Source organism: Myxocyprinus asiaticus, chromosome 34 (assembly GCF_019703515.2).
Source record: "Myxocyprinus asiaticus isolate MX2 ecotype Aquarium Trade chromosome 34, UBuf_Myxa_2, whole genome shotgun sequence".
Classification (NCBI taxonomy): domain Eukaryota; kingdom Metazoa; phylum Chordata; class Actinopteri; order Cypriniformes; family Catostomidae; genus Myxocyprinus; species Myxocyprinus asiaticus.
The window spans coordinates 42,366,970-42,488,865 of NC_059377.1; the positions used below are offsets into that span (position 1 = coordinate 42,366,970).

At 39.2% G+C, this 121,896-nt stretch overlaps 4 protein-coding genes and 1 long non-coding RNA gene across 10 annotated transcripts in view; 2 read left to right on the forward strand and 3 right to left on the reverse strand.

Annotated features, from left to right (window-relative positions):
- LOC127425230 (oxysterol-binding protein-related protein 10-like) overlaps positions 1-48,552 on the reverse strand; it is a 50,194-nt gene extending 1,642 nt beyond the window's left edge. Inside the window, exons 1-13 of one of the 4 annotated variants that reach the window (XM_051670968.1) lie at positions 48,109-48,551; positions 34,784-34,959; positions 32,031-32,110; positions 29,430-29,498; positions 23,818-24,012; positions 21,202-21,421; positions 17,875-17,993; positions 6,970-7,113; positions 5,578-6,079; positions 5,094-5,280; positions 4,533-4,715; positions 1,212-1,365; positions 862-939 (exon numbers count right to left, since the gene is read on the reverse strand). In XM_051670968.1, coding sequence (XP_051526928.1) covers positions 895-939; positions 1,212-1,365; positions 4,533-4,715; positions 5,094-5,280; positions 5,578-6,079; positions 6,970-7,113; positions 17,875-17,993; positions 21,202-21,421; positions 23,818-24,012; positions 29,430-29,498; positions 32,031-32,110; positions 34,784-34,959; positions 48,109-48,275 — 2,241 coding nt within the window. In that variant the 5' untranslated portion in view covers positions 48,276-48,551 and the 3' untranslated portion in view covers positions 862-894. Of the gene's footprint in view, positions 940-1,211; positions 1,366-4,524; positions 4,716-5,093; positions 5,281-5,577; positions 6,080-6,969; positions 7,114-17,874; positions 17,994-21,201; positions 21,422-23,817; positions 24,013-29,429; positions 29,499-32,030; positions 32,111-34,783; positions 34,960-48,108 lie in introns of those variants that run through there. The other 3 variants (XM_051670967.1, XM_051670969.1, XM_051670970.1) reach the window with 3 other exon arrangements.
- A 6,360-nt stretch (positions 48,553-54,912) lies between these two features.
- On the reverse strand, positions 54,913-56,281 carry LOC127425255 (uncharacterized). The gene is made up of 3 exons (XR_007894593.1): positions 56,084-56,281; positions 55,758-55,906; positions 54,913-55,105 (listed from the first exon to the last, which is right to left on the reverse strand). It is a non-coding gene; the product is annotated as an uncharacterized LOC127425255 (long non-coding RNA).
- Positions 56,282-64,037: 7,756 nt separating this feature from the next.
- On the forward strand, positions 64,038-73,605 carry LOC127425251 (transmembrane protein 42-like). Of its 3 annotated transcripts, none has more exons than XR_007894591.1 (4): positions 64,038-64,284; positions 65,359-65,505; positions 68,119-70,954; positions 71,032-73,605. XR_007894591.1 is itself a non-coding variant. In XM_051670999.1 (3 exons), the coding sequence occupies exons 1-3, from the start codon at positions 64,078-64,080 to the stop codon at positions 68,260-68,262; spliced, it is 498 nt and encodes a 165-aa protein (XP_051526959.1). In that variant the 5' UTR covers positions 64,038-64,077; the 3' UTR covers positions 68,263-73,605. The 3 variants fall into 3 exon arrangements, 1 of the variants encoding a protein (XP_051526959.1); XR_007894592.1 differs by having other exon boundaries at positions 71,109-73,605; XM_051670999.1 differs by having other exon boundaries at positions 68,119-73,605.
- Positions 73,606-75,467: 1,862 nt separating this feature from the next.
- zdhhc3b (zinc finger DHHC-type palmitoyltransferase 3b) lies at positions 75,468-89,957 on the reverse strand. Its single transcript, XM_051670991.1, has 7 exons — positions 89,746-89,957; positions 85,756-86,103; positions 83,263-83,387; positions 83,079-83,175; positions 82,223-82,304; positions 79,701-79,831; positions 75,468-77,166 (listed from the first exon to the last, which is right to left on the reverse strand). Exons 2-7 carry the CDS (start codon positions 86,062-86,064, stop codon positions 77,008-77,010), a joined length of 903 nt encoding a protein of 300 aa, XP_051526951.1. The 5' UTR covers positions 86,065-86,103; positions 89,746-89,957; the 3' UTR covers positions 75,468-77,007.
- Positions 89,958-90,696: 739 nt separating this feature from the next.
- Positions 90,697-121,077, forward strand: LOC127425224 (histone-lysine N-methyltransferase EHMT2-like). Its single transcript, XM_051670946.1, has 28 exons — positions 90,697-90,764; positions 91,312-91,351; positions 91,703-91,810; positions 95,885-96,102; positions 96,201-96,279; positions 96,357-96,445; positions 96,612-96,782; positions 96,875-96,928; positions 99,974-100,106; positions 100,173-100,274; positions 103,292-103,425; positions 103,683-103,826; positions 103,952-104,256; positions 104,706-104,945; positions 105,372-105,454; positions 107,514-107,620; positions 107,738-107,860; positions 111,899-112,000; positions 112,096-112,200; positions 112,275-112,429; positions 113,376-113,543; positions 113,629-113,773; positions 114,656-114,733; positions 115,264-115,379; positions 115,530-115,616; positions 117,884-117,962; positions 119,871-120,046; positions 120,238-121,077. The coding sequence occupies exons 1-28, from the start codon at positions 90,738-90,740 to the stop codon at positions 120,416-120,418; spliced, it is 3,549 nt and encodes a 1,182-aa protein (XP_051526906.1). The 5' UTR covers positions 90,697-90,737; the 3' UTR covers positions 120,419-121,077.
- Positions 121,078-121,896: the final 819 nt, after the last annotated feature.

The following is a 121,896-nucleotide window of genomic DNA, read 5'->3' on the forward strand; positions in this document are numbered from 1 at the left end:
ACACCCGGCCCCCAGTTGGGCTAATCATCCGAGGAGAGGGATAAGGCCGAGCCGGATGTGGCGGTTCGAGAAAGAGAGAGCCACATTCAGCTGCCGTGTGTGTTTATCTTTGTGTCTTTTTGTTTACGTTTTCTGTTTAAGACAAAAAAAACATTTTTTTTTTTCATTGTGACATTATTTTCATGACAATGAATCATATTTTATTTTAAGCATATTTGCTGTTTTGTTGTTATATTGACTCTGTTGTAAAGTGATCTTGAGCTGTTGTAAAGGCGCTATATAAACAATTGAATGTTAAAAATATATATATTTAAATTGTAAAGTGGTTATACATCTTGGTAGTTTCTGTTGTACCATTTTTAATTTTAAAAATGTATTACAGTGGTCCTAAAATGGGCTTAATTTTCTTTATTCAAAACATACTTTATTTTGTTTGTCCTTTAATATTGGGATGAAACGTGACCTGGACATGTTTTTGTGAGATTCACTCTTCTGTTAAAGGCTTAAAAGCTTGAATATATATATTGAATATAAAATAAAAATTTTTTGATTAAACACAATCTGGTCATAAATCAATCTCTCTCTTACTCTGTTGACAAAACATCAAATGGCAAATCACATAAATTCTGTATATACATGTATCACCCCAAAGGTTTGGTTAGGTATTGTGAAAAATTATATATAATTTATACAGAATATAAAAGTTCTATGCTATGTGTTTGTGTCCATATACAACATGCACGTCGATTTCTGTACAAATCAGTCTGATTTCCTGCGGTCTATATTGTGATGCATCAAAGTGCATCCATATTCTCCTGAATGTGAGATCCAGTCTTTGTTTTTGATCGTTTTCAACCTCACCTGGTCAAAGGTTGTTTGATTTTTCAGCTCATCTCAGTGTGTCTTCCATAATGGGTTTCTGTACACCCAACCGTCACCCTGCGCACAAAGAAACAAAGACATTAATCGACTTTTGAGCATTTAGAAGAAACTCCAAAATGCTCTGAAAATTAATTTAATAGAAAGCATCGTCACAATACCCTCCTGAGGTCTAACATTTTTTTATGTTTTTTTATGTTTTCTGACTGTCTAATGCATATTAAAACAAATAGTTAGAACTTTCATTAAAACAGCAAGCTCCAATCTCAAAGCAACGAGTTTTTAAAATTCACTAACTGTAGAGGTCAGGTTTAGGACTAAACTAAATGCACCTCTTTGCTGAAGTATGTGGGTTTCCAGGTCACGTTGTTAGCGGCTCTCTGTCTCTCCTCTGATCTCTGGTCTTCTTCTAACACATGCTTGTGTTCAGTTGCCAGATCAACATTGCCATCCTTCAACGCTCTGGTGACGTGCTGCCAAAGACGCCTAAACTCACAACACATACAGACCAGTAGAATATCACAATCACCATCTAAAAATTTACTTTTACAACACTTGCCATTGACAGGTAAATTGAGAAAAATTTCTGACTGTAAATATTTCCACAAAAAAAAAAAAAAAAAACTATTGCCAGTTTTACTCAATCCTGTCATGTTCATATTACTAAAAATATTCATGTAACCAAGGGAACTTCTTTTAACTGAGTTAATTAAACAAAAAATGTCTTGTCAGCTTTACTTAATCAATTTGCTTTGAGATTTTTTATGTTTTGGTTACCTGAAACTGGGCAGGGGATTTCTAGTTCCCGGCATACTTCAAATGGGAGATTAAATGCCCAAATTAAATTTTATTTTATGTGTCTTTGTGCAAGAGGAATATAAAGGGGGAGACTTGTTTGTGTTTAATGTTTTATGTTTTTTTGTTTGTTTGTTTGTTTTTGGGGGGGGGGGGGTTATTATCCCCTTTTCTCCCAATTTGGAATGCCCAATTCCCACTACTTAGTAGGTCCTCGTGGTGGCGCGGTTACTCACCTCAATCTGGGTGGCGGAGGACAAGTCTCAGTTGCCTCTGCTTCTGAGACAGTCAAAACCGTCATGTGGCTCGCTGTGCATGACACCTGTGCAGGAGACTCACAGCATGTGGAGGCTCATGCTACTCTCCGCGATCTATGCACAATTTACCACACGCCCCATTGAGAGCGAGAACCACTAATCACGACCACAAGGTGGTTACCCCATGTGACTCTACCCTCCCTAGCAACCGGGCCAATTTGGTTGCTTAGGAGACCTGGCTGGAGTCACTCAGCACGCCCTGGATTCAAACTCGCGACTCCAGGGGTGGTAGTCAGCGTCAATACTCGCTGAGCTACCTAGGCCCCAATTTTTTTGTTATGTTGACATTTAGAGGAGTTTCTGTTATGTTGTAGTTTTGTGGGTTACAATTATGGTGAAGAGTGGAGCTTGAGACTAGGTTGAGGACCAATACATTTTGAGTATTCTACATGTTGCTTATAAGTTGAGCAATTGTTGTGCTAATCATAATGTAGTGACCTAGCTGCACTTCCTACCAGCATGTTTAGCATGCCAACATTTCCTGTCACTAGCTAGTGTATCACTTGATGCGTTTCGGGTGATTTATCATGGATAAAAAACCCCACATAAGAATGTAGACAGATCACATTTAAGGTGTAAACACTAATCCGTCCTGAATGCACCCTGGCAGCAGTGAAGCACCGCCCCTCACCTGTCAATCAACCACTTTGCAGGTTACGAGTGGTTTTAAAAGGAAATAACTGTCCGATTGGACATTTTTAAAAAGCGTATACATAGAAATCACGAGAGCTTCACAGATCTTCTTTAGTGTGTCTGAGATCAACACAGATGACAAGCACGAACACCTGAAGCTTCTTTAACACAGGTAATACACTAAAATAAATAATTTTGCTTGACATGTTGCGTTTTTGCTTATGTTGAATTTCAACCTCATCTGGGAGAAACAGCGCACCGTTTTTTTCGCGTTTCTTTGTCTTTAATGAATTTGTTGCACTTTAAGATCATGCAGTAGCACATTGATATAGTGACTGATGTATGTCATCATGAAACAGAGATCCTCCTCTCCAAATCCGAACACAAGTGGTCACAGGAGACACATTTAAGGGTTAGTTCACCCAAAAATGTCTTTCCTTCTTCAGCAGAACTGAAATGAAGCTTTTTATAAGCACATTTCAGCTCTTTATGTCCATACAATGCAAGTAAACAGGTGCCATTAGACTGCTGGCTGTTTGATGGTCCAAAAGGCGTATTTAGGCAACATAAAATAATCCACACAACTCCAGTCAAATCGATAGATTTGTGTAAAAAATAAATTGATAATTACAACTTTATTCACATTCAAAAATTGCTTCCTGCCAGCAGTCGACACATCAGTGACATAAGCGTAATGGTGCGTTCACGCGAGAAGTCGGAAGTGCTCGCGTATACAACAGAGGAACGAACATCACACGAGAGTTTGGTCATTTCAAACAGCAACCGAAAGCAATGATTTAAGTTAAAAAGATGTTGATTACTTTTATGCTGCCTAAATATAACTTTCTGACCATCAAACAGCCAGCAGACTGATGGCACCTGTTTATATGCATTGTATGGATAAACAGAGCTGAAATGTGCTTATAAAAATCTTCACTTTGGTTCTGCTGAAGAAAGAAAGTCATACACATCTGGGATTTATTTCAAGCGTGTGGAACCTCTGTCCATGATTGGATTGAGTTCAGCCAAAGAGTTATATTTTGCTAAATACAGTTTTATGACCAGTTCTCTATTGATAAAACATGCCTAGGGGGCCTGGGTAGCTCAGCGAGTAATGATGCTGACTACCACCCCTGGAGTTCGTGAGTTCGAATCCAGGGCGTGCTGAGTGACTCCAGCCAGGACTCCTAAGCAACCAAATTGGCCCGGTTGCTAGGGAGGGTAGAGTCACATGGGGTAACCTCCTCATGGTCGCTATAATGTGGTTCTCACTCTTGGTGTGGCGCGTGGTGAGTTGTGCGTGGATGCCGCGGTGGATGGCATGAAGCCTCCACACGCGCTATGTCTCCGCGTTAACGCGCTCAACAAGACATGTGATAAGATGCGCAGATTGACGGTCTCAGACGCGGAGGCAACTGAGATTCGTCCTTCGCCACCCGGATTGAGGCAAGTCACTACACCACCACGAGGACTTAGAGCGCATTGGGAATTGGACATTCCAAATTGGGGAGAAAAAGGGGAGAAAATAAAAATAATTAAATAAAAAAATAAAATAAAAAAACATGCCTGATTTTATTAATTCACATTGCTTGTGTCAGATAAAACTTTTGTCAAATCCATCTTACATTGTGGTAATTCCTAAAACTTTTATAAGCCAACTTGCTGGTAGCTTTATTCACTCACCAAAGCCATTTTTTATTCACTTAGAAAGTATTAATTTTGCACCGTGTTCATTATGAATACAAATGATGCAAATGTATTTAGAAGAATGTTATACAGTGGGTGCAAGATTGAGTTTATCTTTAAAAAAATACTAAAAAGATTCAGTAATACATTTTTAAATCTTTTACAAATTGTAAAAAGTCTTTGTAAATAATTTATCTTGCTGTCTGATGTGTACCTGCTCACCTTGATTCGGTCCGCCCCTGTTTCTCCACTGGTTGAATCAGTTTTCTGATGACGGGCATTTTGGTGGTGTCAATCACTTTGGTCTCTCCGCTGCTGTAGGTGAACTCTAGTGTCCCGTTCCACTCGCCCTGAGCTTTACACACGATGAGACCGCTGGAGTTCAGCTTGACTTCTGCAGTTACCCTGAAGAACACGCATCTTTATTACATAGCTCAGGAGACTTAATGAAGTTCTCAATTGTGTCTCATTAAAGTATCAACTTTGTCTCAGATGTTGTTTCTCCTTAAATTCCGCTGGAGAAGTAAAACTAGACACAAACAGTTGTTGTGTTGACATACAGCAAGAGTATAGAGCGATCAATTGAATGTGGATAGCATAGCTCATATCATTTGATCATGGGAGAATTTGATGAGAAATGTTTGAGATCTCTGACTTTGGTCTATTGGCAAATTTGAGCACAGTTTGAGACAATGTTGAGAACTCTAGAAGAGACACTCAGAAGTGTCCATTTATTCTTACTGCTGTCTAGAGAAACAGTGGAGATAAAATCTCTATAAAGACCTGTGAACTTTGCCCCCATAAAAGGGTTTGGTGTGGAATGTGACATTGGCAGAGTATCCCGTCTTGACACAGCTGATCGTGACCTTTCCCCCCAGCTCTACCCACGGGACAGTGAGGATTGAGCGAGCATATGCACTCGGGAAAGAAAACACATACTCCTCACCGTGGTCCTGCAGATACAACACACCTGAAGGACAAAGGGCAAAGGTCAAAACTGTGCCTAAATCAAAACTAAATAAAGCTGGAGGTGCACGTTACACTTGACATTATAAACTAGATTACAGACAAGTAGGGTAAGTTAAGTTTAAACCAGTTGTGTGTGAGTAGACCCCTATCTGGGTTTGAATTTGAGTTTTTTTGCAACATTGTGCCAACTGTTGACTTTCATAAATCAAATGTATGCAGATACCAGTATACAGTATGACCCAGGAAAATGGAACAAACAAGACCCCTTTTTTTGAGTAGGTAAAGATCCATCACCCACCTTCGCCCACCATGGAGACACCCACCGACATGCCCATGAACTTGCTCTTGGTCCACACGTGTGTATTGACACACATGCCTCTCTCCGCACACTCGCAGTAAAACCCCGACACTGGAGGATGATGAGAAACCTGCTCCGCCACAAAACGCACTCTATAACAGTCTGACCCTGCCTCCACTGCCTCCTGATTGGTCCTCATACATGTCTCTCGTGCCCCTGACCCCACAGAATGGTTGCAGGTTCTTAAAGGGCGGACTTGGTCTCGTGGGACCTCCCATGAGCAGTGGAACGTCTCACCCAGCACCGGGTTGTAGGGCTTCTTCGCAACAGCACCCTTGCGTCCTTCGTGGAAGGCGGTCAGGTAGTATTCGACGAAACGCACCATTCGCTCCTCTGGTGTGCTGCCCGTGGAGATGGCCAGGAACAGATCTGGATGAGCCATGAAGTTGGCGTACATCTCCAATAGAGAGCGTTTCTCCAAGATGAATGTAGGAAGAACCACCTACACATAGAAGAAAGAGAGCGAGAGGAAACACTGTAGAAACATGTCTGAAACCACTTAGCAAAGGCGATCATCACTATTACTATTGCTCATACTTGGGTTTAGGGATTTGAACAAACCCCTAATCCTAAAATGACACCTCAAATCATGTGTCTTGTTGAGGAGAGATGTGCTGTTACTTTACTAAGCGATCAGACTTTTGATTCTCACCAGGCAGATGATTAAATAGGTGGAAAAAAACCCATAGACATAAAAAGTTCATGACCGTGGTGACATTTTTGGAAAATGAAAATGAATTTTGGCACTAAAAGCGAATTAAATGTTATCGAATTTGAAATCAACAAAACTGACCTCCCTACCCTAAACCTTAAACCTAAACCTAACCAATAGTGTCATGAAAAGCTAATTTTGTGGTGCTTCTATGACACTTTCGACTCATGTCAACCCACGTGCTCTCCAGGACTCGTACCCCAGTCCTTTACAAGTGCAACGCTCTATCAGTTGAGCTACTGCACAATTTGATCACACTCGAACAAGCTTGTCAATGTAGTTGGTTATGTAATGCAAACATTAAAATGAGTCATGCGCTATAGTAAAAGTGTTTAGATGTCATAAGATAGCACTGTGTGAGGAACAGAGTGAAAAGTAAGTGTTTATGAACTGATAATCTGCCATTTTACTCGTGATTTGTGTGAAAGTGAATAAAAGTAATTGTCGTTGTAGCGCCTCTAGTGTTTATTTCACCAGGAAACTGCTGCGATACGAACAAGCCACGTGTAAATGATTTGGTATAGTAACGTGATTATGTGAGTTGTTTATTGTGCATGCAAATTCAAAATGAATTGTCCTTAGGACCTTCTCTGTCTTGGTGTGTGTGTTAGTGTTGGTACCCGTGTGAGATCCATGCCCAGTTTGAGTTGGGACAGCAGATGTAGAATAACACTCCTCTGATCATCCAACATGCCCAGATCTTCCTCAACATTATCCTCTGAATCCATCACCTCCTCACCCGGAGAAATCACCTCCATAGCGTCCTATAACCAACACACAAACAACACACTCTACACAGCCAGCATGTGTCTTAATAAACAGAATTTCTCTATGATTTATTTAAAATAATAAATTATATATTATAATATAATATATTAATAATAATTCATTACATTTGTTGGTGAGCACCAGGTTGTAAATTAGACGTTATAAACGAAACATCAAAATGCACAAAAATACTAATAATAAGTACTTATTAAATACACAATCCAATATTATATGTTAAGAATGCAATTGCATATTCTGCACTGAGTGTGTTTGCATGCACAGCAAAACGCTAATAACCCTCATAAATTAGCTTATTTGAACAAATCTGACAACGCAAGAAAACGTCATGGTTACTTGTGTAACCTCCGTTCCCTGATGGAGGGAACAAGACGTTGTGTCGATGTAGTGACACTAGGGGTCACTCTTGGGAGCCCGAGACACCTCTGGTCTTTGATAAAAGGCCAATGAAAATTGGCGAGTGGTATTTGTATGCCACTCCCCCGGACATACGGGTATAAAAGGAGCTGGTATGCAACCACTCATTCAGGTTTTATGCTGAGGAGCCGATATAAGGTCCAGCCATTTCAGCGGGTAGTTCAGCGTTGTGGCAGGAGGGACACAACGTATCGTTCCCTCCATCAGGGAACGGAGGTTACACAAGTAACCATGACATTCCCTATCTGTCACTCACTCGACGTTGTGTCGATGTAGTGACACTAGGGGTCCCTATACAAAATGCCACAACTGGCTGAACTGTGTTACGTGAACTGGCTGTGCCTCATAGCCAGCACACCAGGCTGACACGTAACCTCCCCCAACATAGTTATGAGTGTTGAACGGCCCTTTTTGGGGACAAGTCGACTACCCAAAAGATAGAGACAGGCTTAACCCAGTCGTGGCCTCTTTGCCCCTTCTCTTTTTCCACTCCCTAAAAAAGAAGGGGAATTATCCAACTGGGCCGCCAGGTCTAGTCGGGGGGTGTCCCTCCCAAGGGGAAGACACCGCGGAGACCACACCTCGCCCAAAGAGAGGGGGGGATATTTAAGTGGAAGAATACATCACATGGTCTTTCCAACCATGTGGAGAGCCTTCAAGGTAGATCCTGCCCAATGGGGGAGGAGTTACTACAAACATGGAGACTGGGGCAGAGGGGTTCTGCCCAAGGAAGACGCAGTTTTCCAGCAGGGAAACGAACTAGCGGAAGATATATATCGCATGGGGTTAGCCTTACAGGGAACCGCCACATGCGGAGCACCTACCCCAGAACAGGGCTCTTAGTTAGCGTGTGTACTGGGCCAACAGCGAGTTCCTTCTCGCGTTTCACCACGTCGTGGCCGTGCTGAGTCTAGGGACATCGAAGCACTTACCTGGCTCCTTGTGACCACCCCCGGAACAACCTGGGATGGGGGAGGAAGAGGCCTGTCTTTGTAACCCGTGGAGACTGCCATATCGGGGGCGGCTGTGTGCCACAGCTGGGTGCTCAGGGGTGGAAAGGGCACCGCTGGAGTGCCAATCCTGCAAGAAAAAGCCAGTGGACGGTAGTCGTGGTGACGACCGTACGCACCGGGTCTGTGACCCAGGGAGGAAGGAAGCCGCTCTTTTGCTGAACTGTTGGGTACTGCAGCCACTTGGGCGTGCGACGAAATCAAACAAAAAGGCAACAAAAGATTTTCCACCCGGCCCTCCACCAGGGGATGGAGTGGTCTTCCTACCAGCTCCACGTAAGTGGGTTCCCTCGTCCCTGGGTTTCCCATCTCAGGGGCGCTTCGAGGACCTCCATGGGTTCTTCGGTGCCGGCTGTGAGACGGGTGGCGTTGGCTTCCTGCGGTGGGCTCCACGCCGGGGCCGGGCCGAATGGGTGGGCTGCGGCAGAGCCAGTGCAGTCACAGCAGGGGGACGACCTTGGCGATGAGCAGACGGGGTGCGGGATCTTGAGCCGCGCCGGGGCAGGATGTGCCGGATTGCCTCCGTCTGCTGCATCACCGTCGAGAACTGCTGGGCAAAGTCCTCGACGGTGTCGCCGAATAGGCCCGCCTGGGAAATGGGGGCAGCAAGGAACCGTGTCTTGTCGGCCTCGCCCATCTCGACCAGGTTGAGCCAAAGGTGGCGCTCCTGGACCACTAGTGTGGCCATAATCCGCCCGAGAGACCGCGCCATGACCTTCGTCGCCCGGAGGGCGAGGTCGGTCACCGAGCGCAGTTCCTGCATTAAATCTGGGGCGGAACTACCCTCGTGCAGTTCTTTCAGCGCCTTGGCTTGGTGGACCTGCAGGAGAGCCATGGCGTGCAGGGCAGAGGCGGCTTGTCCAGCAGCACTGTAGGCTTTAGCCATCAGGGACGATGTGAGCCTACAGGGCTTGGACGGGAGCTTAGGGCGTCCATGCCAGGTGGCGGTGCTCTACGGGCATAGGTGCACCATGAGCACCTTATCCACCGGGGAATCGGCGTATAGCCCTTGGGTAGTGAGAGCGGGGGAACTGCGGAGTTGGGGCCAGGCAGTGAAAGGTGCCTCTCACGACTTCGTCAGCATCTCATGCACTTCCGGGAAGAATGGCACTGGAGCGGGGCGCGGCTGCTTTGAGTGGCGCCGCGAGCCCAGAAACCTATCATCAAGCCGCGAGGGTTCAGGGGAGAGCGGAGGGTTCCACTCTAACCTGACGCTCGCGGCCACCCGGGAAAGCATGTCCATCATTTCGGCATCGGCCTGTGACTGGGCGATCGTCCCCGAAGGGGGAAGCCCAGCTGAGGCTTCTGCGTCCGACTGGACAAGCCCGCTCTCCGATGCTGCACTCGAGAAGTCATCATCTTCGCGGGCTCCGAACAAGAAGCCAGACTCGCCATGAGACGAGCCAGCGAACTCATCCGGAAGCCCAATTGGGGCAGACGAGCGTGCTGGGGAATGGGAGGTCTGCGGGGGGATACCCGGCAGAGATGATCCCATTGGGGTCCCCAAATCACCCCCAGTGCTAGCCGCGCTGGCCTCATACCCGTAGGTATCTCTTACAAAAGCAAGCCGCGACCGCAACATTGCCATGGTCATGTTCTCGCAGTGAGAACATGAACCATTCACAAACGCTGCCTCCGTGTGGGTCGTGCCCAGACATGAAAGACAGCGATCATGACCATCCGAAGTTGAGAGATAACGACCGCAACCAGGAATAACACACAATCGGAAAGGCATCTTTGAAAAGACGCGTCTTTAAAAAGACGTTCCGTGTGTGCGCTTTTTTAGAGAAATATATACTCTTTTAGAGGGGGAAAAAGGCTCTTTCAGAAAATATACTCTCTAGTTTTTCTGCCGAAGCGCCCAGGGGCATTCTCTGCAGTGCACCAGTGCAGAGGAGGGAGAAGCCACTGAAATGCACCGTCAGATCCAGCAGAGGTGAATGAACAGTAGTATTCAGCTCAATGAGCATGACCGTTCGGCTCCGAAGAGAAAATCTGAATGAGTGGTTGCATACCAGCTCCTTTTATACCCGTATGTCCGGGGGAGTGGCATGCAAATACCACTCGCCAATTTTCATTGGCCTTTTATCAAAGACCAGAGGTGTCTCGGGCTCCCAAGAGTGACCCCTAGTGTCACTACATCAACACAACTTCGAGTGAGTGACAGATAGGGAACCGTGTTTACATGAGATCCATGACCTCACATAATCAGTCGCATCATGTTAAATGCTTATTTTCGGCATAGTAGTTGTACTTTTATCCGTCTTTTTGTAGTAAATCTTAGATCATATGTTTAGTGAGTGATTGAGTTTACATGTAAATTTAATAATCTCTCTTGCTCGGGGGCCTGGGTAGCTCAGTGGTAAAGACGCTGGCTACCCCCCCTGGGGTATGCTAGTTCGCTAGTTAGAATCCCAGGGCATGCTGAGTGACTCCAGACAGGTCTCCTAAGCAACCAAATTGGCCCAGTTGCTAGGGAGGGTAGAGTCACATGGGGTAACCTCCTCGTGGTCGCTATAATGTGGATCGTTCTCCATGGGGCGCGTGGTGAGTTGAGCGTGGTTGCCGCGGTGGATGGCGTTAAGCCTCCACACATGCTATGTCTCCGTGGCAACGCGCTTAACAAACCATGTGTTTAGATGCTCGGGTTGATGATCTCAAACGCGGAGGCAACTGGGATTTGTCCTCCGCCACCCGGATTGAGGTGAATCACTATGCAACCACAAGGACTTAAAAGCACATTGGGAATTGGGCATTCCAAATTGGGAGAAAAGCTCTCTCATGCTCAGAGCATTAGATCTTTGAGATGGAAAAGATCACATTAGATTTGACCCCAAAAACCACTAAAGACTGTTAAAGAATTGCTAACGGTAACATCTTGAATGAAATATTGCACTATATTCCATTAACATTATGAGCAAATGAGTACACTGTGTTCTGGGGATCCTTTCTGTTCTTGTTTTTTTCTCGGTGCTTTTTGGAACTTAATTTCAATGTTCAAATTCAAAGTACTTTACTAGCATGATTGTGTTTACAATATTGCCAAAGCATCTATACAAACAACAAAAGCTGACAAGAAAAATCTTAATTATAACAAATAATTATAAATGATGATAAAAAAAATATATATATATATGGTGCCAGTGTGACGGACAGACTGATAGTCGGTCTCCATTTGAACTTTTTCCGTTTTATTCATTATTTACCGTATTTATTTGGGGTTTGCTTTAATTTCCCGGTTTTACTAGAGTGGGTGTTCCCTATGGGAGTGCGCACCTGTGGGGACTGCTCATTTGATTTATTAAAGGAAATCTGTTTTAAAAACCATTTATTGTATTTATTTACTGATTCTTATTTTAACTCTTGATTTTAATCATTATTTATACCTGTAATTTAATCTAACCCTTGTGCGTCAATTTAAAAAAGTTACTCAGAGGTCCTTAGAGGACACAAATATCTGCGTCAAAAAACTGCCATAATAATATTATATTTAAGCAATATCACACGAGCAAGAGTGCGATATGGCCCTATATCAGCACTGCTGTGATTCGGCCATAGGCCAAGTGCCGTAGGTAATTACAGCAGTGCTGATTTAGGGCCATATAGCATGATTGCGAGTGTGATATTGCTTATATACAACAGTTCAATGAAAAAGTACATTTTTAAAAATTTGGAATAACTGAGTACGGTCACAAAAACGCATTTGTGCATTGAACTACTTGCTTACGTGACAGATCAGAATCTGCTGCCATTGCTGGTTCAAACCAAATGATGTGTCCAAGCCTTCGTTAGTAATTCAAAAATGTCACTTCAGAAATAGTATCACGGCTTGTGCTGTTTCTAACAAGTTATTGGATAAACAAGGATGGATGTGTGTGTGTGTGTGTGTGTGAGAGAGAGAGAGAGAGAGAGAGAGATGGAGCATGTGCGATCACCTGTTGCCACTCCCAAGCAGAGATGCTGTCAGCTTTCTGAAGATCAGCTTTCTCAGTGGAAACATAGCCATCCAAGAGGGGGTATTCCTCTCTATTTCACAGTAGCCGGTGTGCTAGAGTCTTTCTCTATAGAAACCGCAATGTCCTCTGCCATTTTAAACAGTGTGTATCCAATGTGGGCACTCCGGTAAGAGGTAAGCGCCTTGAGTTCTGTAATCAATCAGTCTGTTGTGTCTCTCAGCTGTGATGAGCCGTAATGCTGAAGTTGTTCGTTTAAAGCCGTTTAAAGCTATTTCCTATCTTTAGTAGTGTTCTAGCGATCACGGAGCGCTGTTGTATGTTAACACTGGCTGACACCGATTCACTTCACATCACCAACTGGCTCATATTACACACAAAAATGATCTTTTGCCACCACCTGCTGGCTAACATATGTAATGTAAAAAAAAAGACAAATAGTAGCTCTTAACACATATGCACTGCTCTTACACTTTAGTTTAGAATGGCACGAACACAAGCGGAGTGATACACACAGTGAAGTGTCCGAGTGCTGATGGTGTCAGACCATCAGTGCTCATGGAACGTTTCTCGTCCAATCAGATTCGAGGACCAGAAATAACTGTTGTATATATTAATATCATTTTCCACTTCCAGTGAGTAAATGTTTTGAACCAACATCAGTCCTGATCATAACTACCAAATATTCATTCATTTTCAGGATTTTAACCCTTTAAATGCCAGTTTGTTTATATAATGTCACTGATGTTTTTTACACACACAAACAAATTTCTCAATACACACATCCAAAACACACTCTGACATCCATACCAACACACACACACAATTTTAGATGCATCATTTATTCAATTGGCCTCCAGTGCTCTATAATACAGCAAACAGAAAATAGGGAAAAAGCATGTATTTGCTCCATAGGCTAAACATTAGAAAAATGGTGCCATCTGGTGGAAAATATATTTTTTTAAAAAGTAAATTTTGAAGCCAGGGCTCCAGAATGAAAGCATAATATCATAGAATTCATGATTTTATGCTTTAATGGCACTGGGATCAAATATTGCAGTTTTCATGGGTTTCAGTGGGGACATTTTTGTCCTGAAGGTCCTGAGTGTAACTATTTTGTGTACACAGTGTATTATAGATGTATTATAGGAACTGAGGTTGAAATATAAAAATTTTCCAAAAATAAACACCTATGGCAAAATGTATGCCGTTGGCATTAACACAGACAAAAATGTCCAGAAGGTCGCACAAGGGTTAAGAAAGAGGAGGCAAGAGTTAATTTTCTTGAAATGGTATGTTCCAATTTGTAAAGGCAGGAAAATCTGTGCCTTTATGCAAACCACCACTAGAGGAGAAACAGAGCAACAAACTGGACGGATAGTGTTTGGAGCACATGGACAAGCCAGTCGCTAGCACTGCAAGTTCGAACTGCTTTTACTTGAACAGTTCTAGCTTTTAGACTCTTTATTTTGCACTGCTGCTAATAAATGACATTTTAGAAAGACATTCCTGCTTCATGGATTGATTCTCTATGTGACTGCCTTGATCCCTATCACATCCAGTAATGGTAATGCAAATAATAATGTACATTAAACAATAATAATAATAATAAAAACAATAACTCTCCGACCCCTACAGACATGTAGATTCATTAGAGAGAAAGATCTGCGCTGTCGAATTATAATACTTAACACTCATATCAGACTTGTCAGAATCATGTGTACAGACTTCCACAACACACACGAATAGATGGACAACGTTTTGATCAAACACAACACATGTTGATCTTATACAGCAGGAGGGATTTAATACTGGACTCTCTGGAGGCAAAATGATACAACAATCCATCATGAATCAATTTCCCACATGCTCCCTGTCATTATCTGTCCAGCTCAGATACTGTCAATCTTTTGTACATCTGTCATCTGTCTTTGATTTGATCCAAACATGAGCAGCTGGTTGGAAGAAAACCCTTGGTGACAATTCAAGTTCTTAACTTTCTTTGCCTTTTCTTGCAACTGAGCCCAGAGCTGTTCAATTCACTGTCACAAGTGTGTTCTGACTCAGAATTGAAATGGCAGAAAACTATATTTCAATGCAACATGAAAATGATCCACATATTTCCGTGTGGTATCTGGCTGGGGGTGGACTGAACTTCACCAGCCATCTCATTTACAACCACCCACAACCCCCAAAAAATGCAAAATACATTAAAATAAAAATGTGCATAAAAATAGTTGGATATTTAGTGGGCCCACTATGAGAAAACTTTTTTTTTTTCTCCTCCTTAATGAGTGTCAACACCCAGATCATAATCATCACCAACATTGTGTATTGGTGACTATAGATCTTATTGACGCTAGCGGCATTATGTTTAATGGGAATGACAACGAGGTTGTGAGGAATAGACTTACAGTCTCTTCAATGGCACGCATGGGGTTAGGGTTATAAACCTGTAAAAAGCTCCTAGATCACATCTGATTTTCCACAACTCATGTTGTCTGGAGTTCTTTGTATACTGAATGTTCTTGGACAGATATTTTATCAATGTTTTGTATGCTGAAAAAACACTTTAAACTGCTGTACAGCCCACTGAAGAGACTGTTAGTCTATCCCTCACAGCCTCGTTGTCATTCCCATTCAAATTCAAAGATGGCACTAGCGAAAATAAGGTCTATAGTGAGTGCTGTGCAGCCTGTGCTCGTGGGAGCAGCGGCGGGTGGCGGTGCAGGCTGTGCAGCAGTCTGACCCGTTTGGAAAGACAGTGTTACCTTAGGAAGTCTCGATTCTGTTTAATTTTTTCTCTCCAAAAATTCAAACCAAACTGAACTAGCAACAATGTAGCTTAACTTGTAACTTGCAACTTGCAACAGTATATGGTAAAATCACACAAAAAACTTTCCGAGCAGTTTGGCTCACTTTCACCTGTTTACAAACTTGTGTGGTTGCAATAAAACCTTGGAATATTCCATTACAGTCTGATTTGAGGGGGAAGGGGGTTGCGTGCATTGATGGTGCTGAAAATAACTGCAATATCAATCATATCGGTGTTGTTACAGTGATATTTAAAATTCCAGCACATTATTTAACATTAATGATAATAGCAAAGCATATTATTTGTATTTTTAGGGGGGCCTTGGCTTCTGGGGGCCCTAGGCGGATGCCTACCTTTGCCTAGTGCTAAGTCCGCCCCTGGTCATAGTAAAAGTCATCAGTACTCACAATCTTTACATGCAATGACAAAAAGTCACTCTGATTCCAGCTCTTTGAATGTGTTACTCCACAGCAGCAGATGAACTTGTCTCTGTGTTTGTCTAAATGCAGACTTGATGTTTTACTCTTTTCATATAGAGCAGTTTAATGCACAGTTCCCTAAAGACTTCTGTAGTGTTCCTCTCTTTCTTTCTCGCCCTTCTCTCTACTTTCTTCCCCTCCTCTCTAATTAAATGATGACTGTTTTGCTGCAAGAGTAACAGCTGACTAACATTAGAAGCGGACCTCAGGGTAAAAAGGTAAAATGATAAAAACATGAATATGACATGATCGCTGCTGGTGCTGTATGCATGATGCTGTTGTTGTTTTGGATTATTTACCACACAGAAAATCTTTCTACTTTCTGACAGATATCAGTGAAACCGGTGACGTGAGAAATCACACTTCCCAGATAGCACATGCACGTCTCCGAGATGTCAGGTGTAGATCTTTTCATCTGGAAAGCATCACAATCTAGATAACATCTGCTAAACATCTTAAAAAGATCAGATTTACAAATGTTGTAAATCATAAACGTCTCAAAGACATCTGCTGAATGTCTTACTGACATCCGAGACATACGTCTAATAGACATATTGCAGATGAGTAAACAGTGATGTAAACACACATCAAATAGACTTCTGGGTGATGTACGTGTGCTATCAGGGTTGCAGGGTCAGAATTAAGGCTAACTTTCCCTAATAGCACACGTGCATCACCCAGATGTCTATTTTATGTGTGTTTACATTTTACGTTGTTTGCTCATCTGCAATACGTCTATAAGACATTTCCTCTCAGATGTCAGTAAGACATTCAGCAGATGTCTTTGAGATGTTTATTATTTAGAATGTTTGTCAATCTGATCTTTTTAAGATGTTTAGCAGATGTTAATTAGATCGTAATGCTTTCCAGATGAAACGCTCTTAAACAGACATCTCAGAGATGTACGTTTGCCATCTAGGACGTGACGTTGTCTTTAATTATCTCTTCATTTATAACATTGTTTTGCACTATTGTTATGATACGAATATACAAATATTTCTCATGCCAATAAAGCATATTAAAAACAGAAACATTAATGAATAAAAGTTTCACAGAAGGACTATTGAACATATTTGGATACATGAAACAGCATTCACAGTGCAGTAATATGCCACATCTTTTGTGCGGGACTTGATTTCATCCATTAGGATTTGACTGGTTTAAACACGTTAGACTTTGATTTTATTAATTAATATTATTTTTCCATGCCCACACGATCTCGCTTTCATCAGCTGAAAAGTCCATTAAAAAGTCCAGATACTTTAGCCAAACGACAGATAGATTTGGCAATACCTGGCTGCTCAGAGATATTTGGCTGTTCTTATGTTCTAATGGAATGGGATGGTTACATTACGGTCTATTTCTCTTCACACATCTCACGAGTCTGACATTCAGACCCTAATTAGCTGTGCAGAAATGGTATCACTTGTGTCTCGCTATAATGGTTATTAATGAGAGAATTATGACATGTAATTACACCGGCAGAGACAGCTGGCAGCTCTGATTGATGTCTGGATGAATGTTATTAAGCAAGAAATACAGTTACAATGCAGCATTCGTCAAACATGTCATATGTGACCCTATATTAATTTAAGGAAGTTTGACGCAAACAGGATTTTTTATGTTTACCTGGCTCTGGATGTATAGTTTGTATGTGTGTAATATGCTATATATATATATATACACAGTATAAATAACAAGTTTATTGCAAAATATTGACAAACATTCACACACAAAAAAAAAATTAGATTTGCCACATTTTCTTTGCATTGAACTACACTACCCAAAATGCACCAATATTGTCCTGACAGAGGATTGTGCCTAGAAGGTAACCTTCCGGATGCCGAAACTTCACATGGTATGCAACGTGTTTATTATGCTTATTAGGAGTCCCACAGAAGCCCTACCCCTAAACCTAACCCCAACTAACCATAAACCTAACCCTGACCCTAACCTAACCCTACCCCTAAATCCAAACCTAACATTATTAACCACAAATGCGACTCTCGCGAGACTTTGCTATCTGGACGTTACCTTCTAGACAGCCCTGACAGAGTGGCTTTACCTCAGTGTTCGACAGCAGGGTTTTCTTGCTGAGGGAGGGCGAAAGCAGAGTAGAAGCGCCGCCGTTCCTCAAATGCTCTCCTGAGGGCGAGTTTGGAACAGTCCATACAGGAACATTGTCTAAAGGCAAGTAGAACACACAACCAGCGGTTTAACATCACGTCCGTCATTACAGAAAGTAATTCCCGATCATCAGTTACCGTCCTTCAGCCTATGTGACCAGTATAAACCAGTCTAAGGTGGTTTGCTGCCTGGCCAAGATGATTTTAAACTGGTCTTATTGGTGTGACCAGCAGACAGGTGCTAATAACCCCTCTAAAACCATAAAACTAGACTAGCCAGACCAGTGGACACCTGCCTGGTTGCCAGCTAAGACCACTTTAGACTGCATAAAGATGATTTTATCAGCAACTGAGGGACACCCAAGGTGTGAAGCAAGGTGTCCAAACATCTCAGCGATTCACCGAAGCAATCAACCGTAGATGGTTGCTCATTCGCCTGAGAGCTTGTACCGGGGCTCATCTCGCACGTCACGCTCTGAATCACAGCAACAGTTTTTTCTGCGGGATTCCTCATGGAGAGACGTTTGAGACAAGCTCTGTGAAAGGATGGGATTATTTTATTTTCTAGTGTCAGCTCTGGCGAGAGTGAGAGGATGAGGATGAGGAAGAGCAGGATTATCCTTTTTTCCCTCCTGTTTGCAACATTCAAGCTTATAGTGAGAGAACCAACTCTAAACAGAGAATGATGGTGGTCATCTTTCTGAAACTCTTTGTTTGCTTTGTTAAATTATCAGAAATAGTAACACTAGCTTTACTACCAATTTGCTCTGAATCTCTTCGTTGCTTTTACCAAAAGGAAAGACGAAAATACAAATGAGATCTCAATTGTTTATGCCCTAGAGCTTCAGAGGAGATTTCAGCAATGTCTCAAACTGTGCTCAGATTTGCCAAGATACCAAAGTCAGAGATCTCAATAAGAACTCAAAAATTTCTCATCAAATTTGTCCAAGAGCAAGTGATCTCAACATTCATTTCATAGCTCGATACTTTTATTGTATGACAACAATTGACTTGTTGATATCTATTTTTATTGCTTCAAAGGAATTCTTTGAGAAACATCTGAGACAAAGTTGATACTTCAATAAAACAGTGTCCTGAGAAACTTCTGAGCAATAAAAGTTTCCGGACAATTCAGCAGACAGCCATAATAAATTACCAGAGGACCAGGGACACAAAACATACTTATATTAATGGACTTGTTGATTCTAGTCCGGAACCCATTTGCAATTCTAGATCATTTCCAAGTGTGATCATTACAGTATGAAATGCAGCATCATTTGCAAATTCAACATTTTCTAGTAAACGCATTGCTTTAGACTAATGCACAAATGTTTCAAGCAACAGAAAATAATATCACACTAAACATGCAATGAAAATCCATGCATGGACCAGAGCAGAGTACACAAAATGTTCTGTCTGGTCATTTTGATGGGAGACAAACAGATCATGCAGACAAAGAAATGTTTATGATTTGGATTTACCTGATTGATATAGTCCTTCCTCTCTGGATCCGCCCCATAACAGCTCCACCCCAATTATAACCCCGCCCCTAATTATATATCTGTAGCACCTGATAGACCACCTTAGTAAGAGTAGATGCCATATTTGATTTGGCATGAAGGACAGAACTGCAGTCCATTCAATATGGAAATTTACTGTAAATGTTTTAGTATTTCACTGAATAAGTTGACTAGTATTTCTGTCCATCAAAGCCTTGTTTTCATTTGTATCAAATATGGCATCTACTCTAAAGTCTAGTGGCCAATCAAGACTTTGATTATTGGAGATTATAAGAGCTCAGATCAAGCCCACGTCCACACTAATACATTTTAGTTTGCAAAATGCATCAATTTCACTATGTTTACGCCTCTTAACCACACTAGAATGGCATTTTCCGGCATCAAAAACGCTCTTCATTGCAAAACAATGGCATTAGGAAACTGAAAACGAAGGTTTCAGACTTAAACGGATCAGTGTGGATGTGGCCCAAGAGCATATTCTGAACCCGAGTACTAGATCACACCAGTTCAAACTGCCTTAAATAATTACAATTCTTAAGAACAAGGTTTGGATTCGGTTATGGCATCAATCCATTCAGTTTACCAATACTCTCATTTTCACCTCAAATTGAGTTCATCGAAGTGATCAGGCTGAGAGAGGTACAAACAAAGCACTTTTAAACTCTAACGTTAAGTTCCTCTCAGAGGAACACAAAGATATTTTGCACAAATGAATACAAATAAACTGAAACAGAATGCAGTTTGTTGAAGCAGAAAAGAAATGGCACAAAATGTCATTAAATCCATCTAAATCCATTAACAATGTCATGTAATCTTGTAATTCATAAGCACTTCAGGTTTTGTCATAATGCGCTCAAATTTGTCCATTGATAGCAAGCAAGTTCACAAAGATTCCCAGAGTTCTCTGTTCGTTCTTATGGTTGTTTTTGGCCGAGTGAGTCAACATGACAAATCAAATTTCAAAACATCCAATGGACAAAATACAAAGCTTGACATCAAAAAATTAAGGTAAAATTAAATCATGGTGACCTACATTTTGGCGAACAACACTTTTGCAGGGCCGGTACTTGGATGGTGGTCTATGGTGGGTGGCTGGGAGGCATTTTGACATTTAGGGTGGGCAAAAGGTTCTCTTTTTCTGAATGGGGGGGAACTTTCTGGATGTTTCACCATCTGACTCAGGGCGCACAATGCCCCCTTAGGCCCTCCCATTGACCCGGCCATGCTTTGACGCTGTAAATCCCATAGAGAAGTACCTGAGTTCACATCAGGATTCATTTGAAATGTTTTAGTAGATCCACTTGGTTCTTACGGACAGCATTGTTTGAATATTTAGGCACCTGTGTGTTTCTTTGGCATGTGGTTCGTCCAGCATAGAAAAGCACACACACAAATCAATGAAATACATGCATTAAAGGGACGGTGTTCATCCCTTTCCATTAAAAAAAAAAACTAAAAAAACATTAAAAGTGTTACACACTCAAGCAAAAATACAAATTACACAGACAGGTATAGAACAAAAATAAAAAAATAAACAGCCAAAACACAGGTGAACTTACAAATGGATGGAGTACCAACACAACAGAACATGCAAACTTCAACAACATTTATTGCAATCGTTTAGCTGCAAGGGCCCCGGTAAATATGGACAGGGGCCACATTCTACCTCGCCCTGATCTTTGGCCAGGTCACGCTCATGGTCTGGAGTAACCAGGGGCGTCTTTAGGGCATCCATGTCGGACTCACCAGAAGTCGGGCCATGGTGGTGGCCCGTCTGAGTGTTGCTGTTGTGACCGGCACTCTTCTGTAAAATAGTTAGGCACTCTCCAAGGCAGTTGAGGGTGGCAGCAGATGTTGCTTTGAGCAGCAGCAGGTCTTGATCTAGACAGGAGAGGGGTCCTCGCGTCTGCAACGACTCGATGGAGTGAACTAGATTCTTCTGATGACCTTCGGCCTGATTCATAGCCTTAAAAAAACAGAAAGAAAGAGAAAACTGACCATAGATGATCGACAGTTTACACTAATTTCCACTCTAGCACCCCTTGTGGCAAAGCTGAGAATACAACGCATCCTTGTGTTAGGGTTAGGGTTTTGTTTTGTTCTATAAAGTACTGACAATATTTCTCCCAAATTCCAAATAAAAATATTGTCATTTAGATTATTTATTTGCAGAAAATTATGACTGGTCAAAATAACAAAAAAGATGCAGTGTTTTCAGACCTTGAATAATGCAAAGAAAACAAGTTCATATTCATTTATAAACATCACAATACTAATGTTTTAACTTAGTGTTCAGAAATCAATATTTGCTGGAATAATCCTGATTTTCAGTCACAGCTGTCATGTGTCTTGGCATGATCTCTACCAGTCTTTTACATTGCTGTTGGGTGACTTTATGCCACTCCTGGTGCAAAAATTCAAGCATCTCGGCTTTGTTTGATGTCTTGTATCCATCCATCTTCCTCTTGATCACATTCCAGAGGTTTTCAATGGGGTTCAGGTCTAGAGATTGGGCTGGCCATGACAGGGTCTTGATCCGGTGGTCCTCCATCCACACCTTGATTGACCTGGCTGTGTGGCATGGAGCATTGTCCTGCTGGAAAAACCAATCCTCAGAGTTGGGGAACATTGTCAGAGCAGAAGGAAGCAAGTTTTGTTCTAGGATAGCCTTGTACGTGGCCCCAGATCATCACCGATCCTCCACCAAATTTCACAGTGGGTGCGGGACACTGTGGCTTGAAGGTCTCTCCAGGACTCCGTCTAACCATTAGATGTCCAGGTGGATCGGTGATGATCTGGGGGTGCTTCAGCAAGGCTGGAACTGGGCAGATTCATCACCCAACAGCAATGTGAAAGACTGGTAGAGAGCATGCCAAGACGCATGAAAGCTGTGATTGAAATTCAGTGTTATTCCACCAAATATTGATTTCTGAACTCTTCCTAAGTTAAAACTGAAGGGGTTAATATTCAAATATCCTTTTACTCTTACAAGTTATATCTCATCTTTTATCATCCTCATTTATTCTTATTATATTAATACATTTTCTATTTTCCTTTTACAATAAGGTGCAAGTAACATGCATGCCATCTGAGGGGTGACTGAGGGTCTGGCCCATGCCAGGAATACAATAACAGTGATTATTTATTTAGCTCCTGGAGGATATGCATTTATATTGTACTGCATTTATTCACAAAAATATATATCAGTTATAATTATTACATAATTAATCAACTATTCTATAACCATTTGATTCTATTTTACTTCAATCACTATTAATTGAATGAGAGAGAGAGATTTTAGTTATGATATGATGTTATTGTCATATTAGGTGACTATGTGCATTAGTAGGCCTTATGTGTATGCTCTTTGTCATGCTCTGTCTTAATTTTCTGCAGATGGTGAAAAGAAAAACTGCATTCCACCAAAGTTAGGGAGATGACCTCCAGTCCTGGGAAATAGATAATGACTACCCGTTGCGATTTCTAAATCATTCAGTGTTTGGATTGTATATAGTACATTTTTAACATGTGACTCTAGCGTAGCGAAATATTTGGGACTTCGGAAAGCGAAGTATATATATCTGCGACGAGGAGGGGGGCATGGCAGGGCACTGATGATGCACGGTCAGCGCTGAGTCAGCTGATCAGCGGGAGAGTGAGATAAAAGGGAGCCGGAGGCACCAGTTCGAGAGAGAGCGAGACGCACGCGGCCACGTTGCATGTGTGTCTATGTTTGTTTTTATGTTTTATGTTTTTTTAAGTTCATTTATATCATTAAAAGTTAAGTTAACTGTTCAACCAGTTTCCGCCTCCTCCTTGCCCGTCCTTTAACTGTTACACTGGTGCCAAAACCCAGGAGGGAGGAGAGATGCACTGTCGCTGAGTCCTCGCCGCTGCCATCCACCAGGGGAGCAGCCGCGGCCATCTGCCAGAGGCCAGAGGACTCGCTGCCGTCCGCCAGGGGAGGAGCGAGCTGGCATCCACCAGAGGGTGGAGGAGCTGTTGAGGACCAGGCGAGCGCTCAAAAACAACTTATGAAATCCCGCGCATGCAGACAGAACAGCGTGTTACCCTTTCACTTTAAAACACACACTATGTCATAATGCCTATTTCCACATGAACCCCAGACCGTTTTCAAGAAGTGTGGTTTGAGTTCAGAAAACTGCTTTCACTCAAACAAACGAACCCCAGTTCTGTTACAGAATCAGATTAAACAGGAGTTTCTGTAATGAGCATCATGTGATGGTCAAACCAACAACCTCAAGGCTGTCTGTTTCCTGTTTCCCCTTCAGTATGTGTGTGTGTGTGTGTGTGTGTGTGTGTGTGTGTGTGTGTGTGTGTGTGTGTGTGTGTGAATTGTACCTCTTTGACCTCCAGGAGGCGCTCTGGGTACTGGTTTTTGGCACGGCGGGCGGCTGCAGGTGACTTATGATGCGTTATGGTAACGATGTTGCTGGGAGCTGCGTTATGAGGCAGATGATGTCTCTGAGATCCAGGAGAGGAAGTCAGAGGAAGATGAGGAAGAAGAGAGAAACTCCGTGTACGACCTGATGAATCCTGAGAGAGACAGAGATGCAGTTAAGAGCGTGTGAACATTACTGCACACATTTAACCTCGTGCAACCCCACGTACACATGTGTGGATGTTGTATTTTGGCTTCGCTATACACAATGCATAATATCAATTCATTTAAATTAACTGATTTCAGTTAAGGAGACACTGTGCTGTCAGTAAAGGGTTAAATGTTCGATGTACGAAGTCATGTGACCAAACAACATGGCGCTGACCACAGCAGAGTTTGTCTTTGGCAGAAACACCAACAAAATTACATCTGGTAAGAAACCTAATTAAGTTTTTACATGGAAACCTGTTTGAGTCAAACGCTTAGAGTCTCTAGTTTCATCTGATATGCTATTTTAAAAATGTGAGCGATTTATTGCGAAACGCCACGCTGCTAAACACAAGGTACACTAATGTGTACTTTAGCGCATTTTTTTTCCCTAAAATATCCTATATTCACTGTGCATTATCACATTTATTGAGAATCAATGGGTTCATCCAAAAGCTGAAAAATGTTGCTTTCAGTGGATTTATATGGAGTTAGGATGAAAATAAGGTGCATTTCAAACTGTTCTGAGATCAGTGAAGACAGACAGCACACTGGAGGTGAAGTCATTCATTAAGCAAGAGAACAAGGGTGCGTTCACTCCTAAAATCCAACCAAAAGTTCAGTTTCAGGTTGCAGATGATGTTTGGATCACTCAACATGTTTGACACACATGTGACAATGATAATCAGTACATAGATTCAGAATTTATAATGTATCATTTTATTTGAACATGGTTGGCAGTGATTGGATGATGCTGGACATTACTTTGAATCATAATTATGTTAATTTCTGATGTAATGTCTGTAACATCTCCAAACATGAATAACCAACACTCCTGGAAACATAATAAACTATTTGATGAAAAAACAATCTGACATTCTGTAGCTTGGAATTATTTTACATTTCACAACTTAGTCCCGCTGCCCACATGAGGACATACATTTTCGGGAAAACTATTTGGTCTAAAAAAATGATTATTATTATTATTATTATTGCATGTTTATTAAGTTCTACTACGTAGTTACAAATAAAAAGGGGGATGGAAAATGCACACAGCAGTCATGCTTGGGTCTCAGGAGGTTAACACAGACACATAAAACTGGCTAACAAGCGCAAAATGTCTAAAACACTCTCAAATCTGCAGGGATGCCCATAAAAAATATTACTGAGGTCAAATTTTAAATAAGAAAACAAAAATGTGAGTATTGTGTTAGCTTGGCAACATTTTAACATCAGCTCTGTTGGAATCGGTGTGTTAGTCGAGTCTCTTGTCCGTTTCATGCGAAGAGTGCTGGTTGTGTGATGCGTGTCAAATCAGTTTTATTTGCTGTCAGAAGGAATCTGGCAGTGTTGACAGTTCACAGAGAGACAGAGAGCCCAAATCTGCAAAGCTCTGTGAAACATTAGTTCTCCCTCTCTCATGTGAGCACAGCTGTGTGCGAGTGGGCTACTCTCACTCTGACATCGAGCGTGGGTGTTAGGCAACTGAAGCCAAGAGCCATCCTGAAGACTGAAATCAGGCCAGGGAACGAATACACACACACACACACACACACACACACACACAAACAAAAATGTTAGCACTTTAAACATGAATTAAATACACGATTTATTAACGCACAATTTAATTGTTAAATATAATTACATTTTTAATGTAAATTAAATAAACATTTAAATGTTATTTTTTATGTAATGTTATTACATATTTATTTGTCCATTTATAAATGTGTTTATTTATCCATGTTTTTTTTTTTTTCAAATTAATAGAATGATAATTTATTTCTTCATTCTTTTTTAAAAACTCCATGTGGATGTGAGTGTTCGCACTATCTGTGGGTTTATGCGTGCAAACTTTGGGTGTATTGTATGTACAGTGTTGGGAGGGTTACTTATAAAAAGTATTCCACTACAGATTACAGGATACATGCTGTAAAATGTAATTTGTAACGTATTCCGTTAGATTACGTTACTGACCTTGAGTAATCTAAATACTTTGGATTACTTCTTCAGCACTGGTTGATTTTTTTCACTTGAAATTCTCATTAAGAATAAAAATTTTATGCCCAAATATCAAAGGTCTTACTAGAGAAAAAAGTTATGTTCTAACGTGAATTTTCTTGATAGAATTCATTATAAAATATAATCGCGCCTGGTAACAGATGCATGCAAAGGCAAGAAATAGCATTTTAGCTTAGCATAAAGCTAAATGTTTACATGACAATTTACACAAGATTAACTTGTGCTGCTAAAACCCCACAGAGTGTACACAACGACATCCGTTTCTGATCGTATGTGGATTCTGTTCATAGAATGAGGCAGAAAATATATTATTTGTAGCTTTCTATACGATGTTAAAGGCTACATTGGTTAGCATTTCTTGTAAAAAATATGCTAACCACATAAAAAAAACATTGACAAAGCATGTAATCGTGTATTTATTCGATTTATGTTTCATCTGTCAAAGCGTTTCGAACTGTTTTTGTTAAGCTGTAGAAACACGGTGTGTTTATTGTGTTTACAATACACGATGTGTTTACACAATGTGTCTATTAAGCTCCAAAGAGAAAGTTCCTCAGTGATGTCATATCCACCTTTTCACTCACAACAGTGTGAAAGCGCTCATATGAATGTAACTCATAAGACAGTGTTTCACCGCTGTTCAAACACTCCTCGGATCGCATCATTTATATGGATAAATGTTTTCCAACTGAATAGACTAAATATTAATAGAAACAAATTACAATAAAATGCAAAGTAACCTCTTTAGTAATCAAAATACTTTTAGAATGTAACTGTATTCTGATTAACAACTATTTAAATTGTAACTGTGTAGTGGAATACAGTTACTAATATTTAGCATTTTAAATATCCACCAGCAGGTGGTAATAAAATTCATGTCCAAACTCTAATTTTTAGTTGAACTTAAAATTACGTCCCTGACGATCAATGTTGTCGCCTTTTTATGAAACAAAAGTTTATGAGATTTGTGTTAAACTATCAATAGGTCATGGTTTATTTTTCAATTATTGTTATGTTTATATTTACAATTGTATTTATGATATAATTTGTATTGGTATTTTTCCACCTGTTGTCGTAGAGTGATTTTTAAGTCACTGCAAAAGGAACCGGTGGAATTGGTATGATTTTTGTGACCACTTCGTTATTTTGATTATATTTTCATTTTGTTTAAAGTGTCATTTTAATTTAGGAATATTTTCGGCTTAATATTTTCATGTTTCAATAAATGAATGTAATTTTTCAAAATAGACCAGTAGGAGTTAAGTGCGTTCCGATACAATCACTGTTACTAATACTAGCTATGATTTGTGTGTCAGTTGATCAATATGATTTATAATACTTACATTCTCTATAATTTAACGGAGCCGACATCCATTTCCTGAACCACATTTTCCATGTGTATAAAAGGAGCAAATCACATTCAACAAGGATGCAGTTAATGCACAAAATAATGTGAGTCCATATTTCTATTCTTCTAATTCATTGCATACAGTCCATTTACACTACCAACTTCTTATGAATGTGCTGTCTTTGTTTATAATAGCTGGTGCTTGACAGGGAATGGACTATATAATATATTGCAGACACTGCAATAACCGGTGAAAAACCTCAGAATTCAATTGCACTTGACCCAGCCCATTAGTGCTTTGCGTGTGCAATTTTACCAAACCCACTTGCGCCTAGACTTAGTGCATGCTTGCACGAAAATAGCAAAACTTCATGGCAATGCCCACTAACTTTGTGTGATGACTTATCGCATACCACTGCGCTCTTAAAATAGGGCCCTGTGTATTATTATAGTCAATGATTATTAAATTCTGTTTCAGCATTATACATTTTACACCCATACATACTATAATTAAGCGTTAAAAAAATGGTCATTTTATTTAGGTATGCAAGCTTACGTTTTGGGTGGCATTTGCACACCCTGGCACACCCATGGCTACGCCACTGACATATACACTTACACACCAATATGCACACTCCACAGCTAGTAAACACACATAAAATCAATGGGCATTTTAAGGAAACCGTGTCAGTTGTGTGCTATTTGTGACTTATGAATTACAGTATATAATAAGAATAACAGTATACCAAACTAAGTCACTTTATTTGATAGATTTGACTCCGTTTTGTGTGCAATCAATGTAAAATCAGATTTATTGAAATAACTGAAATAATTATATTTGGAGCAGTACGTTGTGCAATGATATTTACTGAGGCCATAAAATCCCACAGACTTACATTGAGCAATATGTAAGACCAGAATATCAAAGAAACATTTTGATATTACACATTTTTGCACCAATTTTCACAATGTAGAGCTATATGTTAGGCTTAAGGTGAGAGATCATAAATAACTATTGGTTCCTTGCAAAGTTGTAACCACATACAGCCTTCTGAAAATGTGACATTTTAACTCAGAATGACCAACAATCACACACACACACACACACACAGGCAGTCCACAGAAAAACACAATCGAAGGCTTTCAGTTGTAACTCTAAACTCTTCCAGATGAACAGAGATTTCCCTGTATCAATATCTCACCATATCAGTTACTGTGCGTCTGCACTGAGGGGTCTTTGTGAGTAAGAAAAGACTGTGTGTGTGTTTGACAAAGAATAAAGAAATTATTCTCCCTCAGAGCAGCAGGGTCGAGTGAATGAAGCTCTGTAATCATGAGCTACAGCATTAAAAGAGATATCCCACCCTCTTCCTGTCAACACACACAAACTAATCAATCTAAATACCATTACACACCAACTGAGAGAGACAGAGACAGGTGCGGTGTTTAACAATCACTACAAATTAGGAGTTGCACGATTACTCATTTTTAATAGTAGACTTGTGATTAGATTAGCTAAACGTTAATGTAAGTGTCTGAACATATTTAGATTAGCGTGGACTACCTGTCGCTGCAGCCACTTGTACGATTACAGGCGAATATTGGATCTATAGGGTGCAGGATGGGGATGCATTCCGTCAGGTCATCGTATTCCAACTTATATTTAAATCTTCTAAACTCTCGGCGAATTGCGTTCTTGAAGGAGCGAACAGCAATCAGGTCAAAGTTGTGCAAGTCATGTTGAAGATCACTAGCTAGCGCTAGAGATGCGTTTTAAATTATTATGCATTGCACTAGAATTTACGATATATTTGAAGGCCAATTTGCATACGTTTCAGGTTACAGAAGCATTTGTGTCATCTTTGTCGACTAGTCTGTGAAACTCTACTACAAACACATGCATATTGAGTTCGCAGAAACAATAACAGACTTCACACTTCTAAACACACACCTGCAAACATGCGTACAGATAAGATAGTGTGTGTGTGTGTTTCATACCTGTGCATCGAGTGTATTCTGAGTTCTGTCAACACACAGGCGTTCATCACAATCCTTGAGTTTCCTCATCTGTGAATGACAACCAATTAAATTACTAGAATACACCAATCCAAAAAAAAAAAAAAAACACTCCCCAAAAAATCTTCCCAACGTCTCCTAAAAGCCCCCCTGCTGAAAAGACCAGCAATGCTGGTTACCAGCTTATGTTGTGTTTTGGGTGCTAGTCTCCCTGCATGGGATGCTGGTGTCCCCACCAGGCTCATAACCAGCTTCATCATAAAGACCATGATGGTCAACCAGCTTAACCAGTTAGATTTTGCTGGTGAAAAGCAGGGCTATGTTGGATTACCAGTTAGACCAGCACCAGACCAGCATAAACCAGCCTAAACCAGCATGGGTGTTGCATGCTGGTTCAGCTGGTCTTTGTAGTAGGGATTCCAAACACTCCCTAAACTCTCCAATGTGCTCCTAAACATGCCACCCCAGACTCTCCCAAACAAGCGCCCTAAACACTCTCCTTAAACAACATTCTATTCTCTAATTCTCAGTTCTCATTTTCTTAAACGGGCCAAGCACACAAGGTGCATATGCAACTACTGAATGAGCTAATGTTCTTTTTTCTTCTTCCGCTCATGAAGTCTATGGCACCCCATAGAACTATACACAGGAAAGTTGTGAAATTTGGCACAATGATAGAGGACACTCTCAAATGTAACTGACCCAAATTTGGGGTCTCTAACTGAAACACTCTAGCACCACCATCTGTTCAAAGTTTCACACGTTTCGGCCTATAAGTGTTGAACTTTAAAGCCTAGAAACAAAATTTTGCTCCGCCCACTATATTTTCCACCATTTCTAATTTTCCGAAAAACCTTTTTTTTACTTCAATTTTTTGAACGTAGTATGTCCGATTAGCTCGAAATTTGGCATATATTATCTAGAGACACTCATGACAAAAAGTTATGAGATTCATGATGATAAACTAAACCAATCTCATACACCGTGACAAATTTGATGGTAAGCATGCCAAAATGGATGTAAGGCTGTTTAAACTCTTTAGCGTAGTCACACGAAACTTGGTATATGACATCACAAGCATGACCTGAGGGTACCTGTGCAGTTTCGGCACAGCGCCCACTGCTTGGGTCATGCCACCTAGTGGTCAAGTAATATGCAAAATGTCTCTTTTTGCTTATAACTTAATAGTTTGGCCTAAAATCAAGAGACTGGTTGCTTTAGAGTCCTTGGGGCTAAGGCTGTAGATTTGGTTTGAACATAAGGGGGGTTGTATTGTGAAGCAGGGGGTGGGGGGTGGTTCGTTATACTTGCTAGTCTTTTTTTTTTTATCCCCTTTTCTCCCAAATTTGGGAATGCCCAATTCCCACTACTTAATAGGTCCTCATGGTGTCTCGGTTACTCACCTCACTTCGGGTGGTGGAGGACAAGTCTATCCATCAATCCGCGCATCTTATCACATGACTCGTTGTGCATAACACCGCGGAGACTCACAGCGTGTGGAGGCTCATGCTACTCTCCACGATCCACGCACACCTCACCACATGCCCCATTGAGAGCGAGAACCACTAATCACGACCACGAGGAGGTTACCCCATGTGACTCTACCCTCCCTTGCAACCGGGCTGATTTGGTTGCTTAGGAGGCCTGGCTGGAGTCACTCAGCACACCCTGGATTCGAACTCGCAACTCCAGGGGTGGTAGTCAGTGTCAATACTCGCTGAGCTACCCAGGCCCCCACATACTTGCTAGTCTTGGTTACCTCCTCCCCATTCCCCCACCCCCCAGAATCTACGCCCCTGCTTGGGTCATGTAGAGTAAAATGATACCCAATTTTCCCATGTTGGCCTTATTGGGCAGTGGTCATTTGGAATTTAAAATTCTGTAGTTTACAAAGGCATTAGTGTATCTTTATGAAATTTGCTGTGTAATCGGGGCCATGTCCTAAAGGTACTCTAAAAGTTTGGAGACAGTGCCACCTAGTGGTCAAAATATATAATAAAAATGCTTATAACTTCGGATTTATTTGGCCTGTTGTCATGAGACTTGTGTCGTTAGCTTCCTTGGGTCATGCGGAGTACGTTGATACTAAATTTCCCACGGTTGGCAATACTTCCTGTACACCATTTTGAATTTACTTGAAAACCTGCTTTCAACTCCTCCTAGGCTGTACATCCGATTTCCACGAAACTTGCCATGTATTATCTAGGGACAACTGAGACAAAGTTATGAAAAGCTTTTTGATAGACCAAACCATTCTCGTGTAACACAAATTAAATGGCAAGATGCCAATAAGGATCTGAGGCTGTTAATGGACATGAAACTTCATATGTGGCATTGTGACCAAGCCCTGACAATACCATGCAAATTTGGTGACAGCACCACCTATATGTCAAAAGTTACAAGCACTTGTATTACACTATAAGTCATGCTTATAAGTAACGCTCTCTCCAAACATTTTCCCTAACACTCTCACACAGTATGTTTGTGTTTGAGTCACTGTGAGAGCGTGGGGGGCTTGTTTACATGTGTGGGTGCATATCTGTATGAGACCGAGAGAGAAACAGTGTACAGGTTTTTGTGTACCTTGGCACTGCTGTCTGAGTGGCGTCTGATACAGGCCTGTAACTGCGCCATCCACAGCTGCTGTTCTGTGGCGTCCACCGCTGGGACAGAGGAATGACAAAGACATATGAGAGAGAGAGAAAGAGAAGTGAGAAAACAATAAAGATATAGTAACTATGGAAACTACATAGAAGATGCTTTAGATTATGTTATGTTAGATTATGGCTGTATTCCTGTTGTAAACACATACAAAACCAAAATAATGTTATCAGGACAGAATAGCTCAGAACACTTAAAAATGCCAAACATAATTTTGATTTATTTGATCATTATTTTAGATTTTGATGTGCATCAATTACCAATTCCATAATACCCTGAGAATATATCACCATATCAACACTGGAACACTTCCACTTTCAACAGGAAGTGACTCTGATCTTGGCAGATTTCCAATAGGAAAATACTATAAGTATCTGACACAGGGGCTGTTACTACAGCCAGAACTGCAAAATTTGATGTTGGTTTGATGTTTGTTTGCAATGATGACACTTTTCCAAGTAATGTGTGACCAGAAACATTAAAGGGATAGTTCACCCAAAAATAAAAATCCTCTCATCTTTTACTCACCATCATACCATCCCAGATGTGTATGACTTTCTTTCTTCAGCAGAACACAAATGAAGATTTTTAGAAGAATATTTCAGCTCTGTAGGTCAGTACAATGCAAGTGAATGGTGACCAGAACTTGAAGCTTCAAAAAGCACATAAAGGCAGCATAAAAGTAATCCATGCCACTCCAGTGGTTTAATCCATGTCTTCAGAAGATATATGATAGATGTGGGTGAGAAACAGATCAATATTTAAGTCCTTTTTTACTATAAATCTCCACTTTCACTTTCTTCTTTTGTTTTTCCACTCACTTTTATTGTATGGACCTACAGAGCTGAGATGTTCTTCTAAAAATCTTCATTTGTGTTCTGCAGAAGAAAGAAAGTCATACACATCTGGGATGGCATGAGGATGAGTAAATGATGAGAGAATTTTCATTTTTGGGTGAACTGTCCCTCTAATGAGAAACAGACCAGCGATCTGTGTGGAGACCAAGAGCAGGTCTGGTTTACCAGCTGTCCGTTAGCCCTCTAGAGAAACACCTCTGCCAGAACACAAACCAAAGCCGGATCTAGGTGGATGCTGGAGAGGGCTTTGCCCCCGCCCCCCAAATTATCCCTACACCCTCCCAAGCGCAAGTGAAGCAAAGGGTCGTATTGTATCATCATGGCGCTAACCCGAACCCTTCTCTCATCAGAACATACAGTACATTCCCTCACTACAATCTCCATTAAAATAAATTTAATGTTCAAGCTTCTGAACTAATGCAGCCTGCTCAGAATGGTTGATCACGGAGTAACCTTCACTCTGTATTAGCTATTTAAACGAGCTCCTGCTGTAATTAAGTCTGATGATGCTTCTGTAACGAGCAGGAGATGGACTGACGGTAATAAGCAGAGATGCTTATAAACATGACAGCGAGTGTTTGAGGCGAACCTGCCCTGATGATACTGAAATGGACGGAACATTCTTGAGCTGCAGTAACATCTAATTGTAATAAAATGAATAGTTCTGTCTCTAAAATCTGATGGGACGAGCCACTGCATAGCTGTAAATGCACAGCAAATGAATTGATCAATATTAATTATTAGGGGGTCGCATTGTTTATAGTTTATTGATTACTTGGCAACCATTGCTTTAAGCATTCTTCAATTAGACTTATGAATTATATTACTAGGTGGAATAACTGTTTATAGTGATTTATTCTACAGGGATGTCTTTTATATTTGCTGTTGCTGTTACAGTTTAATAAATGCAATAAGCCACTCGAATCTGAGCATTAGAGTGATTTTACCACGATAAACAGAGATTGTGCAGGGGTCTAGCGCGGCTGATAGGTAATTGGTCTGTTTTATAATTATACAGCAGAACTGCTCTGTGTCCACTGAAATGACACCTCACAGAATCAAATCTGTACTGACAGCAGCACAACAAGTGTGTGTGTGTGTTTTTGGACATCTCTAACACTAGAGAGTGAAACGAATCGTTGGTTTATTTCCATTTTCACCTGCAGTTTTAGTTTCTTCACAGTTGTTTCTCTCCATATGGCCCGGCAGACAAACACACAAAACTATTTTACACGGTCTACAGCGATAACCTAATGAACGGTCTTGCTGTCTACTGCCAACATAGACGATATCTTCTAAGGGGACTTTTTTGCGTCCATCTGCACTGTTCTTCAGTGTAAACAATCACTAGATGGACGTCTTTGACCATTGCACCACATCTATATGTTTTTCCAGTGTCTCGTGTAGGAGCGCTGTGTTTTAATGCGCCGTGTCTGGCTAAAAATAGCGTCAACTTTTAAAAACATGGCTCATTTTGTTGTGCTGCATCTAACTTTTTCAAGTGCAATGACGTGGTCGGTCTGAACAGCCTCTAAAGCGGCAGTCACTAGTCTTGGATCATGCAAAATTATTTCAGACATGGCAGTGGACAAGGATATGATATCACACGCAAGGGGTTCTTGCAGTAGCGGTTCTAGCTTTTATGGCGCCCTGGGCGAAACCCGCTTCAATACACCCCCAAAGTTGTTGGGGGGGGGGGGCACTTTGGAACCAAGTTATGGTTTAAGTGTTCTTACAAGATCTCCTTTTAAAGAAAACACCTACTGTATCACATGTTTAATCATGAAAGCGAAAATCAGAATATGAGTTTAAAACTACCTCTGAGTTTGAAGAGCTCTCCATTGGCTGAGCTGACGATGAACATGAATGGCGCCTCATCGCTTGACGTTACCGATGCACCAATCAGAGGGAGAGATCCTCTGGGCTTCTGGCTTTGCCCCTGTTCATTCACAAAATACTGCAGCTGAGACAACTCAGAGTCCAACACAAAATACCTGCAGAGAGAGAAAGACACCAATCAAAATCAAATATGGCGACACCTTAATAACATAAACATAAAAAAGTGTCGCCATATGTGATTTCTGCACTGTATACAGGCGTTAATCCGTCATTGGATTTGATTTCAGACAGAATACTACTAAAAAAACACAATTTTTAAACTTTGATGGTTACGTGCGGCTTTGAAAGGAAATAACCGTCCAATCAGAAAATTTGTAAAAGTGCATACATACACGCACAAGAATTCACAGACCTTCTTCAGTGTGCCTGATGTGTCATAGATGATAAACACACAAATCTGAAGCTCAGTTAATACAGGTACTCCTCTAAAATAACTCAGACTGCTGCTCTAAACCAGGCCCGTTTCAAGGTATACGTGAACTAGATGTCGTCTGGGGCGCCACGGGCTTGGGGGGCGCCAATGAGGCGCTGCCACACACGTCCCCCCACCCCAACCACCCCCAAAATCAGCAATAGGGATCTCACCTAGTGTGCCAAAATGGTCAGAAACGGCCCTGCTCTTAACGTCATGTTTGCTCTTAGATTAAATACAAGTAGGCTACAGTTGGCAGAAACTGCGGCAATTTTTTGTGTGCGTTTCTTTTGGTCTTCTACTTTTTTGCACTATATTACCATGTACAAATGCACAGATATAGTGATTGATGTTTATCATCATGAAATCAGAAACCCTCCCCTCGAAATCTGAACACAAGTGGTGAATGGTTTTCTTGTTTCCTTATCTTTAAAAATGACAGACAGCTTTAACCCAACCCCTGCTTGTGGGTTTTTCTCTCTCTCTCTCTCTCTCTCTCTCTCTCTCTCTCTCGCTGAAGCGGATCAGTTCTTCTGTCTGATCACAGGAACACCAGCACTGAACAGAACAAGCTTTACACACAGCATGACTGTCCAATAACCTCAAACCACACACACGTTTAGCTATCTAAATGAGAACATACAGTACCACAGACTACTATTGTTTTTATATAAAGTTAACTGTAATTACTATCAACTAACCATACTAACCATAACCCTAAACCTCGCCCTAACAGAATTTTTTTTTTTTTTTTTTTTTTTTTTTTTTTTGCATTAATAGAATTTTCATTATCATTAAAATCATTGTTTAATTTATATATAAAATGTTTTTCCAAGTGAGGACATCCCAAAATGTCCCCAAAGAGAGGTTATGTCCGATTTGGCTCATTTCAGGGTACAAATTTGTCCCCAAACTATAGCGAAGTACACACACACACACACACACACACGCACACTCTCACACACGCACACACACTCACTCACACACACTCACATTTACGCACACACACACGCACGCACACTCACGCACACACACTCACGCACACACGCATATGCACACACGCACTCGCACGCACACGCACACACACACACACACGCACACACAAGCACATTCACGCACGCACGCACACGCACACAGGCGCACACTCACTGGCAGGCACACGCACACGCACACGCACACTCACACGCACACTCACGCACACTTTTTGTTTTTACATAAGAAAAAAGAAAACAGAATAATCATTAGAGTTTTTTTTTTTTTTTTTTTTGCTTAAAGTAAATTACGATTTTTTTCCATTGTGACAGAACTTTTATTTTTATTTTTATTTAAATTTAATTCAGCATAAATTAACCCTTAAATGCATGGGAATTTCACCAAACACTCTTACATATTCGGGTCTTTAGAGACCCGGCACGTATATCTAACACAAACTGATCTACAAAATGCCCACATTGTGTACAATTTTCAAAATCTTTTCAAGACAATTAGAAAATAATCAAATAAATGTATTTGTTTAATTGTTCATATTTTGATGTTTTATTTTTCAAATATCAAAGAGATAATGCAACAAATCAGGACAAATCTAGAACAGGATTCATTACTTTCACACTGAAATTTCATGAGACGCAACTTGCAGTCAAACACATACTGAGCTACACTTAACACATAAACTACACATAAGCTACACTAGTGTTATCAAAAGTACCAGTAATTCGGTAACAAGTCGGTACTTAAATAAAAAAAGATGTAATGATTCCAGTGATTCTACAGTACCGGTAGTACCGGTCAGTCTTACTGACACACGACTGCTTTCAAATGCTCACGTTATTTGTGCTCGGTTGCTCCTTTTACACTGAAATGCACAACTAATCAAATTAAAATTGTGATATGTCCTAGTGTGATTATTAAACCGCGAAATGCTGCAATCGTAGTCTGTATGAGCTGCATGAGCTTTAAATGAATGTGCGAAGCCGACCGCTCATACACTGGAAACTCCACAGACTATGAGAATCATTTGTGTTGTATGAGATGACAGAGCAGAGCACTAATCCACACTGAAGCCTTATTTTTATATAATTTATATAATTAAATTACAGCATTCACGCTTTAACGATCACACTGAACCATGTAGCGAACATTTTATCCGGAGAAGTTAAACTTCCGTCAAAATTACACGTCAAAATAAAAGCACGATTCATAAGAAATGCAAAACAGAAATATACTATAACTGTATAGTAAAACGTAATCCTCACTGTAGAAATAATAATATTTACAATAATAATAATACTTAATGAATAATGATTGTAATAATAATAGAAATTAAGCAATATATCACAAGCAAGAGTGCTTTTGTACTGAGCTTTAAACACCAGCAGTCTGGAGAGTCAAACCTTCAGATGTTTATCAAAACGTTCACACCTTTTGCCAACTTAAACCTGCATCACAAGTCCAGTACAGAGTTTCATTAAATAATCAGCCAATAAGTGTACATTATGAGATTATCAGCACTGCTTGAGGAATGATTCCCAGTAGCATTAGTCTTAAAATACTGTCTAAATAGGCAGCTCACTAGGTTTTGAAGCTATTTAGATGGCCGGCACAGAGACTAAAAGTGATAATGACACACACCAGATGATGAGCTCATTACCTCCACACACTCTAATGACTGATTATATCACGAAATTGCATCCATGAAAATTTAAACAGGCTCCTGTTAATTCTAAGATGTGGATCATTAAGTCAAACTCTTTTCCATTTCAGAAAGTCAGCGCTCAACTGAGAGCTTTTATGGTGTCAGCAGTCTTGTACTGTAACATGTCTAATGTGCACTTCAGCTAATGAAAAACCAGCTACATCATTCATGTGGTGCCCCAGATTAACACTGGTCCACCCAGTCATAGCTGTTGCATTATAAAGGCTTGAAAATAATTATAAAAACTAACTGCATTTGCATTTGAGTCATAAACCAACAACATGTGAATATCTGTAGAAAAATGAAGGCCGAAACATACTGTACGCATGTACGTCAACGCAGATGCGATCACTTGGCCAACGTGCGGTCCAGTTGAAAATGCTCAACGTGCATTATTGTGTTACTGTTGCGGCAACAAAGCTCAGTACTCAAGGGGCGATAGAGTTACTTTCAAACATCTGTGCCATTCAGGTAATTTGTTATAAATACATTGGCAATAACTTGCCTCCTCTTTGGCACCCTCCCAGCAGGTGGCACCCTAGGCGACCGCCTAGTTCGCCTATGCCTAGAAACGGCCCTGTCTTGGGGTATTATCAGAGGACTCCCTGGGCTTTTCAGAGATACCAAATGTTTGAGAGTTTGGCCATTATAACTTCCTCTCCTTGCTCTATAAATATAGATTGAAATGTATCACATTTCATGATATAATATTGATTAAAGTAAGTAAATTTAACTTAAACATTTCATTTAATACAGTAACCTTTACTTACAAATCTGATGTACATTTAGTAAAATTTAAATGAACATTTTATTGCAACATTTCACATTATTTTACCTGTGAAATTTACTTAAATTAGCAAATAAATATGACAAGGTTTTTCTACTTAAGGACTGATGATGACGCATTGTAAAGATAACAAACAATCTCGAATAATATTTACTTACAAGCTAGAGCATTCATTTTTACATGTTTGAATTTAAGTACAAAAGTCTTGATATTTTCAAATTTATGCTTTAACTTATTCAATGTGGAAAGCATGTCATGATACTGTGACCTTTAATTGAAGATCCATGTTATGAAATGACATCACACTTTTGAGGTGGACATAAGTCATTCGGCATAAAAATGTTCGAGTTATATAAGTGTGTAACAGTTTTGTTTTATTAATGTTTTCCGTTATTTTGTGATGTTAGTCATATGTGATCAGTCATAACGTCTCCATTGTTATGGGAAAAAAAAAATTGGGAAAATGACTGTCATTTTACAAAACCAAACATTTTTCCCCAATTTGGAATGCCCAATTCCCAGTGCACTCTAAGTCCTCGTGGTGGCGTAGTGACTCGCCTCAATCCGGGTGGCAGAGGGTGAATCTCAGTTGCCTCCACGTCTGAGACAGTCAATCCGCGCATCTTATCATGTGGCTTGTTGAGCGCGTTACCACGGAGACATAGCGCGTGTGGAGGCTTCACGCTATTCTCTGCGGCATCCACGCACAACTCACCACGCGCCCCACCGAGAACGAACCACATTATAGCGACCACGAGGAGGTTACCCCATGTGACTCTACCCTCCCTAGCAACCAGGTCAATTTGGTTGCTTAGGAGACCTGGCTGGAGTCACTCAGCAAGCCCTGGATTCAGACTCGTGACTCCAGGGGTGGTAGTCAGCGTCTTTAGTCATTTTACTATTTCAATATATTTATGTAAAAAAAAAAAATAATAATAATAATTACAAATTTGGTAGATAGATATCATTCAGAGACCCTGTAGTGGCTGATATTACCCAGTGAATGTCCACCTGTATTTTCCACCCTGCCCATTTAACAGGATGGACACTCGAATTTAAGTCATTTATCTTGATGTATGACTTCTAAAATCTTTAACAAATCTCTTTAATGATGAAACATAAAGATACTTATTAAAGTGTTTCATTTTTCAAAAGTTTTAAAGCACTGAATTGTTGGAAAGACCCGTCTAGAAGTACGAATGTAGGTGTTCAAGAGATCTCATTTGGGTTTTTTCCTGTCCTATAGGGACGTATTTGTACCACTGCTGGAGAAGAGATGTGATAAATATGGTTGACATTTGGAAGTTGGCAATGTGTCTTTCCAGAGTTCAGTCTTGCTCTGCGACACTCACACTCACACACACACACACACAAGTCATTGCTCAGCCCTACTATCCTGAGTCACTTTTTGGGGAAATCATATTAAGCTGGGACACCGCAGTATCCAAAAGGATTGCCGGGCTCCAGTTTCTTTTGTATCCATAAGAGCACAGATAGCTCATGTGACATGTCTAAAGCTTATTTAAACACACTGCTTATCACTGGTGGATTGCTCAAATGTGATTTCATTTCAAAGGAAATGGACTTTAAAATGAGCATTGGATAAGAGAGAGAAAACTGTTCCCTTCCTCATACCACCAAAACATCAATGCCAAGAGATCTTTTGTTAATTATCAGTTAAACCATAAACCTATTAAATGCCAACTGACCTTAACTTAACTACAATTCCTTCTGTAAAATGTTTAATTGTTAGACTGGAAAACCTCCAAAGAACTGCGATGTAACTCGAGACTTGTGGCCTTTCTCAAATGATCAGACCTTAAATTGTATTGTGACTAAATTCCTCTGGTAAGAAGACCTAAAATCTTATTTCAAACACATTTTTTTAAGCAATGCATGTAGACATTATGACCAAAACTGAACAAGTGCTTTGAAATTTACAGACAAATCAGAAGTGTTCCGTTTTGATCATTTATAACAAATATTTGCACTGTACATATTATTGTAATCGGTAAAAACATCAAACTCATCAGATAGCCATGTGTCTTATGTTGTTGGAAAGCTCTTAAAGAGTAGAATACAACAAGCCTATTTCTTTAACTCACAGACAAAAATATAGTGAGTAATAGCGAAGTGTGTGTCTTTGACAATTATGTTGGTGTTGCTTATATGCCGCGGTTTTGCTTATAACTTCACGAAAATAAACAGAATATAAAATATCACATACCATTACTTAGAGGAGGTGATTATCTTTCAAATGAGCCCACACACAAGATAATCAGATGCATAGATCATTAGATAATCCACATGAAGCACAATGTTACATATGTCCACCAGGAGATGGCGCCAAATACATGACACAGACTCAATGATGACTCAAATGGCACAGAATGAAACTCATTCTGTGAAATCTCGTTACTAAAATCATGTCTGCATGCTATGCAAACCTTTAGTCATTGTTGTGTTTGCATGTGTAATTAGTTCTTATGTACAATTATTATGTTTTATTTGTTTGGAGAGGCTTTTGGACGCTAGGATAAATAATTTTTGTAATGTTATAACTTTTGATTGCTTTGTCGTATCAACACAAAATTTCTCACAGATGCAGTTTTTTCTGAGCCACCTTATTTACACCCAGAGATATATATAATATAAGAAAAAAGTAGATTTTTGGTACATTTTTTTGTGTGTGTGTGTGTGTGATTTTTCAGCAGTTTCTTAAGCTGAGAGTCTCCAGTGTATCATAATCTATATCATTTAAAAATGTGAAAAATGTTTTCTTTACAATGATACCAAAGACTTGACCCTCCTTGTTTTTATTGAGTTATAAGCCTTTAATTTGGGGTATGCTACTGAAATAGGAAAAACTTTAAAAACACCTTTAGTGCTTAAAGGTTAAACAACACAAAGAACAGAGGTAATTTTAATATGAGATTCTGTATAACAATAAATATACATTTGTAATTATAATATATTTTTTAAATGTATCCTTTTGTGTTCCACAGAACAAATAACAGCAATCGGATGTGGAATGAGTAAATAAAAATAGTAAAAACAGTTTGTAGAATTTTTGTTTTTGGGTGAACAATTGCTTAAACCAACCAACGTCAAAGTCAGGAGATGAAAAAGATAATTCAAGTTTTAATCCTGCAGATGAAGGAAGGTTATGTGAAAGTTACACATCACTTCCTGTTAAAACGGAGGGCTCTGATTTAATAAAGGAGGTTATTGAAACTCTGTGACCTCTGCCCTCCTCCTGACTGGCACTGGCTCATTGCTGCAGCATCGTCACACGTCTGTACGGTTCCCTTGACATCTGAGCACTCGTGTTTAGAATGAGTTTCTGCAGCTGCAGGCGGGTTTCCATGGTGACGGAAGATTCATAGACAGACTTCAGTGAATGAAAGAAGATAAACCTGAGTCTTGGAATTTTGAGGTCACAGGTCAGAAAACACACATGCTCTAATTATAAACCTAGGCATCTTCTAACTATATCAGACGCTGATTTCACACTATAACCCTCTGCCATCTGATCACTTTCCAGAACGTAACACTTTGATTTTTAATACTTCAAGTAAGGAGTTTTTTTCAAATTAATAGCCAATTTAAATTCATATAATTAGGGGTCAGATTGGTCCAGAACAAAATAAGGATGTACTTTTGATGCCTGTATAATTTACCGGTACAATATACTTCTATATACAGGTTTAATATCGTTTATATTATTAAATTATATAAACTTGATATATTTACCATCTGGAACTATAAAAGTCTTCACTTTAGAATGTTTTGATAATCAATGTAGTAACATGTAGAGACACAAACACAAAACACCATCAGGGTAACACATGTGACACTAAAATAATGCAATAAACATTAATTAAATTACATAAAATATAATCAAATATGATAGGGCACGCAAGGACTTCTGGGAGCACCATGTTATTGTTTTTCATTGTAATTTTAACAATAGTTTACTGTTAGAATTCTCTTGTTAAACATAGTATACATTTTTACCATTAATTATAAGGTAAAATCCTACTTTTTACATCTATTTTTGTATTTTTACAATATTTTACAGTAAACTTACATGTATTGTCTTGTTAAATGTATTATAATTTTTTTTACTGTATATGTTAAGGTAACTACCCATTAACCAATTAACATTTTTTTACTGTAACATTTTAACATTATTTTAACATTAATTATATGGTAAAATCTAACTTTTTATATCTAAATAAAACATTATTAGTAGTAAAATTACATGTATTGTCTTGTTAAATATTTTATAATTTTTTACTGTATATGTTAAGGTAAGTACCAGTTAACCAATTAATGTTTATTAAGATTTGTTTGTTTTTTTTACCATTAATTATAGGGTAAAATATTTTTTTTTTTTACATCTAAAAAAACCATTATTATTAGTAAATTACGTGTATTGTCTTGTTAAATGTTTTATAATTTGTTTTCACCTTATATGTTAAGGTAACTACCAGTTAAACATTTTTTAAGAAATCATTTTACCGTTAATTTACCGTTTATGTATTTATAAAAAATAAAAAATGGTGAGTTGGATTTACTTAAAATGGATATGTAGCATTTTTGCATCACGCATTTTAAGTAAATTCAACATATGGTCATGTCACAATTAAGTAGCACAAAGAAGATAATTGAACCCAAATGCAGGGATATTTATTAACTGCAGTTAAAAATGTCAGGAACAGAAGAAAACGATGGTAAATAGCACCAGCAAATCAAGCACGCATGAAACAAAAGTCTCTAGCAAAGGCTGGTGAGGTCTTGAACTTGTCATGACGAGACTAGACAATGAAGTGAGGAGTAGAGGAGTGTATATAGCATCCTGGTGATGAGATGATTGAGAAAAGGTGTAACTAAAGAGTGACGAGGCTCAGACTGATGGGGGCGTGACAGGTCATTTTATGTCAGCATAACTACAAAACTTTTGTTCACATTTTCTTTTACGACTGATTGTGTTGTATACATTAATGAAAATTAAGTAACGCTAAAAATGTATTAATATGTACGTTTCTCAGTTAAACTCCTGACCTTAAGTATGAGCAACAATAGCCTAATAGCAATGCTTGCCTTAGCAAATACCACTTATTATTATTATTCAATAATGTGACGTAATATATTGAATATATAATAGATTAAAATACTCTCTCATTCACTCTTGTAATGCTCTGGATAGAAATAGTTTTGTGGCATCATACTGGACTTGAAACCTTCTTTCTAGTGCATGCTTTTAAGTAAACATCTATAAAAGTAAATGATTTACAGAAGTAGTTTCCAATGCAACGACAACGACAAATATGCCAACGACACTTGACAACCCTCTACGGACACGTTGGAGAAGGAATCGCCATTGGCTAGTAAATGTTTGTTTTTACTCGCCAGACTTTTGACAACATGTTTGCGTAATGCAACTAAGAACTGAGGATATTAAACTTGTAATCAGTTGAAATTACACATTTTCCATAACTTGTACTGGGGACACAGAAGGCAACAAATTGTAGGAATGACCCAGACAGCAATGAGCTTACAGACTTTGCTGAAGTCACCTTCTTTTCACATGTAGAGTTTCAGAAGAGATCTCAACAATGTCTCAAACTGTGCTCAGATTTGTCAAGATACCAAAGTCAGAGATCTCAATATGAACTTAAACATATCATCAAATTCCTTCAAGAGCAAATGATCTGAGCTCTGATATCCACATTCATTTTATAGCTCTATATCTTTTGTGTCTAGTTTAATTTCTTCTAAGAAATTTTCAGAGAAACAAGGCAAAGTTAATAATACTCATGAAATATAAATGAGATCTCCAATAAGTCACCTGAGCTTTTAAAGAGCAATAACATTTCCCTCTGGGTCTATCTTAATTACAGCTGACATCACAGGACAGCAAATCACAGTCAATTCTGTTGTGCAGGTGTGAACATATGATCTGAATCTTTCTGAGTAGACACACAGGTCAGCGTGCCCTGAAAGAGAGAGTTTACACGACCTCTATCTGGTCACCATCCGCTGTCTATGAAAAGCAGCCTGAAATAACTGTCATGTGAAGTATTTAGTTTCTGCATATAATAATCTCTATCAGAGACTGTTTAAAGTGCAAAGATCAGATTCTCTTTCAGATAACATGTTAGTGTATTTATTTAAACTGGCTTCCTGTTCTCTCTTGTGCAATTATTCCTGAACATCACTTCATCTCTGAATTGCTTTTGTAACTTGCAACAAGTCTGAACGACTTTGAGTATTTGTTAAATGACTAACAGCAGAATAACACACTGAATAAATTACATATTAAAGTTTCTGTACAGTTTTTTTTAACCCTTTAAGCTCTGAAGGTGTTTTTATAGATTTCCTGTTTCAGTGGCATACCCAAAGTTAAAGGCTTATAACTTGAGAAATAAATTAATTAATTAAACAACAAGAGGGTCAAGAGTTTGGTATCATTGTAAAGAAGAAGAAAAAAAGAGACTCTCAGACTAAGAAACTGTAGGGTTAGGGTTAGGGTAACCCTAACCCTTGTTTTGTTCCCAATCATGTAATCTGAGAGAAATTTTGTGTTTATACAACAAAGCAATCAAAAGTTCTAGCATTACAAAAAATAATTTATCATAGTGTCCAAAAGCCTCTCCAAACAAATAAAACATAATAATTGTACATAAGAACTAATTACACATGCAAACACAACAATGACTAAAGGTTTGCATAGCATGCAGACATGATTTTAGTAATGAGATTTCACAGAATGAGTTTCATTCTGTGTCATTTGAGTCATCATTGAGTCTGTCTTTTGGCGCCATCTCCTGGTGGACATATGTAACATTGTGCTTCATGTGGATTATCTAATGATCTATGCATCTGATTATATTGTGTGAGGGCTCGTTTGAAAGATAATCACCTCCTCTAAGTAAAGGTATGTGATATATAATGCTCTGTTTATTTTCGTGAAGTTATATGTGAAAAGGCGGCATATAAGCAACACCAACATATTTGTCAAAGACATACACTCAGTGTTGGGAGGGTTACTTTTGAAATGTATTCCACTACAGATTACAGAATACATGCTGTAAAATGTAATTTGTAACATATTCAGTTAGATTACTCAAGGTCAGTAACGTATTCTAAATACTTTGGATTACTTCTTCAGCACTGGTAGATTTTTTCACTTGTTTTGACTATAAAAACTCTGCCAGTACAGTAAGTCAAAATACACATGATAAAAATACATTCTCTGAAAAACCTAAATATCTTATGCAGTGTTGTTTCTAAAAACAAGTTGAATCTAATTGATCTTGTTTTAAGGATTTTTAGATATTTTTACAGGAAAACAATACAAAATTATTATCAAGAATATGATTTTTGCCCTAATATCAAAGGTCTTACTAGAAAAAATAAATTATGATCCAACGTGAATTTTCTTGATAAAAAGATATGATCGTGTATGGTAACATGTGCATGTAAAATGGCTTGAAATAGCATTTTATCTTAGCGTAAAGCTGACAATTTACACAAGGTTTATTTCTATTTCTTCTGCTCCAAACTTACTTCAAACTTACTTCTCTGTCTGCTCGTATGAATGTAACACATCATAAGAAAGTGTTTCACCGCTGTTCAAATGCACTTTGGATCGCATCATTTATATGTATAAATGTTTTCCATCTGAAAGGACTAAATATTAAATGAAACAAATGACAATAAAATGCAAAGTAACCTCTTTAGTAATCTAAATACTTTTTGAATGTAACTGTATTCTAATTACCAATGATTTAAACTGTAACTGTAGTGGAATACAGTTACTTATATTTTGTATTTTAAATATGTAATCCCGTTACATGTATTCCGTTACTCCCCAACCCTGTATGTACTTAGCTATTACTCACTATATTTTTCTCTGTGAATAAAACAAATAGGCTGGTTGTATTCTACTCTTTGAGAGCTTTTCAACAACATATGACACATGACTATTTGATCAGTTTGATGTTTTTACCGATTCCAGTAATATGTACAGTGCAACATTTTTATAAATGATCAAAACGTAACACTTCTGATTTGTCTGCCTATTTCAAAGCACTTGTTCAGTTTTGGTCATAATGTCTACATGCATTAGAAAGTAGAGCTTCTAAACTTTCAAACGATACCTGTTTTGTATTTGACAAGATTATTGTAGTTATTAATATTTTGAAAATTTTGTTTTCTCGCGGGCAGTTAAGTAAATTTTACTTATTTTATTTACTTGTGAAATGTACTCAAATTAGCGAATAAATATGAAAAGATTTTCTATTTTAGGGATGATACATGATGATGCATTGTAAAGAGAATAAGCAATCATAAATAATATTTACTTATAAACTAGAGCATTCATTTTTACGTTTGGATGGAGTACAAATGCAGAATTTATTTTATATTTTCAAGTTAACGATTAAACTAACTTATTCAATGTAGAAACTACTTAATCTTTAATGTTATATTTACTTCACTACAAAATCATTTTTTAAGTGCATGATTCCTTTGGGTAGAAAGAGCTTCAGTGAAGGGTAAAAAATGTAACATTCTAATTCTACAGTTTAGATCTTAATATTTCAGTAAAAACAGATGAGTGAGAATCAGGAAGTTTTGTTCTGGTGCAAGACTTTAGTAATCATGGACTTTCAGAAACTTGGCCACATCAATTACACAATAACAAACAATCACAAACCCAAAAGATATGAGCATGCACGAGTCCAAAACTATAATAAGTATATATGATTATGTGTGTATAAATCAATACTAAGCATGTGCGTATATATGAGATTAGGTCCTATATGAGAATATATAAATATGAGAGTATGCAAGTAAATGAGTATATATATATATCAAAGATCATCCACCAAACTTTCGAAACAAGCTGTATCAGAACACTACACCTTGTATAAACTAAATAATAATAATAACAATAAAATAAAATAAAGAAGAAAAAATCCTAAATTATACAAATATATAATATGGAAATTATGCCACACGTTTATTCTGACAATATGATGTCATAAAAGGGCCGTTCACACAGAACGCGTCCTTTTGCGCTATAAAAAGAGCCGAACGCAGGTGTCTCGACACGCGCTTTTAAAAGTTGAACTTCTTTTTAACTTGACAAGCGTGTAAAAAACGCAGCGCTCCTGCGCGAGACAAAATAACAGCGAGACGCGGCGCAAAGGTCAAAGGCGTTCGTGTGGACAGCGCGGACGGACGCAAAAACGCGTTCAGTGTGAACGGCTCCAAAGATGCCACGAGTTGAGTCCAATCTAAACTTCCTCGAGTAGTTTAGCGGGTTCGGTTGTGTTCGGTACCTGTTCTGCCAGCCTTGGATGAGGTTGGTGTATTTGCTGAGCACCCCCTCTATCCTGCGCTTGTGTCCGGGCTGCAGCGGCGCGATCTTCCCCAGGGGAGCCGAGCCCGTCCGACCCGTGCTGCTCCTCTCGGACCTCGCTTTAGCGGCGGGCTGCGTCTTTTCCATCGCGCTGTGCCTGTCTATCCTGATCACGAATCCATGGCGCTGCGCTTTCGCTTCCCTCTGACCGATGCCATATTCCCGCTACGCGCGTCCAGTCTCTCTCCCTCTCTCTGCTTTTCCAGCGTGTTTCTATTGGAAATCTCAGAGTGACACTCCCCTCCAACCCGGATATAACAAACCCATCTGAACGCGTCTCATCGCGGCAGTGAGCACGACGCGGAGCCGTTGAGCGACGCGTGCGTGACGCGCAGCCTCTCATCCAATTGCTGATTCACCAAATCTGAGTCCTGACACAATCAAACACGCTGTATGCATCACCTGCTACACTCCACACTTCTGTATAGCACCAGACTGAGGTTCTTTGGCTTGTAGCAATGGAACTCTTTTTGGTACTCAATAAAACACACATTTTAGGTTCCATTGAGAACAGGAGCGTAGTGCAGAAGCCAAGAACCTGAGGCCACATCCACACTAATCCATTTTCAGTTTTCATAGCATATTTGTTTTCCAAAGTATGCAGTAAGAGTCTTTTCTATATGGTCAATTTACAAGGTAATACTTAAATTCGATAGTTTTTTAAAAAAAAAATTTTTATCCCCTTTTCTCCCAATTTGGAATGCCCAATTCCCACTACTTAGTAGGTCCTCGTGGTGTAGTGACTCGCCTCTATCCGGGTGTTGGAGGACAAGCCTCAGTTGCCTCCGCTTCTGAGACCGTCAATCCGTGCATCTTATCACGTGACTCGTTGTGCATGACACCGCGGAGACTCACAGCATGTGGAGGCTCATGCTACTCTCCACGATCCACGCACAACTTACCACACGCCCCATTGAGAGCGAGAACCACTAATCGCGACCACGAGGAGGTTACCCCATGTGACTATACCCTCCCTAGCAACCGGGCCAATTTGGTTGCTTAAGAGACCTGGCTGGAGTCACTTAGCACACCCTGGATTCGAACTCGCGACTCCAGGGGTGGTAGTCATCGTCAATACTCGCTGAGCTACCCAGGTCCCAAATTCAATAGTTTCTTAAACCTCTGAAGGTTGTTTAAGGTAGATATATGGTTCTAAGGCCACAGCCACCCGTATCCATTTTTGTTTGTTTTTGTTGCATGATTATTTTCCAAAGTATATGGTTAGAAAAGTGTTTTCAAAAAGTCTCTGTATCCCAGTGGGGATGAAAGGTGTAAACGTAGCTAAGTCAATGTGTTTTTCAAACAAAAAACGTATTTGTGTGGACGTGGCAATTTAGGTTTGAAAACTTTGTTTTCACTTTCCCAACATCATCATTTTCCAAAGTATGTGGTTATAGAGAGCATTTTTAAATGCTCCATTTACGATGGAGGAAAATGCTGTTCTAGTGCGGATGAGAGGCATAAATGTAGCAAAATGTATGTGTTTTCAAATGAAAATGTATTAGTATGGATATGGCCGTTTAAGTTCGAAAACGTCTCCGGTTACACATGTAACTCCGGTTCCATGAGATGAAGGGAACGAGACATTGCTGTAAGCACTATGGGGAGTGTCTTTCTTCACGAACTTGCTGAAACACTTATACAATCACGCCAATCCTCTGATTGGCAACGGTGTCTGAGCCCCGCCCCCTTCAGGCACACAGTCGGCCTATATGAGCGGGTGCTCAGTCACCATTTCTTCAGAATTTTCAGACTGAGGGACAAGAGTCACTCGTATTATGAATCTCTGAAGTAGTAGTTTCGGCCAGCTTTCGCAGTGTCTCATTTCCTTCATCTCAGGGAACCGAGGTTACATGTGTAACCGGAGACGTTCCCTTTCGATTCAATTCACTCGACATTGCTGTAAGCACTATGGGGAATGATATCCCATCACGCCATACTACGTGACATCACACTCCCAGAGTTATAACACTAAATAGAGATATTCATAAGGAGTCACAGGCCGATGACTTATAAGTCATATTTAAGTGTATATGAATAGTCCTAGTCTCACGTGGTGGATGGCAGATGAACGCATCAAGTGCTGTCTTGAAGACCGCATCTCTCCATGCTTGCACTTTTTTGCTCTGAGCTCTGACTGAATTATATGGCAGACAACATTTTTCTAATTAAGAAGAGCACAGTCAACTGATAGTCACCTTCCACATGAAATGTTCAAGTACTCACCACAAATAGTTTAAGAATTAATTTGCTTTATTTAATTTATTTTACAATTAAGTTGAATATTCAGGCTGTCAAAAAAAGTAAAAATAATTTAATAGATAATAACTAAATGATCAAAATTGGTTCAAATACAACATTTTGACAGAGGGGGCACAGTGGTCTGCCCCCTGGTGCCCTAGCATGTAAAATAGCGTTTATCACTGAATGAGCCAATTCTGGCTTGTCCAATGTGTTCCATTCAGGGTCCACACATGTAGGTTCCACAGCTCTGGCTGGTGAAGCCAAATCATGTCTTGTGCTTGAGAGAGAAGGTCTCTCCTCAGCAGTATTTCCCATGGAGGGCTGTCTAAAATTTCTATCTTCTCTGGAAACCAGGACTAATTGGGCAACTTCGGCACAATTAACAGAACTGTTTCCATGTCCACTCGGACTTTGCTGATGCCAGAATGAAGGAGGCGCACTGGGGGAAATGCATACTTGCCATCTGTGATCAAGCGCGTCCATGCCCAGTAGGGCTTGGGACATGGAGTACCAAAGGGGACAGTGGGCGTTCTCCACGGAGGTGAATAGGTCGACTTCCGCTTTGCCGAATATTTCCCAAATCCTCATCACTGTCTGAGAATGAAGTCTCCATTCCCCTGGTAATGCTCCCTGGCATGACAACAGATCCGCTCCGAAATTCAGATGGCCCTGGACATGTGTCGCACGCAATGGGAGAGGATGACACCCGCTCCATTGGAGGAGGCGTTGTGTCATGCTCATTCATTGTGGCAATCGGAGTCCACTGTGGCAATTTATGTACGCCACTACTGTTGTGTTGTCCGAACTAATCAGAATGTGGTGCTTCACAATGTCGGAATGAAAAGCTCTCAAAGCTAGAAAGACAGCCAGTAGTTCTAGGCGGTTGATATGCCACGCCTGTTTCGCCCCTGTCCAGGTGCCGAAAGTCGGGCATCCATCGCACACCGTGACCCAACCTGTGTTGGATGCATCTGTGGTCACCACTTTTCTTCTGAAAATTTGACTCAGCATAACACCATGTTGGTAGAAGGCTGTCCATGGTGCTAGAGCAACCAGGCAGTGGCGAGTCACTGCGATGCGCATCCAGGCGTGATGTGGAATATGTCGCTTGAGCCAGTACTGGAGAGTTCTCATGTATAACACACCTAACAGTATGACGGCGGATGCTGCCACCATAAAACCCAGCATTCTCTGAAATGACTTCAGTGGCAATGTTTTCCCCAGTTTGAACTGAGACAGACACCGAAGAATGGTCTGTACGCGCCCATTTGTTAGGTGCGTGCGTATGCTCACGGAGTCAAGACAAACTACTAAAAAGGAGATTTGCTGGCTGGGGAAAAGTGTGCTTTACACCCAGTTGACATTCAGACCCAGATTTTTCAGATGGCAAAGCAGCAAGTCTCTGTGTTCACTCAGTAGTGCCTCTGATTGGGCTAGTAATAACCAATCATCGATGTAATTCAAAACACCATTCATTTTCAACGGGGCGAGTGCCACATCGATACATTTCGTGAACGTGCGGGGAGCCAGAGACAGACCGAAAGGAAGGACTTTGAATTGATATGCAGTTTCTTCGAATGCTAATCTCAAAAACCGCATGTGACATGGTGCAGTTGGTACATGGAAGTACACGTCCTTCAGATCTATTGACGCAAACCAGCCCTGAGGACAGATGTGCGATAAGATCTGTTTCTGAGTTAACATTTTGAGTGGGCGCTTCGCGAGCATGCGATTCAAGCATCTCAGATCTAAAATGAGCTGAAGCCCGCAGTCTTTCTTCGGAATGAGAAAATAACAGCTGTAAACCCTGCTGTGTGTGTCGCAGACTGGAACAGTCTCTATCGTGTTTTTTGCGAGGACATTGTGAATCTCTGCACGCAACAAAAAGCAAGGTGGCTGGCGTACAAACTGAATCGTATAACCGTGCTCAATCATTTTTAACACCCTGTCTGACACGCTCGTGAGGGCTCGCCACGCATTCGCGCAGTGGTACAGTGGGCTTATTGATTCTCTCGCTATAGAAGATAGAGTGCCGCTTGCCATAGGGAAGCGGTTGAGTATAATGTGTGTGTTGTATGATACGTGAGAGGAAATGGCCCTTTTTCTGAGAATGTGTGAGTGTTCTGTGTTTGTACAACAGGTGTTTTTTTCTCTTCTGTGAGAACTGTCTTTATTTGAGTAATACACACTAAAGCAACATTCTGAACAATGTCCCCTTCCCGATGAACAGTACTGGGGAAGAGGGGAGAAACAATGTGTGCCTCAAATCGAGCCTTCTTCGGCTCTGGGCTGTGAATAACAGCAAGCTCTGGGCTCCTCTTCACGGGGCTGGGCATGTCAGGAAAGTTCTGCTGCACAGCCAGGGTTTGTCTTCGGCGCTTCGACACAGCATCATCCCCACTGTCAGAGCCGCCAAGCGTAATGAGGCTGTGCGCTCCAATAGAGGGCCGGAGCTCATCATGCGCATATTGCACAGGCGAGGACGTTAGATCAGAAGTTCGGGGGGCTCGCAGGGATTGTGCCGGCACGAGATCCTCCTCTAATTCTTCCAGCTCAACCTCACTGCCCCACCGTGCCTCCTCATGTGGTCCCTCGGGACAGAAGAGGCGGGTGGGAGGGCACAAGAGGCTGGATCTTCCCTCAGAACGAGGTCAACCCTAGAGCGCAATGTCTGGAGATTCATACCCTCACAGTGAGGGCAGTCTGTCTCCATGAGAGCTGCTTGTGCGTGGGTGCGGCCCAGGCAGTGAACACAGCTCTCGTGCTCATCAGGCGGTGCGATGTGCCATTTGCATAGGGAACACTTGCGGAACGATATCTTTAAAAAGACGCATATCACGCAAGCGGCTGTTTAGTTAATATTGTATACAGTATATATACAGTATATAAAGGATACACTAATTCCAGCCGGAGCACTGTGAGAAGCAGGTAGAAGTTTCACTGAAGTGCCGCGTTGATCAACGATGAGCGTCTGAAGCATAGAACCCATTCACCGTGAGCGTCTTCGATGCTGATGTGGAGAACTCTTCACCGGAACATACAGGGGACCAGGCACTGAGCACAGGCGACAAGTCGTCCTGTTCGCGTCTTGCTGAGAAATTTCATCCGCTGTAAGTGTATCTCGATGGTGAAGCAGAGAGGGTTCCAAGACGAAGTTCGCAGTCTTGAAGGAAGACAATTCTAAAGAAATGGTGACTGAGCGCCCGCTTATATAGACCAACGGCGCACCAGTTGGTGTGATTGTATAAGGGTTTCAAGCAAGGTCATGAAGAAGGACACTCCCCATAGCGCTTACAGCCACGTCCTGTTAACTGAATCGAAAGGGAACTCTGTTTTCAGTTTCCCAACATCATAGTTTTCCCAAGTATATACAGGTATCTGGTAAGGAGATTGTTTTCGAAAGTCTCCATTTTTGGTGGAGTAAAACACAATTCCAATGTGGATGAAAGGCGTACTGTAAATTAAGCCAAATCAATGTGTTTTCAAACGTAACTGTATTAGTGTGAACATGGCCTATAATTTCTATTAACATTTTTTTAACGTATAGTCAAAAATCATACTTTGAGTTTTTAGGATTGACTCCAAATGATTTTATGATTTATGATAGAAATTCAAATAAAACTTTTTGTTGTTGTTTTGAAAATATTTGAACATTATTTTCTGAATGCATCGAATTTTGTAAGTGTAAGGTATCTTATTAAAATGTAAATGCATGCAAAATCATGTTGCATTGTGGGATACAGTATTCCACATAGTGTGCTCTGGTTGGGTAATGCACATTTTGGCAAATGTAGAAGGTCTTATGCGGAAATTGTGCAAGTAGTATGTCATTCTGAACATACTTACAGTAATTGCAACATTTACTCAGCTAATTTGACATGACTAAACAGAACAGTTTTAAAGCGTACAGTTTTATTTGCTCAAGACCCATTCATTTAGTAAACACATGGTAACTTATGGTTACTCTCAAAGAACATAATGCATAACATTTTAAAACTAGAAAACAAACAGCATCCTTTCTCAGTTCTGTCAGTCTTTCCCCATCCATGATATAGAGATGCACTCATGTCTGAGGCATTTTAGCGAGTCAATAAATCAATTTCAGTCATGCTGAGAAATGGACCTACAGCACCGAGTCAATTGATCTGTGCTGCGTATTTAACAACCCCCCACCCCACCCCTGCATCAGATTTCTCTACAAAAAGCTAGAGATAAATTTCCATCTGCCAGCATGACTTAGCAAACACACACACTGCAGATCAATATGAGCAGAGAGAGAGAAACAGAGAGAAACTAAAGTCTGAAGTCAAGCTCAGGTCAACTGCATTACTGCACAATAAGCCAAAGAAACCTGATTTTCACCTGGTGAAAATATATCTACACATAGGAATAATTCTCAGTCTTAAAACTGTAACATATATTTTGAGAACAGACAGATTTGGTGTGATCCAGATCTAATGCACTTCTGTGATCACTTATTTAATGCATTTGATTAAAGGGATAATTCACCCAAAAATGAAAATTCAGTCATTGTTTAAACTTAACTCACCCCTGTGTTGTTATAACCCTATATGACTTTCTTTCTTTTTATTTACACAAAGGGAGAAATTGTGAATAAATGTTGTGCTCAGTGATGTCATACAATGGCAGTTTATGGTGACCTCCTCTTCAAGCTTCAAAAGAACACAAAAGTATAATTCAGAAGTCTAATAAATTATTCCATGAGACCAGGGGCGTAGATTCCAGGGGGGATGAGGAGGTGGTAACCCCCCCTAATAATAAAAGCAAGCAAGTATAGCTTTCACCTAAATGTATGGTAGCCTATTTCTGTGTGTAATTCTTTCCTTTTTTTCTTGCTAACTGCATATTCAGTTATTGTGCACTAAAATATTACATGTTATATTGCATGCATATACAATGTAATTAACACAATTACAAAGGTATATAATGATGATTTGTGAGTTTTCGCTGCAAAAAACCCCCAAAAATGCCGCAAATTGCATTGCAAAATTTGAGAAAAGCCGCCGCAAATTCAGTCATTTTGGGCTGCAAAAATCAGGAAAAAGTGTTGCGAAATCCTGATGGAACTGATTGTTATGAAAGTATATGATAATGTTTGGTGAGAACAAGAGCATAGATTTGGCTTGAATATTGGGGGGGTTGCAGCATGAAGCATCTACATGTTTCCACTGGTTATGGTATAAATATTGGGGGGGTTGTACTTGCTTATTTGATTATTGGGGGGTTACCTACCCCTCTGGAAACTACGCCCTTGGGTGAGAAACAAAAAGAAATCTAATGTATTCAGTGAAAATGTTCACTGACCGTTGATCTCCTGTGTGCGTTCATGATAGGACACGAGAGCAACAGTTCATGCAGTCCCCTCACGACATTGGGGCGTTCAATCGATAACTCGTTTTGTTTATCTAAAAACAGGTCCTCCACAGCAATAGAGACAACAGAACACAACACAACTGCACACAAAACAGAGAACAGAACTTACTAAACATGTCTGAAGAGTTTGTAGTCCAAGAATTTATGCATTTCTACTGAAAAACTGTAAGAGTCAGATCGGTTCAGCTTAAACATTCAGATGTTCTTGAAAACTCTTTGATTTATCAGCAAGAGACAGAATGAAAACATGTATATACCTGTATGTCATGTCTTGATGATTGTGTTTGTTATAGCTGCAGTGATTCAGTGTTGTCAAATGCAGCAGGGATATTTTGGCATTCGTCCAGTGAAGCGTGTTGTCATTGACTTTATCTGATGTTAAACTGCACACTGGATGTGATGGAGCCAATATTAGGCTGAACTTGCTCACAGTGAAAGTTGTTCCAGCTGAGAGGGTCCTGTCAAACTAGGCTCCCTGTATAAATCTGGATCCCTAAGAGCAGTTTTACAAGAAATATGTCACAGTTCTGCCTCCACACACTGACTGAAGCCTCTTAAACACAGAGAGAATAAAACTCCAGGATGCTTTTACAGAAGTCCAGAACAATATAGTAAATCTGTAGATTACAGTTGAGACGGACGGACGGACGGACAGATAGATATATAGATAGATAGACAGACATACAGACAAATGGAAAGATAGACAGACAGACGGACGGACAAATGGAAAGATAGAACGATAGATAGACAGACAGACAGATGGACAGACAGACAGACAGACAGACGAATGGAAAGATAGGACGATAGATAGACAGACAGATGGATGGACGGACGGATGGACGGACGGACCGGCAAACAGACAGAGAGACAGACAGACAGACAAATAGATAGATAGACAGACAGACAGACAGACAGACAGACAGACAGACAGACAAACAGAAGGACGAATGGAAAGATAGATAGACAGACAGACAGACAGACAGACAGACAGACAAACAGAAGGACAAATGGAAAGATAGATAGACAGACAGACAGACAGACAGATAGATAGACAGACAGACAGAAGGACAAATGGATGGAAGGAAGGATGGATGGACGGACGGACGGACCGGCAAACAGACAGAGAGACAGACAGACAGACAGACAGACAGACAGACAGATAGATAGATAGACAGACAGAAGGACAAATGGATGGAAGGATGGATGGATGGACAAACGGATGGACCGGCAAACAGACAGAGAGACAGACAGACAGACAGACAGACAGATAGATAGATAGATAGATAGATAGATAGATAGATAGATAGACAGACAAACAGAAGGACGAATGGAAAGATAGATAGACAGACAGATAGACAGACAGACAGAAGGACAAATGGATGGAAGGAAGGATGGATGGACGGACGGACGGACCGGCAAACAGACAGACAGACAGACAGACAGATAGATAGATAGATAGATAGATAGATAGATAGATAGATAGATAGACAGACAGGCAGACAGACAGACAGACAAACAGAAGGACGAATGGATGGAAGGAAGGATGGATGGACGGACAGACGGATGGACCGGCAAACAGACAGACAGACAGACAGATAGATAGATAGATAGATAGATAGATAGATAGACAGACAGACAGACAGACAGACAGACAAACAGAAGGACGAATGGAAAGATAGATAGACAGACAGACAGATAGATAGACAGACAGACAGATGGACAAATGGATGGATGGATGTATGGATGGATGGACGGACGGACAGACGGACGGACAGGCAGGCAGACAGACAGACAGATAGATAGATAGATAGATAGATAGATAGATAGATAGATAGATAGATAGATTTAATTAACTCTAAGCTAATTAATTCACTATATGATTTTCACGCATTCAGAAAGGAGAAATGTTCACATAAGAGGCCAATTATCTTCCTCGTTGGGCCGGGACTGTGACCTCTGATGACCTTTAATTGGTTCTGTCTGTTGTTCATTGAAAGTTCTCTCAACTCAAGCTGTTGAAGTTTTTTCATAGTCAGATCGAGGACCGTAACCACAATATACTTTGAGGGGAACCAAGCCCCCCACCCCCAATAATTGATATCCTTGTTGCTGTTCTGCTGCAGTCCATTATGTGCTGCTGTATAATTATCATTAAGTTGTTGCAGGAATAACATAATGGTTTAAAATAGTTGAATTTGTATCACGCTCAGTAGTCTAACACCACTTGTCAATGTCATTTGAGATTAAATCGATGAAGGTGTGACTCAGATTTAAGAAGCTGAGCAGGGACTTCGTGGGTTATTCCAGCGCCGCGCTATTTTATGCTCTTGGAACATAAACATAGATATTTTAAGCAGCCCGATAGAATAACAGTTTATAGTGAGCAGCAGCTGTCAAGCTTCATAAAGGACAAATAAATCCTTATTAAAGGTTCAGTATAAAGACATCATAACAGTAGTCCATATGACTCGTGCATTATATTCCAAGCTTTCTGGGGCCATAGGAAAGCTTAGTGTTATATGGACTACTTTTTTATATGGAAAAGAGCAGCATTAGGATTCTTGAAGAAAAGATTGTGTTAAGATTCTTCTGGGGGGGGAAAAAACACAATGAGGGACAACTTGAGTGCAGTAAATACTGTAATTTGTGTATTTTCTTTTTGCTAGCCAGCAGACACAGTCATGTTATTTTACAGGTACATCAGTGATGTAAAGAAATTCTAATTATATTCATCTTTTCTTTGAGGCAGCACAACAAAGAAAGAAATAATGACTGAAACAGGCAAATTGCTAGCAATGCAGACACAGTGTTTGTCTTGTACTGTGTGAACTTAAAAATACATGTATCTTTTAAAAAAGATATGTTCAAGGCATGGTTACGGCCTTGCTCAGATCTGTTCTATCTTCTTGTTGCTGTCATTGTTCAGAGTATTACTGTGCTAATGAGAAGGGGAATAAAAGAGTTAGACTCTCTGTTCGGTGACCTCTGGAGAGATCTGGAAGAACTTCTGAGATTGCTAATGAAGAATACGTGCCGCTGATGGCCTTAAACGAATTCTCTGTGCAGCATGATGCGATGGTTAGAGGTTCCATTATCTATTTGAGGATACTAGTGTGCATGATAAAGGAGATTTGCAGATGGATATACTGCTGTCTTTCACCACAATCAAAGCGTTTGTGGTCGCTGGTGGTGCTTACGGATCCAAGTCAAAAGAGTCCACCTCCAATACCAAACACCACTTACAAATGTGCCTTAAAAGTGCACAAGGAAGCAGTCAAACAGTAAACTCTAGCATCCTCTAGTGGCCTCAAAACTACTAAACACACATGTTCTTTTGTTTTAAAAGATGTCTTTGGTTGCACATCAGATCATTTCCTGTTTTTACTTTAATCCGACTGAACCTCCTTTAAATCCTTCAGTAAACAGAGAACTGGAAAACAACACTGAGCTCGTGAATTATAGCTCATTCCCATAGGTGCACATCCCTTAGGTTAAAACAAAACCATTTCCTTTACAGTAAATGACATTGGATCAGTTTGTTGAAGAGAATGAGCCAATAAGATATGACTCAACCAAGAGCAGTTTCCTGTCTCGCTCTCTCTCTCCTAATAATGTCGAAAAAGGTCATGAGGACATCTCATTAGAATTAATTCGCTCCTGCCTTCCATGAACAAAACTCTGAGAATTTCAGTGGAATTTCTTAAAACTGACAAAACCTATTTTAACATATTATTATCATCCTAATTGAAAATAGAGTATATTTTAAGACATGGTATCATGGCAATACCATAGGTAATTTTCGACTCTACAATGGTAACGCCATCAAATTCTAGTATGTTGTACTAATTGTATATATTATGAATATTCATAGATTGTTACAACATATTAAAAAAAAATAATGGGGGGGGGGGGGGGTCATATTTGCATACTGATCTTACTGATCTAACCGCTGTCACTATTTTGCATTATGCAAGCAGGGCAAACCCTATGTGCTTGCTTAACCCTTAACCACTATTCCGGTCATTTTTGACCCGAATAATTTTTGTGTTGTTAATAAAAACATTTTCCTCATCTGAGTGGTACAAGGCTTAGGGTCTTGTCCTACAGATGCCATCTGAATTAACAAAAAAAAATTGGGATTTGATTCGATAAATCTAAGTGGTTGTAAAAAAGTGTAACACTCATCGTGTTTGGGTCAAATTTGACCCGCCATAGGAAATGAATGGGTGAGACTATAACACAGAGCAATTTGTTTTACATTTCTCAAATAAAAATAAATCTGCCTCAATGTAGAACACACACAACACGCACACGTTTGTTTGACTATATTAATGATGACATCTCATAGACTTCCACTGATTTCACTTTTATTTATTTATTTTCATTTATTTCCTTATATTGACAAACAATTGTTTTAATAAAGTCTAAATATATATCCAATGCATAACTGGTGATAAAACAACATCACTTTCAAAACACTGGATTTAAAGGAACGGCGGTGAATCTGGAGGTGGAACTCTTCTCAACTGTAAGCACTATACAGTATATACCAAGATAATTGTTAATAGTGCTCAAATGGTGCTTGTTTAACAAAACCAAAGCAGATTGTTTTTGTGGTTGTTGTTATTACATCATATATTCAGGTCATGAGATGATGCCAATGTCCCCGAATGAAGTATGTCCGCAATATATATACTACTTGCATGCATACCTAAAAGTTTTGCCGACAAATACAGTATGTACATCCTTCATCAAATATGGTACATACTGTGACAGTACACGGTTTAGGATGCAACAACAGTCACGCTATTCTCATACTAAATTATTTAAAAAATATATACAAAGACAGATGCATGATTGGGGTGGGGTGAGGGATAAATCACCCCCTTCACAGCATTGTGGGGGATGTGCCCCCCATCCCCCCAGTCAGGGGTGGACTGGCCATTGGGAGCACCGGGTATTTTCCCGGTGGGCCACTGGGTAATTTGGGCTGGCCTGCTGCTGCGCACGTACTGGCTCGTCCTACAGGCGATATAGGCGGCCAGCCTGGGCTCCAACATGCCCGCGTGGACCTCATAACAAGCTAAACTGTAATAAACTCAGCAAGACAAGCCAATACAGTGGCTTTTAATTTTAAATAATGTTATGACATTTATTTTGAAAATGCTTATACATCAGAGGGCATATCCGTATGAGCACATCAACTCCGTACCTCGCATGTACCTCATTATTTGATATGCAAATCACAATAATGGTGACAACCAAAAACAACGTATTAAGTTTTTTCATGACTTATTTTCTGCATTTTTATCAGGCGTGAGCATTATTCAGCAAGCCGCACTTCAGCTCCCTGTGGTATTAATACATTATGCAAATGACTATGTAGTGCTAATAGCTTTACTATTTGCAGATTTTATATATGCTGCTGTTATTGTATTTGTTGTAACTTGCAGTTATTTGTCATTTAGTGATTATTCAGAGCTCATCTTACTTAATATGTTGTTTTTGGTTTTCATGCATTCAGTTGCACCATTATTGTGATTTGCATATCAAATAATGAGGTACATGCGAGGTACGGAGTTGATGCGCTCATACAGATATGCCCTCTGATGTATAAGCAATTTCAAAATAAAAGTCATAACATTATTTAAAATTAAAAGCCACTGTATTGGCTTGTCTTGCAGACAATGGTGACAACCAAAAACAACATATTAAGTAAGATGAGCTCTGAATAATCACTAAATGACAAATAACTGCAAGTTACAACAAATACAATAACAGCAGCATATATAAAATCTGCAAACAGTAAAGCTATTAGCAGTACATAGTCATTTGCATAATGTATTAATACCACAGGGAGCTGAAGTGCGGCTTGCTGAATAATGCTCACGCCTGATAAAAATGCAGAAAATAAGTCATGAAAAATATTACTTTGTGGCTAACTGAGTCTTAATTTGTTTAAAGGATAGCAGAAACAGCACTTGTCAAAGCATTGGGCATTTCATATTTTCTCAAGAATAATCTGTGGAAGGAATTAAAACACTGCAGATATAAAGATGCAACAAACTCACATAGAGGGAAAATATGAGCAATTAATCTACAAAATATCTGCAAAGTGTCCTGCTGTGTTCATCTAACTATTTTACAACATTTTATGATCTTGTATAGCTATATATACATATATAATATATTATTATTATATTTGTTGTTTCCACAACCTCATATTAACTAAGACAATAGTTTATTTGCACTTCTAGAAAAAAGTTGAAAGGTGATTAAGATCTTTAAAAACTTTGAAGAAATGACTTGTCACAGCAGATAAATACACTTTCCCTTGTACTTTCATGTACATTTGAACCTAACATCTGTATGTTGGGAAAAAAGTTTTCTGACATGTTATTTGTCTGATCTAGTACTTATTTTTAGTGCTTTCTCTAAAAAAAATCACTTCTCACATTTACAGTGGTTTTATATGTTTTAAACTTATGACAAAATTTGCACTGGTGGGGCCTGTTGTCATGATGAGCAGTCAAGAGAAATGTCTTTTTTTCAACACAAAAATTTGAAATTGAGCTGGAAAATTAAATCAATGAGCCGGTGTGTTATGGTGTGGTGTGTTGCGGGCCGGGTTTGGTGGGCCGCTCTGGGCCATAAAGTCCAGGGTCAATTTTTTAGTCCTAGTCCGCCCCTGCCCCCATTCTATGCCAATGTATGTAGATAAGATAGGTCTACCTACTACAGAAAGGGTGGTATACTGTATTAGGCCATATAAGCAGTGCTGGGTAGTAACGGATTACATGTAATCTGGATTGCATAATCAGGGGGCAGTGGTGGCTTGGCGGTTAAGACTCTGGGTTACTGACTAGATGGTCAGGGGTTCAAGCCCCAGCACCTCCAAGATGCCACTGTTGGGCCCTTGAGCAAGGCCCTTGACCCTATCTGCTCCAGGGGCGCTGTATCGTGGCTGTATCATGGCTGACCCTGTGCTGTGACCCCAGCTTGGCTGGGATATGTGAAAATGGGGGCAGTCCTGGCTCAGTGGTTAAGGCTCTGGGTTACTGATCAGAAGGTTGGGGGTTCAAACCCCAGCACCGCCAAGATGCCACTGTTGGGCCCTTGAGCAAGGCCCTTGCTGTATCATGGCTGACCCTGCACTCTGACCCCAGCTTAGCTGGGATATGTGAAAAAAAAAAAGAATTTCACTGTATATGTGCAAATGTATAAAGTGTGATAAATAAATATAATTATAAATTATTATAAAAATCAAGTACTTGTAATTAGTTTACAGTTAATGTGTTGTAGATTACTTGATTCCATACTAATCAGGCAAAGTATACTAAAGTATAATAACAAAGTATAATTGTTCAAAATGTATTGATCCCTCTAATTCTTCTTTCTATCAAATACTTTTTAAAAGCCTAATACTAGCATTTGTAATGCCAAAATTGCCAGAGTAAGAACGTTTTACGTGCCTTTTTTTATCGTACTAAGAAATAGACAAGAAGCAATTAAAAAACACACACACACACACATTAAATTAATTCTCATATTTCGATCCATTAAGCAAGTTTTGGATTTAATAAGAAAACTTTATGTCAAAATGTTACCATTTTACTCCTGGAGTCACGAGTTCGAATCCAGGGTGTGCTGAGTGACTCCAGCCAGGTCTCCTAACCAACCAAATTGGCCTGGTTGCTAGGGAGGGTATAGTCACATGGGGTAACCTCCTCGTGGTCGTGATTAGTGGTTCTCGCTCTCAATGGGGCGTGTGGTAAGTTGTGCGTGGATCGTGGAGAGTAGCATGAGCCTCCACATGCTGTGAGTCTCCGCGGTGTCATGCACAACGAGTCACGTGATAAGATGCGCGAATTGACGGTCTCAGAAGCGGATCCAACTGAGACTTGTCCTCCAGCACGAGGACCTACTAAGTAGTGGGAATTGGGCATTCCAAATTGGGAGAAAAGGGGATAAAAAATAAATAAATGAACTGCATCAGAAGTAATAAAAAAGTAATCCAAAAGAAATCAGATTAGATTACCTCAAAACGTTACTGACTACAATTTTAGTCGTAATTTGTAATCTGTACCAAATTACAAATCAGAAGTAATCTACCCCAGAACTGCATGTTAGTGAGTGATGGGTAATAAACTACTGTTCCCAGAATGCATCTCAAGTTTTTCCTCACAGTGATGATGCTGATGGAGTGTTTTCATTGGCGTGCAGCATCACACACACATACAGATGAGACGAAATGATTAGGTTAAGTTATGAGCTGATCGTCATGTTTCCCGGGGTTTTGTACGCGCTGCTGGCGGGGTTTCTCGGTGCCGTCGCGTCCTCATCCGCCAAACTGTCACTCGGTACCGATTATCTGAAGGGCGTGTGTGAGACGGGACTGCGGACATGGGGCGAGCAGAGGAAATTCAGACCAGAGAACGAGACCACCGCCTGTGACTCGGTGAGTGTCAGTTATTAATGGGACGAGACGAAGATCGAGTGTTCAGCATCAGTACCAGAACCGCATCCCAACATCATCATCTGTTTCAACATAACGGGTCTTAACACATGTCTACAGGGAGATGATGATGATGATGATGATGATGATGATGGTGTTACGTGACAGCCACATATGACCTTCAAGGCCAAGAGCACATATCATCCTCCTTCCACTGCTAATTCATTATGAGTCAATAACGTCATGCTCTTTTTGTGTCTGGATCTACTACATTAAATTCACCTCTTCAATAATGAACCAGTTTTAAATGTCTAAACAAAAAAATAACTTTTAAAATAATATTGAGTAAAAGAAAATGTCCAGAGATTATTATAAGGCTGATATTATTTAATCATAATATATATATATATATATATATATATATATATATATATATATATATATATATATATATATATATATATATTCTATTAATCAAATTATTAAAATGTTAAATTAAAATGTATTTCAAATATTATTTATTTGTAATTTTGTATGATACATTTTTATTTTTAAAATTATTTTCACTATTATTTAAAATAAACGCCATTACATTAGGTCTCTTTAAAATATCTGGTAATAATCATAAATTGTTATGACTTTTTAATTAATGACAGGGTTAATTAATGGTATGTCTCCAGAAAAAATAAAATTAAAAAAAATGTTAACATTTTTTGAAAACGTAAAAAACAAATTATGACTTGAAGGTTAAACCACTAAATATTTTTTAGTCATTAAATCAGAATTTATGTTGAATTTTATGAATGTTTTTCAAAAAAACATTAACCCAGCATTAATTCAAATATTGCACTAATAAGAGCTAATAAAAACTAGATTTCTTGTAACCCTAATCTTAGACATCCTTAGCTTCCAGTATTAATTGAGCATTAATATTACACAGCAAATGTTCATTTATTTGAAATCCCATTATTGTGCAGAATGAGACATTTATGGCCACTGAATATTGCAGTAAGTGATCTGTAATTGAAAATTAATCTGCCTCACTTTATTCTGTGTGTGTGTGTGTGTGTGTGTCAGTTACACATCCCGCTCAGACTGCTGTGTGGTGGTCTGCTGTTCACCTGTAACGCTGTGATGTGGACGTTCCTGGCGAAAGCTCTCCGCAGCTCATGTTCATCCACCCGCACCACTGTGACCACCACTGCATCCAACTTCATCTCCTCTGTGAGTGTCAGCAGCTTCACTTCATATGAAGCATTAACACGTGTCCTTGTAGAAGGAGACCAGGATTACAATTAAAAGAACACAAAAAGTCTTTATAAAAGTACACTTAATTCTGCATATTGTGTAAAGAACGTTTCAACAGTGTGACTTCATTAAAGGCTGAAACTTTTTGTTCAGACAAATACTTTTTCTTTAAGAATGTGTGTTTGGGGGACCTGGGTATCTCAGCGAGTATTGATGCTGACTACCACACCTGTGCTGAGTGACTCCAGCCAGGTCTCCTAAGCAACCAAATTGGCCCGGTTGCTAGGGAGGGTAGAGTCACATGGGGTAACCTCCTCATGGTCGCTATAATGTGGTTCTCGCTCTCAGTGGAGTGTGTGGTGAGTTGGGCGCGGATGCCGCGGAGAATAGCGTGAAGCCTCCACATGCGCTACGTCTCCACGGTAACGCGCTCAACAAGCCACGTGATAAGATGCGTGGATTGACGATCTCAGACGCGGAGGCAACTGAGATTCGCCCTCCACCACCCGGATTGAGGCGAGTCACTACGCCACCAGTGTTTGGGTCAATGACATGGTGCTATTTTTTCTACCAGTCCTATTAACATTCAAAAATATAAAAAAAATGCAATTCAAACAAAACAGATAATACAGCTTGAATACACATCTACTATGATGATTCAAAGTCATTTTAATATTTTTCTGGAACTCAAAAATGTGTAAGTGATGCAACCATTCATAGACAGTAAAATAAATAAATTAAAAAAGACTCATTAAAGTTGAAATTCTTGAAAAAAGAAATGTTGGCATAAGTAGTTTGGAGTAATCTTTTATTATTATTTCTTAAAATAAATAAAAAGCAGTGAAACAGCTTTGTTTTTAAATATGATTAATATTTCAAAAACTTTTGTCCGCCAAGTCAAAGTCATGTGGTGAAACATGCAGGTTGCCATTCTGTTGTCGTGTGATAAAAACAACCACAAAACAGAGAGGGACCAAAAAATGTGAGAACTTTTTAACAAAATATCAGATATGTTGTCATTTTTATGAAAAGGCACATCTTTTCAGGTCAAATCAACTTACCCTTATAAAACGTGTAAAAAAATATTTTTTTACCTTGAAAAATGTGTGTGAAAACTTTTTTTAAATTAATGATTAAGTTGTGTACACTCATGTGTGTTCAAGGTACAGTGAAACATTTTAATACCTTTTATGGTACACCACATGGCATATTTAGTCAACCGGTGGGCCTGCGGAGAAAAAACAATTATCAAACTATTAATAATTACAGTTTTGACCAACACAAAGGTAGAAGCTCTAATTTCCAATGCATGTTGGCATTATGACCAAAACTGAACAAGTGCTTTGATATTAACACAAATCAGAAGTGTTCCGTTTTAATCATTTATTAATAATGTTGCACTGCACATATTATTGTAATCGATAAAAACATGAAACTGATCAAATATCCATGTGTCATATGTTGTTGGAAAGCTCTCAAAGAGTAGAATACAACCAGCCTATTTGTTGCTTATAGGCCACGTTTTCACTTATAACTTCATAAAAATTAAAGGAACATAAAATATGACATATCATTACTTAGAGGAGGTGATTATCTTTCAAACGAGCCCACACACAAGGTAATCGGATGCATAGATCATTAGATAATCCACATGAAGCACAATGTGCACACAGCACATAATGTGCTTTCTGGCTAAAAACACGTTAGCATCCAGATCAGATGACTTCATCAAAAATAATGTAGTACGTTGTCCAGCATCATGGAACGCTAAACCACTCGTATTAGGATTCAGATCGCTGCAACCAGAGGTGGAAGTCATCCAAATATGGGCAGAGAAGATCATTCACTCTAATTACATATGGCCACCACTAGATGGTGCTAAGTACATGACACACACTCAATGATGACTCAAATGACACAGAATGGAACTGAATGAGATCTCATTACTCATGCCTGCATGCTTTGGAGAGAGAGCATATCTTTTGTGTAATTGTTGTGTAATTAGTACTTATGTACAATTATTATGTTTTATTTGTTTGGAGAAGCTTTTGGACACTTGGATAAATTATGTTTGTAATGCTATAACTTTTGATTGCTTTGTCATATCAACACAAAATTTTACCCAGTTATTGGTAATATGATTGGGAATAAAACAAGTGTTTTCCGGAGCTACGTTATTTACATCCATATATATTGTAAAATCAGAAAAATAAGAAAAAAGTATCAAGAGTCTCAGAATGTATCATAACCCTATATCATTAAAAAATGATACCAAACACTTGACCCTCCTTGATTTTTGTTTGTTTGTCGAATGAGAAGCCTTTAATTTTGGTTATGCCACTGAAACAAGAAATCTTTAAAAACACCTTCAGAGCTTAAAGGGTTAAATCAACTTTTTGTATAAAATGTTAGAAATGTTTTTCAAAAATGTATAAAACTAACATGGACACAAAGATTACATTCCTACAAACCTGACAGGTGTTTTAATGTAGATTTTTAAAACATGTTGAATTTTTATCATCTTGGGCATGCTGCAAGGGTTTAGTGTTTTTCTGTACAACGTTTTGCTTTGTTTTGTGTTTTTGACAGGCATTTCTGGGGCAGCTGATATTCGGTGAGACACACATGGCTCTGTGGTGGGTGGGCATCTCTCTCACTCTCTCTGGTCTACTGGTGCTACATCACACGTCTCCCAATCTCACCCAATCACACGGCAGCAAGAGAGACGACTGAACGCTCACAAACATGTTAACATGCATGATGCACACATTGTGAACAATGACACTTACCTGTAGAGAAGCATTTGTTCGATTAATTCCTTGTGCTTTATAAACGTATTATTACTATTTGGGTCCAACTCCTCTGAGACACACAAACCTCTTTACAGTTTTTTATTTTCTTGCTTCAGTGCAGCAGTGTTGCTCTAATGTTTGAGGATTCATATAAAAATAGAGTGCTTGAAATGTTCATGCAGCTGTTAAATCTCAGTTCTTACCAAAGATCTAAATATTGAATTAACTGGTGCATTAACTTAAATCACTGTTAATGTGAATGGTGAATTTCACTGAGACCATGACCGGGTTATTTTTCACTTCAAAATCAAAGGAAAGAAGAAAGAAAATATACAAGTAAAAATTAAAACCTATTTTAGGACCATTACAATCAAGTCATTATTTTCAGGACAATTAAGGACATTTTCCTTCAATAATCTCATTTGATTTATTTAATAATTATGTTATACGATAATGAAAATCATCGTATCTGGATGCAATGATAAATTAAATATATACTCATAATCATGACAATAATGTCACAATCCATGTTGGATGTAATCTGATTACAAAGTAAGTATTTACTTAAGACAAAAAGTAGTTTATCCGTTACAATAATTAATTCTTGTAATCAAATTACAGCTACTTTCAGTTAAGTTAATAACTTTTAAATATATTACTTACATTACACATATTTCTAAAATAACTTTATTTATTTAGAAAGCATTTAATTATGTTCATGTGTACATCTGTTGGTGTTTCTGCCAAAGAAATTATAGAAATTATAAAATAGAAATTATTTTAAATTCATTGAGCTGAAAAACAAAAAGTAGAAAGTAACTTTAAAGTCAAGTAATTAGTAATGTGATTACTTTCCCATGAAGTAATAACTAATAATTAATCTAAAATACAATTTTACAGAAGTAATTAGTCATTTGTGTTGGATTACTATTTCATAGTTACAATTGTCACAGTGCACCAAAATCTTGATTTTCTTCTTTCAATTGAATTTGTGGTCAAATATGAGTCATAAATGTTCTTGGCTTCATGGCTTCACAGGCTTTTATTGGCCAGGTACTCTGAAAGTTACTGACATAGAAAACAAATCAATATTATTAAAATCCAAATAATATTTGAAGAAGCGTTTTTCACTCTTTACTCAAGAGCAATAAAGTTCCTATTTGATTTGATCAGAAATATACACATTAATCTCAATAAATAAGGCAAGTCTCTGGCCTGCATTTCCAGTTCTAATTACAGCTGCTTGAATATTCAATCGGACTATTTTGATGCTTCATGCCCTCAGTGACATCACTTCCTTTAACTTGTGCCTTAGTTTCCCATGAGCAGAAAGGGTCAGACTTTCACAAACATTCATAGCACTGTGAGCACAGCATACAGCGTTGGGTTGTGCAATAATTATATTGTTTTATGGAAGATGCTTCTCTGATATATGCCACATACTGTATCTTATGCATGCAAGCATTAGTGATGTAAGAGCAAAGACACTTCCTGTAGCTGTATGAATGAAAACAGACCACATCCTGTCCTTCAGCCTGTCTACAGACACTGATTGAGAAGTTACTAGGAGATTTGTGCACTGAAGCATGTATGTGTATTGTGAAAGTAAATAGGGTTAATTCTGATTTCATGTTGACTTTAAGGTGTTAAAGCAGCATTTTGAACCCTGGCAGCTATTCTTTGCTGGTCCAAGGTGGCCCGAGTGAGCTTAAAAATAGATGGTGTACCAGGTTTAAACCATCTAGACCAGCTCAGACCAGCTAGAAACCAAAAAGCTGGTTTTACACTGGATTTTCCTGCATTAAAGCAGTTCTTGCAGATTGTAAAGATGAGAGTGGGCTGAAGGACGCTGGTTAAGGTGATGTACTTCCAGTTAATCTCTTCTTCCTGTGTGCTGAGTCTCGGTTGGGTGTGCAAGACTCATAGAGCAGCTAAATGACAGATCTAATGAAATAAAGATGGACTGATGCGGTGCAGCCGCCGCATGAGAGTCTTCCTCAGTCCAACATAATGTGAACATATCATAACGTACCTGGCAATGTGAAGCTGTTTTTAGCAGATATTTCTGCTTTGGTTTCCTCAAGTCAATGTTTCATGTTGAAAGCATCTGTCCTGTTGTGTTTTATTGTTGATATAGTTGTCATTAACACATTAAAATTAAGCAAAATATGTATTAAAGAGGTAATGTACAGTCAGGCAAAATAATCCTTATATAATCCATATCCTTATACCAAATAATAAATAAACGGATATTTGATTCGATTTATTATCTAAAATACAGTAATTGAAATATTTTTATCATATCAAAATAATTAAATCAAATCAAACCGAATTGTGACCAAATTTTTTACTTAAATACAAAATAAAGGGGAAAACTCAACCAAAACTCCCACAGGGGTGAAAACAAACATAAACAACCCCATAGGGGAAAAAGTTAATCCAGGGATGGGGCAGAATGCAGTGGGAAACAGGACCAACCGGACAGGGATGGGATGAAGAACAGCACCAACAAACAGGCAAGACTGACTAACTAGACCGACTGGAGACACAAGACCTGTGTGAGCACAGGCAGTGACAGGGGAATGACCTCCGTGGTCGTGGGCACTGGCAGTGACAGGGGAGCGACCTCCGTGGTCGTGGGCACTGGCAGTGACAGGGAGCGACCTCCGTGGTCGTGGGCACTGGCAGTGACAGGGGAGTGACCTCCGAGGTCGTGGGCACTGGCAGTGACAGGGAGCGACCTCCGTGGTCGTGGGCACTGGCAGTGACAGGGGAGTGACCTCCAAGGTCGTGGGCACTGGCAGTGACAGGGGAGTGACCTCCGTGGTCGTGGGAACTGGCAGTGACAGGGGAGCGACCTCCGTGGTCGTGGGCACTGGCAGTGACAGGGGAGTGACCTCCGAGGTCGTGGGCACTGGCAGTGACAGGGAGCGACCTCCGTGGCCGGGAGCACTGGCAGTGACAGGGAGCAACCTCCGTGGTCGTGGGCAGTGACAGGGAAATGGACTCCATGGCTGTAAGCGCAGGCAGCAACTGGGGAATGGCCTCCGTGGCCGGGAGCACTGGCAGTGACTGGGGAACGGCCTCCGTGGCCGGAGCGTTCGCAGTGACTGGGGAGTAGGAGCTGTTCTCCTCCTCTTTTGGGCGGCCGGGAGCACTGCTGTGGAAATGGCCTTCATGACCGAGGACGATGGCACTAGGGTGGCCGAGGCTTCAGGCGGTGGCTCGTTGACCGTGACAGACATGGGCGCTGACTCATTGACCTTGGCAGGCGTGGGCGCTGGCCGTGGCAGGCATGGGCGTTGGCAGCAGCTGGGGAACGCCCTCTGTGGCCGTGGAGGCTGGCAGGACTGAGGAGAAAGGTGCCCTCCTCATCTTCTGGGTGGAGAGGGGCACTGCTGCTGTAGCAGCCTCTGCCTCCTGGCCGTCAGCAGCAGTGGGCTCGGCTGAGGCCTCCACTGTGTAGGGGGTGCCCTTGTCCTCGGGTTGGGATGAGGAATGGCACAGGCTGAAACAAACTCCTCCCATTTCATATCCTGCCTGATTGCCTAGAGAAAACCTCCAACCTCATCCCGATCTGGGACCCAAGATCGTTTGTTCAGACCTGCCCAAAAGAGATCGATTAGGCAGGGCTGATCGTATCCCAGACCTGAGGACAATGATAAAAACTCTAAGGCATACCCCCATATGGACTTGTCCTCCTGCCATACCATGCGCAGTCTCCTTACACACTCAGCGCACTGGTGGGCAGGAGAACCAGTCTGGAAAAAAAAAACTCTGCTGGGTCCATTTGGGCCAGTTCGTTCTGTCAGAGAATGCAGAACCTCAGCACAACATGAGGACAGCGACCCGGGCACGCAACGCAATGCGAGTGTGATGCGAGGTGCACCCGCAGTTTTGGACCTAGAGCGCATTGGGAATTGGGCATGCCAATTGGGGAGAAAATTATTTAAGTTGCAATGTACATTTGTTCAAAGCCCCTGACTTAATTTATATTTAAAATTTAAGTCTTTTGTTTCTTTATAGGAAAACCCGATTTTAAAAGAACCAATAACCGATTAAGTAGAAAAGTGTAAATATCTGTTAAAAATATCAGTTAAACCAATTATCGGCTTATTTCTAGTTTAGAGGTTAATATTGAATTAAGGTCAAAGTTGCAGTCAAATTCACACAAATCTAAAATACAGTAATTGACCAATTTGTATCATATACAAATAATAAAAACAAATCGAACCGAATTGTGACTTTGTGATGCATTGCATCATTTAGCAAAGAATCGTGATCACATCGAATCATAATCAGGACAAATACCCTCTAGTTTTAATGATAGTGTAACAGACTAACAGTTGTTTATCAGAATTTGTTGTTGAATATCAGTTGCTGTTTACAGTCGAGATCGACCGATATTGGTTTTAATGACCGATACAATACTGATTATTTTTGCGTTTAAGTGTCCGATCACCAATAGGCATAACCGACTTTTAATCCTTGTTCTATTTCTACTTTAAGGCACAATAACAACTTAATCAATTATTACTCTGAAGGCGAATAGCCTACTTTACAAAATTAATACTGCGCACAGTCTACAAAGGATTAATTTAAAGTATTTTAAGTTGCAATATACACTTTTTCAAAGCCCTGGACTTAATTTATATTTAAAAGTTCAAGTCTTCAAGTTTCTTTATAGGAAAACACGATTTTGAAAGAACCAATTAAGTGGAAACGTGTAAATATCGGTTAAAAATGTCGGTTAAACCGATTATCGGTTTATCTAGTTTAGAAGTTAATATCGAATTAAGGCCAAAGTCACATAAATCTGAACAAGGACACTTCATTTAAACTTTAAAAACTGTTACCATAGTAACTTGTGCAAGTTAATTTGGGGGCATTTTTTCTATTATTAGCATTTACTAATTCTTTCATATCTGGAGTTGTTCACCACTATATTATTGGGGACCAAATCAAAATAAAATCATAATTGACTGTAAATATTCTGGTCTGGGCCTGTATTTAAACCTTTGGCTTTGAGTCCAAATTTAAGAGAGTAAATTAACGAATAAATAAAATCAGGGGCTGCAAGTAACATCATACGTTCTTGTAATGTTGAGGAAAATCTGTTGTTACTCTGATGGACTCATTTGTCCTCATTTAACCGTAGAATTGAGTGTCCGTTGTCACATTTATACATGTGTAAATAGTTTTCTTATTTAATGGACAAAAATAAAGCATCTAAATGAAATTATACTACAATGATGATTCATTAAACTACAATGGATGTAAAGCAGCAGTGTTTGAATGATTGGTTGTTTTCAGTGTCAGACTTTGAATCTGTTGACATATTTCATGAACTGCACAAGACGAGAGAGGAGAAAAACACACAGATGTAAAAACAAAGAGAAATTTATTGAATAGCAATCATTGAGATTTATATTTAAAATACATGCACATCGTAAAAAGATTCAATACATAGAAAGAGGGTGAAAGAATGTGCAAAGAAAATAGAAAAGGCCTGTAAACAGTACTGATGTGTGCGGTGACTTCTCTGTGATTGACAGCTCAACACCGTCTCTCATGCTTCGCCCATGAAACTTTACCTGTGGAGACTCGTATCTCAATAATGATCAACCAGCAAAATCACTTTACACAACAACACTATGAAATCTATTCAATCTTGTTTCAGGGGTGAGCAGCAACATCAGGCTGGCAGATTTGGGCCGTTCCAGCACTGGATACTAGACAGGGTTAGTTGTGTCACCTGATCACATGACCAGACGCAAACGGCCACTGACTGTGCAGAATAATAAACAACGTGGAGAAAAACATGTGAGGGACATCTACACCGTTTTAAAACTTCTGGGGGTCTGAACTGGATTTGAACATCCGTGTGAATGCGTATGGAGCTGTCTGGATTGTGACACTTCTTGAATGTTTAAAAGCATATTCATGTTTAAATACTGCAGTGAAACCATTTCTGAACATTTATCCGCTTTAAAATAAGATTGTTTTGGTTAACACTTTTTAACGACTGGACTAACGATGAACAATACTTCTACAGCACTTGTTAATCTTGGTTAATGTTGATTTCAACATATACTAGTCTGTCGATTTTTAAGATTAGAAGTTGTAGATGTTAACATGAACGAATACATTATGAGCTAACATTCTTAAATTAACCAAGATTAATAAATGCTATAAACAATGTGTTTATTGTTAGTTCATAAGCAAATACTAATGTTAACAAACAGAACCTCATTGTAAAGTGTTCCGATTCATTTAATAAAATAAGAAATCAATTTAATTGTTAAAAACTTGTTTCAAAAGTCGTAGTATAAATGTGAAAGTATATTCAGGCCTATAACAAACTACTGCATTTATAAATGAATTAGGGTGAATCTCAAAAAGACATATCCAGGTCAGGGGCGTTTCTAGGACTTGAGGAGGTTCGGGGCTTAGCGGGAGCGGGGTCACATGAACTTCAAACAAAATGTAGCAATATTATTGCATAGCCTACATTTAAAATTACATTCGGGGCTGAAGCCCCGGAAAAATGACCTGGCGACACCGATGGTCCAGGTCATATTTCACCCCAAAATATAAATTAAAATCACATTTAGCATATGGAAAATAACATACATTTTTACGACCATAAAGAGATTTTGTAATGTGACATTTTTTTTTATGACAGCTAAGCACATTTTCACTCCAAATTGTCATTATTTTAAAGCAAAAAAAAAAAAAAAGGATATATTCTTTAAATATATATTTTAAATAGTATATATTTCTTTGTATGCATGTATATATATATAAATTATTTAAAGTATACATAATATTTGATTTAAATAATATTTTAATATTTTATATATATATAAATTATTTAAATCAAATATTATAAGTACTTTTATATATATATATATATATTATTTAAAGTATACATAATATTTGATTTAAATATATATATATATATATATATATATATATATATATATATATATATATATATATATATATTAAATAATTATATAAGTATTTATACATAATATTTGATTTAAATAATATTTTATATATATATATATATATATATATATATATATATATATATATATATATATATATATATATATATATAAAAATCAAATATTATGTGTGTGTGTACATATATATATATATAAATAATTGTAAAAAGAGAATTTAATGAGAATCACCATTTAGAATAATGAGAATTACAAATAAACTCTATAGAGTAAAACATCCGGACGCTTTATGATAATGAGAAACTGATGGAAAAATGTGCTTGATTGTCATGAAGCAAAACGTTTAATGCTAAAAAAAAAAAAAAAAGTTTGTTTTATTTATACAATATGTAATTTGTATTATTTGGTAACACTTTACCATAAGGTTCCATTTGTTAACATTAGTAAATGCATTATGTATCATGAACACAATAAACCATGTATTTTTTACATCATTTATTACATTTGGTTGATGTTAGTTAATAAAAATACAATTGTTCATTGTTAGTTCGTGTTAGTTCGTAATGCACTAACTAACGTTAACGTATACTTTTAATTTAAAATGTATACATTGAAATGAACATTAGTGCTGTAAAAATTTTGTTCATTGTTAGTTCATGTGGAACATTCTTGTAAAGCGTTACCAACTCTTTTGATTTTAGGGTAAAACGTGACCTGGATATATTTCTGTGAGATTCATCCATTAGTGTTAGGCAACAATTTAATGTTTCTGTTTAAAAAAAGGCTGAATCATCTCTCGGCCAAACTGGTGACGTGACTGGAGAGTTTCAAATCTGGCAACAGATGATTCCTCTCACATTAAAGCCACAGTTGTGTGTTCTGCTTTACAGCGTGTGCAGAGAACGAACGACAGTATGTGCTCGCTTTCATTTACCAGCTAATTTACAGGCATCTGTCAATCAAGAATCACACCAATAGAAACAGTTGAGTGTCACGGCTGGTGATAGTTTGTAAGTTTCATGGTCAAGGCCTCTTATATATGGTCAGAAATATTTCTTTCACACTCCTGCAGAATCTCAATGGGCGACTAAATCCAGTTCACCAATACAGAAATGATAGTCACATCTAAAATCACAGTGTTCACAGTGCAGAAGATATAATAAGAGCTTAACTTGAGAGCTGTGGTCAGGATATCGATACTTCTCTCATTTCACTGTTTATGTCTCTATGGACGTATAGAAGCCACTTGAGGCGTGCTTTTCTCTGGGTGAACTGTGCTGGACTTTAGACAACTCTTCCAGGTTCAATACGAGTTTTCAATAAACCCCAAAATAAAATTCTGTCATTATTTACTCACCCTCGTGTCATTCTAAACCCGTATGCTGTTATTATGTACGCTGAGGAACACAAAAAGAGAACTGTTAAAGAAGTGACTATGAAGTATGAATATATATATATATATATATATATATATATATATATATATATATATATATATATATATATATATATATATTATAGGTATGTGTGAGGGTACATGAGGGTGAGTAACAAATGACAGAATTTTCAGTTTTGGGCAATTCTTTGAATCAAAACATCAAACAACTTCAAGCATCAAGAGTGACAGTCAAAAACGCTTTTGTGACGTCATGTGTTGATGAGTCAGTGTTGTGAGCTGGTCATCGAGTGTCATACATCAGTACAGATCACTCGTCTCACACCACATACTGATACAGATTTGCTTTCCCGTGATCCGGTGTGGAGAACGGACTCAACCACGCTAGAGAGAAGGGGTGACCGAACACAACCCTCATGTTCATCCACTTTGATTTCTTTGCCCATCTCCTCTCTTCTTTCTTCAGCTGCTCGATTCCCTTTGAACACACAGACAGATGCAAACTCACAGAGAACACGAGTTTATACATGCTATTCTGTTATGAATACTACTCAGAATGTGATGAGGTCATGCAAAGGTCTATTCACACTAAGAATGGCGCAACACAACAATGCAAATCGCAGAAGAAAATAGCAAGACGAAATTCAAATTTGAGTGCGACACAAATATACTTCAGTCCCTGGGAAAAGTTTGCGTATAATACATACTGTATATACAGTTGTTTCTTCAACTACAGGGTCTTTCAGGTGACAGGGGTTTATTTTTATTAAAACTAAAAAAATGTGTTCATTTAAACTGACTTGGAAACTTTTAAGCAGGCCATTATTGTTTATTTTTTGGTTCTTTTCAAATGTCTTTTATATATAGATTTGACTGTTTTAGCCTTCAGACCCAGACATGTAATATTTATTTTTTTTGTTTTGTTTTTTATTTTATCCCCTTTTCTCCCAATTCCCACTACTTAGTAGGTCCTCGTGGTGGTGCGGTTACTCACCTCAATCGCTTCTGAGACCGTCAATCTGCACGTCTTATCACGTGACTCGTTGTGCATGACACCGCGGAGACTCACAGCATGTGGAGGCTCATGCTACTCTCCGCGATCCACACACAACTTACCACACGCCCCACTGAGAGCGAGAACCACTAATCGTGACCACGAGGAGGTTACCCCATGTGACTCTACCCTCCCTAGCAACCGGGCCAATTTGGTTGCTTAGGAGACCTGGCTGGAGTCACTCAACACGCCCTGGATTCGAACTCACGACTCCAGGGGTGATAGTCAATGTCAATACTCGCTGAGCTACCCAGGCTCCCCAGACATGCAATATTTATTTATTTTATTTTATTTTTTTCCCCTTTTTCACCCAATTTGGAATGCCCAATTCCCAATGTACTTTTAAGTCGCCTCAATCCGGGTGGCGGAGGACAAATCCCAGCTGCCTCCGCGTCTGAGACCGTCAACCCACGCGTCTCATCACGTGGCTTGTTGAGCATGTTGCCACGGAGACATCGTCCCCACCGAGAACGAACCACATTATAGTGACCATGAGGAGGTTACCCCATGTGACTCTACCCTCCCTAGCAACCGGACCAATTTGGTTGCTTAGGAGTCCTGGCTGGAGTCACTCAGCACGCCCTGGGATTTGAACTAGCAAACTCCAGGGGTGGTAGCCAGCGTCTTTTACCACTGAGCTACCCAGGCCCCCCCAGACATGCAATATTAAACTATGACAGTGGTTCGCAACCCTGTTCCTGGAGGCCCCCCCAACACTACACATTTTGGATATCTCCCTAATCAAACACCTGATTCAACTCATCAGCTCATTAGTAGAGACTCCAAGACCTGAATTGGATGTGTCAGAAAAGGGAGATATCCAAAATGTGCAGTGTTGGGGGAGGCCTCCAGGAACAGGGTTGGGAACCACTGAACTAGGAAAATCCATACAAAACAAAGAAAAATCATAGGAAACATCAAATATTTTTATTGGCCGTCATCCATTTATTGGCCAATCAAGCTATAATTTTGCCAAATTATGCAAAACGTCTAAAAATATTATTTAATTGTGTGTATTTAGGACACATAAAATGTTAGATATGAAATATCTATCTTAGCAAGATGAAGCAGTCTGTCATTTTATTTAAAAAAGGTTAAAATTGTGGCCTGGGTATTTCAGCAAGTATTGACGCTGACTACCAACCCTGGAGTCATGAGTTCTAATTCAGGGTGTGCTGAGTGACTCCAGCCAGGTCTTCTAAGCAACCAAATTGGCCCGGTTGCTAGGGAGGGTAGAGTCACATGGGGTAACCTCCTCGTGGTCGTGATTAGTGGTTCTCGCTCTCAATGGGGCGTGTGGTGAGGTGTGTGTGGATCGTGGAGTGTAGCATGAGCCTCCACATGCTGTGAGTCTCTGCGGTGTCATGCACAACGAGTCACGTGTTAAGATGCGCGGATTGACGGTCTCAGAAGTGGAGGCAACTGAGACTTGTGCCTAAAACTTGGCATTCCAAAATTGGGGAGAAAAGGGGATAAAAAAAAATAAATTAAAAAAAGGTTAAAAATGTAATTCCCATCAGAGTCATTTCCAGCACAGAATTCTATTAAACACAATACAGAATTTGAGATGTGCTGGAAATGACACAAAAATGACAAATCTCATGTGATCCATGTACACACACTGTTGAACATTGTTGACAAATTTTGAGAAAGTGCAAAAATATATATATTTATTAAAAACATTCCCATTTTGTCAGCAACTGCTTTTTTAAGCTCCGTTTTGTTGTTTAACTTTGAATCACATCTTGTTGCACCAAAAACTATCGGTGAACATTAGTGCTTGGTGTGAACAGGTCTTATGATGAATTAAACAAAGCTATTGTTTTTTGATACGATATTTGGTCCCATTATAAATTGGGTGAAACATTTCTCCTTAATCTTTTTCTTTAAAAAGCACATGACAAAATTGTATTCATGCAAAGGCCTCGGAGGTGTAGGGTCAGGATAGGGTCACTTACGGTCTCATCGTTACAGATAGAGTGAACCTGTGTTCCAAACATCACAGAGGTGAAGATGAGGAAGAGCAGACCCTCAAAACACAGGAAGATGAGGAGGATGATTGTCGCCGGAGGAGAGAAGCTACTGCACTCTGACGACACCACAGGAGACGAGAATGAGATGAGGATAAGCTTCCTCTCTGTATTTTACAATCTTAACTTACATTCTCTTAATTTAATATTATGTCAATGCTATTCTCGTATGCCCTTATTATAGCAAAATTTTTACAGTAAAGCACTTATAATGGAAGCTCAGCAGGCAAACAAGTACCAGAAATATTTTTACCTTTACACTAAGAAAAATGAGTTTTGCTGCTTGTTCAGTTTACTTAAATAAAATGAACTGAAGCAACACAATTCTAGAACATTTTGTCACAACTTGATTTCGTGTTCGATCCATTAAAATTTGTAAAATTGAAGTTTACTTAATACATCTGAGGTGCGACTACATGAATACATTTTGTAGCATTGATGAAACTGGCCATGGGATTTCCATTTCCCAGCATGCTTTGCATGGGACTGGATGGGGTGAACAAATGTTGAAATTAAGCATTATTCTATGCATTTTTGGGCATGATGAGATTAGGAGGAGATCTGTTAATGTTTAATGTTCTGATTCACTTTTAAGTGATATGTAAATCAAGAGCTGCTTAGCTCTATAAGCTATAATGATTAATAAATAGTGCTGTCAGTCGATTAAAATTTTAATCGCGATTAATCGCATATTTGTTGTAGTTAAACGCGATTAATCGCAGATTTTGAAAATGCTGAAATTTGACACCATATATATACTTATTTTCCTGTCAAAATGCATTTAATTCCATCTTAGGAAAGAAAACAAAACAATATGTACAATATAATTCTTTATTAACATTTTCCAAACAAAGCATTCAACTGTATAATGTCACCTATTCAAGTAACATTAAACGTTTCCCAAAGTCTAATTGGGAGGTTGACTTATTGAATAAGTCCCCAATCACTGCAATGGGCATTAAATCTCTTAAACTCTCATTTTCCACAATACAGCAATCGTGAAGCTGCGTTCATGATTTGCGTCAGCGTTCAGCGCCGCTTTGAACTCCAAGGGAAAAGCGGAGTGATAGTTGAAGTGAAGACTTGCCGTGCTTCAGTGGTAATTAAAATGCACCTTACACAGGCTGAAAAATGGATTTCTATTACAAGTCCAATCTGGGCTTGTTTTGTATGTCAAATAATAGCACTAAGAGGTCCTTTCTCCATCATATTATCACTGACAGGGAGGCGCTGTTGTGGTGTGTCCGTCACTGTAATGACTCCGGGCGGACACATTACAAAGGTTCCGCCCTCCCAACAACGGTAAATGTGTTAATTGCGATTAAGAAAAACGAACATGTTAAACTTTTTTAATTAATCGCATGCGATTAACGCGTTAATTCCGACAGCTCTATTAATAAAATAAAGTTGGACCAACATAAGTAACATTAGTACATTAACGTTGACAAACCTAATAAAGTTGAGTTAAAACTAGTATACAGTAGAACACTGATTTGACCTAATCCAACTAAAATTTGTTGGCTGAATGAAACAAAATTTGCTTGTAAAAACTCTCAGATTAAATTAAGTAAGGGTAATGACTTCATTTTGTTAATGCGGTTGAGTGTTTAGTTGAGTGGAGCTTGAGTTAACGATGCGGACAGGTAGATGTCGCACATTAAATTGATTGCTCGCTTCGTTGAGCAAATGCTGTGCTAACCATAACATAGTTACTAAACTATACTCTGTAGTGCTTTAAACCAGCATGTATTTAGCATGCTAACATTTACTTTCACTAGTTTATGCATCATTTTTTTTCTTTTCTCCCCAATTTGGAATGCCCAATTCCCAATGTGCTCTAAGTCCTCGTGGTGGCGTAGTGACTCGCCTCAATCCGGGTGGCGGAGGACGAATCTCAGTTGCCTCCGCATCTGAGACCGTCAATCCGCGCATCTTATCATGTGGCTCTTTGAGCGCGTTACCACGGAGACGTAGCATGTGTGGAGGCTTCACGCTGTTCCCTGCGGCATCCACGCACAACTCACCACACACCCCACCGAGAGCGAGAACCACATTATAGCGACCACGAGGAGGTTACCCCATGTGACTCTACCCTCCCTAGCAACCAGGCCAATTTGGTTGCTTAGGAGACCTGGCTGGAGTCACTCAGCACGCCCTGGATTCAGACTCGCGACTCCAGGTGTGGTAGTCAGCGTCTTTACTTGCTGAACTACTCAGGCCCCACTAGTTAATGCATAAATAAATAAAATAGATTTATTTGAGTTACACTGACACATCTTATTTTGTTGGGTTTACCCAATTCAACTACGTTCTTTCTACACAAAGTGTTTGTGTTGAGATTATATTGTAATTTTAATACAAGAAAACTCATTTTATACATGTGGAACCACTGAAAGAGCTATTTTTTGGAGTGTTACTGTTAGAAACAGAATACAGGGAGAAATACTCACTTCCCCAGTCTTCTTCAAAACAGAAGATAAAATGGAAAGCCACCAAGATGAGCGCATGAAGAGAAATAAGAGCAATGTACATCTGTAAAAGACACACAAACCATATGTGAACATCTCAAACCATGAAAAGTGCCTCACTTGAGTGTCAAAATTTCAACTATAATCATATATGAGATTAATCATGTTAACCACAAGACACAAAAATAAAAAGTGGAACTGTGGTTCATTATTTTAATCTATTGACAGCTTTAATGACATGTAGGGCTGAGTATTGATACAGATTTCCCGATTCAATTTGATTCCGATTCACAAGCTCTCGTTTCGATTCGATATTGATTTATATGGGTATATTTCAGTTATAATGTCACTTTTGCTTACATAGGAAATAAATTCTCTCCCAGATAAAGCTGTTAATTATACAGGAGACCTTCTAACTAGGTACGATATGAAAATATTAAATTTTACTAATTATATTCTATTAGTTTTTCATCATTTTGTTCACATTTCAGCTTTTACAAATGAACAAATCCATGTATTCAATCAATAAATATGATAATATATTGCATATATTATATTTTGTTACATGTTTATTGTTTAATAAAATCATGTGCTATTTACAGGTATTTACATTGATTTGTTGTAGTAGTACTAAAAACCGGTACTGTCTCTTTAAGAAAAGAGCGTCTGTAGATGAGCGCACGTTAACGAGGACTCGGGTTGCATAGAGTAAAAGATCGATCTTGGGATTTAAGAATCGATATCGAGACCGTTCAAACGAAGATTGCGATGCATTTGAAAAAAATAAATGTTACCCACCCCTAATGACGTGTTTGTGTGTAGTTGTGATGAAACTTACAGTGAAAAGCACAAAGTATTTCTGGTTGTTTTCCCCCACACAGTTGTTCACCCAGGGACAGTGATGATCCATCTTCTTGATACAGCGTTTACACACACTACACACAGCAAACACACAATCAAACAGTTACTGTACCTTTAAGACCTCTATGTGTAAATAAGCTCTGTGTGCGTGCTTTTGTTACCTGCAGTGATGTGCTCTATCAGGTTTGATGCTGCAGCACTTGGGACATTTATACACCACCTGTCCCGGCTTCAGCTGTAAACTCTCGATAAACTCTTTAGTGGCGTTTCCCTTTGGAACAGCTCCCTGAGACGAGAAAAACATCACTATCTGATGTACAGTATTTAAAACATTTCCAACAAGACACAATGTGGTAAAGAATCAAGTTGATAAATTTTTTTACATTTCGACTCGTCCCTCCTTTTCTTTATCTAATTTTACAACCGTTGCCATGACAGTAAACCTGTAATCCTGGTTAGCGATTTTATCACACTCAGTTTGTGTAGTACAGAGATTTTAATCACACTTAAGTCATGTTAACATGTATATTGTTTAGGTTTTATTGCTATACTTTTGAAATGGTGTGTATTTTTTACCATTTATGGATTGGCCCCATTCACTTCCATTGTAAGTGTCTCACTGTAACACATATTTTTTTTTTAAATGTCCTTTTAATTAAATGTTTTGACCGGAAACAGTACAGGTATAACTTTTTTTTCTTTAGGAAATAATAATGTTCCTTCTTTTCTGAAGTAATAGCAATAAAATGATGCACTTCGTTTGGAATTTTGTGCTATTTAGACATTATTTACCTGTAAATTTCTCAATTGCATAATCTATTTGCATATGCAAATAAGCCAATTTATGTTAAAACCTACAGTTCTATAAATTCAAACATGAAGACATTATGAGAATGTGTCATGTATTGGGGGCAGATTGCTCATATCTAGTTGGAAAAAAAACAACAATTCATGTTATGACAATAATAGCCAGTAGATGGCTGCAGAGACAGAGACTGACAGATTTCCTGTTGTAATTAAATTTAGGATTATCTAGTTTTAGATTTACATTAGATAATCAGAAGGTTTGCACTTGAATATATACAGTATATAGACATTTAAAACTATTATTTGTCAAAGTTTAACATTTGTTTTTAAATCATTTTTGAAATAATGTACATTATGTTTACAGTCAAACCTGACCATGGCGTTACAAAGAGAAGACATAGAATAAGCATTTTGTTACAGCCACTTAAACTCATCGAATCAAGTAGATGGTTGTTGTGGTGTTAAGCACTATACAAATAAAAATGACTTAACTTAGATTGAGGAAACCATTTTTATAAAAAAACAAACAAACTGAAATCGGTCAAAAATTAACGAACAGGGGGCCTGGGTAGCTCAGTGGTAAAATACGCTGGCTACCACCCCTGGAGTTCACTAGTTCGCTAGTTCGAATCCCAGGGCGTGCTGAGTAACTCCAGCCAGGTCTCCTAAGCAACCAAATTGGCCCGGTTGCTAGGGAGGGTAGAGTAACATGGGGTAACCTCCTCGTGGTCGCTATAATGTGGTTCGTTCTCGGTGGGGTGTGTGGTGAGTTGAGCGTGATTGCCGCAGTGGATGGCGTGAAGCCTCCACACGCGCTATGTCTCCGTGGCAACACGCTCAACAAGCCACGTGATAAGATGTGTGGGTTGACGGTCTCAGACGCGGAGGCAACTGGGATTCGTCCTCCACCACCTGGACTGAGGCGAATCACTACGCCACCACGAGGACTTAAAAGCACACTGGGAATTGAGCATTCCAAATTGAAAAAAAAAATTATATATATATATATATTTATTTATTTTTTTAAATTAACGAACAGCCCAAGAAGGTTAAAGCCCTAGGTATACTTCCATTTTGACGTGAACGCTCAGTGTCTGCGTATAGTCAAACATGAGTCTGTCAATGTATACTCCATATAACTGTGCTCATACACAGGCGGTTGGCGCATGCTACGACTACTGAGACACAGGACTATTTTTCTTCTTTATATTCCTTCAGACTAGAGATATACAAATGCAGGTATCTCCAGACCTCCTCACACATGCGCTCTGGACTTGCACATTTGTTTAGCGGCGATTATATCTTCTTCTAGCATTTGAAACAGCTCAAATGTGAGTGTTGCCACCTTGTGGACACATTAATTAGTGCAAATAACTCCAGGCGCATGCGCGTGTTTGAGGAGGTCTGGAGATACCTGCATTTGTATAACTCGAGCTCAAAGACGCACGGTTAGAAAAATCGGGCTACGCGTTCAGAGGTTTGTGTCACGCGTGCTGTATGCTTTGGGCTTCAAATATTTTCTCATATCCCATCTTAATATTAAAGTATAAGAGTAAACTTTACAGTAAGTAAGCCATTCGTAGGTTGATTCTCCTGAAGTGACTCTTTGGCACATTTAAAACATTGCTGTTTGAAAACAGTCACTATTTTTGTGACTGTAGTGATGCAGAAATTACACACTTCAGCTTTAAACTCCAAAAATCTTCTGATTGGCTGCGATATTGTCTGACTTTGCTGCTTCGCAGTGTTTCGCTTTCAAAGAGGACAGAAAAATGAGTTGATGTCGAAAACTTGTTGCGTCATGTCTGGTTAGCACCCTGTATCACATGTGTTTTTGTGTTACTCACCGGATCAGTACACATGGCTCTGAAGTGAGATGCGAGGGCGAGGAAGGCCAGTCCGTTAAACACAGCTCCGTTAATGATGCTATACACCACATTCTTCGCCGGCAGCAGCATTACAAACACGACCACAAACTCAGCGTAAAACACCAGCAGCCACGTGATCACGCCGCACACAATGCCGCAGCCGTCACGGATGAACCACATCTCATCTGCCGCGTGAGATCGCGGAGGAGGCTGGGCACAGTGCTCCGGGCGCAGATAACCAGCCTGCCGCTCGATGTCCCGGCTGCGGTTAGCTGGGGAACTCTTCATCCTGACCGCCAGAACACAGCACCCTCATCCTCCTCCTGACTGTATGAGAAATGAGAATACTTACTGATTTGTACACTTCAATAAACACTTAAGAGTTCATATTTCCTTTGATTATTTTATTCAGATTTTCATTCAATTATAACATATTTTTTTACATTTCAAATTATATTCTGGTTGAGCATTTATTCTGATAAAGATGTTTACATGCTCAACACAGCGACTGGAATATTCCTGTATACATGTAATCAGCATAATCCAAATAAACTTTTTTTCCTCTAGTATTTCCTGTATCGAACATTACCCAGAATTACCTGTTTACACATATAAATGAATCATCAGTTGCAATTGGGACATTATTTTCATGACAATTGAACACATTTACACCCCAATTTATCATTAAAGTAATGCATCTCATTCTCATGACTGTGATACAGTATTCAGTGATGTCAAACATTTAATAAATTAAAAATCACAAATTATAAATTACAAATTAAATAAAAATTACAATAAAATTGCAACATTTAAATTGTAATAATAACTGTATTTAAGTGTCATGAAAATAATCTCCCAAAACAAAAAAATTATATATTATTTAAATTGTAATGCAATTGTATAATTGTCATAACAACAATATCCCAATGCAAAAAAAAATATATTTTATTTAAATCATAATTTAATTGTATAAGTATTTAAGTGTCATGACAATAATCTCCCAATGCAATTTTTTATATATTATTTAAATTGTAATTTAATTGTATAAATTCTTAAGTGATGAGACAATCTCTTAACGCATTTTTTACATATTATTAACATTTTAATTTAATTGTATAAGTGTTTGTGTTGCGAGTATAATCTCCCAACACAAAATCATTTTATATATTATTTAAATTGTAATTTAATTGTATAAGTGCTTATGTGTTGTGACAATCTCTCAATGCAATTTTTTTATATATATTATTTATACAGTAATTTAATTGTATAAGTGCTTAAGTGACATGACAATATTTCAATTCGAAAATTATTTATATTATTTAAATTGTAATTTAATTTTATAAGTGTTTAAGTGTCATGACAATAATCTCCCATCGCAATATATATATATATATATATATTTTATTACAATTGAAATTTAATTGTATAAGTATTTAAGTGTTGTGACAATCTCCCAACACAACATTTTTATTGGCCCTAAAATGGGCTTTATTTTCTAAGTGTAAAATAGAATTTATTATTTGTTTATTTTGATTTTGTGGTGAAATATTGTGTCCGATATATTAGCCTACTGTTACTACTGTAGCTGTTACTACAGATGGCCGCCTCGGTGTGGAGCTCTCACATTCTTTTGTTGTTTTTGTTTGTTTGTCTTGTGCTTAGTAATTTTTTTCCAAGCACTTTTACCAGGGACGAACTGCTAAACATTCGGCAGCATATACCAGACAAACTTTTCCCATTTTTTGTCTATTCGGACGTTTTGCTGGACAGTTTAATCTGAGGCGCAGCTGTGTTAAGGGTGCTATGAGACGCAGGCGAGGGAAGCGAGCCGACGCGATGGTCCCTGCTGATGAGAAGCATCCCCACAGCATGATGCTGCCACCACCATACTTCACTGTAGGGATGGTGTGTCTTGAGGCATAGGAAGTGTTAGGTTTGCGCCACACATAGCGCTTTGAGTTTTGGCCAAAAAGCTCTATCTTGGTCTCATCTGACCACAAAACCTTCTCCCACATCGCAGCTGGGTCACTCACATGCTTTCTGGCAAACTCCAGACGTGCTTTCAGATGGTACTTTTTGAGTAACGGCTTCTTTCTTGCCACCCTCCCATACAGGCCAGCGTTATGCAGTGCTCTTGATATGGTTGACTGGTCCATCATTACTCCACTCCCAGCCACTGAACTCTGTAGCTCCTTCAAAGTGATTGTTTGCCTCTCTGTGGCTTCTCTAACAAGTCTCCTTTTTGTTAGAGCGCTGAGTTTTGAGGGACGGCCTTTTCTTGGCAGTGCCTGGGTGGTGTGGTGCAGCTTCCACTTCCTGATTATTGATCCAACTGTGCTCACTGGGATATCCAAACATTTGGATATTATTTTGTACCCTTTCCCTAATCTATGCATTTTTATTACTTTATCTCTTTTAACATAAAACCAATGTCACCTTACAATAATTGATTTTGAGTTCCAGTGTTTTAAAATAAAATATCAAACAGAATGAAATTTAATTGCACCATTTGTAATTCAGTAATATGAGATAATTGGTCAGGGGTCTGAATACAAAGCACTGTATATTTTTTTTGTCTTATCGTGTATTTCTATATATACTCGCTTTTCATTTTTATTCTATTTTTTTATCATTATCTCTGTCATCTTGTATTGTTTGTGCAATTGAAGCTTCTGTCACCAAGTCAAATTCACTGTATGTGTAAGCATATTTGACAATAAAGCTGATTCTGATTCTACTGAGAGCAATGCTTATAATTAAAACAAAACACTAATATTGTCCAATACCTGGTTGCTGATTTTGAATGACTCTCAAGAACGAACATTAAAAATGTCTACCAGTACAGTAGAATACAGATGGCAATCTATATTAAACCCAAACAACCAAAAATGTTCTGGATGGTGATGTTATTGTAATACAGAGTGATCAGAGTCCAATGCTGATATGTGCTTCATTAACACACACGTGACAACACTGATATCACCTTTACTGTATATAAACTCTGAAGTTAACAGCAGATAAAACTCTATGTATGCAATAAAAGGGTAAAAGTTACATTAAACACATTTGTCCAGTTTGGCAGAAAAATGAGCTTTCATCCAACATCTCAAATTCATTGAATGCACCTTGAGTCAAGTTTCAGCACGTATTACACAGAGTTTCACATGAACATCAGCCAAGAGACTGATCTCTCTCTCTCATACACACACACACACACTCTCTCTCTCTCTCTCTCTCTCTCACACACACACACACACACACTCTCTCTCTCTCTCACACTCATACATACACACACACACAAACAAACACACACTCATACATATATACATACACACACACACACACACACACACTCTCTCACACTCATACACACACACACACTCTCTCTCTCACACACAAAAACATACAGTACACACACACACACACACACACAATACACACACACTTACACCCACACAATACACACTCACAAACACATACACACACACACTCTCTCTCTCACACTCATAAATACACACACAAACAAACAAACACACACTCATTCATATACACACACACTCATACATACACACACACACACACACTCTCTCTCACACTCATATACACACACACACACACACACACACTCTCTCACACACAAAAACATACAGTACACACACACACACACACCCACACAATACACACTCACAAACACATACACACACACAATACACACACACTCAAACACAATACACACACACACACACACACACACACACACTCAAACTCAAACACAATACACACACACACACAAACTCAAACACAATACACACACACTCAAACTCAAACACACACACTCAAACACACACACACACACACTCACATACAGACTATAAACACACATTGAACAGTTTACACCACACACTCTGTACACAACACACACAAAGATACATACTGTAAATTTTGTGTATTACTTTATCTCTCTCTCACCGTTTTGTGTGTCTCCTCCAGCAGCACGCGCGTGTTCAGTGTGTTTTAAATAATTAATTCTCTCTCGCTCACACACAGATGAATTGGTGATGTGATGAAGAGATGAACCGATGTATTTATGAGCAGATTTATTACGTTTTTGAGGACATTTTCCTCTAGTTTCAGCAGGTGAAGCGCGACAACCAGGAAGTTTCGGACCAGTGACGTCACATATCCGGTCTGCATTTCCGCCTCTCCCGAATATTACACAATAAAAGTCCAAGCGCTCGTAAAATCGATGTATTTTAAAACTTTAAAACTTGTTTTATTTTTACCATCACGGCATCGTCTACCATATTCTCCCCCTTCGAAGTTCATTGGAAGGCATGCACAAGGGTGTAGATTTGTCTGGAACATTGGGGGAAATTGGGGTGTTGTAATTGCTTGCTTGTTTTGACCAAAAAACCCTGAATCTACGACCCTGGGCACACATGTAAACACGTTCAGCGGGAAACGGCGATATAAACACAGAGAAGGTGCTCAACGATTAAACCCGTCCATGTAGCACATGGCTCTGACGACTGTCAGGGGCCCAGTGTAACGTTAAGTCCCGGAGCACCATAATACGGCCCTGCTTGTACCTTTGTCTTTTTGTCTGATTTTCAAAACAAAGTTTGTAATTTTATTATTCACCTCGGAACTGGTTGGTTTTGTTCATGGCTTACAACCCTTTCATGAAGGATTTAATGAAAAGTCTATGGAAGAAATGAATGGGGAAAATACTTCCGGTACCCAACCGGCTGAAAAAGTGGGCGGGTCCACGATCAAGTTTGTTCTACAGTTTTGGTGCGAAATTCTACCATAAAAATTATATGAGCATAAACGACACATAAATGCGTCCTGTTTCATGAGTAGTTAAATTAAATAAATTATTTAAGTTATGTTTTATGAATGAATTGGGCTTCGGGACTTTTATTTTGAAGCGTGTCGCCGGTGCGCGCGCATCCAGCATCATGTCGGCAGCTGGTCGAGCTCGAGAGGTGAGAACACAACACACAATAAACACAACAAACAGCAATAAAACACACATTTACACGTGCGTGTCAGATTCAAAATCGTGCATCTCTTTGTTTGAGGTTGTGTTATAAATATGCACTCTTAATAGAGGATGTAAAACACCGCTTTTGTGCTTTTCTGTTTCTGCACGCAACATGAATATAATGTTTTTATGCATGCTAGTTTAATCAGTGTAACCTGTATTGAAGTGTTCCAAGGAGTCTGTGACAACAGTGTGTTTGATCTGCAGTGGTCTTGTCAGTAATTGTAAATATTAATACATGCATTTGGATGTTAAATGGTCAACAACTGGCACTGTTTTCTGTAAATATATATATATATATATAATGTATTTTATAAGTGAAACTTTTGACCATTAATGATCAGTACACATCATATATATTTGTTTATGTAGTTCTGACTAATATGGGATAAGAAAGTAAGTTTCCAAAAACTCAGACTTTAGTGTTTAGAGACTGTATGTTTAATATCGGTTGTGTTTAACTGGATTTTATTATTGTATTTATCTAGAATCCATCAGATGGCAGCTCTCCTCAATCCATACATGAAGGTGATTCATATAACATAGTAGAATTGGTCTGATTTGCCTGGTTATATAATCGAAACAATTATTGATGTCTGATTACACCTGAAGCACATCAAATTCGAAGCAAATAATATAGACAGAAATGTATTATGGCTCTTATGGCAGATTTCTAATGTACTAAATGGTGCTTCATCTATTCCTTTGTACATTATAATATACAATATTCATGCCTGTGCATTAGTGTAAATGCTGGTTGTTTTACAGTTATAACAGTATCGATTTAATACTTTTTCTATAAGTATAATTTCTATATTAGTGCATATGTAAAAAAAAAATTTAGTTTTATGTTTTTTGTCTTATGTTCTGTCCTGTTAGTAGAACCGTTTCCGTCTGTAAAGAGCAAACCGACGGAGGAGACGATGATGATGTCACCAGCGCATCAGGATGAAGGACGACACGCCACTCCCAGCAAAACTTTCTCAGGTGAGTTTTTCACTGGTGCTCACGACAGTGTCTTTTCTGAGTTTAAGACTGACGTTTTGTATCCAAACTTTTTTAATGTTCTCTCTCTCAGTTGCAAATTAAAAACTTGTTATTGCTGTTAACATTTATTCATTTAGCAGATGCTTTTATCCCCCAAAAATATCATAATTTTATGAAAGAAAATGGGGGAGGATGCAACTTAAGTGATTTATCTTAAGGAGACAGTAACATAAAAAGTGCTGCATTACAAAGTTTCAGTTGTATTAGAAAAGTACGAGCCAAGACAGAGATTAGTGTGCAAACTATAATAATTAAAAATGTATTATGAGAGTAGGGTTAAGTGCTCACAGAAAAAAACGTGTCTTTAGCCGTTTTTCCTGTGTTTTTATTTTTAAAAATTTTTTTTAAGACACAATATCGGCAAAACATCAACAACAAAAATTAGCAGTGACTGAGGAAAAAAATACAATTCAAATAAGGTGCCGATTATGGTGAAAAATAGTACTACTACTACTAATAGAATATGCTATAAAATAAAAAATATATTTTTTTATTTTTTTTATTAAAACATTACAAAATGTACTAACAAGAGAACATATAACAATTTTGTCAACATTGCTTCGAAAATAAACATTACAGAGTTACACGTAAAAATAAATAGAATAATAACACGAAAGTGAATCGACACAATATATAAAAATGAAAAATAATGTACAATTATATAAAAAAAGATTGTACATAGTAAACAATTCCAGCGTTGGTATTGCTTTAATTTGTAACTTTTTGATATCTTGATTATGTATGTTTTAAATACAATTTTAGGGTGTGTTCACACTTGTAGTTCGGTTCTATTGGTCCTCTTGGTCCGGACCAAAAAAGGAAATGCTACATTTAGTTCTGGTTCGCTTAGCGTTCACACTGGCATTTTTAACACCGAACCTAAAGATATGAAACAAAAGGCATCAGGAAAAAGTCACAACCTGATTGGACAGCTATTATGACGAATATTTTGTGACGGAACTTGCCGAACATCCAAAGCAATGCTGGCTGCTGGCTAAATGCGCTCGTTGGATTTATATATGTATATATGGTGGTATTTTTACCAGCTGAGATCAAACGAAGAGTTAATAAAATGTGTAAAGGAGTCAATACAGCGCCAGGAATTCCTCCGTTGCACACACAAACGAAGATATGCTGCAAGGATGGCTGATGGCGGTTCTGACGCCTGTACCAAACTGTAATGGGCAACATAGCTCCTATCATGAGAAGAACCAGGTATGCTTGAGGTCAGGAGGCAAATTACTTCCTGTTATTGGTCCGTTTAGACGTCTTTGGTCCATGTTGCGTTCATATATCAATCGAACCGCACCAGAGTTCGTTTGAAAGCGGACAGAGACCCTCTATTCAGGCAGTCTCGGTCCGCTTGTTTGGTGAGCACCAAGGTTCGGATGGCAGCGTTCACACTTGTTCAAATGAACCGCACTAACAGAGCAATCGTACCAGAGTTCATTTTAATCTAACCAAACCTGCCAAGTGTGAACACACACTTAATGAGTCTTTTTTAGGGGTAGACCGATATATCAGTTTACCGTTAATTTGTGCCGATAGTTGCTTTTTGGAACTATCGGTTATCAGCGAAAATCTGTCGATAGCAGACCACGTGAGCGGCGTGGATCGATTTGTCGCTCCGCTCAAATATTCGCTCATGTGCGATCGCTCAACTCCGGAGTCATCGCTCCGAGAGCGCTCATGAGCGAGAGCGATGTTGGAGCGGAGCGGCATGAGATCAGAAAGAAATTAGGCATAATTTCTTTGTCAACGTTCTTGTTAAATTTTTTTGCATCAGGTACAAAAAAAATCCCTCTTCATATAGGCATACGACCTAATATTTCATGGTGCAAATAACAACTGCACAAACAATGTCTTGATGTAGACTGCTTTGTTCTCTCTGCCCTATTTGGATGGGGTTATTTTATATGGGGACGTGGGGTAAGGTAACAGCCTAATTACCAGAGCTTCTCTTTTACGGGCTACACGTTCCCACGCCAGTAAAGATAATAGCGTCTTTTACCTATCAAACGCACGGTAAATATAACCCCTGTTATTCTTATCCCGTGCGAATTGCCAGTGAATCTGCACTGTCCAGCCTGTGAATCCTTTAACTCATTGTTTCTAAAGTTCACCAAGTGTCTGAAGTGGATGTTGGTCATTGAGAAGACACCAGAAAATGTAAGACATGCTTCAAACTTTCATCTAATGCTGACTATTGCGTTTGGACTGATGCATGAGAAACAAACGAGCATGATGTCTTTCGATTAGGAAAATTAGAAAAGGACACAGTTACGGGTGACAGCAGTGTCACACCGACTTTAAACATTGCCTCATCTCTGATAATCCACTCTGTTTAAAATCTTGGACCTAATACAGCCGCCAACACCAGATATTTGTCAATGTAGAAGCACATGCATATTAATGTGGCCATGCGAAATGTAGCGTGTTCCGTTTGGAAAGGGAGCGGCCGGAGCGGGGCTGAGCGCAGCCTCGTGAAACGCGCTCCTGGCTCCAGTGAAATTCTGATCGCTTCGCTCACATGCCCTGGTCGATAGTTCCCGACAGTTTTTTCATCGAGTCATTTCAAAATAAGAGTCCCCAGTGTGTTTTGGGCTTGTTTATACTTAAAAGTCCCACGTTATGCTCCAAATCTTCATTTATATATTTTTTGGGTTCTTATTGGGATTTTGGTTGAACAAAAAACTGCATTTGGGATTTTATTCATTTTAGACTCCTTGTCTTCGCCCGCCATAATGAAGAAAGACCTAAGTTATCGGTATCGGCAAAATCCACTATCGGTCGACCTCCAGACTTTTTTCTATATATTTAGTAACGATCCATTTTCATAATGTTTTTTTTTTTTTTTGTAGTTCAGGACAATCCCAAAATAAATGTTGTAACATGTAAAGGATGGGCAAGGAGGAGGGAACCGGCAGAACAGTCAACGTAAACTTTAATGACATAAACGTAACTTTAAAAAAAACACATGGATGCGCGCACACAGCGGCTGCGTGTGTGTCTCTCTCTCTCCCCCGAACTGGCATCTCCATCTCCCCTTTATCTCTCTCTACCACTGATTAGTTGACTCAGCGCCGGCCGTGCACCCTCACAGCCTGGCCACGCCCTCTTCCTCGTCACACTCCTCCCCCACCCGATTCAGGCCGGGGCGCCATCTGGACCCCCCCCCCCCCACATCTCTAGAGGGGAGACGCTGCCCTTCCAGCTGTACTGCCAGCCGATGGTCCACCTCCTGGGAACCTGGGGAGAGACGAGGGGAGGGAGAGGGCGAGCGGGAGAGACACGCAGTGAGAGGAGAGAGAGAGAAAAAAACTTGCTCGCCACTCCTTTGCCCTCTGGCGGACGACAGCTGCTCCTCCCCGGGCGGACGGTAGCGAGTTCTCCGACCCCTGGCGGACGGAACAGCTCCTCCCCTTCCTGGTGGTTGGCAGCGACTCCTCTGTCCCCCGGCAGACGGCCGCGGCTCCTCCCCTGGCGGACGGCTGTGGTGAGGACTCCACGACAGCACATCCCTCCTCCTTCCCAGGTTTTGGCACCAATGTAACGTGTAAAGGATTGGCAAGGAGGAGACGGGAACCGACTGAACAGTCAACGTAAACTTTAATGACATAAACTCAACTTAAAACAACATAAAACACATGGACGTGCGCACACACACAGTGGCTGCATGTGTCTCGCTCTCTCTCGAACTGGCGCCCCCAGCTCGTCTTTATCCCCCTCCCGGCTGATTAGGTGACTCAGTGCCAGCCGTGCATCCTCAAAGCCCGGCCACGCCCTCCTCCTCATCACAGTGTTTAATAGTCTCAGGTGCATTTCCACAAACAAACGTTTTCTTTCATACTAACTTCAAAACGCTGTACGACAAGTTTCTTAATCGGGTATACTTGATGGAAAATCTTACATGAAACGTCTTGCACTTTATTTGTTAAATGATACTTGAACAGAGAGGTCCAATAAACTGTAACAGCACAAATATAATCTCACTCTCTCGATCTCTTCTCGCAGGCAGTGGTGGTAAAATGGCTTCATCCTCCTCCTCCTCCTCCTCCTCCTCTCTCTCTTCTCCATCTTCATCATCTGGAAGAGCTAAAATGAGTGTCTGTGGGCCAGGCAGTAAGACAGCTCCATCTTCGTCCTCCTTAACAGCGGTTTCTACAGCAAACCCTCCACCTAAAGTCCACCGCGCTCGTAAGACCATGACCCCTCGACCCCCATTCGCACAGGTGAGCACGCTCGGCTCTGTCACGTCACTGAAAACATCTTCATTGTCATGGTGATGCCATATAGATGAAACCCTAATTGTCCTGTATTTGTCCATCAGATGAAGACTATAGAGTCTATGATTGGACCAACTACACCTGAGAAACCAAACAACAGCAGTAAAACAGACTCTGACACAGGTGATATAATCTGACTGGATGTGAATTAGTTGCATAAATGCTTGAGGTTTCTGTTAAATGTTGATCTTTTTCTGTAGCTGTGAAGAAGCGTAAAGTGGCGTTAGACTCTGATGGTGTGGCGCCCCCTGCAGAAACTCCAGAGAAAGTTCTCAGAGCTCCGACAGAAGTAAGTGAAACAGTGTTGTTGAAGCTACTTTAAAACTGTCGCATTTCAAGTTAAATTAGTTCAGCTGCAGTCAAGCTACTCAGTTGTTAGCTACATTACAGGCTACTTATTAAAATGACATTATAATATATTATTTAATACGAGTTGTTTACTGTGTGTTTGCCAGCCTCCACTGACTGTGTCCCCGGCGATGGAGAAGGTGGAGGCAGTTGACATGACCAGTAAAGAGCATCCCAGTGGTTGGTTGGAGGATCTTGATGATGAGGCAGATGAGGAAGACTTTCACCTGCTCTACAACACTTACTCTGGAGATGATGTCATTTACTCTGACAGCAAGGTGAAAAAAAGATCTCATGGAATTGATAAGAATCTGTGCTGTGAAACAGATGATTGTGTTTCTAGAGAGAGACTTGTGCTTTTATTTCGCAGTCAGAGGACGGGACGATGGAAGAGCCGCTGGAGGCGGAGCATCTGTCTGATCATGTGAGTGTTTCTGACCAGTGATGTGGAAGTGCAATTTATTTTTATTGAAAGTTTTGCTGGTCAGTGATGTTTGGAACAACATTTGACCGATACTGTTTTTAAAGTGGTTGATGCTGATATAATCCCCATATAATGATATTATGTTTATATAAATATATTTCGGCCAATTATTGAACAAATGAAAACCATCGGCCTATCAATAATAAGCATGAATGATTTATTTATAATTAATTAATTCAAATGCACAATGCAGAAAATATAATAGCCACAATATGTAGAAGGGTTGGCACACCAAAGAACATGAAATATTACATTTTTATTCTTTCTCGTTCTCACGTTGATGCTGAACTTTAAAGCAGGTCTTACCTATAGGCAACAAGATGAGAGAAATCATCTAAAACACTTTGAAACCAACAAACTTTGACTTCTGACTTCCAATTTTATATTGGAAATTATTTATCGTTAGAACAGTAAAAAAAAGGCTTTTGTGGGGGTCTGGGTATCTCAGTGAGTATTGACGCTGACTGTCACACCTGGAGTGGCGAGTTCGAATCCAGGGCGTGCTGAGTGACTCCAGCTAGGTCTCCTAAGCAACCAAATTGGCCCGGTTGCTAGGGAGGGTAGAGTCACATGGGGTAACCTCCTCGTGGTCACTATAATGTGGTTCTCGCTCTCGGTGGGGTGCGTGGTGAGTTATGCGTGGATGCCGCGGAGAATAGCGTGAAGCCTCCACGCACGCTACGTCTCCGTGGTAACGCGCTCAACAAGCCACGTGATAAGATGCACGGATTGACGGTCTCAGACGCGGAGGCAACTGAGATTCGTCCTCCACCACCCGGATTGAGGCAAGTCATTACACCACCACGAGGACTTAGAGCGCATTGGGAATTGGGCTTTTGTACCTCAATACATTTTTTAAGCATTCCTTAGTAAAACTGTGATCTGATCACAAAATAAGTGGAAAAATATCAGTATTGGTATCAGCCAAATATTTTCATAATGGTGTATCCCTGATATATACATGTATATATTAGAGGTAGAGCAATATATCGCTTTTACCGATTAATCAGTGCCGTTAGTTGCATTTTGGAAATATCGGTTATCTGCCCATATTTATGCCGATAGTTTTATTTATTTTATTTTTTTTGGTGATTATTATTATAATTTTTTTTTTACAAAGTTACATTTTGTGATTATAATAATGATGACAAACAAACGATTAAGATATAAATATTCGCTTTCACATACTTTTTTCAGGACCGGTTTTGTTCAGTTCTGTTGCTTGTTCTGCACCTGATCAGCCTGAATGTAGCGCACTATTTTTGAAAGCTTATTTGTTTGTGATCTTTTCTTATAGAGAAAGGTATACAGGCAACTCTTATTATGTCAACTTTGAGCTACAGCAGTCACGATTATGAAATATGGCTGAAGATTAATTGTCAAACAAATAATTGTGATTATGACAATTAATTGTTAAATAAATTGTCCTATTTTTAAGGTGTATTTGTTTTTCATACACCTTAAGTATGTTTTTACGTATTTAAAGGAATATTCCAGAGCTTAATCGTGGCATAATGTTTTTTGTTTTTTTGGGGGATTTTTCCCCTTTTTCTCCCAATTTTGGAATTCCCAATTCCCAATGCGCTCTAAGTCCTCATGGTCGCATAGTGATTCGCCTCAGTCCGGGTGGCGGAGGACGAATCTCAGTTGCCTCCGCGTCTGAGACGGTCAACCCGCGCATCTTATCACGTGGCTTGTTGAGTGTGTTGCCACGGAGACATAGCGCATGTGGAGGCTTCACGCCATCCACCGCGGCAACCACGCTCAATTCACCACGCGCCCCACCGAGAACAAACCACATTATAGCGACCACGAGGAGGTTACCCCATGTGACTCTACCCTCCCTAGCAACCGGGCCAATTTGGTTGCTTACGAGACCTGACTGGAGTCACTCAGCACGCCCTGGGATTCAAACTAGCGAACTCCAGGGGTGGTAGCCAGCGTATTTTACCACTGAGCTACCCAGGTCCCTAATCGTGGCATAATGTTGATTACCACAAAAAATAATTTGAGCTGTTAAATTGTGTAAATTGTCATTTTTACGGTCATTTTAGGGTTTTAAGGTTTGTTGACATTACATCGTCATGTTAACGACATTGTAAAATTGGCTATAACTTTACTCCGGTGCGGTTAGTACGTGATTTTATCACGCTAAAATCATGTTAACACACATATTGTTTATGTCTTGTGTCTATACTTTTTGATTTTTTGATTTTCTCCCCAATTTGTAATGCCCAATTCCCAATGCGCTCTAAGTCCTCGTGGTGGTGGAGGACGAATCTCCGTTGCCTCCACGTCTGAGACCGTCAATCCGCGCATCTTATCACGTGACTTGTTGAGCGCGTTACCGCGGAGATGTAGCGTGTGTGGAGGCTTCACGCTATTCTCCGCAGCATCCACGCACAACTCACCACGCGCCCCACCGAGAGCGAGAACCACATTATAGCGACCACGAGGAGGTTACCCCATGTGACTCTACCCTCCCTAGCAACCGGGCCAATTTGGTTGCTAAGGAGACCTGGCTGGAGTCACTCAGCACGCCCTGGATTCATACTCGCGACAATACAAAATTACACAGAGGTCACAAAAAATTATAAACAGAAAATTTGCATTATTTATTAATGAGGATGTCTGTAGTTTCTTTTTAAAGCTGGCACAAGTGAAAGCTAACGTTTCTGAAAAAATAAATAAAAATAATAATAATAATTTTTAAACCAGCCTAGGGTGGTTTTCTGTTCTTAGCTGCTTTAAGCTGGCCTAACAAGAGCCCAAAACCCCATTAAAACAAGCAAAATAGACCAGCCTTCCATCTTTGCCAGGATGTGAGGCCAGATAATGACCTTAGTCTGTTTGAAGATGTTTTTTCAGCCTTTACACCTTTATTAATCAACTAAGTTGCCACAGTTGTTGACCGATGCCTGCTGAACTAATGTGTATTAATCTGCAGTAAGTGTAATAACTGTGTCTTGTGTCTGATGTTGTCAGAGCTCTGAGTTTGAACAGTCATTAGCTGCTCTGAAGAAAGCCGGAGGAGAGAGAGACGAGTCGTCATGGAAACGTCAGGGAAAGGGTAAAGCAAGAGACAGACCCCCAGTTGGAGCCATGGAGACCGATAAAGGTGAGAGAGACAGATGATGATGGTGTGTGTGGTTTTGAGCAGCTGTAACTCTGTGTGTGTGCGCAGTGACTGCAGCAGCTGCAGCGGACGACACTGACTACACTGAAGTTCCTCTGGGCTCTCTGGATATCTCTGCAGCCAACAGCATCTCCCTCTCTCCACATGCAGGCATGTGTTTGTTAGAGCAGGAATACCTTTTAACAGACCATTTCACTGTCATTTTATTTTTCCACTTATATAATGTTTGTCAGAGTTTCCTGTAGGGATGTGCACGGATGGTGCGCCAATTCGGTTATTCTAAATGTGCAATAGAAGTTTGCAACCTGATGATGAGTTAGGGGCTGTTCACAAGTTATTTTGCATGCATCTGCGCTGTTAACGTGAGTAAACACCCATTGAACGGACGTCTTTGACCGTTGCGCCACATCCTGTTGTTGTTGTTTTTTTTCCCCAGGATTTTGTTTTGTTTAGACACCATTTATATTTAGGGATGTCCCGATATAATTTTTTTGAGAGCGAGTACGAGTACCGATACTTCCTTTTCGGTACCCGCCGATTCTGATACCTGTTTTTTTGGTGTTATTTTTGCTAAATTCGATATCTATAGTTTTTCAATTTTAGCATCAAAATGTTGTCTAAATAAATGAATTCATTAAAACTTTAATGAAAATAGAACAATTAATTTTCAACGTAAAGTTTTATTATTTATATCAAATGAAGTGCTTTTATTCAGAACCTCGCAGCACAATCCAAATTACAGCATTGGAGTTATTTTTGTTGTGTGTAACAGATGTGAGAGATTGCTTGAATATAACACAATTACTATTGATTTATTATTAGTAGTAGTAGTAGTATTAGAGTGCATATTACATAACTATACAGCAGTGATATATTTCTGTTGTACTTTTTTTTTCCATTTAAATTAAACTTTTATTTTGAAGCCCTATCCATTTCTGTGTGTTTTTGATGGTAGCTTCTCACTTCCGTGACCCAATGTGATTAATAAACTGCAAAAAGGCTGCTTGTTAATTAATTAAATATGTAGTCTGTGCCTCGTACTACAAAGTGAATTAGCGCTCTGCTCACTGTCATCTGATGCAAACAGAGTGCTTGATTCTCATGATGATGGTGTTTTCCGTGTTTGAGTCGAGGATCTCTAAAAGGTGTTAGAACTTTGTGTCTTTATGTCAGTACAAGCACTCACATTTGAAGCGTGCAGCACATGCAGACTATATATTTATCTCATTAAAATGCAGCCTTTAAGGTTTAATAATCACACTAGGATATGACGTGATTTTAATTTGTGCGCTGAATGTTTACAGAATGACATTCGTATGTCAGATGGTATCAGACCCGATTCAGAGACCAGTATCGGGACATCCCTATCTCGATTAAATTAAAGTATAATTAAGAGATGCTTTTTTGTGCTTTATAATGATCATCAGTGCTGGGTAGATTACTTCTGAAATGTAATCCAGTACTGATTGCAAATTACACAGATTAAACTGTACTCAGTAATGTTGATAATCCTTTTAGATTACATCTAATAGATTACTTTTGGATTACTCATTGCATATTTTGATGAAAATCTAGTCATTAATTTTAAGTACCAGCTAATACTCTGTAAATTAAACATTAGTAAACATAAAATCACAGAGAAACTTGTGTTTTGTCAGTTGTTGAGTAAAACAAAGGTGCTAAAAGGGTCATAAACAAACAATTGTTTTACCCAAGATTGAAAACAATGAGTACATGCTTATGTTTTTAAAATTTTAAGAGAATTGGGGCTTGGGTATCTCGGCGAGTATTGATGCTGACTGCCACCCCTGGAGTCACGAGTTCGAATCCAGGGCGTGCTGAGTGACTCCAGCCAGGTCTCCTAAGTGACCAAATTGGCCGGTTGCTAGGGAGGGTAGAGTCACATGGGGTAACCTCCTCGTGGTCGCTATAATGTGGTTCTCGCTCTAAGTGGGGCGTGTGGTGAGTTGTGCGTGGATGCCGCGGAGAATAGCGTGAAGCCTCCACACGTGCTACGTCTCCGTGGTAACGCGCTCAACAAGCCATGTGATAAGATGTGCGGATTGACGGTCTCAGACGCGGAGGCAACTGAGATTCGTCCTCTGCCACCCGGATTGAGGCAAGTCACTACACCACCACGTTGATTTAGAGAGCATTGGGAATTGGGCGTTACAAATTTGGGAGAAAAAAATAATAATTTCTTTTTTTTGAGAGAATTGTTGTTATTTAGTAAATTATGTTAAGGGATTGGACTTTTTATTATCCAGCTCTGAAATCAGTAAATTAAACATGAGTTATTGCCTTTGGCTGGTAGGAAAGGTAATCAATAATGTAATCATGTAATCCATATAAAAGTAACTGTAATCTGATTATGCATGGTATAAAATGTAATGCAAACCAATTGCAAGTACTTCATTTTTGCAATGTGATTACGTAATCAGGATTACATGTAATCCACTACAACCTAGCACTGTCGACCGATATGGGTTTTTCAATGATACCGATGTCTATAGAACAGGATGGCCGATATAAATACTCGTAAACATAATACGATTCAACAAGAGCAAACCAGATGTACACCTGATGTATATTTCTAAAGTGAAACAAATGCTTATTTTATGCAATATTTACTGAAAGTGTTGACTATCCATTGACAAATTTATCGGAAGATTTTGGTACTGACACAAGGGAATGTTAACACTTTCATTAATCGGCCAAGCGAACACGTTTTTTAGGCTGATGCCGATAATCACAAAATGGCCAAATATCGGCCAAATTAATCGGCCTGGCCGATATATCGGTCCGTCACTACAAATGACATGATTTAACTTGTTATCAGTAACGTAATCTTTTAATTACCCGTTGCATATTTTGTAACTTTTATATTTTTGTAATTTTGCATATCATGTAATCCATCAAATGTAACTGTTACGTGATTACGCACATTGTAAAATGTAACTGTAATGTATTCAATTACCAGTACTCGATTTTTGTAATGTTATTACGTTATCCAGATTACACGTAATCCGTTACAACCCAGCGTTTATAATCATAAGAGTAATACACTGACGTAATGAGTGATGTCGTCGTGAAATCTGAACACAAAAGTGATGCATATTACGACCAGGCGTAAATGTTGATGTGTCTCTGTCTGTTCGTCTCTGTAGATGGTAGTGATGCAGAAACGGAGCGTTTGGAGGAACTTCCTCTGTGTAGCTGTCGAATGGAAGCTCCGCGTGTGGATGGATTCAGTTCCCGCTCAAATCGAACCTGCATGGCCATAGAGAGCATCAATGGAGAGGTGCAATGTGTGATTTAAACCGCAACTGAACAATGATTATTAATGAAATTAAATGACAGTATTTACATTCATTGTTCAATTCACTCGTTCAAAGACGAAGTTGTTGGTAGGTTTTGGAACTGACACAAGTGAGAGATGACACCAAACGGCAATGCAGATATTCTCAAATGGCCAAGTATCGGCCGTTTAAATGGTTCCACGTGTATGTGATATTCAGTTGCATGCAAGTGTTTTTAATGAATCGTCCTGCGTTTCAGTTGGTGGGCTGTACCAGTGTGATTGTGAAGGGGGAGACGATGCGTCCCTCGAGTCGCGTGTCTCTGATGGTTCTGTGTGAGACTCATCGCTCACACATGGTCAAACATCACTGCTGTCCGGGCTGCGGATACTTCTGCCTCACTGTAAGCTCAGTATCAGTGACAACAAACTGAAAATTATGTTATTGGAATAGAATCATTTATTCACCCTCTTGTAGTTCCTAACCTGCAACTGATTGTCTTTTCCACCTTTTCTTCTGAACGTTCAGGGAACGTTTCTTGAATGTTGTCCGGACATCCATATTGCTCATCGGTTCCACCGTGGCTGTGTCTCTGTGCTGGGTGGTGGGCGGAGTCGAGGAGGAGTGGGCATCGGCCTACTGTTCTGCCCTCACTGTGGTGAGGACGCGTCAGAAGCCCGTGAGGTCACCATCCCACTTACAGCGCCTTCAGGCAGTAACGTCATCACGGCGAGCGCATCATCCACCACAGCCACGCCCTCTCTGCTTCCCTCCGCACTCGCTGTGACATCACGGTTGCTAAACAACGAGAAACGGACAGGAGAGCCAATCAAGTAAGAGAGTTTTGCCTTTCATGGCTTATTGCTTTAATGTAAAAAGAAATAAGTAACAGGGTAACATAGTTTGTTACTTTTATCATGAATAACATAATAATGTGAATGACATGACACTCACATTTATTTTCTTCAAAGATACATTAAAAATGTATGTTACTCAAAACAATTATTTTAATAAAAATTGTTTTCAAGTAATTTACATTTTTTAATAAGGATAAATGTAGGAAATCAACATGGACACAAAGATTACATTTCTATAAAATTGACACGTGTGTTTAAAATAGATTTTGAAAAGATTTTACATTTTTATAATCTTGGACAACCTAATTTGTTAATGACCCAAGTAACAATCCCTAACATTGTTGCTGGTGATGAACTGATATTGGTAATATCTACACCATTTATGTGATCAAAACATGTCTTAGTTTGATTTCTCTGTCTCACAGTGCCCGGATGCGTTGCCGTGGAGATGTCCGAAAGGGGGCGGACCTACAGCCTCAACCGGCCAATGCCATTCCAGGAGGTGGCGGGGCAGAGGATGTGGTTGCCCTGGGCGACGGCGGTGTGGACAGCGTGGGACCCTCGCTCGTCCTGCCCAATGGGAAGCCGATCTGTCCCAGTGCGCTTCCTCCTGGAGACAAAAGGGCGGCGCTACAGAGAGCCATTCTCACACAGGACACAGAGAGGTGACGACACCCATAAATAAATAATAAATAATAAATGTCAATAGGCCTGATTGGACGGTAATTGTTTTTCAGGGTGAAGTCTGTAGAAGAATGTTTGCATGACTCCTCCATGATTAAACATTTTTGTTGTTGTGAGTATTTTGTAAACCATTATAAAATAAAATATGAAAATATGCAAAATTCTCAATACTGTGCAAAATGTCAAATAGCGGCAATTTGCTTCTTAGCAGTTTAAAAATATATATTTTTAAATGAGTTTTGGGCCACTTTCTCTATAAACTAAATGTTGATTTGGACGAATAACATAAGACAATTAAATAACGTCCAAATTACCAGCAAGTACAATTACCATTCGAATAGGCCTGTTGTTATTATGTCACATGATGTGATTGGAGGGTTTCCTCATCTGTGGTTGTGATTGGTCAGGAGGAAGAAGTTACGGTTTCACCCCCGTCAGTTGTATCCTGCAGCCAAACAGGGTGAAGTTCAACGAGTTCTGCTCATGCTCAGTACGTACACGTATATTCTTTTTTACATTTAAGCATTGTTGCCGAATGTTACTTTTAAAACGCATACTTTTTTCTTTGACAGTTAACTTGTCTTTTTTTTATTATTCAGTGTTTTTTTTTTTTTTACTGTGGACATGTTTGCATGTAATGACTGTGTAGACTCCTGTATAAATGTGTATAGACCGATGTGTTAATTATACGAGTGGTGATATGACTGAAATCTTATATCACAATATTAATAATTTTATTTCATGATAATGATATATCACAATATATAGTATAATAAAAATTGACTTATATATTAAATAACAGTATTTAATAATGTCTATTTTTGGATAATCTAGTCTGTAAAGTAAATACAGACATTCAAGCGAAAACTCGTTTTGTTTATCTAAAAACAGGTCCTCCACAGCGACAGTGACAACACAACTGCACACAAAACAGAGAACAGAACTTAATAAACATATCTGAAGTGTTTGTAGTTGAAGAATTGATGCATTTCTATGCCCAGCCTTATTTTTTTAATGGAGTACTTGGAAATCAAACAGAAACATAGAGGAGCAACAGGACGCCACAGTCACACCGTGTACTAAACTGACGGCAAACGACACGTGATAAAAGGTATAAAAACTTTCAAAAAAATAAGGCTGGGCACAGAAATGCATCAGTTCTTCAACTACAAACTCTTCAGGCATGTTTAGTAAGTTCTGTTCTCTGTTTTGTGTGCAGCTGTGTTGTGTTCTGTTGTCACTATCGCTGTGGACGACCTGTTTTTAAATAAACAAACGAGTTATCGCTTGAACGCCCCAATGCCGCGAGGGGGCTGCGTGAACTGTTGCTCTCGTGTCCTATCATGAACGCACACAGGAGATCAACGATCAGTGAACATTTTCACTAAATACATTAGATTTCAGTTTGTTTCTCATCAAATCGTATCGTATACTTTCATAACAATCATGAGTCTCATGGAATAATTTATTAGACTTCTGAATTATACTTTTGTGTTCTTTTTTTTTTTGGGGGGGGGGGGGGGGGGGATTTTTCCCCTTTTTCTCCCAATTTGGAATGCCCAATTACCAATGCGCTCTAAGTCCTCGTGGTCGCATAGTGATTCGCCTCAGACCGGGTGGCGGAGGACGAATCCCAGTTGCCTCCGCGTCTGAGACAGTCATCCTGCGCATCTTATCGCGTGGCTTGTTGAGTGCGTTGCCACGGAGACAAAGCGCGTGTGGAGGCTTCACGCCATCCACCGCGGCAACCACGCTCAATTCACCATGCGCCCCACCGAGAACAAACCACATTATAGCGACCACGAGGAGGTTACCCCATGTGACCTACCCTCCCTAGCAACTGGGCCAGTTTGGTTGCTTAGGAGACCTGACTGGAGTACTTTTGAGGTGGTCACCATAAACTGCCATTGTATGACATCACTGAACACAAAATTATTTCACAGTTTCTCCCTTTGTGTTCAGAAAAAGAAAGAAAGTCATATAGAGTTATAACAACACAGGGGTGAGTTAAGTTTAAACAATGACTGAATTTATATTTTTGGGTGATCTAATCATTTAATGAATGAAAGCTACTTAATATTTTATCATTTTCTTTTTATTTGGAACTTGACAAACATAGTCAAAGGGGAAAAAAACACTCTACTTTGTTTTAAATCAACCTTACCATGATGCAAAATTTCGCATTATGCCACATTTCAGTCTGACATGAAATCTTTATTTTGGAGCATGACAAAGTGTTGTAGCTGTTTTCCTCGGTAGTGGTGGTTAGAATGTTTGGCTGTTTAGGTGTTTGACTTCCTCTATAGCAATTTAAGGTAAAACAACACAGTATACTTCAAATGGGTCATGTAAGTTTTGTGGTCTGCACCGCGTTATCGAGAGAAGCCGGATTGAGTAGCACGAAAACTCTTCTCCACTTCAGAACGTTGGACATAAATCTTGTTTTTGCCTTTGGGGTTGATTGATACAACATATGACTGACTCTCCTGTTCATGCATCCTGAGTCATGTTGAACTGATGTTGTCAGTTTCTCTCTGTGTGTCTGTCAGTGGAGGGAATCGACCCGTCATATCAGTCGGACTCTCAGAACAGACGCTGTGCTCTTCACGCGGCCGCTCAAAGAGGTTTACTGGAGATCTGTTACCTGCTCGTACAGGTGAGATGAAAACACTGTTCTTGGTCTGTTCTCTGTTGATGGTGATTATACTGATCATACAGTAGAATTGTATATATTGCATTAAAACCCATTCTGGTCTGTAATGGTTGATTTCAGGCAGGCGCAAAGGTGGACGCCCAAGACAAGACTCTGAGGACCCCTCTGTTAGAGGCCATAGTGAACAATCGTATAGACGTGGTGAAATATCTGATCCAGAGCGGAGCATGTGTCTATCATGCAGTAAGATGACACGCAAACGCATAAATGCTAGGGATGGGTGGTGTATTAAATATATTCCATGTGAATATCCCAAAGAGCAGTAAACTGCAGTAGCAAAAACAGTGTTAACTTCGGTAAATTGGATTCATTCAGAGTTGCGGTGATGCAAAAACACGCCTAAAGAGTAAAATACTATTAATTCTGAGAAAATACCCGTCTTAGTGAGGTATTAATGTAAACACAGTCATTTATGTCTAAAGTAAACATAAACAGTGGGACAAAAAAGTTGTATTTGTATCAAAATATCAGACTTTAAGTGTAAATGCAGCCTTATAGACCTGCCGCTGTCTATTATGTCATTAATATTATTCAAACAACTATAATGAGAAAACTTGTCTGGATACATTTCAGTAGTTTTAAAAAGTGTTATTGTATTACCATACAGTGAAGACTAGCAATTTAAGTCGTTTTATTTACATTTTATGACTTTTTTCAATTTCTGAATGTTTACTTGAATACTTCAAACTGCTGTTAAAAAGTTCGATATGATTCTGATTTCGATTTGATTCCTATTAATTTAAATATTTTAGTTTTAATGTCCATTTTGCTTAAGTATGAAAGCACTTCGACGATTCTCAGTAGCCATTTTGATACCATAACAACATATGGTAATTTGAATAAACATTGTTTCAAGTTCTCAAGTGACAAATGACAAGCAATAGAACAAATAAAAACAAAAGAACGAGATACGAAACTTTGATGTTGCCTTGACAAAGAATCGTCTGAAGGTTTAGTTTTAAAAGTTGTGTGGGTTTGTTTACACTTGAATTTTTGACAGTTGGTGTTTGAATTAACAAGCATTCCGTTGGCCCGTTTGAACATTGTCATTGTACGTTTTTTTCTGATATTTGATCATTCGCTGTGCGAAAACCGTAAGTCCGATCGGTTAGAAAAGACAAAGCACTCTATTCCAGAACAGTCCGAAGGTCTGTACCAATTTTGGTGGATGTAGCTTGAAAGCTCTAGGAGGAGTTAGGCTTCGTCAACCCAACATACCATTATTCTACAAACTTTGCTTAAGGTTTGACGTGTCTGGCGGATGACGTCACATGGCACATTCTAAAATTTGAAACAGTTGTTTTCTATGAATGTACACACACCACCACTACCACTCGGTGTCTGTTGGCGGCGGCCACCTAAAACTCCAGAGGCTACTCAAATTTCTGCTGCGCCACAGAGCGCAACTCAAATCCAATTATCAACGCTTCTCGTCCAGTGTGCGACCGCCTTCAGTCTTTTAAAAATTCCTTGATTTTGTTCACATATGTTATCTGAAAACACACAAAAAAAAATGTTAACATTTAAAAATACATTTGTATTTTATTTATCTTTTCACTTTGTTACACTTGTTGTGTTCCCGGTCAAAAATGACCGGCCATTGGAAATGAATGGATTAGACTACAAAATACAGAACTATTACATATTTATGAGCATCCCAATCCTTTAGATGAGTGCATATGTGGATGTGTGTTTTCACACACACGTCCCCTAGAGGTAGGACGCAGCAAAGTGAAGGAAGATGTGCTCCCTGCACAACCGTCAGACCAAAAACCCCAATACAACATTGATCGTAGATCCAATATTAGTTTTTATTGGAAGTAAATATTTTCAAAGATGTAACAAAAATACGCAGCAGGTATTTGGGCTTCAGGGTGACCCCTGGCCCAAAATAATAAACAAAAAGATCTAGAAAGAAAATTGATAACTAACCTGGAAGAAGAATGTAAAAATACAATTTAACTAATCTAACAGAAACAGGGCAGGTCACCCCTACAAACCTAACTGCTATAGCTCAGAAAACACTAATTCTGAAGAGCAACAATGTAACAAACTCTCAGCAGGAGGGATGGGTCTGGCGGCTGGTGGGGAGGAGTGTGACCGGCCATCTTACGTCTGAAAGGCAGCACAGGTATTTTATAGGTGCACAATCAAAAACAGCCAATCTGCAAATCAGTGGCACCTGCAGACACTCAGAGTAGAAGACACACCCACAAACAAAGAGAGAGAGTAAGAACACCGGACAGCACAGCCAAAACTGCACACATTATTACGGAACGTAACACCACACTCACACACACACACACACACACACACACACACACACACACAATGTGTGTTGAGCGCCCTTTTGTGCATCGTCTTTCCATGTACACTCTTTGAGGAATATTTCAAGATCTACTCATCATATTATGTCGTGTTTGGGCTCGTTTGAATCGGGATAGTCTGCTGTAAGTTACGATATGTCATTGTCTGTGTTACATGTATCTTTCAGGAAGTAATAAGGAAAAACGTGACAAAAAGACACTTCTGTTTATTATATTTATGTGTGTCTGTGGGAATTTCATACACTAAAACTCACTGCAGTTTGACCTCTGAGTGAAACTAATTTGCTCGTTGCATTCTACTAATTGAGACCTTTCCAACAGTATATAACACATAACTATCCCATCTTTATGTTTTTACCAACTCTGAATATAATTCTTGTGATGATAAATTTGCATATTATGAGAACAAAACAGTTCTTATTTGACAGCAAATTAAAAAGCATTATTTAAGAATGGGTATGATCAGCTATATGCATTATAAAGTCCAGATTCTAAGCTTTAAAATGACACTTATTTTGTTCAGATAAAGCAAGTGGTTAATAGTTTATGACATAATTATTATATATTTTTAATTTTAAGTGCCCCTCACTAGCCCGGTATAAGCTCAGTTCAATGAATCCTTCTGTCAATTATATATATATATATATATATATATATATATATTTTTTTTTTTTTTTTTTTTTTTTATAAATTCGTTGAAAAAAGGAGTACAAAACCTGTTATAATTACTAAAAGAAGAAGTTGACAAAAATATCTAATGCAATATCTTGTGATAATATATGCAATATGAGAGATTTATAAACAATTTTAGTGGGCCGGTCATTTTTGACCGGGAACACAAAATGTGTTAGCACAAAACAAACACAACACCCCTTGTTTTAAAGGTGTTATAAGTGATTTTATTCATGAAAAGATGTGCAAAAAATGTTCACACTCCCTGAAAGATATTAATGAAATAAGTGTTGTGAGATATCTCACCGGTCTCTGTGACAGCTCTAGTCTCTGTAAACAGCAAATAAAAATGTGTCCGCGGACAATGATGCTTTCTGCCTGTCAATCATTTTGCGTGTTCTCATAGTATTGTAGTTGCAGCGAATTATTGAGGCTTAATGCCATTTTTATGCCGTGTTGTTCATAACAGTTGTCAGATGAGGGCGCTATTTTGCTGCTGTTGTTTTAAACAACCATTTCTGCACGATGTCGGTCTCAGTAAAGCTCATTTGGTATATTTGGAGTGCGGGGTTTTGGAAAGAGGGGGCGTGGCTAATTCAACAGCTCAGTCTCGTGCAAGTAGAACGGCTGAAATCACTTACAGCACCTTTAATCCCTTAACCAAGTCCAAAATTACTAACACTAACTCTGCCTAACACACAACTTTTAAAACTAGTTTAAACGTTCAGACAAGGCTTTGTCAAGACAACATCAAAGTTTTGTATCTTTTTCTTTTGTTTTTATTTGTTCTATTGCTTGTAACTTTATTACTGTTTACTTGTCTTAAATAGTTACTTGAGAACTTGTAACAATTTTTACTCAAATTAGTTAATGTGTTGTTGTGGTATCAAAGTCGCTATTGAGAATCGTCATCTTTCATATGTAAGCAAAGTGAACATTAAAACTAAAATATGCTTAAGTTAGAAGAAATCAAATCGAAATTGAATTGACAGCTTCTGAATCGAATAAGAAAATCTGTATCAATGATGGTTCCTCAGATTGGAAAACAATCACCCTTTTAAGCCATTTCTGAGATATATCTTGATTATCACCAAAAGTCTGGAAAATATTGAGATTTATTCATTTTGGCTATATCACAAAACACACACACCTGATCCAGAGCAGAGATTTTGTTATTGTGAATGTATACAGTTCTGAAATTCGTGTGTCTGTGTGTGTTGAGGAGGAGGACGGCTCTACTGGTCTTCATCACGCTGCTAAACTGGGTAATCTTGAAGTGGTCACTCTGTTACTCAGCACTGGACAGGTGGATTTAAACGCACAGGTATCTCACATTTACTGGTCCCAACAGAGATTTGTCATTCAGTCCAGTACTAGATTTCTACAGTCTCTGGAAAACATCATCTCTGTGTATTTCAGGACAGTGGTGGCTGGACGCCCGTCATCTGGGCAGCAGAACACCGACATATTGACGTGATCAGAGCACTGCTCAACAGAGGAGCAGACGTCACGATACAAGACAAAGTGAGTCTCTCAAATAAACGCACGATAAAACGTTGATATTTTAGACAACTTACCCTTTCTTCCTTGTCTCGCAGGAGATGAACGTTTGTTTGCATTGGGCGTCATTCGCGGGCAGCGCTGAGATTGCTGAGCTAGTTCTGAACGCAGGCTGTCCACTGTCATCTGTGAACCTGCATGGAGACACACCGCTGCACATCGCCGCACGAGAGGGCTTCATCGATTGTGTCACGTCAGTCAAACACCCGCTATTCACCCAAAAAAATTGCAATTCTGTCATCATTTACTCACCCTCATGTGGCTCCAAACCCCTATGGCTTCTTCAGTGGAACACAAAAGGAGATGTCAGTAGGGCTGGGCAACGATTTTGCTAGCGATATTAAATCAAGCAATATCAGGAAAATCAGTATGATTTTGATGTGCTTTTTATTTGGCCACTAAGTTTCCCATTAGACTGATTTCATGATCATTCAGGACTGCACAATTCATCAAAATAGCATCAAAATCACGATATGGTAATATGTGAATATTGAACCGCTAAAGGCTGTGATTTAATTGAATTAAAATACAATGTGTGCTTCAGAGTGCTTTTAATTTTAGTACGACTTTAAATTTCAGCTGACTATTTGATGACTTACGGAAATCATATTTCACTTTGTTATTCTTATGAAAATCTTTTAAACTGTGGTATTATTGCAACAAAATAAACTATACAGACATGTTCCTTTCATTTGATAAATGATGTGTCTATTTAAGTGCTATTTTAAACACTTTTATATTCATATGAATATTTCTACCACATAACCACTAGATGGCGCTTATTTGCGATGTTGATGTTTTCAAGCCTTTTGTTATTTTAAGTAATATAAATTCAGAAATGATTGATATATATGAAAAGTTCAGATTCTAAGCTTTAAAACGACACCTCATATGCCTGACTTGAACATTTTAAGCGTAAACTTTTTTCGCGATATAGCGCCCCCTATTGGGTGGGTTTGAGAGGTTAATGTAATTAAATTAATGGTAAAAATGGATATGAAAATGAATAAGTTCCCGATGGATTAAATCAAGCCTTACCCTAAATGTTTTTTTTTTCTTGTTGTGAAATTTCACATGGAAATACGTCACTTAATGGTCAAATATAATTTCATGTTGACTTCACTATGTTTTTATTTTAGGCTGTTTCTCTCTCGGGGTGCCGATATCGACATTATGAACAAGGAGGGCGACACACCTCTCTCTCTCGCCCGCTGTGACACGCCCTCCTGGGTGGCACTCCAGATAAACAGGAAGTTGCGTAGGGGAATAGCCAATCGCATTGTACGAACTGAGCGGATCATATGCAGGTCAGTGCTTTGGATTTAAGTCTCGTATGAATATTTTTCCTGTATTCAAAATGAAATCTAAAATAAGTTGTGTTTGTTTGTTTAGTGACGTGGCACAAGGATACGAGAATGTTCTGATCCCGTGTGTTAACGGCGTGGATGACGAGGGCTGTCCGTCTGACTACAAATACATCGCGGAGAACTGTGAAACATCTGCGATGAACATCGACCGCAATATCACACACCTGCAGGTGCCACTAAACACACAATATATGTGATATTTTAAAGTCAATGTGAAACGGCTTTTGCAACTTATTTTATTTCCATAATGTGATTATTTCTGAGTGAAATAATCAATGTTGGGAGCAGAAAAGTCATTATGACTTATCTCAGACTTTTACTCTCAAAATTATGACATAGTATCTCATAATTATGTATTTTTCTCATAATTTTGACAAATTATCTCATAAGTTTGACTTTTTTTCTCATAAATTTTTACTTTGTATCTCAGAAATATGACTTAGCATCTCATAATTGTGACTTTTTAGTCTCATGACTTTTTATCTCAAAATTATGCATTTTTTCTCATAATTTTTACTATGCATCACATAAATATGACTTAGCATCTCATTATGTTTTATCTCATAAATGTGCTTTTTATTATCTTAAAATGATGACAGTACCTCATAAATATGACTTAGCATCTCACAATTGTGACTTTTTATTTCAACATATTTTTATCATAAAATTATGACTTTGTCAGAATTTTGATTTACTAAAGCACAATTTATTTTTTATTTTTTTATGTGGCAGAAATGGGCTTCCGTAGTTTTTACTGTAGTGAGGTTGCATAAATGTGCTTATTTGCATAAGCAAATGAATAGTGAAATTGAGAAATGCATATGTAAATGAAATCTAAAAAGCAAAAAAAAATCCCAAAAGCAGTGCATAATTTTATTGTTCTTCAGGGAAAATGAAATGTTATCAAAAACGGCCATAAACAGTAATGTAAGCGGGCATTTTTAACAGAATAGGAGGGTTAAAATAAGTTTAACACATTATTCCTCGCATGTTCCAGAGATTTGATTTGAAAGTGAATTTATTGATGTATAATGTGTGTGTTTGTATCTCAGCACTGTAGCTGTACAGATGACTGTTCTTCAAGTAACTGTCTCTGTGGACAGCTCAGCATCCGCTGCTGGTACGATAAGGTAAGAATATAAAAGAATGAAACGAATATTTCAGGTTTAATACAACGTAAGAAATATAAACAGCGTCTGTGATCACAAAAAAATACTGTCGACTCATCCTTCAGTTTGTAAAAGTGATTTAAAAACAATTTGGAGTGAATACATTTTCAGTGGAAGTCCAGCAGACTGTAGCACTTACAATCAAGTTCAATGTTTCATCTTAAAACACTGCGTAAAAAGTAAACACAGTAACTTTTGCATAATACTCATGCTTCAGTACAGCTCAAATAACACACATATTTAATAAAGGAGTAATGCAAGTGCTTTTAAACCCTGTGGATAACTTGCCCCCATCGACTTCAATTGTTAGCGCATTATTGTGAACGTGAATTTTGGTTTGTTTACATAAACTGACAAACAATTCAAAATTGTAATCTGTAAATAATTGGTAATCTTCTGCATTTCAGAGATGCTGTTCATAGAGTTTGAGTTGTGAGTGTGTTTGAGCCAACTATATGCAGACTTCATAACAACATGCACATTTTCTGCAGGACCATCGACTTCTTCAGGAGTTTAATAAGATTGAGCCTCCTCTGATCTTCGAGTGCAACATGTCCTGTTCCTGTCACAAAACCTGCAAGAATCGAGTGGTACAAGCTGGAATCAAGTAAATCAATCAAAACACACTCACCCTGAGTCATGCAACAGTTTTAGAATAGTTTTGCATGTCAAATGAATCTTAAATTGAAAGTATTTTTTGCATAGACTGATCGTTGTGTTAATGTGTTGATATATCCGTGTGTGTGTATGTGTTCAGGGTTCGTCTGCAGCTGTATCGTACAGAGAAGATGGGTTGGGGTGTCCGAGCTCTTCAAGATATTCCACAAGGAACTTTCATCTGCGAGTGAGTCTCTCTCTTATTGTACAGTATCTAACGGTACCCTACCTAAAATATAAACAGCTTGAACCAGTCTGAGGTTAGCTGGTTTATGTTGTTTTAGCTGGTCTCCCAGCCTGAACAGCTGACAAGTGCCCAAAACCCCTCTAAAACCATCAAACTAGACCAAGTTTAACACTTGGGTGATCTAAACGATCAAGCCCCTACTTTGAACCTGCTGGGTCAAATTGACCCATTTTTTATCTTTAATTTCAAAAGCTTGTAATAAAGGATCTGTTTGCTCTATCTGTCTACTTTGAGTCTTAGATCATTCCACTAGATGGCAGCAAACACTAGAAAAAAATCTTATGGCACTTTTCCACTGCACGTTACGGTTTGACTCGACTCTGCTCGCTTTACTTTTCTGAGCTTGCTTTTCCACTGCAGTTTAGTGCTGCCTCAACATGGGTGGGATTATAGGCTGATCGTCATAGTTGAGTCACCTCTACTGCCGTGACATCATCTTAAATGCGACACAAACATTACTGACCATAAAGAATAACACGACCGCTAGCTGTTAGCTACTAGCTCATTGCGCTGCATAAAGCAGATGTTGCATGGTGATTTTACACAAGTGTAACAGTTAAATTGGCCAGGTTGTTTTAGAAGCAAGCTTTCCAGTAGCTGGTCAACTAAATAAAGTGAAGCTTTCAAGCAGAATATAGAGTTAACGTAACAAAACGTACCATCCTCCATCGTGGACTCCAACAACGCCAAGTCCAGGGCACTCTCCCTCCCATTGCTCGCCGGTCTATTACCATAGATAGCATCCATTTGGTTGAACCACTTCCACTTTTTTCTGTTTGAACCACTCCGGCTGTTGTGGTCCTTGATGGTTCTGTAGTCACTTTTAAATTTTTTTTAACTTTTCCCTACATTGCTGGTAATTCCGGTGGTAGCCATGTGCAGCCAACAGCTGAGACACTTCCTGACGTCATTTCGTTCGTTGCTAACAAGAGGAACGTCTGCACCTCGTTTATTGACCACGGCGTGGTTTTGCGCACAGCCATTTCTTTTTACAATTCGAAAGTCGCGTGAACAAATGATATTGCTGTCGCTGCTGCTAACTTTAAAACTAGCGGGTTGATGTCCCGTGTTGCAAATCCAGTGACGCTGGTAGTGACGATTCTCTCTGACCAGTCAGTGATTTGCAGGGTTTTGACGTCACATTTAGTATCGGCTCGGCTCGCTTGAAACCTCGACCGAGGTGGTACTAAAAAAAAGTACCAGGTACTATCCACACTGGAAAACCACCAAAAAGCGAGCAGAGTCAAGCCGTACCATACCGTGCAGTGGAAAAGCCCCATTATATCACAATATGAAGATCTGAAAGGCAGGGGACACCCCAATTTGTTTTGTGACCCCACCCATAGACGTCTAGTCTTTAAGGAAGTCATTCCCCTCCCCCATGTTTTGTGGAATATCTCGGCCTCTGATTGGACTATAAAGGTGATATTGGTGTCATTTGAAAGCTAATAACATCAGCATTGCAATTATGTTCTTCAATAGCTTGGAATATATTTAAGCGATTATTTTTTTTTTATGAACTGCATTTGTTTTCTGGACATTTGAGACAACAGTGGATTATTTACCTAGGCAAGCTGAAAGACATGTAGAAATAGACTCATTTTGTAGAAAACAACCTAAGGTAAGAGCTATAGTGTATATAGCTCAGTTTGTGGCAGAAGCAGTGATCAGAGCAGACATGAGACTTAACAAAAAACAATATATGTATTTTGATGATTATTAGAAAAAAATAATCTAATAACTAATAAAAATACAAATTTCAAACAGGTGTTAATTTGTTTATTAAATCACATTTGAACATGTCTTTTGAACAAATGAATATCAATAAAAAAAATCTTGTGTTTGCATTTGTGTCTGTTGCCAATGATTGTGTGTGTGTGTGTGTGGAGGTGTGTGTGTGCGTGCAGTTATGAGTATAAGTGTACTTATAAATATTGAAAAAATGTGAACTTTTCTACCATATTATAGCTTTCTCGTGAGTTTATATGAACCGGGTCAAATTGACCCGAAGGTGCAAAGTAGGTACTTTTTTTTTAAAGCGTTGTTTAAAAATACATGAAATTGAAAAACATTACATTGCCAGGTTCAGATCACCTCTGTGGAGAATGTCATGAAGTTTCAGGCTGAAAACTTAAGTTGATGTAAATCAGTGTTAAAAGTTCAAACAGGTTTTGCTGTAATAAGTCTTTGTTTGTGTGTTTTTGTAGGTATGTTGGTGAGCTAATCTCTGACGCAGAGGCAGATGTGAGAGAAGACGACTCATACCTCTTTGACCTGGATAACAAGGTGCTGTGTTGCAGAAAATTCTGGACAATTTAAACGATTTATTCACACCAAGAGCAACACAACAGATGGAAATCACAGGCAAAAAACCGCATCAAAACTATTAACACCGAAAGCAGCAACATTTTTGTCAACCACTGAGAAAAGTTTGCTTTCCTGAATTACTTTTTCGCAACATGCTAGTAACGCCTAGCTACATGCTAAAATAGGATAGAAATACTTAGCAACATGTTAGCATTGCCTTGCAACCTATTAACACATGCTAGCAATGCCTAACAACATGCTAGCAACACCTAGCTACATGCAAAAACATACTAGTAGTGCATAGAAACATGCTAGCAACACCTAGCTGCGTAAAAACACAATATCAATTACTAGCAACATGCCAAAACATGTTAGCAACACCTAGCAACATGATAGGAATGACTTGGTACATGCTACATCATGCTATTAATGCCTAACTTAATGCTAAATTTTGCTAGCAAAGCCTTTCCACATGCAAGCAACAACTAGTTACATGCTAAAACATGCTAGCAACATACAATCATTGCGTAGGTACATGCTAAAACATTCCAGCAGTACCTAACAGTATACTAGCAACACTTTGTAACAAGCAATGCCTTGTTACATGTTAAAACATGCTAGAAAAACCAGAAACATTTTAAAACATGCTAGCAAAGCATAGCTACATGCTAAAACATGCTAGGAATGCCTAACAACATGCTATCAGTGCTTAGCAAATGTTAGCAATGGCTTGTTACATGTTAAAACGTGCTAGAAAAACCAGGAACATTTTAAAACATGCTAGCAACATGATAGCAATGCCTAGCTACATGCTAAAAGTCAAGTAATTTTTATTTGTATAGCGCTTTTCACAACACACATTGTTTCAAAGCAGCTTTACAAAAAATGAAACTGTAATATCTATAAAGCTGAAGAGTAATCATTGTGAAGTTTGATTAAATATGATTGTAAATTGTGTATAAAAATAAATAAATAAATAATAATTGTATTATTATTCAAACATGCTAGCAATGCTTAACAATATGCTAGCAAAGCCAAGGTACATGCTTGCAACATCTAGTAACATGTTTATAATACCTAGCAACATGTTAGAACCTGATAGTAATCCCTAGCAACATGCTAGCAATACCTTGCAACACGCTAGCAATGCTTAGCTACATACTAAAACATGCCAGCAGTGCCTAACAGTATACTAACAACATGTTAGCAATGCCTAGTTACATATCAAAACATGTTAGAAAAACCTAGAAACATGCTATCAAAACAAGGAACATTTAAGAACATGCTAGCAACTTGCTGTACATCGCTAATAATACCTAGCAACATGTTAGAACCTAGTAGTAATGCCTAGCAACCTGCTAACAACACCTAGTAATATGCTAGGACATGCTAGCAAATCCTAGCAACATAGCAATACCTAGCTACATTTTAAAACACGCTAGCTACATCTGACGGTTTATCTAGCTTGCTGGTTGATTGTCATACTGTAATGTCCGTATAAACTTTAAACTTTTAAAACTACATTCAACTTTCAGACAAGGCATGGTCAAGCCAACATCAAAGTTTCTATCTATAAATTTTACCTATCTAGTTTTCATATACTGTGTTAAAAATGAATGGCGACTGGGACTGTCAAGCTCCAAAATGACAAAATAACACCATTAAAGTAAAATAAAAATAAAGATGGCCTTATATGAGGAACAGACCGAAATAAGTAGTCATTCATTAAAAAACATCCCCTCTTGACGTGTTTGTCAGGTTTCACAGTGAACATTTGCTGTGAAAATTTGAAATGTGAATTGGCCTTAAAACTCTGTTACATCATACAAAGCGGCTTATAGACAATAAAATAGCTAAAATGTATCTATGTTTCCTGCTCTTTCACAGGACGGTGAGGTGTACTGCATTGATGCCCGTTACTATGGTAACATCAGTCGCTTTATAAACCACCTCTGTGACCCGAACATCATCCCTGTGCGTGTGTTCATGCTGCATCAGGACCTGCGATTCCCTCGCATTGCATTATTCAGCTCCAGAGACATTTTTACCGGACAGGAACTCGGGTGAGACAAGACTAGATGTTTTCCGGCATGCATAAGTGATTCACGTTTCACTGATAAGAGCTATTGAATGTAATTGTTTGGAGTATTGACCTCTTGGCAGATTGCTTCCTGTTTGTCATAATAGCGTTTCTGTGTACCTATTTTATGATACGGCAGTTTACAGAACGCATTTTTTTCTCTTTATCTCACAGGTTTGATTACGGCGATCGTTTCTGGGATATCAAGAGCAAGTACTTCACCTGTCAGTGTGGTTCAGAGAAATGTAAACACTCCGCAGAGGCCATTGCGCTGGAGCAGAGCAGACTGGCACGCCTGGAAAACTGTCCGGAATCGGCCAGTGAACCTGGACTTCCTGTGTTAGGACAAACATGATGTGAACGTGACGGTGAAGAGCTTTGTGTTTTCATTTGTTTGACAAATACACACATTTACAGCTCTTATATCTGGAGACACCTGCTTTCTCAGAGGTGTAAAGGTTGTGTTTTTGGCTTCAAATGATTGATGTCTATCACCTGATACGGAAACAGGAAACAACAAAATGACACAGCAGAACAAAGTGGCTTCTACTTTGGTACATGCAAATGCCCTTTACCAAATACCACCAGGAAGTCTTATTCAAATTCAAACAGTATGGAATTCTGTCAGAATCATGAGTGAAAATGAAGCAAAAACCTGATCACAGATACTGTCCCTCCTATTGGCATTCCAAAAAACATTCACTTTTGTTGATTTGCTTTTTTATAAGTGTGTTTTGTTTTAATAAATACTGTTTGATACAGAAATGTGTTTCATGTGTTTTTGATCCCAAGATTTTATTCTTTCTGGAATTTGAAAATTAAACATTTACCATGATTATCATAGATTCAGCCAAATGTGCTGCTTGACGAAGCCAACATACTGTTATTCTACAAACTTTGTTTAGGGTATATTCCAAATCCCTACACCGAGACCGAAATGTATAACTTCTCCAAGAGCTTTCAAGCTGCAGTGCTGTGAAAAAGTATTAGCCCCCTTCGTGATCTTCAAACGAGATATAAAACAAAGGCAACCTGAGTAAACACAAAATACAGTTTTCAAATATATATATTTTTTATTGAAGCAAAAAAGTTATCCAACACCTATATCACCCATGTGAAAAACTAACTGCTCGCTTAAACTTAATAGCTGGTTGTGCAACCTTTAGCAGTAACAACTGCAACTGAACGCTTCTGATAACTGGAGATCAGTCTTTCACAACACTGTGGGGGAATTTTGGCCCACTCTTCTTTGCAGAACTGCTTTAGTTCAGCCACATTGGAGAGTTTTCAAGCATGAACTGCCCATTTAAGGTCCTGCCACAGCTTCTCAATCGGGTTCAGGTCAGGACTTTGACTAGGCCAATCCAAAACTTTTGCTTCTTTTGAGCCATTCAGAGGTGGACTTACTCCTATACTTTGGATCATTGTCTTGCTGCATAATCCAGTTGCACTTCAGCTTCAACTCACGGACTGATGACCGGACGTTCTCCTTTAGGATTTTCTGGAAGAGAGCAGAATTCATGTTTCCCTCAATTATTGCAAGTCGCCCTGAAGCAGCAAAGCATCTCCACACCATCACACTACCCCCACTACTGCCTTAATGTTCTTCTGGGTTAGCCGTGGTTTTCGCCTCGTCACACTTCCATGGATGGCATTTTTGGCCGGTGTCTTTCTGATAGTGGAGTCCTGAACAGTGACCTTCATTGATGCGAGAGAGGTCTGCAGTTCATTGGATATTGTCCTTGGCTTTTTTGTGACTTCCTGGATGAGTCGTCGCTGTGCTCTTGGAGGAAATTTGGAAGGTTCACTACTGTGCCAAGTTTTCTCCATTTG

Bases quoted from the DNA above. Each gene is read 5' to 3' on its own strand.
- LOC127425251 (XM_051670999.1), top strand. From the start codon at position 64,078: ATGATTAGGTTAAGTTATGAGCTGATCGTCATGTTTCCCGGGGTTTTG. The intron at 64,285-65,358 runs GTGAGTGTCAGT...TGTGTGTGTCAG, and splicing joins AGACCACCGCCTGTGACTCG to TTACACATCCCGCTCAGACT. The intron at 65,506-68,118 runs GTGAGTGTCAGC...TGTTTTTGACAG, and splicing joins CATCCAACTTCATCTCCTCT to GCATTTCTGGGGCAGCTGAT.
- zdhhc3b (XM_051670991.1), bottom strand. From the start codon at position 86,064: ATGAAGAGTTCCCCAGCTAACCGCAGCCGGGACATCGAGCGGCAGGCT. The intron at 82,305-83,078 runs GTAAGTTTCATC...TGTCTTTTACAG, and splicing joins AATACTTTGTGCTTTTCACT to ATGTACATTGCTCTTATTTC. The intron at 77,167-79,700 runs GTAAGTGACCCT...GTGTGTTCAAAG, and splicing joins CTATCTGTAACGATGAGACC to GGAATCGAGCAGCTGAAGAA.
- LOC127425224 (XM_051670946.1), top strand. From the start codon at position 90,738: ATGTCGGCAGCTGGTCGAGCTCGAGAG. The intron at 107,861-111,898 runs GTAAGATGACAC...GTGTGTGTTGAG, and splicing joins GAGCATGTGTCTATCATGCA to GAGGAGGACGGCTCTACTGG. The intron at 114,734-115,263 runs GTAAGAATATAA...CATTTTCTGCAG, and splicing joins TCCGCTGCTGGTACGATAAG to GACCATCGACTTCTTCAGGA.